Source organism: Dicentrarchus labrax, unplaced genomic scaffold (genome assembly GCF_905237075.1).
Source record: "Dicentrarchus labrax unplaced genomic scaffold, dlabrax2021, whole genome shotgun sequence".
In the NCBI taxonomy this organism is placed as follows: domain Eukaryota; kingdom Metazoa; phylum Chordata; class Actinopteri; family Moronidae; genus Dicentrarchus; species Dicentrarchus labrax.
The window spans coordinates 10,078,096-10,222,274 of NW_026136701.1; the positions used below are offsets into that span (position 1 = coordinate 10,078,096).

General features: G+C 40.0%; 5 protein-coding genes and 1 pseudogene across 8 annotated transcripts; 2 read left to right on the forward strand and 4 right to left on the reverse strand.

Moving 5' to 3' along the window:
* Positions 1-6,351: 6,351 nt before the first annotated feature.
* On the forward strand, positions 6,352-14,685 carry nr2f6a (nuclear receptor subfamily 2, group F, member 6a). 2 transcript variants are annotated; one of them, XM_051393338.1, is made up of 5 exons: positions 6,352-7,163; positions 8,694-8,788; positions 10,282-10,613; positions 10,839-11,085; positions 12,174-14,685. In XM_051393338.1, the coding sequence occupies exons 1-5, from the start codon at positions 6,895-6,897 to the stop codon at positions 12,446-12,448; spliced, it is 1,218 nt and encodes a 405-aa protein (XP_051249298.1). In that variant the 5' UTR covers positions 6,352-6,894; the 3' UTR covers positions 12,449-14,685. The 2 variants fall into 2 exon arrangements, with proteins under 2 accessions (XP_051249298.1, XP_051249391.1); XM_051393431.1 differs by having other exon boundaries at positions 10,285-10,613.
* An 87-nt stretch (positions 14,686-14,772) lies between these two features.
* Positions 14,773-35,079, reverse strand: LOC127359577 (uncharacterized; annotated as a pseudogene).
* Positions 35,080-38,459: 3,380 nt separating this feature from the next.
* On the reverse strand, positions 38,460-88,859 carry kcnn1a (potassium intermediate/small conductance calcium-activated channel, subfamily N, member 1a). 3 transcript variants are annotated; one of them, XM_051401691.1, is made up of 10 exons: positions 81,461-81,577; positions 79,872-80,078; positions 64,534-65,007; positions 60,799-60,894; positions 60,196-60,614; positions 47,423-47,564; positions 46,877-46,987; positions 46,603-46,730; positions 43,848-43,917; positions 38,460-42,770 (listed from the first exon to the last, which is right to left on the reverse strand). In XM_051401691.1, the coding sequence occupies exons 3-10, from the start codon at positions 64,921-64,923 to the stop codon at positions 42,465-42,467; spliced, it is 1,662 nt and encodes a 553-aa protein (XP_051257651.1). In that variant the 5' UTR covers positions 64,924-65,007; positions 79,872-80,078; positions 81,461-81,577; the 3' UTR covers positions 38,460-42,464. The 3 variants fall into 3 exon arrangements, with proteins under 3 accessions (XP_051257651.1, XP_051257643.1, XP_051257660.1); XM_051401683.1 differs by lacking the exons at positions 79,872-80,078; positions 81,461-81,577 and adding an exon at positions 86,635-88,859; XM_051401700.1 differs by lacking the exon at positions 79,872-80,078 and having other exon boundaries at positions 81,461-81,595.
* Positions 88,860-119,369: 30,510 nt separating this feature from the next.
* On the reverse strand, positions 119,370-120,036 carry insl3 (insulin-like 3 (Leydig cell)). The gene is made up of 2 exons (XM_051403514.1): positions 119,853-120,036; positions 119,370-119,557 (listed from the first exon to the last, which is right to left on the reverse strand). Exons 1-2 carry the CDS (start codon positions 120,034-120,036, stop codon positions 119,370-119,372), a joined length of 372 nt encoding a protein of 123 aa, XP_051259474.1.
* Positions 120,037-121,913: 1,877 nt separating this feature from the next.
* Positions 121,914-129,389, reverse strand: si:rp71-39b20.4 (potassium voltage-gated channel subfamily V member 2). The gene is made up of 4 exons (XM_051409452.1): positions 128,588-129,389; positions 127,802-128,435; positions 126,936-127,061; positions 121,914-124,510 (listed from the first exon to the last, which is right to left on the reverse strand). The coding sequence occupies exons 1-4, from the start codon at positions 129,124-129,126 to the stop codon at positions 124,193-124,195; spliced, it is 1,617 nt and encodes a 538-aa protein (XP_051265412.1). The 5' UTR covers positions 129,127-129,389; the 3' UTR covers positions 121,914-124,192.
* Positions 129,390-130,269: 880 nt separating this feature from the next.
* Positions 130,270-132,337, forward strand: rps28 (ribosomal protein S28). Its single transcript, XM_051404085.1, has 4 exons — positions 130,270-130,394; positions 130,688-130,735; positions 131,126-131,248; positions 132,214-132,337. Exons 1-3 carry the CDS (start codon positions 130,356-130,358, stop codon positions 131,246-131,248), a joined length of 210 nt encoding a protein of 69 aa, XP_051260045.1. The 5' UTR covers positions 130,270-130,355; the 3' UTR covers positions 132,214-132,337.
* The last annotated feature ends 11,842 nt before the right edge of the window (positions 132,338-144,179 follow it).

Below are 144,179 nucleotides of genomic sequence, written 5' to 3' on the forward strand. Positions count from 1 at the left end.
CTTTTTATTTAATCTGTATAAAAACACATTTGGCTTGGTTTTTCAGGGGGGTTATTTGCCATGTGTTGCGTTGCCATGTGCAACTTCCTGGAGTAGCAGCTGGTTGCCTGGCAACTGCTCAATAGCTGTATTTCCTAAAATATCTAACTATTTCTTTAATGAGAACAAATATTTGGAAAATAAACTAATAATGAATCATTTCTGCGTTTTCTTTTCACTCCAGTATATCTCACTCCACCTGCCATATTATTTAACTGCTCTTACAAAACAACAAGCTTTCTTAATAATCATACTACGTAAAATCCCACCATGAGGTTTCCCTCCAGAGATGTTTGGCCAATTGATAACTTGCTCTGAAGGATCTGGTTACCCATATGATAGCTGCATGCTATATTAAATGGCTAACCTGAATAAAGAGGTCTCCGTTAATGAGAGATGCAGAGGGGACAGAAGGGAAGTGGTAAATACCTGAGATGACCACCAGCCTGAACAGACAAATAAACAACGTGGTGCTAAATAACTGCATGCGCAGAGTTTGTGTTACGTGGAGAAAGGGAGTGCAAATGCTTTCCTTTGTTATCCACACTCCTGAGTGGGCAACATCCCACCGGCCAAATTTAAATGATACTGTACTGCTTCAGTGGGATTTAAAAATTCAGACACTCATTTATCATGACAATGCATGATGATATCAAAGCCAGAATTGTTCAAATGAATTTTCTCAACACGCACTGTGATGTGCAATCCTCTCAGATCATTTATTCAGGCTCAAATTTAATTTAAAAATGAAAGACTAGCTGTGACCAGTGGCTCCTGTGGTGATGTGATAAGAGCGACTGCAGCATTCATATCAAAGACATTCTCCCTCATATTGTATTTATCTACTTTTTTAATCATCCTTTCCCTGCCGAAGCCAAGAGGCAGCTGGAGCATTAATGGGTAAAATCAGGGGGATTTGTGTCGTAATGATGTGACGTACAGTGGCTTTCTGCATGTTCCCATCAGGCACCTCTCATCAGAGGTGGCTGAAAGGGACAAATGATGAATCCCTGAGAGTTAATCCCCCTCTTCTCTGTGTCTTCAGTCCAGCAGATGTTTTCCCTTTGACCTGCACAAAAGGCCTCTGTTTTTGTTTCCAGCCTTGTCCATTCCTCAAAGGTCACAGGTCACTCTGGTCTCAGGGTGAAGCTGTCACTGCAAGTCTAAACATTTAACAGCCATCAGAGTGTGATGAAAACACAGTCCCTGCGAGAAGGCTGCACAGACGCCTCATGATTACTTTAAGTAAAGACCTACTTTCCATATGCTGATGCGGTTGACAGCACACGCTAACACCCTCAGATTGAATTACAGTGGTTGCTATGGATGCCTCAGGGAGAGGGCTGGCCTAACTTTAGACACTTGGCCATGCAGAGGGTGGATGGTAGTATTTGTCGTGGGACAGTCCTCTGTAACATACCTTATAGGTTAACTTAAATGGTTGAAATGTTAACTGAATCAATAGCTGACAGAGTTGTGTTTGGGCCTTCCCAGAAATGCTAAAGGATGGGGTTTAATGACCCACCCTGTAAAAGAGGTCTGACAATTTAAAGCCAGAAAACCCCCTAAGGATTATTTTACATCTGACTGACTAGGCTACTGATAGGGTCTCTGAACTGGATAAAAAAAAAAGGTAGATTAATCAATTAGACAAAACAGAAACCTACTCTAATCTCAAACATCTACTAATGCAAAAATATATTCATATAAAACAAAATGCAAAATGTGAAGAAATTTGAAATGTATTGAATTTAGAGCAAACAAGGCCTCAGCACAGGCATGGCTGTGTCATTTTAGGGTCAGACCACTAAACTGAGTAAAAAACAAAAAGCCCTTTCAGATGTAAGAAATCAGTAAACAACTGCTCGAAACAGGCTCCAGGTTTGAAAGATAATACTATTAGTATATTCACATTGACAGAACCAGTAGTTCACATGCTCAACCTCAAATAATTTCAAATTACTGCCATGACTTTGGTAAATATATGCCTCCTATTTGCAACAAACTTGGGAGAATTTTCACCCCAATAAAGCAAGACACTTACAGCTGACACAAAGTTTGAGCAATACAAGCTGTGCTCTGAATACATCACTATTTTTTTAACACTCGCTGCTAGCGGTGCATGAAGACACAACAGGTGTGCGTATGCCTGGAAAACCAGAAATAGAAGTGACTTAAAATTGCTGCAGTTATGAAGCCAGGGAGGCATTATGAGGATTTATTCATTAGAATTGCAGAACTCCAAACAAGGTTAGGTTAAACTTTTAAAATAGTTATTTTAGGTGTCAAGTAGAATATGTGATGTTGGATAACACAACAAACCTGTCAATTCATGGGCAATCTGGTTGTGTCACTTTGGTTTAATGTAGATACTTACATTATTTTTTCCATTATCAATGAAAGAGTGGAAAGCAATATACAGGCAAGCAGAAACGAGTAAGAAGCAGCTTCACTGCTCTATCGGGCTCTATATTGGGCTTAATTGGAATATACACTTACTTTGTACTCAGGAGTTGGCAGGGGGAAGTTCATTTAATGTTCGGTCTAACTGATTTGGACATTTGCATTCACACATACAGCTCATTCGGGTAATCTGTGGAAAAAGGGTAGCAGTGGTTGTGTCAATACGGCTATAGTTACACTGGCTGTCTGACATCCATTAATGTGGAGGTTATTAACTATTAACATGTGTGTACGAGTTATTAAACCAACAAATGATTCACTATAGATGTTAATGATATATAAATGATGTCAGGGTCAGGGACCACATCAAATTTTACTAGTGACCAAGCGTGACACTATAACTAAGATACACCACAAATTAAACACAATGTAATTACTTTCAGTTTCGCGATTTGGGTAACCTGGGTAACCTGTGTTCCCTATGTTTGCTGAGTTTGTGAGTTTTTGAACTGTAAGTTGGTGTTAAACCTCTGTGCTTCAGTGCCAGCTGTCTCTTTGTGATTAATATACTGTATAATTATACTGTTTTTTTTTCCTCTATCCACTTTGCTGCTGTAATATTGGAATTTCCCCATTGTGGGGCAAATAAAGGAATATCTATCTATCTATCTAATACTGTATATCTGTTGGGGTGGCAGCCTGGCAGACATCTTTTGCAGTCTTGCATTTTCTGGATTCCTCACTGGGAGCAACCACATTCCTGACTGTCGGTTCAAAGGTCACGTCAGTCCTGCCCCCAGTGCTATCTTTCAAACAGATGCACACAGTGAAGTGGAAATGATAGGCATGTACAGCATCTATTTGAGTCTATAGTATATCAAACGTTTTTTAGTCTGTTCAAATGCTTTTTTAATGAAATGGCGTATAATTTACTAATTGTCAATATTCTTACCGATCAACATTTTTACAAAGGCAGGTACAATGTTTTGCCAATGTAATAATCTTTCACTGAAATGTAATATCTATTAGAAAGCTAGGAAGAGTCTTTTAAAGATGATCAGAATGACGGAATATGCCACTGCCATATTATGATGGTGACCTGCTGTAGTTTGGTGAGGAAAGGCTAAACTTACATGTGTGACGACAGAAGAAGTCAAGTACCCAGGGGTTGAAATCCACAGGAGCACTGAAACCGAGTTAACGCAAGATTAGGCGAAGACAGGGGACAGCAAATTAATTTGCCTAAATAATTAAATAAATATAAATAAATGTAATTGTAGATGTTGCGTTTTTGTGGACTAAATCAAGTTGATATAAAATTTACTCAAAAAGTTAGAATCAAATGAGCTGATATATACTATTAACAAAGACAACACATTTATCCAAATGTACCATTTCTAAAGGTACCAAAGTATTGATTAATGGTTTAACGGTTGGACCTCTCCTCTTCTCACACACACACTCATTTACAAGCATCTTTTATTTGACAAGCCTAATCTTTCTCAACACAAGAAGTGACAATAAGCAGCCACAGCGGCCTCATTAAAGGGACTTTCATTCAAATTAACACACACACACACACCCACACACACACACACACACACAATCCTCTGATGACCCATTAGCTACACAATGGCTAGGACAATGCTTCTCTGTCACACACAAACACATTCTGTCCTCCAGGGGGTAAAGCTGGTTTTAGATTTAGGAATGTCATAAAAGTGTCTGTGGGGGGAAAAGAATGCCTTTAAAATGTCTGTAAACGCTGGCTAGATAAGACAACAAGTTGCACGTACCGATTCTTTCATCTCGCCGTATCTGTGACTGGAACCCCCAACCCCAAAGAGCCACACATAGATACAAGCAGATTCATCACTTATCTCTTAAAGCTCTTATCCAGGGTCATTGTGCGTCCTCCTCCTCCCCTTAATCTGCATTTGACCCTGGGTTTTTCAGCACGACAGGGGTGTGCAAGTCAGTTTGACCTCTTGGGCTAACCTCGAACACAAATCACTGTGGGCTCCACAAAGCGCTGAGAGAGAAGGCCTTGTGCAAATGAGCAATGACCACAAAATGGTAACCTTTACTTTCAGCACAATAAGGTGCTCTCAGGCGGGCTGCTCAGCACGTACGCAAGATCAAAGTGTGTTATTCAAGTGTGAAAGATATACCCCCCCCCCCGAAATAAAGTTTACCTCGCTGTTGCTTTGCTTCGCATGTTGCAGTGGAGGAACTTTCAGATGCAACATTTGATTGCTTTCTTAAAGACAAAGGGCGGGCAAGAGATCGACTTGCGTGTATTTGCTGTGGGGCTTCAGGGTAATCTGGTATTGTCGGGGTGTTTTTTTGAGGCCTCAGGGTCATGCTCACTGCATCTCTGAGGAGAGAGATCCTCCACATCCTTCCTGAGTGAGTTTGTTTGTGTGTGTGTATGTGTGTGTGTGCATGCTGCCCCACACAGCCCACTCTCTTTGCTCTTTGACTCCAATGGCCATATAAGGCGGCCGGCACCATGGTAACGGCAGGGCTTGAATAGCGGTGTCAAATCCCTAGGCGCACACACACACACACACACACACACACACACACACAGCCCCCTCCCCCTCTGCACACACTCCTGCTCCCTCCCTCTCTCTCCCTTGCTTTGCTTGATCTCTCTCGCTCTCTCAAATACACACAAATAGGTTGGAGGAAAACAGACAGAGGAGAGAGGGGTGAAGAGAGAGAAAAAAAAAAGAAAAAGCAAAGGCTGAGAGAAATCCAGCCCGTCTCAGGCTGTGGCCATTTTCTTGAATCATAATTTGATTTGTGGACTGAGAGAGAAAGAGGGGGAAGTGGAGCACACGTCCCCTTTCCACCCCCCACCTCCTGTGAGCCATAGGGAAAGGCTTCACACACACACACAGACCGGCAGAAAGCAGCACACAGGGCTAGGCCGCAAGTCATTAGTTCTTGGTGGGCAGGCACTGACAAAAGGCTGGAGGGAGAAGCCCGCATGAGTGCCTGGAGAGCAACCACAGGAACTATGGAGGGCTGAGCAGTTGGACGCTCTCCTGCTTCTCTTCGATTGTCTTTTTTTTTTTTCTTGGAAAGAAGCAGCACAGAGGACACTGTAACAACCGAGCACTCGTGCTACAACAAGCGGGGAAGAGACCTCACTTCCTTGTGTTGAGGATCTTCTTGTGTTGTGTATTTTGGAGGCGAGGACACAGGGCAAGCCCACGTCGCCTTGTCCACTGCTGCTGCTGCCGCCGCCACTGCTGCAGCTGGCGGTGCCTTGAAGAAGCAGCTCACAGCCACATGAAAGTGGTGTTGTTGTTGTGCTGACATCGACTTGTTTTGCTTGATCTGGAATGTCTTCATTGTGGGTCACAATGCTGCTGACGCTGAGAGGATTACAGCAGAATAGGGGAGCTGTGTCTGCAGCCTCGCTGGATGGAAGGAAGATCTAGAGCGAGAAAGGGATTTATTTGCCAGTGAGGGAAGCCGGAGACATTAATGTTCGCTCTAAGGTAAGCCTGACATCATTTCTAGAAGTATTTCAGGGTAAATATTTACATTTAGACAGACGATCTAGAGAAATAACCAGTGCGAGCAAAGACACATTCTGTGTAAGGGGTGCTTTAAGAGGGGTGGTCAAAGCCTCTCTAGGCATGTGCTAAGGCGAGCTACACCGAGGTCCTTTTTCAGCCATTACTGTTGCTACAGAGACAGAGCTGGGAGTGTGTGTGAGTGAGGAAGAGAACAACAGTATGTGGAGCTGTGCGTTAAGAGGAGATTATCACCTTCCACGTAAATTTTGCCCCTAACATCTTTCTGCCTTTGCTCTCTTTCAGGAGAACTGCACGTTTGGCTCATTTGTTTCCTGTGAAAGGGTTCCTCGGCTGAAGCGTGACACACCGTTCGACTGGGGGGGGGAGCATTCAGGCAGGCTCCTCTTTCAACCACCTCAGGAACTGGTCCGAAAGACGAGGACAACAAACACACAGTGGCTACCAGCTGGATAAGGGAAGGAGAGAAAAGAGAGGGCATTGAAATCCACAGGCATGCAAAACTAAAAGTTGCCACAGTGAGACTGTTTCCAGGTCATAGTGGAGTGGGAGGAGACTGCTGCTCTTGTTTTTTCTGCCAAACAACCTCCTCCTCATAGCTATAGCCTATTTTTTTATTTTTTCACACTGACATCTGCTTGTTTAGCCTGAGGACTGTTCTCCCCCCCCCTCACCCTCTCTCTCATATCTGCCATTATATGCTCTGAAATAATCAACACACTTATCAAACTAATGAGAGCACAGGCGAGCAGAAACGACTGATTCTCTCCACGTGAGAGGGAAAACACAATCTGGACTTTTTTTTTTTTTTTTTTTTTTTTATGTTTATGTTACCTTGACAGCAACCAGAGATCTTGGCTGCCTGTCCCATTTTCCTCTGCCGTGGTTCGGTAACCAAGCGATGGCCATGGTGAGCGGGGGCTGGGGAGATCCCAATGGGGGCACAAACGGGCTGGGGGACAAGAGCTACCTGAGGGGGGAGGAGGAGGACGGCTCTCCCCAGGCGGGGGGCAGCGACATGGAGGCCGGAGACGACGACAAGTCCTGCGTGGTGGACTGCGTGGTGTGCGGGGACAAGTCCAGCGGGAAACACTACGGCGTGTTCACGTGCGAGGGCTGCAAGAGCTTCTTCAAGAGGAGCGTCAGACGCAACCTCAGCTACACTTGCAGGTGAGAGTTGCATTGTGGGTATTAGGTTTTGGTTTATGATAGTCTGATAAATAATCAGTGGACAGCTGAAAACGTGCAGTGTTACATAAGTCATATACTGACAGATGATACATATACAGACACATGAGTCATAAACATATGGCTGCTGTGTGTCTGACTTCTTACATGTAGTTGAGTTCTGCAGTTTTTTGTTGTAATGCAAAGTTTTATTGTCAGTAGTTTTATTTAAAATGCTGCAATGAAATGGAAATGTGTTGATAGAATCTAAAACAAAACATAGATCATTTAACTTTGTGCGTAGCTGTGACACAAAGCAACCTGTCTTTGCTATGAAGTATTACAATAATGAAGGTGTCTCTATAATAGAGCTGAAGCACTTATTACATTATCAAATCGTTTGAGTGAGAAAAATGTATAAGCTAAATTCAAGCATGGTCTGGTTCCAGCTTGTAAAATGTGAGAATTTTCTACTTTTAGATCTTGTATGATAGGGCACTGAAGATCTTTGTGTGTTGGACTGATAAAACAAGTTAACTGGATATGTTACCTTCAGGTCCAGGGAAGTTGTGATGGAATTGTTTCACTATTCACTATTTTTCACTTTCCCAAAGACATCTGTTGTCATTAATTATAGAGATAGATCGTCACATGTATGCCACCACATACAATTTTAGTTCTATAATTATGATCTTAAAGTTTGGGCTGTAAGTAAAATTATTTTCATTATCGATTCATCTTCACATTATTAATCTCTTAAATTTCAACAAATAGTGATAAACTGAGCTTCGGTTTCTCAGAGCCAACGATGAAGTCTTCACATTGATTTTGTCTGATGAAAGGCTAAAACCTAAACATATTCAATTCACAATCATACATGACAAAGAAAAGCAGCAACTCCTCACATTTCAGACATTGGAAGCAGACAATGTTTGATGTTTTGCTTGAAAACAACTGAAACAATTAACTGTTCAATCAATAAAAGTTTTTTACTTGAATTAATTGACTAATTGTTTCAGTTAAATAAAATAGTTGGCGTGCTGTGTAGTTTAGAAAACAGTTGAGATGCAAAATAACACTGAATAATACAACCATCAGCTGTCTAAGCACGCTAACATTTCCTGTAGCCTAATGGAAAATCTAGTTTCATGATGCAATATTAATGTCCAGAGGCACTGTAAAAGGGAAGTGTTGTATCATGCTGTAGATGCATATATAATCAGTGAAAACAACTTTTTATTTACTTTAAAATGTTTTTTGAATAGAATAGGATGAGTTTGCATCACTGAACTTAATATTTTCACATTTTCATTTGCCATTAAGTAGGATAGGTTAAACATTTGTCAATAGGGTTTGATAGTTGTGATAATCTGTGTGAAAACCTGAAATCAGATAAAACACCCTTTCAGGGGAGAGCAGATCACACAGTCTGACAGCTGTGGTAAATCAGACTGTTACTGCATTAGTGCAAACCTTCAGCAAAGTGGTTGCCATTGTAACTGTAGTCCCATAATAATTTCTTTATGTTCTCAGGTCAAACAGAGAGTGTCAGATTGACCAGCACCACAGGAACCAGTGCCAGTACTGTCGACTGAAGAAGTGCTTCCGTGTTGGCATGCGCAAAGAAGGTATCTGTCTCTTCTGATCCACAAATCCACCATCCATTTTGATCCCTTGAAAGGGATAGGAGGCACACACTGTGATTGTACATGTGTGAACATGTAAAAAAAAATGAAAATTTTTGATGTTTCCTTTAGTGAAGGGCCTTTTCATTCCTTCAATCAGCCGCTCTTAGAAAAGAAGAAAAGAAGAAAATCAATCATAGTCAAATTTGCCTTTGTCATTATCTTGCCCCTTCTGCTCCATGAGCTCCATAGTGCAGAGAAAATGCCACACATGGTTCTCTAGGCCCTATCATGGCTAAGCTAGCCATGCGTGTCAGCTCAATGCCATGTACTAAGTGGCTTAATCTAGTGCCTGTGTGAGAGTGACTGAGAGGGATGCAGTGCTAAGACACCTGCGTCCCAGAGCCTTAAGCCTCTGGTTGAAGCTACAGAAACCCCTCTGCCTTGTTGGCTCGATCAGGCAGAATCCAATATGGGGATTTCACCTTAAGTGGTAGAGCCCACGTGAGGCATCATTCAATGTCATGCCAATAGGTACACAGAAAAAATTAGTAAATGCAGTGCTTTCAGATGCTCGCAGATTTGTGAGGCTTTTCAACATTGCAACCATACATTTAACCTTTAATTTTTGAAGGTCTGTGATTTTAACCAACCTCAATCTGATGTGTCTCTGAGTTGTTTTTCCACTCACAGATCGTAAAGCATGCTAATGAGACACATTATGGCTCCCTGCAGAGAAATTCCCTCTGCTTGACCACCTCCACAAACAAGTCAGAGGTCACAGGGCAACATTCCTCAGGCTGGAGTGGATTCAGTGTCTTGCTCAAGGACACATATGCTCATCACATGAATTCATATCCACCAAATGTCTCTTTTCAGTAGTCTGCCCTGCTGTCTTGGTTTTGCACAGTAATCCTGTCTATCACAGCTATAGTTCTTTCTCTACACAAAGCAACATTCTTAATCTCATTGGGTGTTTTTGAGTTCAGAATTATTCTTCTGTGTGTGTTAAGTTCGGGATATTGTAAGGTTACTGCAATAATATGTTGGAATTCTCCTCCAGAATTAATATTGAAGAGGTTTAAATTTTTAATGGAGAGTAAATTCTCGTCTCAGAGTCTTTGTTTTATTTCCATAGATAGCCTTCATCCAGTCTGACGAGCACAAGAATATTCCTCCTCACTTTCATGCTCTTCTCGAGGAATCAGTCTGGGCTTGATTATGCCTCCTTTTAATCTTGAAGAATAGCTTCCTAATCTGGTCAAGCTTCTCTGCTGATAATCTGACACACACCGCTGGCTGAACTCAGTTTTAACTTTTCTTTCTCTCCGTTTTCTTCTCCAAATCCCCTCCTTTACCTCCTCTTGTCCTTCACAATTCTCTCTTCCCTTTATCTTCTCTTCTCCATTACCTTTGCTTTCATCTCCTCTCTGTCTCCTCTCTCTCTTTTTTTCCTCCTTCCTTCCCCTCCCCTTTGTACCCCAACCAAACTACAGCAGTTCAACGCGGTCGCATCCCACCCCAGCCGAGCCTCAGCCCCTCCATCACGCCCATAGGTGGCGCCAGCGGCCTTGGAGGCGAGTTCTATAACAACAACAACAATGGAGGAAGTGGCGGAGGTCAGCCGGTGTCAGAGCTAATTTCTCAGCTGCTGCGAGCTGAACCGTACCCCAGCAGTCGGTATGGACACCAGTACAACCAACAGGCCGGTCCAGATAACGCCATGGGGATTGATAACATCTGTGAACTGGCTGCCAGACTACTCTTCAGCACAGTGGAGTGGGCCAGAAACATCCCTTATTTCCCTGAACTGCCTGTGTCAGATCAGGTTAGTTGATTCAACTGTACTTAAAAGATAGAAAAAGTATAGTTTGATGTATTTATATACAAAGTTATTTCTACCAGAAGGTAGTATTAGAAATATAGGAGAGAAATGGACAGATAGGTTGAAGGAAAGTGTCTACATCAAAACATAAATATACAATGAATACAGTGAACATAAAAATGGATACCAGTGTAAAGCAATCTGATTAACACACTAACAAATCCACAGGTGGCCCTGCTGAGGCTGAGCTGGAGCGAGCTGTTCATCCTCAACGCAGCCCAGTCGGCCCTGCCACTCCACATGGCTCCCTTGTTGGCCGCAGCTGGCTTCCACTCCTCTCCCATGTCTGCCGAGCGTGTGGTGTCCTTCATGGACCAGGTGAGGGTGTTCCAGGACCAGGTCGACAAGTTGACCAGGCTGCAGGTAGACTCGGCAGAGTACAGCTGTCTCAAGGCCATCGCACTGTTCTCACCAGGTGATTGTTGCTCCTCTTCTTCTTTATCTTGCTGTTATTGTAACATAGTGTACTGCAGAGCCACGCCAGACAGACACTTTTTAAGGGGCACTCTAGCAAATTAAGTTTTATGCTTCCATGAAGTTGTTGGACTGGAATGGTCAAAATGAGTGAAGCAGGGGCCCAGATATATTCTCACTTTAAGTCTCTAGCATGGGTCAATCTCCAAAACCTACATTTCCAATAATGCAACTAACATCTTACAGCAGACCCTCCCTGTCTGGTAAATGCTCACATCTTTGAAACTCCACACTGTTTTTAATGCAAACTTTCTGTCAGACATTTGTAGTCTAAAAGTCTCAGCCAAGATAACCCTAATGACATAACTATGACATCATCAGGGTTACTTTTTCCTCCACCGAAGACATTAAACAACAGGCTGAGCAGGACTAAGCATGACTAGTAAACTGATCTAATCGAAATTGTTGGGGTGCCTCTCTAATAGATAACCATGAATAGGAATTGAACACACAAAAATTAAAAAGCACATTAAGGCCTGCAACAGTGAAAATATTGGAAACATTTTGAAAAATTAGAAAATACTTAACCTCCAAATTTGTAAGCTTGAAGTGTCTGGGGAACTGCAGGTCAGTTCTTAATCTGGGAATCTACCTACTATGGCACCATCTCCTGGCTTATTAATGGAAATGCAATAATGCACTATTTGCTGCATAATTTAGTGCTGTCACTGATCATTATGCAGCACATAGTGCATTTTAAGACTTGTAAGAGTTTTTAAAGTGGTGTCCATAAACAAATTGCTGAGTGGGAATGCTTCTTCCAAAAGCATTCAAAACTTACTCAAACTAAAATAAAAAGCATATTCTGCTATTTTTTAAAGTTTTGTTTGGGGTGTCTAAGTTTTAAATGATTTTTTTATAACTTTTTTATAGTGTAGACATGAGGCACTATATTTGTATGTGTTCCCCTCAAGGGGCATTTTATCACATTATCTGATGGGATTTCAACCTTCCTCTTGGCTTATCACGACTCTTTATGTAACCTGCCCACACTATTAAGTAACTGCCTCCTCCCTCCCTCCCTCTCAGATGCCTGTGGTCTAACAGACCCAGTCCACGTGGAGTCTCTGCAGGAGAAGGCTCAGGTGGCTCTGACAGAGTACGAGAGGATGCAATACCCAAGTCAGCCTCAGCGCTTTGGACGCCTGCTCCTGCGCCTCCCTGCCCTGCGCGCCGTTCCCGCCAGCCTCATCTCGCAGCTCTTTTTCATGCGCCTGGTAGGAAAGACACCCATTGAGACGCTGATCCGTGACATGCAGCTCTCCGGAAGCTCAATCAGCTGGCCGTATGTCCCAGGACAGTAGCCCCCTGATGGACGAGGTCTCCGTCTGGGATTAGTGACGACAAGGACCCACAGGAAACCTCTTGACTCATCACTATCCATCTGTGTGGTTATGAAACTGCAGTGCCAGCTGGCCGTCATATGTACTGTACTGTAACCGCTCTATTCCCCCTCATGAAACGAGCCCTCTGTCTCCATGTGGGCCTCCAGTGAAGAGACAAGCTAGTGCCAGGCTGGATCTGTCTTGTTGCCAGCCCACTCGTTCTGGTGCCAGGTCTCAGGCCAGAGACCAGCTCTTCACGCTGGGCTCCGATATGGCCACCACAGCCAGTCATGTCACCACCCACATGCCATAGTGACTAAAGACGCCACAGTTTCATGTAGAGGGCAGCAGGACCCTGCTACAAATACATCTAGAGGACAAAACTGTCCCGCCAATGAAAGTCAGCAGAAGAGTTTTTTCCCACACTGGGCTCATTTTTCCATGGCTCACCATTTGTGATACAGTGAACTTTTTATCCACACAATTGATAATATAACAATACAGTATCATGATTATAATGGATCTAGTTAAACAGTCTGAAGCGTCAGGAAGTTGCGGTTGCGTGGTGAACTGACACTACACGATACAGAACAGGCCTCCTTGTTGAAGAGAAAATTCTGAATTCACCTCTCTCAGCACTGAGCAAAAAGCCAAGGAACTGATAAAATGGAACAGAAAGAAAAATAAAACCAAGGAAAAATCACCAAAGTCTATCATACCATCCTCAGAGATGGTTTTTAAATAGAATAATTAGTACACAAAGCAAAGAAATAGGGATGAACAGACTCTTGTGACTACCTGACCATCAAGTGAACAATGCATTTACATTTATTCACAGGGCTCACTGTTGCTGTAGTTGAAGAAAAAAAATGACATGAGAACGGACTAATACCTCACTAGACATCAGAATGCTTTAGTCTGATATTTCCTAAACACAAACCTCTGTAAATGTTGTTCACCAGAAACCGCCTTCTTTTTGACAACTGCCTTGTTATTCCGTATGAATTTGGGACACCTTTGAAACATGAAATGAGTTTTCTGAGCGTCACAAACATTTGTCTTGAATCTTTTTGAAAACAGATCCCCAGATCCCCAAACTGTTTTTCACTTGTGTTTTCAGTATGAGTTTTGACTGACTGGATATGGTGAATTCAGCTATTGAACATAGTTTGGATCAAGCTTTTTTTTCATTGAGGAACGGCAGGCTGACATCAACTCGGGTTCTAGTCAAACAAACTATTCAATAAGAATTAGCTCAGCAAATATAGTTGGTGATGAGAGTTTATAACCAACACTACCAGTTAAATACCAGTTTATGTTGATCAATGCTGTTTCTGGGGGTAATGATCCTTTGAGAAATGTATTGAAATGTGTATATATATTGAAGCCAACTTTGTCTTTTTGCATGTTCAAATGTTGTTTTGGATCTAAGTTAAGATGCTAAGTTGAGACTGTTTCATTCTTTTACATTATGTAATTCAAGATTCATTTAAACATCAAAGTATTGCTTTCACTGTTAGCTCCTAAATGTTTTTTTCTTAATGTATTTACATGAAAATACCTCTGTCATCTGTTCAGATGTCAAAAAAGAAGCTTACCTTCATGCCATTACAGCTAGACAGTAGAGATAACCACGCTCTCATCTCTAAGCAACTGAGTGAGTCTCTACTGTTTTGAATGATATGTGACGATACTGTAATGGGTGAAAATCTGGTGGAAAAGCTGCACTTGGAGGATATCAATGCCAAAACATCACACTACCTGTGACGAGTTAAAAGAAGATGGGCCCTGATTCGCTGGTCCATCAGGATTTACCTCACACGGGTCACAAGAGGCGAGTTTACAAAACGACAAAATCAACTCTAAATACAACATATTTCAGCATATAGTGATGAAAAACAAGTAGAAGGATGTAACTCTGCTTCTTGATTTACCACCGGGCCTTCTGAAAGTTGAACGTTTGGATATTCTTCTTTTAGGCAACAACTCATACAATCATGTCGTCGGGGAAAAAAAAAAAAGAGATAGATATACTATTAATGTTTTCTTATCTTTGTGTTACTGAGTTTTTAAAATTTCATGTGTATGGCAACGTTATTAAAAGAATCAAAAGATGACAGTGTGTCTTTTGTTATGTTTTTGTTTTTTCAAACTACTTGAAAAAGTGTTGTAATTACATCTGTATGAAGAATGCCAAATAAACACTGCAACATGTACCATGAATGTATAAGTGTATTAATGAAAGCCAGAAACGGAGGAGTGTTAACCGCAAGGTATAACAAATTCAAATGTTAACACAGACGTGTTGTCAAGCAGTTTATGTTAGAACCACACAGAGAAAAAGTCTGAGTATCTCGACAGTAATCTGCTCCGACAGCTGCAAAAGTAATACAGACGTAAACATTAGGTTCAATGACAGTAAGAACAGTATGAGGTTGGTATGGGCTAAACAGTGACAATTACAACAGCAGAGCAGTAAATCTGAAGAGGAAATGGAGGATAAATCCTTGTTTGTTAAGCCAGGTCACACCCTGTAAATGTCCAAGACCCACTAACAAAGACCTTGGTCGTAGATTTTCACCAGACGTTTGATGTGGAAAAGTTTTTGCCGAAGTTCTTTGCACTGTTTCTTCCTTGCTTGATAGTCTGGTGTCTGGAAGAAAGAATTTTAAGTGAATATTAAACAAACAGTATTATCTGTAGTAGTTCAACATTTTGAGAAATTTTCTCTTTCACTTCTTTTTAAGAAATGTATATAAAAATATCAATACCACTCACATATATTTACATTATTGTCCTGATGCTGTAAAACACTAAATTGTCCCAGTTTTCGCCACAATTAAAAATAAAACGTCTATATGATGTTCAGTCCCACTCATAATTACCTAACCAAATATAAAAACATATACAATGCACCACACGTCTGAATTCATCACTGATTTGTCTGTACGTGTGTCAATCAATCAATCAATGTGTTGTCAAAGCAGTCCCTAGCCTGTGAGTCATAGGTTATGCAGCTCTTTCTGACAGAACCTGTCAGTATGCTAACAGTTAGCTGTCATGCCAAAGAGAAAGTTGGTATTTTCTAAAGAGTTCCCGAAGGCTTACTCCATCATAAAGTACCCAGCAACAAAAATCCTGTGCTGAAATAATGGTCCCCCACCCTGATGAAAATGCCAATGGTGCGTGCATAAGTCCATATATGTGTGCATGTATCAACATGCAGTACAATTAAGGGGCCCAGTTCGAGGGAATATTATCACTCCTGGAAACAGCGCTTGGCTCTGTCCAATATCCCCTCAAAAATCTAAATGTTTTGTTTGGTTTGTACAGAAACCCAAGAGTAAAAAGGATAAGTTGTAGTTGTATAGGTGGTGTGACAAACTACACTATTTGTTGTTTCTTGTGTAAGGTATTACTTTACATTTCTTTGGCAATTTAAATGTTGCTGTTGTTCGGTAAGAGCTATGGAAGCTATGGTAAGTTAGCTTTGGAACTCTGTTGTATTTCCCAAAACAAATGAAACAAATGAACTATTCCTTGAATATCACATTAGTATACCACTGATATAATTCCACTCACCCTTCTCAGGTCTTTGAGACGATTATATTCATCTGCGACACCCTGAAAATGTAAATACAAGTTCTTTCACTGAGTTGTGCTTATTTTTATAACATAAACAATATAAAACAATTCTGAAGCATAAGATTGAAATCTGGCTTTGTAAATCTACATCACTTTGTGTTCTATGGCAGTCCAATAGACTCATACTGAGGATGAACTAAGCTGTTATATGTAATTAAAAGGCACAGCTATGACTATATTCTCCTGGCAGTCCGTCACAAATTTTTCCACTCTGCGCTCCTCCCTTCTGTTTTTTTCTCTACCTGGTACTTCATGGAGCCCTCGTCCAATGCGTCGAGTTCCCGGCTCAGCTTGTGCAACTGGTCACTGATGTCATCCATTTCGGCACAGAGGCACTTATAGCGGGCCAGATCACAGTCAAACTCCCTCTTGTACTGCCGGCGCTGTTCATCTGAAGTTATCTCTGGGTACAGCCTGGAGTGGGATGTTAAAATGAAGACATGAAATGATTATTACATTTAAACTATTATTGAGGCTGTGGCAAAAAGACAAGAGGCGCTTTTTTTCTTATCAGTTATCTTACCAGTATTAAATTAAAATAATTTAAACAGTTGGCCAACTTGCCTCGAAGACAGTAGTGATGCTGCCCACTCTTAGTGTTATTACAGCATTTTGTTCTGAAATAATATGAGTACTGTTTCTTTTAGGGCTATGCATATTCTCTCCATTAATGCTGTGTTTAATGAGAAAAAGTTAGGCTAGAAGAAACTAGGGCTTCCTCTCAGATCTTCCTTAAATAATTTAATTTGGGTACAACTGAGGGGTTTTTAAAAACTGAAACTGATGCTGACTTTTCTTGCTTTTAGCTGCTCAGTCAATATTTATGCTGATATTCAGCATCTTTAAATTTTAGCATTTCCCTGCCTTAAACTACCGAAAATGATATTATAAAAATAATATTCGGTTTTTTACTAGGAGGAAAAGCACGATGGTCCTTTAAATTTCAAAAAAGCTTCTACCCTTTTCATTTGTGTTTTAATACTTTTTGTTGTATTTCCTGTTTTTACGTTAATGAATTACAGAAAAGCCCTTAGCACAGGCCCCATGTAGGAAATGCACTATACAAAAAACTTGCTTGCTTAAATACTTTCTAGGACAAACAACCCAAGATTGCAGTATTAGCTGGCAGCAGAGTAGTGGCCCACCTGTAAAGGTAACCTGTGTGGTCCCGGTCAAGCTCATTGCCTGTGTCTCCGGTGGTGTAACCAGTTTCATACTGGGACTCCATCATCTCCTGAGCAGCAGGCCTGGGCTCTAGGTCCTTCCTCTGCTCCCTCTCAACATGATTAAGAGGAGGTTTCCTGAAACTGTCAGTCTCGTCTGAGGAGCTGCTGGAGCAAACAGGGACCCTGCTGTTCTGGTACAGAGGCTCAGCACCCCGACGATTACTGTTGTCAGCAGAGAAACTACGGTAAAGCAAGACACAAGTATTAGATGTGTGCTTGGATGTCTACAGCCACATTCATTTATGTTGGATGTTGCTTCAGTATTCCCAGGTCTGGACCACTAATTGAATTGATTACTTTGAGTTTCAAGTATTTGGTGGCCATTTTTCAGGCCACAAGAGCCTAAAAACATGATATGCAGAGTGGAAGTAAAACGTGTTGCTTTATCCTCTCACAATATTAAGCTGTATACTACATGAAGTTGATAACAGACTGAATCAAGAAGTGTTTTACTGAGCTTCCTGAGGTAATTTTGTTGATACTACATGCATATTATATTTTACAGTTAAAAAATACAAAACTCTACCAACTCATATTTATCGTGTATCATGACAGCAGAAATAAGAGATGACCTGGAGACAATTAAAGTATTTAAATCAAAATGCAAAGCTACTGCAGCTATTTATATTTATCTTAATTATGACAATGCACAATAATGAGCACTTGGGTCCATCATGTAAACGGGACAGATTTTGCCATAGAGGCTTATTTTCATCTGCAGTCCCTGGCAGGTTGATGGCACAGCACAGACAAATAGTAAAACAATGACATTAACACTATCATGGATTATGACAGCAAGTTTGATTGTCCAGTAGCCACTGTCTTATTTGGAGGCGTTACGTAATATGGGATAATTCTTAGTTCTGTGGGTATAGTGTTCCGGGTATGTGCGGCTTGACAGAAAAAGGCTTACTATCCAATGGTATTTTTTCTTTAATGGTATTTTGATCATTCAGTTGCTGTTGAGATATTTCAGTCTGGACCAGTGTGGTAGACTAACCAAGCAAACTACTGGCCAACATTACCATAGAGCCTGCCACTAGCATGGGTAAAAAAAGTTTTTTTTTAGATTTTACTGTTATATTAACATTAGTACAATCAATTCCACTTACAAACATGTTATTCCATTAACTGGAATAATTATTTTGGAAGCAGTTTTACTGTGAGTTTAACAAATGAATACTTCAGAGGCCATTCTTTATTCTTGATTTGGATCCCAATTAGTTTCCACAAAGTGATCGCTGTCTTCTTGGGGTCCACACAAAACAATAACAACAACAATTTATAACCACACAGAATTAATAAAACAAGAAATGGCTAAAGAAGCCATATAAACAGATCAGATAACAAGTGCAATGACTAAACTAACTAAAAACAATAGACAATAGTAGCCTACAATGTGAACTAACATTTATAAAAAAAAAAAAAGAAGAATTAAAAAGTTTCCAACACAGTAATAACTACAATAACATCTATGTGACTTGGTGGTATTCCGGGCAGAATAAGCTCTACAAAGCACAGCTCCCATATTATTTATCAGTGGACTTGTTTGTGGCATCTGGAATAATGCTCTAGACTGGTTTAAATCTTATTTATCAAACAGAACTTTTTCGGTAGTGGTCCATGATGCTTCCTCCTCTGCGGCCCCTCTGACGGGGTGTGTGGTGTGCTCCAAGGCTCCAGCCTTGGACTCCTGTTGCTCTATGTTTTCATGCTGCCACTGAGACATATCATACATAAACACAAAATTCAGCACCATTGTTATGCCGATGACACACACATTTCTGTCTCATTAAAAACCAAGGTAATTCTCATCAGCTGTCTGTAAGAAATAAAGTGCTGGATGTCCCAAACCCTTCTCCAGCTAAATGAAAACAGATCTGAAATCATTATTTTTGGTCCTCCAAAGCTCATCCAATTTTATAAAATCACCTTGGTTCCCTGTCTACAAATATCTAACCTGTACTCAGAATCTTGGGTAATATATTTTACACTGCCCTTTCATTTGAAAAACAAACATGTTTTTATTTCATCTCTGTAACTTTTATTCAGGGTTAAGCAAAAAAAAAAAACCTCATACCTTCAGCCAAAACAAAACACAGCTGTTCATTTAAAAAAAAATACTAGAATACAACATTATATCACACTAGGACCCCTCAGCTCTGGAACATCTTTCAAATCACTTTTTTTTAAATTCTTTTTAATGCTAGCACACCAATTTCTTTCCAACATGTCTGTTTTATTATTATTGTTCTATCTTATATCATTGTTGGGTATTTTATTCAATTTTATCTTTCTGATTTATACATCACACATTCAGCCTCATTGCAGTCCTCTTTTAATCCTGGTTCAACCATGTAAAGCACTTTGTAACTTTGTTTTGAAAAACAAAGTTTATTATTATTATTCGTATTGGCAACACCAGATGACCAGTGCTCTCAACAGCACTTGGCCAAGTAACTGAGCAGTTCTCCAGGTGTGACAGAGTGAGCAACCAAACAGTGTTAATCATAACAGAAGATGAAACATATCCAGAACATTTCTTTGAAATTTGAAAAATTATTTAAATCAATCAGTAAATTATGTAATTAAACACCCAGTAATTTGGTTTTCATCCATGGTTCCAACACATCACATATTTACTTACTCTCACACTCCCACAACTAAAATCAGAAAACAGAAGAGAAGAGAAGAATATGTGTCTCTCTTTATTATTATTTAACCGTTTTATGGAGACCAGCCAAACTTTAGGCATTAATCGGTGACCTCACAGGAAGTAAGATGTGTGCGTTTTAAAGTTCAGGACTGAAACCTGTTTTTCTAATGGGTCCTGTTTTTTCAGCACAGACCATACTGCGTTGTTCCTCCATCACTCATCGGCTGTGACCATCACTCACCTGCTTTTATAATTTCCCTCACTGTGGATGCTGACGGTTCCGTTGCCGTAGGAGACCACACTATTCTCCGCCCTGAGGTCAGGTGCTGTCGGAACCTGCTGGGTGCTGCGTGCCTCTCCAACATGGTTCACCTAGAAGAGTACCATGAGACTGAATCAGAATCCCTTCATTTAATGTCAGTTTGTTCCAACACAGTGCAGATCATTTAGGACAGAAAATCAACAATAACAATAAATACAAATGATGTCATCTGTGTGTCTTTCAGTACTAAACATTTTGCCAGATTTAGCATCATGATATATGAGAGAAACCCCTCAAGAGGAATCAAATGCATATTTTATGCTGGAAAGAAAGAATCTTTTCTGCACTAAATCTGTCACATAAGTAACATAAGTGGAAGGTTCTCACACTGTGCTCAAAAACACTTGGATGAGAGAGGCTGTGTCACTGCCAGACATGTTTGCATGTAGCCAGACAGATACAACGACAAACACACACACACACACACACACACACACACACACACACATACACAAACTTGGCTACAGTGTGGCACACTGCAGTAAAATCAAGAAAAGCTCTAATATCCATCCAGTCCCTTCCGGGATGATCAGGGTTTCACCTCAAATCCAACAACTCTCAGAACCAATTAATTGGAAGGACACACACAAAACCAATTTTCGGAACTGTTTCTGACATGAAACGCACGTTACCAGTGGAGGAGTATGTGTGTGTATGCATGTGCGCATGTGTTTCATCATAGGAATGCTGAGAGAGGTTGAGACAGGAGTGAAATCAGTGGAACAAACATTTCTGATGTTCCATCTTTCTGAACTATCAGGTAAACATGCAGCAAAGCATCATGGTTCTTTTCTTTAGAAAAAACAGCACAATGTGCTTATCAAACACAGCAATGTTACAACCCTCTAGCAGCCACAGAAATGGGACAAAAGATTTAAAAGAACATATGATATCAAACTCTAAAACTGCATTATGTTTCATGTAATCCACTGTCATACTGTATAATGCATAATTAATGATTCCTAGTCTGTGGCCTATTTCTGGATCCCAGTGTAGTCGCACAGGATGACAATCTAGTGAGCTGATGCGAATGTCTGGAAAAAGCAGCCTGTGAAATAGATCTCATAAATGTGGAGTCGGAGGATGATCCTCTATGTGGAAAAAAACCTCCCAGAGAACTGCAGGGAATCTGATCCGCTGCAGCAGAAAGATGCTGTGACAGCCGCAGCTTTGTACAATTTGAGTGTTTTTAATTCCTATGCTGTTCAGTCCAGTCAGTATTTGTGAAACTAATAGTGAAATAGTGAAAATAAAAGTGATCTAAAGATGGAGAGAGGGAGATTTCAGCTGCAACTAATGATTATCTTCTTGATTAATCATTTATAATCATCTATAAAATCCCAATATATTGTGAAAAAATGTCCCTCAGTATTTTCCAGAGCCCAAGGGGACACATTTAACAAGCTGGTGCTAGCAAATATTTGGCAGAGTGACTCTAATCCATTATTAAATTTGTTGCAGATTCATTTTCATTTTCAACTAATTAATTAATGTAATAATTGTTTCAGTTCTAGCCCCAAAAGTGATGTTGTAAGATTGCTAAAGGAATCCAAACATTTCTAATTTACAGTGAAAAAGCAACAAATCCTCAATTCCAAGACTGCGATTAGCAAATTATTTCTGTTGTCGTATTTGATTAATCATTTTGGCATTTTATTTCTTTATAGTTCTGCAACCTAAAATAAATCAACATCTTAGGATATTTAGGAGGAGCTGCACACTCATCACATTAGTTCATAGTCTTAGTTCGGTTCTCCTCTGACTCTTTGGGAGTTGCCCGTGTTGATAAATATTAATAGGACTGTCCTATTCAACACAATCAACATACAATTTTCCAGCATTATGCAGTGTTTGCTTTTAATCTAGTTATACTACATTCTTGTCTCTCAGTTATCACCCTTTTACAGTTCTGTTAAAAAGAAACATAGCACAAAACACAAGGAAATTACTTCTTTGCCAGGGGTCTAATCTGCAGCAGTGTGTAGCAGTCCCTTCACACACTGAATCATTTAGCGCCACCACACTCTGTAGGGATTCACACAGCAACACTGAGGCAACTCAACCCTTTTTATACATTATACATGCCACATACATTATATATGCCTCCCTGCAAGGCAAGCATCTTCACTGCAATACAAGAGTGCCCCAGAATAGGGTTGGCATTTCGATGAAGCGATTCGCTACTTTGCAGTGGTAGGCAGTATGTAGGCCAAGGCCTCGCTGGATGAACTGATTGAATATGTTTCTTCCCTCTCCATAATGAGTCATGGTGGACATGATACATTCATAGTACGCTGCTACTCTAGTAGATTAATCACTGCTAAATGCCACACAAGGCTACTGCTGTGAAGTAAAAACAGCTCAGCTTTCAGGGGGCTCTACAGCTAAATGCTGGAGCACTGATGGTCTGGGGGGGTGGATCTCGGTATAATGTGAGACGCACAAAATTATGTATAATGTTTCAGAATGTTCTCTAACATGGGAAATACTGGATATGCTCAGTTCTTCAGGCCTCTAAAAATCCTTCAAATTAAATAATCTAAGAAGAAAAATCACTCTTAGCTTGGACTCACAACCTGTGATGAGGGGTAGCAGGTAGACGCTTCTTGATTTTGAGAGGTCACAAGCCAAAAAGTCTGGGAACCACTGGTCTATAAGAGACAGGAAGTGAACTGCAGTCTACAGAGGACTTGGACACTTTGTACACCCACATTCATCCACAATGTAACAGCATCACACAACTTCGACCTTGTTGACTTCTAACAAACTACCAAAGCTGCCATTTTTCTGTAGAGTCATTATTCACAAGAGGTCGCTCATTGGTTTGCCACTTCCCACAGGATGTTTTGACACTTTGACCCACAGCCTCAGTCTGTGGGTCTGCAGTAACTATGTTACTATTAAATTTTCACAAATGATTTTTGTGCCCTGAATTATGCAACACTTCTAGATGTATAGTGTACCTCTCTAATGTTTTTGATTAATAATATAGAGAATAGTAAAAAAAATAAATGGTTAATTCCAAGTGCTATGAAAAGTTTATTAATAAATATCTGTTGAAATATTTGTTTCCAACCTGCATGCTTATAAAAAAAGATTAATTATTTAGTAAGTAATACAATGTTGCCACTTTGTTCATTTCAATCCTCTACCTTATTTTCTATACTGCTTTTGTCATATAGTGGTTGTTTCCTTTAAGATAAAGTGATCATGAATCTGTGCAGCAAATGCATGTGTCATAATACCTATTTGAACAACCTGAAACTTTAAAGCTGGCTCTTACCTATGAAGTACATTACTTTAAAACTCTCTACGGCCTGTTTGATTTCACAGGAAATCCCATAAAGTTGTTTGTCACCCATTTTTACACGGTTTCTGTGCAGCTGTTATCACTTGTCTGGTTAATGATCAGTCAGAGCGAAACCTGGGTGTGCCGAAGATAAACAGCAGTCTTCTCTGAGTCAACAGCGGCAGGTAACGTGAGTTTGTGAAACATAATGTTCATTGGGCAGAAGGGAGAAACTTTACAATGTGCATATATATCTGCAGTGAGCTTTGCGGCTGCCGGTACCTTGAAAAGAGCTAATATGAGATTGTAAGCAGCTTTTGTTTCTTTATCTGGCTACACAAAAGCAGAACTAAACATAAACCACAAGTCTTTTATGGACTTACTGTAAGTAGTATATACTCACTTATTCACACAATCCCCATTCATCCTCTGATAAAATATGATGAAGAAATAAATAATAAAACACATTACTCACCCAGTCCTGTACATCCTGCCCCTCTGATGGCCTGACCCGCGGCTCGTCCCAGTAGATGTTGGCTTTGCCGTGGCGCCAAATCTTGCTGCGGGTCTTGTACGCGTAGTAAGCAGACAGGGACAGGGCCAACACCACCATCAGACCCAACACTAACGCAACTGCCTGAGGAAAGAATGTAAATTATGTATCAAAATAGAATAAAATCGAATAGAACAAAATATAACAATCCTACTAACCTCCTCAGGGTCCATGTAGCAGTAGTGGTGCAGGTATTGATTGTACATAGGGAACCCCCCTGGAAAACCGGCCCCCACGCTGCCGCTGAGGCTGGGATTGCCCTGGATGTTCTGGCACATCATCAGCATGGGATTGTACAGCATGCTCTGTGAGCTCTGAGACATCGGGTTCACCCCGATCACAAAGATGATGTCGATAATGCCCTTGAAATCAAAACAGAGGCACATTTAAACAAAGTAATAATTTAAATACTTCTCATAAGATTACTGTAATACACATAGCAGATACTAGTTCTATGCTTAGTTTAGTATCATGTCTGAATTACTTCCTTAAAGGTCCAGTGTGTAACATTTAAGAGGATCTATTGGCAGAAATGGAATATAATATTCATTAGTATGTTTTCATTAGTGTATTCACCTGAATATAGTAATCCGTATGTTTTTTGATACCTTAGAATGATCAGTTTCTATGTACAGACGCCATGGGTCGCCTTCCATAGAACCATAGAGCCGCCATGTTTCTACAGTAGCCCAGAATAGACAAATCAAACACTGGCTCTAGATAGGGGTGTTCTCCTACACTGCTAGATGACACTAAATCTTACATGCTGTACCTTTAATGTGTTGTATTTCCTGAAACAGGATGTTGGGGTAAGTGGTGACACATCAAGTTTAGTAAATTAAGTAAAGTAAAAGAAATTATACAACTGAACCAAAATGATGGTGTGCTGTCACCACTACTATTTCCACCTAGATAATCCTCCCCTATCTGCAACATGTTGTTCTGTGTGTGAAGTTTAAAGTCATCCTCACAAGTGAAGGGAATCATTCATTTACTGACACATTTGATATTTTGTGAGACTCACCTGAAGGACAGCTAAGATGATATCACAAATAAACACAGTGAGGTAGAACCTGCATCCCCGCATGATCCGTGATCGTGAGAAACTCCCCACCAGGAACCCCAGTGAAACCAGGAAGTTAATGGCCGCCATGGAAATCATTGCGGCCTTTGCAGACTGTGGCGTCATGTAAGAGCTACCATAGCCGTAGCTGCCTCCATAATATCCCAACTCCGTACCTGCGACGCCCCCTGCAGCCCCAAAACCATAGCCCCCATACCCAAATCCATTCATGTCCCACACCAAGGTGGAAGCCACGCAGGCGAAGATGAGGAAACACATGAGTACTGTAGCTCCTTGGAAGGTTTTGACGAACCCAGGAGGAGAAAACCAGCGGTAGAAGTGTTGAGGCCTCTCCTCCATGTAGTAGGAGTCTGGAGGGACATTATGGGTGTAGGGGACATACTGACTCTGGGGGGAATGAACACTCCTTGAAGGGTAGAAGCCTTGGGAGGTGGTGCTGTAAGGTGGGCTGTACACAGGGGGGCTATCGTAGTACCGTGGCTCATACATGGCTTAGCGGATGTTACTGCAATTTCACCTGGAAGAGGGAGTAAAAGATTTAGATAACATTTAATCAATTCATGGTAGAAGCAGTGTCCTTGTTACATGTTACACTATCATTATATCACTTATGTTTCAGCACCACAAAATAATGCATTTAACAGCAGCTTTGAAGGTGGCAAATCCTAACCTTGTGTCTCAACCCTCTGGAGTGATGCCTTGAGTACACTGACTCTTAAAATTGAAAATGTGAATGCAGAAAATAAAATTACTTTACTTTAAATGCCAGTCCCTTAGTCCTTCCAGCTCTTCTGTTCATTATAATGTAACTAGTTTTTCTTTTAAGCACAGCAGGCACCCTCTCTGCCCTTCATTCACCTCAGCCCATCCCTGAACCATCTCCGGTGTCGCTGACCCACACTTCATCACTCCAGAGGAACTCAACCCAACAGGCTTCAATAATTCAGACAGACAGCAGATAAGAGGCGAGCCGGGGCAGCCATGCGGGGTGTTTACTGCAGGGGGAGAACCAGACCAGACCTGTTCATTCCCTGTATCGCATCTACTGTTTGTTACCTGTGTGCACCTGCTCAGTGTGTCAGCCCACTGAGAGAAAAGGAGAAGCTACAAAACAAGCCCAGTCAGCCGTGGCAGAGCTGTTTGGGGTTTTTTGATCAATTGCAGAGTTTATATAACATTTCAAATGTGGCCTCAGAATCAGTAAGAACAACAAAACAAAAATAACTTCTCAATTTGTAAAATGTAACTTTGCTCTATCTTCTCTACTCAACTTTTGAACTATGTACATTAATTCATGCTGTTATACATAGAAAACAAACAAATATTTAGTTTCTGTCCACTTTTCATTGCAAGTGTTAGATCTGATCACTTTATGTGTCCACTATCAATATTTTAAAGTTTTCTTTAAACATTCAAGAGGTCAGATCATTGAACACAATTAACAGGACATATTCATTAAAGCCTTATAACATATTCAACAATTCAATTATTAGCTAGGACTAGTATTATACACACCTTACCCAATTTTCACCTTTGCACCAGTCCATCCATGTGAGGCTCCCTTCTCACAGCACATAGTCCACTTTATACCTCATCGACGGTTGTAAACTTCGTCATTTTCCATTATGGATTCGTTTTGCAAAGAAAAAACCCGTAAATGAAACCTGCCGAGCTGCCTGACTCACTGCGGGCCCCGCCGAGCAACCGGCGCTGTGTCTCCGCAGGAGCAGAGTTCACCTGCTGCTGACCTGACGGCTCCCACGTGTTCTCTCATAGACAGTTTATAGGCTGCAGCTCCGTTCACATGAAACATTAAAGACTGCATGTTAACTATACTGTCTGTCCGGTTCATGCAGCTACTGTGTCTGTTTAACGTTTATTAATGTTTGGATGTTTACTATAAATGATGGCTTGATTGTTATAATAATAATGATTTTAGTTATTATTATAGTTGCATAGTTATTATCTGTAGATGGTCATACAGTGAAGCAATTGCCTATGCATTAAGGGTAATTAGAACTGAAACAATTAGTCTATTAATTGATTAGTGGATGAACAGAAGAATTACTTTTTATTTTTTTCATTCATCAAGTCATTTTTTGAGCAGATAAAAGCCAAACATTACCAAGTTCCGGCTTCTGAATTGTGAGTATTTGTCTTCTTTTGTCTCATGTAAAAGTAAACATTCATATATTCTGGAGTTATGGAGGGTTGTTCAGACACAGTGTTTTCTGACATTTTATACAACAAACTATTAATAAGGAAATAACCTGAAGATTAATGAGTATGAAAGTAATCTTTAGTTGCAGTCCAGAAGGTAATTAAGTTTTGTAGTGTTAATGCTATACTGAAAGCAGGCCAGCATTGGGGCCACTGCCACCCCTAAAAAGATCCTGGCCACCCCAGATAACATTAAAAAATGGAAAATAATTTAATGATCTGTTATAAGTTCAATGAAAAAAAAATCCATATTTACATATAATATTTGGGGAAAATGTGTGGAAATCAGCATATATTTCTGCCACCCCTTAAAGTCCCCATGCCACCCTTTTGCCATCCCATGAATATTTCTCTTGATCTGCCCCTGAGGCCAGCAGATATAGTCCAACATTGGTACTGCTGTTTTTTTCCCCAGAAGATTAAACATTATAACTGAGGCTTCACTGTCCTCCTCGTGTCCAGATCACTTTACAACAGCTATCAGTCCGCAGAAAACATTATTGTCCTTAATGCTGCTGTACTAAAACACCCAAATGACTATTATCAATGTCCACACAAAAGAACGGTAAAGAAAAGAAAAACACTTTGATAATGTCATCTTGACAAACACTGATGTAAGTGAAATGACTGTCGCTGCTGTATCCACATGGAAAAACGGGTCAGTGTACAGCACTAATTATAATGCACACGCATGTGATTTTATAGCAGAAGGGACACAGCAAATGTTAACCGACAGGTAATGTAGGGGAGTTTGGCCTAATAGCAGTTGACTCAATGAGAATCACAATACAGACTATTATTATGTCACCACATTACCAAGATGTTTTCTGAGTGTCTGTAACAGATCCTGTCTGGGGACTGGCCAGACAAATCAACAACACTGTTGTTAAGGTACAATGAAACACAAACCCTGTATATTCCTCTGCAATTCAAAGTATTTAAAGGAGGATTTTAACAAGTAATAGAAGATTTTCAGATTTCAAGTTCTGTAGTTTCCTGAAAGGGTGAATTGTGTCACTTAACAACTGTTTTGGCTTCTTGGACTCCAACTTGCTCTCTACAATATACATCCAGAGGACCAACACAGTGTCCAACAGTGAAATCCAAACAGTGATTAAAATGCATCTTTAGTGTTTTTCTATCACACAATGTGCTTTCTGGTGTTTTGTTGTGAGCAACATACCTGTAGCTGAAAAGGTTCAATAACAAAGATTTGTACTGTCTGTTTACTGAGTCTGACAGAGTTTTTAACAGTTGAAAAGACTCACACTTGATTCTGAACCCACAATTTTATCCATCTGAATATATATTTTTTCTGAAGCTATAGACTAAATTACAAAGCTTAAGGATAATAAATAAAAAACCTGGATGAACAATAGTTGCCCATGTAAGTTAAACCGACTGTCAACACAGACGTTGTAAATAAGAAACAGCTTACAATGCATGTGCGTAAAAAAAAACGTTATCATACAAACTTTCACAGAATTCTTTTGTAAAAATCACTGTTGAACTTTAATTTAAAACATACACTGAATCAACATGTTGCTCCTCTGCGTTGAAATAAATGACAGGAACATAATAAGAAAATACAACATGATATGAAAGCTTTACAAAAGGAGTGTACCATTTAACCCGTATAATGTTGTAACTCAGATGTTATAGTTGTGTTTATTGTGTGTTATAAACCAGGTTTCATGTCAGCTCTGACCTCATGCTGATGCCTGTACAAAAATGTCTAACAATCAATGAAAAATATGCTTTTAATTCAAATTACAATATCTTCAATGCAATCAATACACGGACACAACAAAACACAAAAAAGGGACAAATGAGAAAAAGATGATTGCTCATCTGTTGCTGCAGGTATTTCTTTTCCTTCATGTTCGATCACTTGTCATGGTTTCCTGGTCAAAAGTGCGGATTCTGTTTTTGATGTGGCTTAATTTAGCTTTCAAGTAGTCACAGCGTTCCTTTTTCTCTAGGAAAGCAGGGTCCTGTAAAAACATACACATAAAATCTATTGATTAACCTGTATTATCCAAATCTGTCTTTCTCTTTCTCTTTTCCTCCTTCACTTTCAGCTAACTGCTGTCTGGCCGGATTCATTCTGTAATGTAGCTGCGTTAAATGAGAATTTCCAGAGTTACACACATTTCATGATTGGAGCAATTTTATTTTCATCAGTGGACAGCTTTATTGAAGAAAATATTGCCTGGATGTTTACACAACAGTAGCAATTCTAACACAAATCTGGCTTAAGTGTTAGCAATGCCAAATTATTTTCAATTGTTTTAGAGTAAACAGATGGAAGACAGGAGGAACTAGTGCCCTCACAATAATCGCTCCATCACTTACACTCTTTTTCTGCTGATACTGCTTCAAAATGCTTTGAATCCTCTGCCGATCCTAAAAGATAAATAGATCGATAACCAAATGGTTTGCACAAATTATGACACCCAAACACACAACAGTCTACATCACAACTGCATCATGTAGAAATAGATATATTTAATATGAGGAGGCCTGATTAAATCCTCAAGGTCTTGACAGAAATGGTTTATATGGTTTATGTAAATAAAGATACATCTATCTCACCTCTTGGCTTTTTCCATCTCTGAGGAGTCGCGCCATCGTGGCATCCAGCTCTCTGAACTTACTGAGGGTGGTGCTGATGTCTCTGTGAAGGTCCTTGTATTCCTGATACTGATCATTGAAAACAGCTTTGTACTTTTCCCTTTCTTCCACACAGCTGATCTCTGGATACTTTCTACAGGGAAGGATTTTAGGGGCGATTAATAAGGTGATTCTGTTGTCAAGTATACACAGTATGTAGTATATATGATAATGTGGACAGAGATATGTTTTGTGAAATACAGTTTAAATGTTCACTCACATGATGTAGTCTGCGATGACATTGACTTTGGGGGTGTAGTCAGTTCTGTTAAGACTGACTGGGTTATTATGGACCTCAGGGGTGAGTGCATTTTGATTGTTATAATCTTTTCTCAGAGACTTATCCATTTCATCCTTGAATGATATGCGCTTTGTTTTTTGAGGGGTTAGTGGGATGGACTGGTGAAACTCCTCCTGGGGCTTAAAGTAAAAGAGAAAAAGTATTATTCCTAAAACATGAACCAACAAATGAAATTATCAAATGACTACACCACTATGTGCGCTGGCCTGTGTCATCATGACAAGAAGATTTTTAAGAGGCCTAGGTGACAAAATTTAATTTAAGCTGTCAGAGAACGTTTTTTTTTAAAAGCACAGCCAGGGGAAAAACTGCCCCATTCTTTTGCTTCGACAAGCTAAGCCTCCCCTCAGCCGGGAGGTGGAATTATTATGTTCACTCCTGGCCTCTCACCCTTTCTTATGTGACATAAAATACATTAGCTGACCATGCTGTTTCTCACCCGTAGGTGGTGGCTGTGATGCTCGATAACATGGACCCTATTTGCAAACAGCTATGAGCTTGGCAGCCGTTGAAGTGAACAATCCAGAGTACTTGGAACATAACAACAATAACATATCTGTTTTTAATGTGCTCATTTCTATTTACTACTGAGCATACAGATGCACACATGTAGTGTTTGTATAGCTCAACCATTGATTTACATTATTAGAAATGAACGTGTGTTAGTGCCAATGTCACTCTTGTTACACTTGTAGACAACACCTCTTGTCAGCAGCAACAGTAAACAGACTTCTGTCATGTCAAATGCTTTAAAATATTGTATTGGATGTGTACTGGATGTTGTGCTAATGAAATCGGATTGGATGCCAATGCCATGTGCCATATAGTCTGCATGTTTCTGGCACATCTGTAAAAAGAGCACTACAGTCAATAAAGGAAAAACACAGTTTACAGCTTTGAGACGAATCCTGGTTGACTACCATCGCATCAACAAGCAGAAAAAGCTGAAAAATCATTACTGACAAATGGCATGCTCACTGCAGATTGTCTTGACTGACTTTAAATTTCATTGTATTTGATCTGCCATTATTGTTTTCTTGCTGTTGTCGGCTCATTTATATCTCAGTAATAGTATCCCTTACTGTTGCTACCAATAGATGCAGTGTTTTATATGTCATACTGAAAATAACCCCAAAAGGGGGGAGTGATGCCCAAACATCATATAGACATCTTCTTGTTTCACACCTCAGGAGAGAGTGTGTGACATAGCAGCACTGACAGTAAAATGAGTCACACAAGAAAGGGGATAAAGCATGAGCTTTATAAATACGGAAGCTGAGAACAAAACTTGTGACAGTGAACACCTTCTTTTGTACTTTAAGACTTGTATGGTGAATTTAACCTTCTATACTGAATCCATGAGGAGCATTTCGCATATCCAGCTGCAAAATGCAACTCTCTATTGTAAATTATTTCCTTCCCCCACTTTAAAGTTAGAGAGATGAGATTTTCTTTCATTTAAAATTTCCATTGGATTAATGAACTGTACCTTGTTCTCAAAGTACTCCCGCTCCCTGCGTGTGGCCTCATGCCTCCACATCTTCAGACACACCAGGAAGCTTCCCAGATACATTGTCATGTTGATGAAGATGAAAGCGGTTCCCGCCATCTGGCCCCCATCAACCCGACACAGATTGGCCATGATCGGGTTAACGCCTATTGTCATGTAGCACAGGCCCCCACGGTTCAAATCGTTCAGGTAGACGATCCCTGCTGCCATGTAGAGCAGGAACATTGCCACGTTGATGAAGGCCTCCGTCAGAGGCCACCAGGGGGAGTCGAGGAGGATGGTGCGATAGTACATAGTCATTCCCATCACCAGGAGAATGAGGGTTATAATCCAGGAGACACCAGCAATTGCCAGTATAAAGGGAGTCATAGGGCCTCTGTAGCTGTATCCAGACAGCCCAAGCCCGTTGTTATATGCGCCATTATAGAGTCCGAAGCTGTTGGACCACTCACTGTCTTTCTGGACGTAGGCGATGACACAGGCCAAGACCATGCCCCCAAATAGGAGCTGAAGCCCAGCAAGAAGTCTGAGCAGACCTGGCCAGGATTTCAAATAAGAATACTTCTGGTTATAGACTTCCAGCTTCTCAGCGTAGTACTCTGCAGGGTGGATACTAGTCAGTAGAGATTCCTCTCGTGGGAACAGATCATCACAGGGGCTCTCCAGTAACAGAGGCTTATGGGAGTTCTGGCTGGAATTGCCCAGTGATTCACCCCAGTTCCTGCGCTCAGGCAGGGGACTTACAGGGGGGCTCACCCTGGTCCCATTAGGAAGGATCTGGATGCCTCTGGTGCTGGCTTCAGAGTCATTAAAACTGCCACTTTCCCTTGTCCATTTATGGATAATGCCACCCCATGACTGAGGGATGAGGGATTTAAGCCTGTCCTTCATGCTCCCTTTTTTGTCATTGTTCTCATTCTCTGCGTAAGGTGGAGAACTGATTGTGCAGTTAGTGGAGTTAGTATCATCGTCATCTGTAAGATTGTCTGGTGTGGGTGTATGAGTAACCCACACAGGCACTGGTGGATCACTAATGGAGTTCCTCTTGCTAGAGGACGACCCAACCACACTGTCAGCCTCTTGTCTCTTGAATTTCCTGCTCCAGCTTTTCATGCTGCTGGCAGATTTTGGTGATTAATTGAGAAAGAAATATTCACACAATCCTGATGAGGCATGGAGGGAGAGAAACTGTGGGGGGAAACAAGACAAATGATCAGTTATGTATGATAGGAAGGCAAGTATACAATATATATCATAATTATATGTTCTAAAATGTATAATTAACACACATGAACCTCAGTAGCTTACGTTCTCTCTCGCTCTTATGTTTAAGAGTCAGATTTATGAACTTTCAGCTTAAAATACATTTTTATTTTTATACAACTAAAATCAGACATGATAGTGAAACAGATGTTATCAATTAGTGGCATTGCTTCCCTTGACCTGGGACCCACTGTGTCTGCTGACATATCCACCAGCCCTGCCAAACTAACTTGCCTATTGAGACACGATCACAATACGAGCACACCTGAGTTAACAAGAATGCAGTTTAATACCATATGCAAATGCAAAAACCCATTTATTGGATGTCATTATACAGATAAAGTATCCAGATGCAGATCATATTTTATGTAATATGAGGAGCCAATTGGTCCTATGAGTTATCCCTTTCATACAAATAGACATGCATTTAATCCATCATTAAAACAAAAATATTGATTATATATTAACCCTGATTGACTTGTATAATCCATCACAATAAACATTAATGCTATTTTCCTTTTTGTCAATGGTAATGTAGTTTAAGTGCAGACTCTGACAAAACATAATGTAGACTTAATGTTCATTTTGGATTACACAGCTTTGAGCAACTTCTATTAGCAGACTGCTAATAGATTTTTGAATTAAATGGAAATAAAAGTGTGCCTGTAATCGTAGGAAAAATAAAGATTGCTAAAACACACCTGCATTGTTTGCAAAATGGTTACAGTATGTGATTTTTGAAAAACAAAACCAAGCTGCCAAACTACTGGAATGGTCCTACACATTCATCAAATTGCATGGGTCAGCATCATAAATACAGCAGACTGTCTGCTCCAAGAGAACAGCTCAGAGAGGGATAAGAACAAGACTATAGTAGAGCTCAGGCTCAACTAATAACAGAGGAGTTTAAGCTGAGCTGTGACTCACAGCAAGCTGCTGCATGAGCTCTTAATACACCGCAGCAGTCATGAAACTGTCACAGTACATCACAAATTAAGTATATTTGAGTATATTTACCTTTAAGACCTTTATCTTTAAAACCTCAAAACCAACAACTTTTCTTACCTGTTTAACCCCAACTTGTTTCTCTGGTCAGAGTGTCTGCTTGTGAGGAAACAGGAACTGATACCTACTGTAAAATGGCTGCCGTGTCCACCAGGCCCACTCAGCTCACACTCTTCAGTATCTCAGGTGACTCACTCCTGGTGTTAGATGCTCAGTTCCGCACACGCAGGGCGATTAGCCAATGTGTGTGGAGAACTGAGGGGGGAGTAAAAGCTTAAACATTAAACCTGAACCGCCCCTGTGCTGGTGCTGACTGGCACCACTAGTTAATCTGTGGGAGAGAGAGAGAGAGAGAGAGAGAGAGAGAGAGAGAGAGAGAGAGAGAGAGGCTGAAACTGTTGACATTAATAAAACTGAGGAAAGGAGGTGGTGATCTAACCTGAAATAGTGCATGTAACCCACAGCAGGTGCCTGAATGGCCATTTAGGCTGCTTGAAGTGCATATTATTGGTACTTTATTAATACGTAAAGGGCGAGAAGTTGATAGTCCACTCTTTAATACTACTTCAGGGACTCCTATACAAGCCTAGCATTGTCTGTTAAAACTTAAAGTATTATGGATATCACTGTAAACTATCAAAAACAGTGGCTTGTCCACAAGATTACACTTATTTTTTGAGACAAGCATGTGTTTGATATCAGCCCTACGATATCAATTACATCTCATATCTAAGATCTGTGAAATACTGCTTTATCATCCCGTCATTTATGAATAATTCATTCTCATCTCAGCTGTGTCATATTGTGTTGTTGTCACAGAGGGAACTGGAGTGTTTGGCACTAGAGGGCAGCAAGATCCTGTTCTTCTCACTTAGACCGCCACTCTCTCTCTCTCTCTCTCTCTCTCTCTCTCTCTCTCTCTCTCTCTCTCTCTCTCTCCCTCACTGAGTTTGTTCTGTCTCTTTATCTCATTTACTGTCTCTCTCTCTCTCCCTCTCCCACTTACCTTTTCTCTGCTGCATTTAGTGTTTCCAAACCTGGCTGCCCCTGTGAACACCAACCAACAACTATTAGCAACTAATTCTTTATACCATGTTTCTTCAGTCACATGCAAAATATGGAATAAAATAGCAGCTAAATGCATTGAATACATCCTGATCTTGATAATGTTTTCAAGTGCAAGTTGTTATTTCAATACCGCCAGTATCGAGTCTGCTTTCCCCTTTAGCAATGACTCGATGCTACATTTCTTTCTTCACTCTGATTAACCCTACATATCATGAAGGATACAGCAGCAATCATTCCTGCTGTATAATGTGACGTCACTCTGTGCCAGTGATTCTTCCAGCTCTGATTTTCATGTAGAGACAGCTCAAGGCAAGGACATCTGTAGTGACCCCCCCACCCCCCTCCACCCTCACACACACACACACACACACACACACACACACACACACACACACTGCAGTACTCTTACAGTACAGTAAACACATAATGCAACCCACTTTCTCAAGTGAGTAGGCTACCAGTCCCACCAGTGGCCTTGGCCTGGGGCTACCTCATCTGTTGGTGCCATGTGTGTCCTCTACTGCCGGCACAGGGGCCTGCTCAGCTGCAAATAATATGCAGAACAATGCAAGAGTCACGTATAAGGAGTGTTTGGATAATATATAAAGCAAAAGCCTAACATGTTAAATAGTTACATAAAATAGCATACATACAGGTCTCACCGTCCTGTGTAACATAAACATGATGAATAATTGAAATATGTTGTGAATCAAATGTTTAAATGTGAAATGTCTCCACTTTTTGAAAATAAATTTAGCACAGATGAAATGATGTTATTTTACATCAAATATGTAATTACGAAAGATAAATACGGAAAAGAATGAATGAGGAAAATGTTAAAAGAAGAGATTGAAATTTCAGGAAATATGCTTATTGGCTATCTTGCTGAGAGTTGGATGAGAAGATCAATACCACTCTTATTTTTGTCTGTTGGAAAGCTACCAGGAGACCATTAGCTTAGCTTAGCACAAAGGCTCTGTCTAAAGGTAAAACAAGACTACAAGAAGAGCAAAGAACGGCACTGAAGTCAGTTATTTCTTTGCCTCATTCAAAGCACTTTGAATTGTCTTTCTTTTCGAAAGGTGTTGTACAAATAAACTTGCCTTGACTTGCCTATTAAGTAATTTTTCCTTTTACCTTCATGCATTTATGATTTGACTATGGCTAATGTATTGTCTTTGCTAACACACTGATGTGTGATGGCAAGTCTTATAGTCCTTTCACAGGGGTCAGAGTTATCATATAGTGGCCTGACTCTGAGTGCTTCATTACAGAGTGATGTACTGATGATCAAGTATTAAAAGATGGGGTGGTGATGAGTGATGCCAGCTTTTCAGTAATACTGGTGGCTGTGTAGAAAGTGAATCTACAGTATATAACTATAAACTGTAGACCTACTTGATGTGAGATGTAATCATAAATCTGAATTTCTAGCCTTGGCTGAAATTATTCTGTCAAGTGGAGAACACATGTGCAGCTACGTGTATACATTATGTGCGTATATATGCACACACGCACATACACACTGTGGATACATACATGTACATTTTCATGCTTGAAGTCTTGACACACGGCTTGAGGGCTCCAAAAAGAGCTCTTTTCCTCCTTCAAAGCTAAGAAGAAGGGAAGCTGCAGCAGCCACCAACAGACAACATCATTTGTATCCGTTCATTCTGCCTCAGAGAGAGAAATGTGCAACAGAGGAAGAGATGCAGATAAATAGAGATAGAACGATAGAAAGAGAAAGAGAGAAATGATTGATGCTAAAATAAATGACACTCAAAAAAACATTTGGTGGAATGAAAAGGCCCTTCACACCCACTCTTCACCACTCCAGCATTGTGCATTAAAAAGGCCCCAAACCAAGATCAATACTCATATTCTCTCTGATTTTCCCAACTGTATGCCAAACCACGTTAGGTGAAAGTAATAGGGAGGGCATTAAGCATAATGCAGCTGCTAGGTATTAGCTCCCAGGGCAGACAGGGAGAGAAGTGGGACTGTAATAAATTTAATAAATTACTTCCCCTGCCCACTGCAAGCAATCCGCAAAGGACCTTTTCACACTCTGGGATGATCCTCAACACCCTGCAAGCTGATTCCTCCACCTTTCCTCCCCCAGTACGAGGGTCATCTTCAGTCCTCTGCAACCTGCCTTCTTCTCGTCTTTTCTCACTGTGGACTTGATCTTCAGTACCCTCTAGGGGAGATCTCTGGTAATTTGATGCCTCTTTTTTTGCCATTCACACTTAAACACAAGAATAGGTAGCAGCTGGATGAATTAACTGTGATCATTAAAAGACTGACATTATTACACAAGGAAATAATGAAAAGCTTACCTGCTCAGGACATTAACTAAGCTGGAAATCTGTGGCTAAACTGGGCGTAATTTACCAACTTCCCACTGGCTTGCACTGTGAAACAACATCCTGATCTATTAGTGCGTGTTTGAAATCACAAATGATCCTTATCATACATGAAATGATAAAAACAACATTTAATTGTGCTGTGCTCATATGGGAGGGATGAGGAGCAGAGGAGATGTGCCCTGTGTTTCCACTGATGTGTGTTTGGGGTTGTATAGCAACAACTACAGGGTGACTGACTCTGCCACTCTTGCGGGATATCGGTCTGCTGCCAAATCCCTCCTGATTTGGCTGTAATTAACCAGGCTGAGCCTTGTTTGTGCATGTGGACATGAATAGTAGCTTGTTATTTGAACATTAATGGCTTGTGTGTGTGTGTGTGTGTGTGTGTGTGTGTGTGTGTGTGTGTGTGTGTGTGTGTGTGTGTGTGTGTGTGTGTATGTGTGTACAGCCCTTAGTTCACCTTGGAACAGCGCCTCAGCAGCTGTGTGTCCTTTGGAGCAATGTTTGTGTTTATGTCAATACATCCTCCTGTAATCATGTTTTAGGATGTCCCTGCCTCACAGTTTTACAGGAAGAGACGTGAAATGTCTATATCTGTCAATTCACATGCCAACCCACTTTTCAGTGGCACAATTGACTTAAGGCTGCTGCCATTTCCCATTTCCTTGAAGTGGACCTTATGAGAAAAAGTTGCAGATTGGAAGGGCATGCATGGCAGGAGTTTGGACCATTATTTTGTTGATTAAAGACATTACTTTAATTAATTTACCCCCCACCCCAAATAAAAATAAAAATGAAGAAGCGAGTTATGGTCATAGCTGAAGATAGTCTTTAATGATTTGACCTTGGTGTCTCTCCTTGCTAGGACATAAGTTCACCTGCAAAATGAAGGAACAGCGAACAGCATACAGAGAACATGTTAAACCCATTTGCCATCCATTAAAAGTTGATTTATTCCAGTGCTACTACGTACATTATGCATCATGTGGCAGTGTACACAGAACAATGATTGGGATACATTTCTTCACCTTTGGGGGGTTTTTCACTCTGTTATTGTTCAGTAGAAGTGTGTTCTGATTCCTGCTCTATGAGGAAAGCCTACTTTTCAGAATAATAAAAGACTCTGGGATGCGTTTATCACTTTGACTCATCTACCATCATCAGAATAACATCATGAATGTCCCTCATTTCACTACAAAATACTGTGAATTTTTCTATTTTCTGGTGGAGAAAATCGTATCACTATTAAATATTGGAATGGTGTTTTGGCAGGACTTTGTTGGTGATAGAATAAGGACTGAAGAAAACAAACCTTTACAACAGGGTAAAAAACAACAGAACCTGATCATACCACCATTCTTGGAATAGAAAGTTTCAAATTAATAAAATGCCAGAATTTCAAACCCTTCATATCCTTTCTAAATATTGTTTTTCTACTGCATACTGGCAACATGCTGTGCATTGCACCAGGCTACCTTTACCCCTGCGGTTCACCATTTGTCCCGTTTACTTGGCGACATCTACAATGAGGTCATATTTACAGGACACCCACTCTTGCTGTTCACAACCCTCCTGGGCCATAATGGACATCTGTCAGTAAATGAGCTATTGCTCTCATTTTTCTTCTTTTCAATCTACTCTCTCCCTCTTCCCTGCTGCTTGATGAAGGATGAAGTCCTTAACACCACTACTGTCTCATCTCTCTGGGGAAGACACTCCAGCATCTGTGATCCTTCCTGGTGTAACTGAATATTACACACGGAGTGCAACATGGAACATGACCTGGGGGTTCCCCTGCTTCTTCCTTTCTTTCTTTCTTTCTGTTTTTTTTTTTTTTCATTCAAACCACTCAAAGGTCTTTGCTGCGGGCCATTTGGGAAGCCTCTTTGTGTGTGGGGGACTGATGTTCTTAATGATGACAGATGACAAACGCGAGGTTAAACCTCTGATGTAATGAAGAGGTGGAAACCTTAGATATGAACAGGCAGGTGAGGTCGCAATCAAGCAGATAATCATCCATTAGCCGTCCTGACTCATTGGATGACACTGATTGAAACAGAGACTGTAATGGCATGATAGACCCCTCCATACTGGAAGGGTGGAGTGCAGCACTGTACGAGTGTCTAGAGGTGGGGGCAGTAAAGAGTCATGCTTCATCAACTCAAGTTGAAAAGAAAAAGCTAATATTCATGCTTGATTAAGTTCCACTCGTAGAAACTGAATATGTTCTTAAATGAAGTGCTCTATGGCCAGTCCAGAGCCTGTGGGAGAGTGGATTCGCTCACTGTCTCACAGGGGTTTGACTAAGACCCGATTCAGCTCGAAGCAGCTTGGAAATAATTAAGATCCAAGGAAAAAATAATGATCCTATTTGTCTGTTAGCTTGAGGGGCCATAAAGGTGATTTTTAGTACTAACATCCTTTTGGGACTCAGATTATCTACCATTCAAACTACTTTAGGACAGCATGCTAGCCCGCTAACCCGCTGACTTCCTGATCTGCCTTTTAAATGTTTTTTGGAAAAAATAACTCTTTCTCTTCAAATCTAAAATATACAAGTCATCACAACTTTAGGATGCGTCATTCACCATGCCTTTAAAATGTCTAATTTCTCCTCTATCATTGTGTTTAAATGTCATTTAGATAGACAAAAACTCCGCCTGATACTGTAATGTTAAAGGAATAGTTTGAAATATGCTTATTCGTTTTCTTGCTGAGGGTTACATAAGAAGATTGATACCACTCTCATGTCTGTAAATATAAATCTACCACTAGCAGTTGGTTAGCTTAGCTTAGCATTAAGACAGAAAACAGCTAGCCTGGCTCTGTAAGAAGGTAATAAAATCCACTTAGCAGCACCTTTAAAGCTCACTAATTAACCAATAGCTTTATATTTACTATACAGACATAAGGGTGGTATCAATCTTAAGAGGTAAAAACTCCAGCAAAAATTGTACTATAAAGAACAACCTATGGTCAATCTTCTCATCTAACTCTCGACTATGAAGCGAATAAGCGTATTTCTCAAAATGTCTAACTATTCTTTTAAACTTGCAGAGGGATCAATTCATGAAAGTTTCTTCAGCACTTTTATTTGTATCTTTTCAGGATTCTTTTGTAATGGTGATTTTTCTTCACATCATATTTTAAACAGGGAATGCATTACAGAATGACATTACTGCAACCCTCTAGGTTCTGCAACTCTAAAACCCCTAGATATCCTAGTAAAAAAATGAACTTTTAGTAAAAAATGACAAAAGAAAGGAAAGGCAACAAACAAACAAACAAAATATAATAAAATCAAAATCATGTAAATCATGTAAAATCATCAAGCCATACAAGGAAGAGTGTCCCATTGTCATTTTTGCACGGAACCATGCGAAGGGTCAAGGTTTGTTTCTCAGTTTGACTGTGATGTGTGCCTGTGTGGCCGTATATACCAGCAGACCTCAAGCCATGCCATTATCTTAAGACCACAGGAAGCTCTAATTAGTGATGAGAAAGGTAGAGAACTACATATTTCATTGTTTTGTGTATGAGTGTGCAGCATTGAGCTAAAAGTGAACTTGTTCTCTGACAAACACACGCACAAATACTCTCTCAGTCTGTCTCACTCTCGCTTACTCTCTAAACTTTTTCATTTCTCACGGTGTTAGTAGAAATAGAAAAAAAAGTTTTCAAAACATTTAGAGTTGCTGTGTAATGGAGGCAATGTTATGCATTACATTAAGACATTTTCTTTAAATTTTTGGAGAGGAATGTATCTGAAAAAGGAATGCAATGCTGTATTCAGACTGTTAACATCGTAAAAAAGCTCTGAAATTAGTAATTAAATAACCCTCTACTATTTATACATTCAGGCACTGAAAAATCACATGTCAATATGTAACTAAAAAAGATAGTCGCTCTCATTTTCCCTTGGTAAGAACAAGGAAGCTGAAACCTTGAAGTTGGCAACTGTGTAAATTTTTCCTACCCAGTAGTAATGCCATATGCATCCCCTTTGCTCTTCTTTTGTGTGACAGTTTCCCCTCCCCCTTTAGCGCATTTTCAAACACTGACTGAAGTCAGAGCTTTCGTAGCCTCCTCTAAAGCTTTCACCCTAACCTATGGGAAAGAATCCATGACACTAGTCTTTTGAAAGGGAAATCCAATGGTTTGTCTCGCTCTCCTCACCGTACAAACAGATAGACGGACGGATGGGTGGACGGATGTCCTCCATGGCCTCAGAGGGCCAGCAGGTGAGCCGAGGCCCTCAGCTCCACAGACCAACTTCCCCCCTCGTTGTTAAGGACTCTCCGGTGTGATAGCCAGCTCTCACCCCAGCGACCCTGAACTCAGTCATTTTTTAACTATACAAGGGCTTTTACAAAAAAGCTAACTTGAACAGCCATACAATGGCTAAAACATAAACCATATCTCTACTTTATCTCGGTTTTTCAGTCATTTTTAATTTTTTTTCTCTTTTTCTTTTTTTGGATGCATTTGTGTTTTTTCTTGATTTAAGTCTGTTTGCTTTTCTTTGTTCTTTTGGAGTAGCTCTGATCCAGTCCTGTGCTGAGAGGCTCAGTCACAGAGGAATTGGTTTTTGGATTTGATGTTGGGTGGGGAGGAAGGGGAGAGGGTATGGTTGGGTGGGATTGAGAGAATAAGGGACAGGATCAGGTCAGGGGTCAAGATATGGGTTCATTATTATTCCAGACAGGGACTCGCCAGCGGTTACAGGGACAACTTTGGATGGGACAGAATGAGGTGACGAGTTGGTTTGGGAAAGGTGGGTCTCGAGGGTGATTGCAGAGGGTGTGTCAAGGTTATCCGCTATCAGAAGATGTGTGTGGTGCTGTGGAGGGAGAGCGCCGCCTACGGGCGGTGGAAGTCCAGGATCGCTCAGAGCGTTCAGAGCGCTCTGAGGCTAGTGAGGCGGGCCGAAAGCGGTGAACAAAGCCGTCCAGGAAGTCCTGCTGCTGCTGGGTTATGGCTTGGGAGATGAGGCAGGGCAGCGCCTGCAGGCTGCCCGTCACCGAGTCCAGCTTGTCCTCCAATGTGCCGATGCGCTTGTCTAGCTCCTCACTGCGCTCCTGCAGCTCTGACACCAGGTCATACATCACATTCTGGGTCTAATGAAGGAGAGAAAGTAAATGTGTTTGGGGAGGTGCAAGAACATGAGGACAGAGACGGAAGAGGAGGAGGGCAGAACAAAGGAGACAAGATTAAAAACATAAACAACTCTGTTTCACAACTTAATTTCTACAAGGAGAGATGCAACAGACGATACAGTATGTTTACATAGACAGTCTAAATCTGACTTACTCAGTCTGAAGAGAAGTAAAATAATGACAGGAAGCAGTGTGAAGAGGAACTGTATAGTTTCAGCAAGTCAGCATTGATTTTATCTTCCCACCGTTTCACAACCAGCTTCTCCAATCCATTTATAGCCAGAGAAAGTCTTTAATGCTTTATGTATATATGCCTGACACAACTCATTCACATAATGAAAAGTGTCTTTATTATAAAGGAACTTTTTGTTCCACAGTGGATACATTGGAGACAGTGTTAATGTATGTGGTATCTGCATGTAATTCTTGTTCTCAGACTTCATATATTCCATATATATTTCTGTCTTATCTATAAGCCAGAAATCAAAGGGTTACTTCTCCTTGGGGCTTAGAAAAGAGACACTGAGCCGTTGAACTACTGTAGGGTGTACACAGATGGATCTGACCATCGAGCAGAGTAAGGGCAAGTAAACACACATTAAAGGAGTTGGCCTTAGAACCTTTTAAAATACACACTGGAGTGCAAATGCCATCCACATCAAATGAGGCTGCAGTCATGTACATCCCTTTGAACCCCCTCTCTGCCCTGCTTTGGTGGGTCAGCTGATACAGCTGGACAGAAGCTACCGAGGCATGACTGCATTCACCCTCCTATACAGCCAGATCCTCAAACTCTATAGGAATTCAGTCTGTGTTGATTTGATTTCAGTTATTTGACAAACATGAATGACAACAAAACAACAGAAGTATACAGTAGACTTCAGGGATCATCTCTTATTGTCTCTGGTGATTTTAAAGCTCATAAGAACAAAAGTTGAAAAGATTGAAAGATGCTAAAAAGCTCCGTAGAGTTGAAGGGAACTGATGGGAAAATACTGATTATAGCCACTTTAAGGTTACATCAGAAAGGACACTTACCTTTGCCAGGTCCACCAAGGTGTTGGCCTGATCATTGAGTTTCCTCTGCTCCATCTTCACACTGCGCAGTCTGGTGAAGGCACAGGGAGGTGGGAACAGGAGGAAGAGGGAAGGAGGAAGTGGACAAAGGAGAGAGGTGGAGGAAATAAGGGAGTACAGGGGGAGGAGGGTGGTTTGCAGGAGTGGAGCATAGAGAAACAGGTTGTTTGGGGTTATGAAGGGGCAGAGAGGGCCAGTGGGGAAGAAAGAAGGAGGAGGAGGAAGAGGAGGAGGAGGAACAACACAATTTTTATCAGGCGTGCTCTCTTACTGATGACATTGAAAACAGAGAGGACAGCCTGCATGCATCATAAATATATGTACTTTACATGTCTATATGTATACATATATATAGAAATATATATGTATATATATACAAGCATTCCTGGTCTTGGTCAATGCAATACCAACCAAAACATGCAAAATCTCGGAAGCATACTACGCTCATTTTGAAAAATATAAAGAGTGTGTTTATCATGTTTTATCTGGGTCTTTTTTTTGTTATAACAAGATCTTTTTCTCATAAAAGGCAATGCTTTAAGTGGCATTGTTTTTAACTTAAAAAGTATTTTTTGCTGCCATGAGAAACAGTCTTAATACTGAGAGATCTTGTTACAACCCAAAAATAATCTAATTTTTGAATAAGACAAAAAAAAATCTTAATATAATGCCAAAAGTGTTATTATCACTATGACAAAACATGATGTCTTTTCCAGCAAGAACACAATATGCTTCCATACAATAAAAAATCCCCAAATCTGTTTGAAATCAAAGCATTCCCATCTCTTTCCACCCAAAAGTAAGACATTAAAAAAGGAAAAAGATGACATGCCCTTTGTCAGTGCTACACACAGCTCAGTGGTAGGACTTCATATATACACACTGGTCATTCAGTAAGCGTGCAGTGACTGTGATTGACTTTGTGCACAATGAAATGTGAGTCTTGTGTGTGTGTTTGTGCGAATGTACATGGGTTGATGTGCGTGCGTGTGGATGCCACAGATAAAAGATGAAACTTGGCAGAAATAAACTGTCTAATGACAGTGCTGAACATACGGCAACATAGACATTTCAAATAACTTGCACAATGATACATCGGACATGTTTTGTGATGCCTTCAACATTGTGCCTCTTTATCTCTAATCAAATGCATTATGGCACTGTAAGAACTGCAAGCGCTGATGTGAATAATGTGTCATTGTTAGCGGTGGCATCACACAGCCATCATCTGGATGTGTGAGAGGAAGAATTTCCCTGTTCGGCAAATTATGAGACAGGATGACATTCAAGGGCATTTATTCATGTGCAAATCAGTATATCAGAGCAGAGTGAGACTGCTCGCTTACGGCTCTATCTCTGTGGGAAACCGTTTCAGCTCGTATGTGTCTGTTTGCTCGGCTTTGTCATCCCTTATGGCTGTCGAAGAATAGGGGCTAAAAGCTAAAAGCGCTACTTATTAGTGTAGCACATTATGAGTACAATTTTATTCTGCAGCCTACATGTTGTGTCATGTCTTTTTGTGCTGTGTTATCAATGTCATGTGCAAGCTTTAGTATTTGATCTTATATAAGAAAGGGAAAAAGTGAGAAAATTAATATTAATTCAACAGCAAACATTTCAACCTCATTACCACTACAGCACATTACAGTGTGTGTGTGTGTGTGTGTGTGTGTGTGTGTGTGTGTGTGTGTGTGTGTGTGTGTGTGTGTGTGTTCATGTCATCACAAAACCATCAGGAGTGTAGGATGAGTTCTGTTGATGCAGGTTAATATAGCCTCCAGAGCAGCTATATTAATCATGGGCAATGTTATACAGTACGTTGTAGATGATTATGAACCGCTGGCCAGGCCAACAAAGCTCCAAGCTCATTCTGTACAAGATGCTTTTTCTTTCACACGTTCTCTCCAGACAACCCTCCACTACTGACACCGGTGGCATAATGTTGATGCTTTTTTTTTTTTGTTTGTTTCATTCCATTCAAGGGGGGATGGGAGGGAGAGGGAAGTAAATGGAACACTGAAGTAAAAGAAAAACCAAAAACGATTCAGCATCCAGCATTTTTTCTTTTTTGTTTTGGTAACTTTTTTTTTCATGCATGTCAAACGCAGACATGGAGAGAGGAGGAGGAGGAGGAGGAGGATGTTGAGGAAACAGTAGGAGGAGGATACATAGAAGACTCAACTTACTTCTGAGCTCTGCAGTGATAGAGCAAAACAAAGACAGAACACAGTACAGAGTTTTAACCCCACGACATTCACGAAACGAGTGAAACCATTACACTTCTCACTGTAAGCACAGGGTAAAAGGGGGTCGGAGGGAGCGGGGACGGGTAAAGGGAATAGGAAGGACCATTACACTAGATTGCAGCGTGTGTGCTTGTGTACGTGTGGTGCGTGTGTGAGAGTTTACATGTGTGAGAGCATAACAATCAAAGGAAACGGTACTCTAGGAGAGGACATTGTAACAATCGCTAGAGGTGAAACTACCAAATATTCTCAGCTACGTCTACATTTCATCAGTTTATTAGCAATACAACTATTAATAATACAGCCTTAGATATTTTATACCACAGGTAATGTTAAAGATAATCACACATTGATTGATTGATTGAACAATAACATACGTTTTTTGGGCATGCTGAGTGATTCCCCCTGGTGGTTGGTCATATTTCTGTCAAACATTACATGACACCAAACAAACACTGTGCGGGACTTACTGGTGAATGGCTTGGAGAAACTTGCGCTGGTGTTTCCGCACCTTGGCGTGATCTATCTTCTTGACCAACTTAGTGTGTTTGTAGATGAGCCATGTTTCCCTGAGTACATTGGCAGCTGTGTTCTTTACCTGTGAAACAACGTTGAGAAAGACATAAGATATACAGTAACCTCTCCAAGGGGTTGTATCGGGCATCCATGACTCATATAACTGTTTTGTTTTTGCAAAATATATTATCACAGTTATTCCAAACATTGTAATAAACTGTGACTCACTCGTTTGCAGAGTTGTGTGTCCATCATGAAGTTGTGGACATGCTTCTCAGCCTTGGTCAACTCCAGCTTCCTGGCAACCACTGCAACCACCAGTGCAGTGCAACCAGCTCCCTGTTACACAAAGATGTGGTAAAGCAAACACAGCGACATTTTGTTTGTGAATTTTCCAATTCACAATTTATTAGTTTTTTATATTAATAAAAAAAAAAAATGAGAACCATTAAAGAAACAAAACAAAGCAGCTCAAAGTCTTGAAACACTGAAATATAACAACTATACACCAGGTAAGTAGAACACAATAACTAAAATGTGAAAAGCTGTGTTCAGATTTTTTAGATAGAAATTGTTTGGATTAGAAAAGTGGACCAAATCAGTGTATCAGTATGTAGAAAATGACAGGTCACTAAAAATGCATATGTATATTTGAGTTTGTTCAGTATGGTCAGAGCACAGCATGCAGTGAATGTGGTGAGAGCTGAGGTTTGAGTTCATAACTGTTGCAGTCAGAGTTGTCCTGTTATGTATTCATTCAAGAAAGGAACCCACCATAATCCCTGTAAGCAGACACACGCCTTTCCCACAGTACGTGTGTGGTACCATGTCCCCGTAGCCAATCGAAAGGAAGGTAATCGAGATGAGCCACATGGCTCCCAGGAAGTTACTGGTCACTTCCTGTTTGTCATGATACCTGAAGTGATGAAGATAAGCAGAAGTGGAATATACACAGTCAGTAAAACCGCACACAGCTTCTTGAACGAGAGCATGCTGGAGAATGACGTGGTGCTGTGTGAACCAAACAGGGATGGTGGGCGGAGGAGGTGGAGGTGGTGAAGATCGAGGAGGAGGAGGAAAAAATCATGGTGCAGGTGTTACACCTGTTTTGTAAGGCCAGTTTGGCACAGAGTCAAAAAAAAATCAAAGTCCATTCTGAGTAACAAAAATGAAGGTATATTCAATGGATTTGCAAGAGTTGCTATAATTCATTTCTAGTATTCTTTGAGTAATTTGTATCTGAGACGATGTAATGGAGAAACATGTTAAATGGGCAGGAAACTTAAACTGACATGAAGGCAGAAAAAAGCAAATAGTGTCCATTTTTTTTAAAGTAACTCATGGAATGATTTCAAACTGAGAGGGCAAACCACTGAACATGTGTTTCATGTTCAGTGTCTGTCAATATAAAAATTAACCATTTGGTGAGAGGAATTATATGAAGGAGCATTCAAAAAATGGGTCTGAGGCCAAATCACTTAGTCTTGTCGCACAAAACCATAGAAATGACAATTTTTAGACGACATGTTTCCAATGACAAAGAGACAGGCCATGTCGCTGTAAGTAACTGGATAAAGAGTACCGCAGGTCAAACTTGATTTGAATATGACAACCCAACAAATGTAATGTCAGAGCATCCAAAAATGCACATACTGCTGCATTAAATCAAACTAACAATTGGCTTATTGGTCACGGTTTGCTACAAATCTTCCTCCATAGAGTTTATGCTGCCCCAAAAAAAGGGTTTGGCAATGCAAATCATCACTTCAAACATGTTGTTTGCTGAAAATAGCTGACAGCCATGCTTGAATTGTCAGTCCAAAGGCCCACAGTGCATATGCAAAGATATTTCTATAAAAAACACACTGTACAAAGCTGGATTGATGATGACATTCCCATACCTTCTGCAACAAGACAAAAGTCCATCACAGAGGCAAATCTGCCTTATCCACCCACCCTCATTCAACTCGCCTCATTATTCCCAATGGGCTGTCTAGGAGGAGATCAGATAAGATTTAATTTTGGAGTTAAAATCAAATATTCATTAAACACTTTGAGACAACATCTCACTAACATCCTCCTGACAAGACAATGTAGATGGAGTCTAATTTCTTGGGATTTTGTCAAGCTTTTCTAAGGGTGATTCTGACTGGGCCAATCATGACTTAATAATGACTTCGAACTTTCCAGCGATAACCCAGCATGTGGACTCAAAATGTCCGGAACAATCACCTCTAATTAATGCACAAGTGCAGATTGGAACACTTGGTACCAGACTGAAATTTCCTTTCCTGTCCAATGAATGCAAAAAAAAATTACCCTGCTGGTTTTGTCAGAATGCACGCTCCTCCAAGACAGTTCATTGTTATCATATATCATAAATCAACTAATCATGCCTTCTGCAACTCCCACTCTCAAGTTTCTATTCATGCTCAAAGTCAGGTGCAAAAGTAACTATGTGAACTTTTTTCCCCTCAGAGTGACAAAAATGTGTGTGGTCTGTGGGATTCAAGCTTCTTAAATGACATGCAGAGAAGCAGTCGGTACAATACCATGCAGGAATAAAAAAGATGTCTGCATCCTGCATGCTTCAAAGCCAGTATATTGAGAGCAGGGGGAGGATGGGAAAACCTGGGGTCCATTTAGAGATGAAAACCACCTCTGACAAACACTGCAGTATTATCAGTTGGAAGGGGATTGTATGTTTTCTTGGACAGACTTTCATTTGTAAACAGTGGGGTAGGATTGGGTGAGTAACAAGGGGAGAAGCTCATTGAATTTGACATCCCTGTCTCTTTTACCTGCATCCCAACACTTCAGCAGCTGCCCTTTGATAGCTGCCAGGGGGCTAAACTTGATCAGCTGGCTAAATATTGTAATTACAATTGACTAGTATGTTAATTTCATTCATCTTGTCATCAAGGTGTGCAGAGAGTGAGTCATGTCCTCAAGGCAGGCAGAAATGTGCTGCACCTTTTAGCAAAGTGAACAATGTCTTAGAGTTCTCTCTGTTGTAAATATACCCCATAAATATGCTTGACAAAAATGCAGAAGGCATCTTTTTTTTCTCCAATAAAATGTTTTAGAGAATACTTCCTGTTTTATTATCTGTTTTTCTAATGGTGGATGTGGCAATATATTTTCAGCCCACATATTTCAATAATTCTAAAAAAGAGCAGAAAACAGCAATATGGGAATAGAGACAGAGGTTGAATGGGGAGCTAATCAATAGTATTTTAAGGCTCTCAATATACTGTGTCAAGTTTTGGAATAGCATGGAGAAGAGCTGGCACCACTTTCAACCTATTCCAGGACAAGAGGTATATAGTGTCTAGAGCAGACAGTTTTATCCCCCACTGTTAAATCCTCCCTGACAGACACTCTGCAGCGAAAGCATTATCCTGAAATCACTTACTCAAATATTTCAACGTTATTTATCCAATACTGTATATAAAATAATACTGTAATCTACATCCAGATGAGCTCAGAAACTTTGCTTCGGTGGTGGGTTAGAGGAGGGAGTACAGCATGATTCACACAACATAAGAGAAATAAAGCCAACTCTACAGCTCAATCTGCAATTTAACAGGTCAACAATAATAATAGGTAACAACAGCCTCTATGTATCATCCAGTCTTGTTAGCCCTACCCATTACCAAAATGTAAAACCAACACTATGTTTTGTGCTTTTGTGTGCTAATGAATGAGTCCCAGTCATTTACATCCTAACCGCCATTGTGTGTAGATGAGCTTATGATACATATGACGAGCAGCGGCCAAAGTTGACAACACAACCTCTGAACAAACAGAATCGTAATGATGGATTAAATGTGAAAGAGCCACACACACACACACACACACACATACATACACACACAAACAATCGGGGATATAAGAAATGTTTGATTAAAATCACTACAAAATGCAATATTTCAGATGTAAGAACACAAGGAAAGCATTAAACAGTTACTATGGATGCAGCATAACTAGCTTCGATCTCAATGCTTTCAATGAAAAATGTCACATTCTTATCCGCAATTAGGTCCAGTGTGTAACATTTAAGATGAGCTATTGGCAGAAATGGAATAAAGAATATTATTCATTGGTATGTTTTCATTGGTGTATAATCACTTGAATATTGGAATCGCTGTGTTTTTCCCATTTTCTACAGAGAATGGACAAACCCAAGCTTCACGGCCACCGTAGTTTATCCTACGCACTTCACAGCCCGTTCTCATTCCCAGGTCATCAAATACAGACCTGAGCTGTGTTCAGTTACCACTAGATGCCACTAAATCTGACACACTGGTCCATGAAGGGTTCTTATCTCGTTTTGGAGTGAATCACCTCACACACTGCTTCAATATAATAATAATAGGATAATAATGCAAAGAAGAGAGCTGTTTGTGGTATCACACATAAACATGTTACTTCCGTAGTTTGTGTCACACATAGGAGTTTTTTAATTCTACAACAAATTCTATACATCAAACTTTCTCTAGGAAAACCACAACGTTGCCTCTGTTTCTTCTTTCCTCCTCTGGCCAGCTGCTACAGCAAAGCAAATGACTTCCTCCTCGATCAAAAGCTACTGCTTAACATTCTGTAGCTATCGCCTGCCTACAACAACAGCACTTCCCCTCTTTTTTCCTGCATTTTTGTTTCACATCAAGAAAAAAACAAATTAACATATTTTTTCAACAAGTGCAAGTCTTGTTGCTATAAATGAATTTGAGTGCTGGTTGAGATTACTTGGGGACAAATATGTTGAGATGCTCCTCAGGGAGTGTGTTGGTTGCAGTAAACATGAGCAGATTAAACTCAAAGTGATGATGACCCAATTAAAAAACTGCAAACCTAACAGTGTATTTACAGCGCAGCCAATATGCAAAGCAAGCAAGCAAAGAGTAGTAGCACACCAAGTGGACTGTAACAATTTTATGACATATGCATTTTATAATAGGTTTTCAACTTTAAAAGATAATCAAATGATGTCAATAGAAGCATATTATCATATTAGCATTGTCATTTAGAGCATGCTGAAGTTAGCATTTAGGTCCAACCACCACAAGTACAGCCTCACAGAGCAGTTCAATTGTCTGTTACAATTTATATTCTCTATCTAAGGACATAAGATACTTTCCTTGTTGAAAGAAGATGTGCATTCTCACACCCTCTTCAGTCACCCTACATTTGACATATATCTATACTCTTTCCCTGTTTTCCCTGTAATGTGTAGACTGAAAAAGCTCAACTACACGGTAAAGGTTTTGATTTGTACCAGATGTGAGGTCTCATTACACTTTTGGGTTCCTTTCACTTCAATTCAAACGTAAGCAGAGGAGAGAAAGTATTATCCACAGCCATCTTCATCTCTTGGCTTCGTGCCCGAGTTTAACTCTGGTCAATGAATTCTTAAACACACTTGACCAGTCGAGGGGCTCAATGTCACAGTGACCCCTCATCTGATAATCAAACATGGAGGAGTGGCGGTCTCGCAAGGTGTGTTGTAATTGTGCTTTAGCCAATTGACATAAAATATAAACCAGAAGAGAGGCTAGCTGTGTTGCTGGACAGTAGCTTTTGATTAAGTGTGACCTAATGAGCCTTTGTACTGTATAATTGTTGCAGGGAGTGAAATTATTTTGTTGCACTGTACTATAATGTATTGCTGTCAACCAACTAGGTTGTGAATCCAAAAGTAAAGAGCTGCTTGGGTTTGCTGACTTGCAGATTTTGTAGTGAGGCAGGCTTCAGGCCTCAGTTGCCAGAAATGATCAAGTGTGTGTGTGTGTTTGTGAATCTCATCTAATTTAAAAAATAATGTATGAGAACTTCCAAAGGCTCTGCTACGCTGGTATAACTAGTGAGATTTCCTGCAAGTCACTCTATTACTAATTAAGATTACTAATTACTATTATTATTACAAAAGACGCCACCTAACGTTAACCTTTTGGCACTACCCTCGCAAACTCTCATATACTTCAGTCAATTTTCCTTCACAAAGTCGGTCTTTTTTTGTCCTTCTTAATCTGAAAGGCAACCAGACAGGAAGCTCCGTCCACAAAGCCCTTAATCTCAATGTTTCAGTGCTGCAGTGAGGTTGTGTCTCTGGGGTTATCAGATAGTGAATATCCGATTACATATGTTTCATTGAATTATTAGGCTGGAGACACCTTCAAAACATTCAATAGTGCATACGAGTCCCTGTACAACTCTGTGCTCAAGTCATGTAATTTCAGATGTAATGTGTCCGAGGGAATTCATCATGTACCCAGTAGTGTTTAAGTTTACTTTGCTGCAAATTCTAGTTATCAAACCTTCAGGAGACACGACAAGCTCTGAAACACCACCACCACTCCCCTTCACCTACCTAAGTACACCTAAGCATTTTCTTTCATGTTCCCAGGCTTCCCAATGCACTCAGCACTCAAAATACTGAATCTTCTGTACTTCTGCCCACAACACCAAGTTTGGCTTTAAGGTAGCTCTTGCTCATTAGAACCCGTGAGATTGCAGACTGTTTAATAATCTCTACCCACGTTGAGGTGCCCCACAAAATGCCTGCCCAAAAAGATTTCCAGGTTTTTCTGTTTTAATTCTTTCATATCAAGTGGTGATTTAATTTCCAGCAGTTTGTTCTCCTTCATTTGTTGCTGTGAGACACATTGATATCCTTAAGATAAACTAATCTTACAGCTGACAAAACATGTCAAAGAGTAGAGATGAGTAATATGAGGATTTTGTCAGCTCTGATTCCCTTTTCTGATTCTTTATCAGCTGTTTGTGCTTGGAGTATATAATGTGTTAGGAGCATATAAAGGTTTTATAGCATCAATTTAGTTTTATTACTCATATTTTGTTTAGAAAAGAAATACAGGAAGCCACATAATAATTTTAATAATATCAGAACAGCAATTAAATTAAGAGATAACAACTAGTCTTGAAATATTTTTGTTGTTAAATTTGACTACCATTATCCAAAATAATGAAATAAAGTAATTTGCAAAATATCACTTTTTCAAGTGTGTTGTTGTTCCTCAGATCAGAACATGTCAACACCATGAGTTATGTTAGCAGGAGGTAGCTGCCAGCACGTTCTGGGACATTTAGGAGCTTGTCAGCTTACACATATTAACAAAATAGTCACAGATACTGTGAGTGGGAATTTGGAATTTAGCATCAACAGATTTGACTTTGCACCCATGGGAGGGAAAGTCTGTAGCCAATGGAAATGTGATATGATTATATTACTCTGCAATGACAACAGTGTGTTTTGTTAAATGTTGTCATTGTGAGAAGGTATAAAAGACAACAGGATCCTCTCTGGAGAAGCATTTTAGTACAAGTTCTGGGTTGAATTGAGCTTGGGCTCAAAACGTGCTGCCATGGTTGATGCAGTCCTCCCCTACAGTGCTGTAGATCCCTAGTGAGTTCATTTTGGGCTCTATCAAAACTTTATTGTAGCTCTGTAGATAGCAGGGGGTGCACCTCCCTCATGTACTCACAAGTCAGCAAAAACACCACTCCTGCTGTTTAACAATGTGCATTGACAACAAATACTTTAAAGGTGGGGCAGTAGTAAGGAATTACAAGCAACACATTAAAAATGTTTTAGAATGTTCCTTTTTTTAAAACTGTACTTTTACTCGAGTACATTTTTGATCCAGTAATCTACTTACCTCACTTTGATACATTTGCCATTGTTACAATCTGCTCTAAATGCAGATGCCAAGTTGCAGCTACCTGGAAGAAAAATAAGCACCACCTGTCTTTTGACCACGATGTGATTATGATGTGGTTACTTTTTACACCAAAACAACAAACAGTTACATGACTTGCTGTGCCTTTTCTTACCTCTGCTAGCAGGGTGAAGTAACTTGCACATACTGTAGGTGAAGATTTAGCTGGCTAACTAACATTAGCTTTGCTGTTTCATGTCTAAATTTTATTTTATGACATGACAATGGCATTAACTTGTAGCTAGTGTTCTGTTGGGCTTTCATTTGCTTCAGAAAGCAGTTAAGCCAATGTAATGCAATGTAATGCCAACTTCAACGTTAACGTTATTTTCATAATCGCAGTAGTAATTGAACCCTAAAAAATATTAAATTGGAAAGTAACTTGGACTGGGAGTAATTTATTAACCAGGTATTTTATTAGGTTTCTCAAATGGTAATTTCTACTTTTACTTGAGTCCTTTTTTATTAGTAGAGTAACTTAACTTTGACTTGAGTATAGATTTTCAGCACCCACCACTGCCAGTGTCTAACATTTAGGAGGACCTATTGGCAGTAATGGAATAAAATATTCATACATATGTTTTCATTAGTGTCTAATCACTGCAAAATAAAAATCTTTGTTTTTTCGTTGCCTTAGAATAAGCTGTTATTATCTACAGAGGGAGCAGGTCCTCTTTAATGAAATCTGCCATGTTGAATCAACACGTTTCAACAGTAGCCCAGAACGGACAAACCAAACACTGGCTCTACATAAGGTCTACACAGAGTTTCACGGCCACCATAGTGTTTCCTACATGCTTGGTTGAGATGAGGGATTTGAGTTGGTTGCAATCTTCACCGCCAGATGCCACTAAATCCTACACACTGGTCCTTCAATTGGTTAATGGGCCACTTTGGTCAATTAAGTGTCCGGAACCATAACACATGCCTATTACAAGTTGCTGCCTAATTAAACAATAAAAAGTTGAGTTTTGATCATCTCATGGTATTGCTATTTTTGCTTAGTCATGGCTGAGAACAAATCCAGCGCAAAACTCAGCTTTAAGTCAGTTTCTGCTGTGAGGTATATCAAAAGAGACAGATAGATAGAGTCGGTAGAGTTAAATGATTCCCCAACACAGTCTAGTTCACAGGAAACTGATCCCAGCAGCTATCTAAGAGTTTTGATTCTCTTATACTGGTAGGAAATAAGTTACCACTTCTATTTCGCCTTGCACAATATTAACTTCTTCTAACTCTACACGTGCAATTGACTAAACAAGCCCACAGAAAGAAAAACTAATTTTGTCTGAAACTTGATGTGGTTCAAGTAAAAATAATTAAGAATTACATCTGAAGGAAACTTCTACTTTATGGAACTACTACTTGTCTTAGCACAGGTTTGACTCATGATCTTCAGTGCAGATCTTATCTTGGGTGATTATAACTTCCACCTTCTTTGTTATGCAAACATGCTTTGCAGGCTTTGTATATGACTTTGCCATAGGCTGCAATCAATACTATGCCTACAGACCGTGCATAGTACAAAAACAAATTATCAGATCAAGTCATCAAACCATAGAGAATCCACCTGTCCTTGAGGTTGCAACAATTTGCATAAAATCCATTTGTCTTTGTGGAAGAGATTCTCATTTTAAAGGTAATCTTGTGAATGATTCAGATTAAGATAAAAGGTATATCAGACACTTTGATTGAAAATGCATAGCAAGCTATATAGACAGTTTACTTTGTGAGGTTTGGCGTTCATTGTTAGGCGCATTGATCTAACATTGGATCAGTGACCAGTTATTCAATGGGGAAGGTCAGTTTGTTCTTTGATGTCTGGAAGATTTATGCCAGCATCTGTTGACAGAAATGATGCTTTGACTTCAAAGTTGTCAGCATCCGTTTAACCATGAGAATAAGGAGGCTTTTTTGCTGCAATCTGAATCTAATAACAAACTAAAAGGAGTTGCCTTCACTGTTAAATTTGTGTCAGTGATGGATCCGTGTGGTTGCACTCGCAGCCTGGAGACTGTAAATTTGTGAAATCTACCTAAATATTTTATGTTAAGCTGTGGTTGGCGTGAGAAAGTTCAAGTTGCACTGGTGTGTGTTTCTCTAGTTAGACATTTGGACAGTCTGTTCTTGGCTGGTGCTGTTTGTATCTTGTGGCTAAGCGATGACACAATCTGGTCAGACCTTGGGTGTAGGTGTAGCTGACTAGTAACTCAAGCCTGATAATCCGGTGCTGCGCTCTGAGGGAAAGTCAGCTAAACTTTCTGAGAGCTTGTCTTTTACGTAGCCTACGGGTCCCCACCGGAGAAAGCGAGGTGAGAAACAGCAGTCTCACATCACCTCAACATAGAGCGTTTGTTTCAGATAACAGAGTTAGAACAGGAGAGGAAGAGAATTAGATAACAGTTAAAGAGAAAAAGGAGCGAGAAACCAGGGAGGCAGGCAAGGCATGCATGCAAGTGTGTAACTGAGAGATTAGGCCTGCTTGTTATGGATAAGGGAAGGCATTGGGACAGGGAATCAGTAGTGGGGAGAGATGAGGAAAGACTGCAAAGCATGCCACGTTAGATGGGTACAGTAGGAGATCTGCAAAGGATCAGTCAGGAGTAAGAGAAAGAGGGAGGGAGCCTTATGGTAGTGAGGGAGAAGCCAAAAGAGCTTAGTTAAGGAGCTTAGTTGAGGTAGGTTAGCTCTGAAGATGGACTGTATCAAGAAAGAAGGGAAAGGGGGCCAGTGACCAGCGTTAAATCCATCTACTGTAACATTAGCATTCCTCCCAGCTCCACCCTCCCTCCACCCCTCAATCCCTCTCTGTCCCTCTGGTTGTGTGTCTTTCATTCCCCCCATCTAGGCATTTTCCAGGTATACTCCGTGCTCGTCCAATCTCACACCGTACTACCCTTTGATTGGCTCAGGAGTGTGGTCAATGTGACAGTGTAACGGCGCATTTACAGGATACAGAAGTCAAACACAGCACTTTTGGAAACAAGCGCCTCTTTTTTTCCACTTTTTTTTTTTTTTTACTTGAAATGATGGGATTGATAAGTAAACATGAAAACGTGCATGCTGTTTCAATGTTTACCAGAGGAGGGGACAAAGGGGGATGAGGACATTCAGTTCATGGGTGTTTAAATGAAAACTGGAGACACAGCATTCAGCACAGATCATACTTCTTATTCCAGAGTGTCTCAATTAAGAACAAAGTGCTCTGCAACAATGGAAAGCAATGCCCTCATTTACCTGCCTATCTTTTAACTGCGTAACACTATATAACATATAGTTGGCAAGCAAAATTATGCTGTGCTAGGTAGTAACACACACATCCAGACCAAAATGACAATACCTAGTACACACAATGACTTGACATTTGTCCTCTCTTTGCATACTCAGACCTTATTTTGGCTACAGGGGACAAACTGTCTTCACCTCTAGATCAAAATCTTTGGGGTAGGAGCAACAAAAGTCTGTGGAAAACCATTACCACACTTTTCAATTAATTTTGTGAAGGGAGACACATAATGGGATGGTAATGTGTGAACAGAAAGGCTTTTGCTCTTCAACAAATCTTTGGAGTTGCGACTAAAAAGACTTTTTGTGCAATATGGATCTATAACAATTGCATAAGCAGAGGGAGAGAAAAATTATAAAAGGCAAATTGCCCTCTGGCAGATTCGTGAAGGTGACTTGAAGGAGCTGTTCCATTTTAGCACAAATTTCCTCCTCCTCCTCCTCCTCCTCCTCCTCCTCCTCCTCCTCCTCCTCCTCCTCCACCTCCTCCTTCTCCTCCAGCCCCTACCGGCCTAACACACAATAGTTAGCAAAGAGACGCTTGCTTCAAAGTGCTGCTCACACAGTTGGTTTCTGCTGTGCTCCTATAGCCACTAAAAGCCTGTTTTCTTAGCAGAAGGATGGTGCCACTTTCATGCCAACTAGAGGGCCTACCTAATCCTCCTTTGCAATAATGAGTTTGGAAAGGATGATTGGTCAATTGTTTTAGAGGGGCTGCCCCTTCTCCCCACCACCACCCCACCCTCCAACCCCGCTCAGGGCAGCAGTGGCGCCAGCTCGGTGCAAAATGATAAGTTGTTTTTTTCCACGGCTAGAGAACGAGGACTCACATGGTATCCCTATGGAGCAGCATAGTGGGGAAATAGAAAGTACAACAAAACATTATACAAACACACACACATGCACGCACACACACCTACATGTGCATGCTTGCACCATCCGTAGAAACACACATATACATACGTACACAAATCCATCCATCTCACATGTTATTCTCAAACTGAAACCAAAGGACTATCAGCATGCATCGCTCATGGAACGTGTGTACGATAAAATCATGACTCTGTTAGAGATATTGTGCAGATTTCCAAATTGACCCCAGGATACTGAAAGATAGACTGGTTATCTTGTCAGCTGGTTTGCTTTTAAATACACGTTTGTGTACGCATGATTGCTGCGTTGCGTATCCTGCGTCTGTTTGGACCATTGGTTGAGTTATCTCCGGCTAAGTTAGCTGGCTGCTGGTTCTAGCAACATATTTATCACACAGAAAAGTGTGATATCAATCTTCTTCGTAACTCTTGGTAAGAAAGCCAATTAGTGTTTTTTTTCTTAAATATTGTACTACTACTTACTTCTACTTAAATTCCCAAATAGAGTAAGATAGTGTATAGGGGCCTTAATAATAGTATCGAAACTGGACTGTTTGTTGTCTTGAACATTAAACATTGAATTGAGGTGACACCAGTTACACCTCACTGTCCTGCCTGTGTGTTCCAGAGGAGCTGGTTTCAAAGGACAGATGCTCTTTTCATTGCTGGTTCAACCTGTGAGGTTTAAACCCCACAATCAACAGTTGGAGGTGCTGAAGGTCCAGATGATCCAGGGTTGGGTGTGCGAGGAGGGATGGTTAGTGACAGGTGTTAACACAGGGGTGTAGTTAAGAGGAGAGGCACAGGAAGGGAGGGGAGGTACTTAGTAAGAGCAGGCAAGGTGAGCTGCAGAAGGACACTGAGCATCTGTAATAAGGGCCTGGTTGAAAGCTTTCGTCTGAGCTGATGCTTAACTTTTACAGTGCACAGTACAAATGTACAGTATCGTATTGGGTCTGACAAGAACGGCTATAGATCTCCCGCCCACCCTACTCAAGTCCCCCTACAACTCCAACTATGCAAAAATGACTTTGAAACATCAAAGCTGGCATTAACGTCTCATTTCCCTATGCAAATGCAAAACAAGAGAAAAAAAAAAAAAAAAAGCTTTTAATTTCTCCCTGCCTCTTTCATTTTCAGTGAGAATCGTTGCTGCCCCCTTGAGACGAAGCCCAATGCGCAGTTTTGGGAGAAAACGGGTTAGGGGATCCTAGGGGCTGCTCTGCATTACCAAAACAAACCATTCAGCAAACAAACAATTAGACACTCATGAATTATGGACAAGCCATCTAAAATAGCAATAATAACAAGGGGTGGGGAGTCGTGAAGCGATTGCTGAGCTAATGAAACGTATGTCAGGGTGTTTTTAAACACTCAGGCAGTGGAGTAGTATGTGGGCGTATCAGTGTATGCCTTACTGTACACATGTGTACAGTATTTATATGTAAGCTATCCTGATTATTCCACACATTTCTGTGGACCAGTGCAGATGAGCGACTGAAAACAAGGTAACACTGAGAAGCTTGGGACGAAACAGAGAGTGAAGAGAGAAGGGTGCCTAGTAATCCGCAACACCTGATTGTGCATCAGCCATTTTGTTTTTCAATTTGTCCCCAGCAACATCCATTATTCACAACCCTGTGTTTACCTCTCACAGACGCGCACAGTCCATGCAGCAATGATCCAGGAGGATATACTGAACACCAGCAGAACAGTTCCTGGACAGATGGTCATGAGGGTCTTCATGACAAAGCGTGTGTTGAAGTTGATCTTGTTGAGGGCGCCGATGCTGCGAGAGGAAGCGTCCGTGAACAGCTTGCTGTGGAGCAACATGACCCTGCCTATCAGGTAGAGTCTCAGGAACATGGGGATGGAGAGGATGATGTCCACATCAGCCTCAGCCACTGACGGCGTGTAGGCAAAGGCAAGCCGCGCCGTCCAGGTGAAGACGTAATGGCCCGGGATGGGATGGATGGCACACACCAGCAGCTCCAGCACGATGAAGAAGATCCGCTCATATGTCATGGCTATCCTCCAATCGTCCGCACCATTGTCGACCATAAACAGCTGAAGAACAACAAGATCTTGTTTTAGAATTTTATAAAACTAAATCAATATCAATCAATATTTGGTCTCATGCCAACTCAAAATCCTCGTTATCATGGTAATCATCATCATCATTTTCACAACACTGATACCAAAATCTGATGATATAATGAATGAAATGATAATTTTTCTGTGGTAGACTCACCTGGATTTCCCGGGCATGGTACATTATTATAAGACCAAGCAATATAACAGTGGAAAGGCTGATAAGGCATTTCAGTGCAAATGAGTATGAAGATTCCTATGGTGAGAGAAAAAGACAGGAAAAAAGATATTAGAAAAAACAATGTTAAATCAACACAATCAACAGATTACAATATACAATCTCATCTTATATAGTAATACAACAAGATAAACTGCTCCTTGTATTTAGTACATATTACATATTTTCAGTGTCTATATTTAGCCTTAATAGATGGAAATAGTGACTTATCTCTACACAACCAAAGATTTATGAGTTGTATGTTACTGCTTAGCAACAAGGTGGAAAGAGGTCGTTGACAGAAATAGGTAGAATTCAGTACATTGTGCGTATAGATTGTACCTGTACATGTCCACATATAAACATGCATACACACAAGTGTATGCCCACAGAAGTGTGTACAGCTACACACACACACACACACACACACACACACACACACACACACACACACACACACACACACAGACAGTACTTATTAGCTTAAGAGTCTAACTGAGACCAGATAATGGGGGTTTACACACAAACGGCGCAGTCAGGATGTTGCTAAACAATGCAGCTGCAGGTGTAGGTGCAGCCTGATATTATCTATGGACGTTGTTCCCCACCATCTAAACTACCAATTAATCAAAGCCCAGCACTAACAGGGGGACTTTCCATTTAATGGTAGGTGCAGAAAAGGCAAGGCTAGCATTAACAGGGGGGCCACCACAGTGAGCGTCGCTGGTGATAAATAGGCCAGCTGGATGCTAGTGCTGCAGTGTGTGTGTGTGTGTGTGTCTGTGTGTGTGTGTGTGTGTGTGTGTGTATGTGTGTGTGTGTACATGGGGACCATAGATCTCGGAAATGAGAACCTGTACTACTCAAGTCCCCCCCTCTATGTTGGTAAAATGCCATTTGATAAATCAATTTAACAGCCATGGTGTAAAAATGCCGCTCTGCAGCAGGCTAATGATCCTAGGGTTGTTATTATAATGACAACACCAACAACGAATGACAAAAACAACCAGTGGAAATATCGTTCATAATCGTCAGTGTGATGACAGACAGAGCTGTTCAATATGACTCTGTCCTTCGGTGGTCCATATTACAGAATGTATTTTTAGCTATCAACTAGATTGCCTTGCCCCTCAGGTCGGCGACATGTTCTCAAGACATTCTAATGTCTGAAATTGTTTTGAGAAGTCCCTGGTGAAATAACATTGAGTAAACCAATTAATCCACCTGCCAGAGGTTCAAGGATTTTTCAGTCCCAGTGCTCACTGCCTGTTAACGTGTTTCCCTCCTTCAGGGCTCAGAAAACCTTGGCTGAGCCTCAAGTGTCTGCTGTGTGATGTGACGTGAGATGGAAAATGGACCATCCGCGGCACATGCTACCTGTCTGATGTGGGAGGAGGTGCTGTGCCACTCAGAGATGGGAGGTCATTTCCATTTCAGCTGAGGTCAGCTTGATGAATGGACTGAACCCCATTCAGTAACAGTCACAGACAAACCTATTGACTTTCTTAAAACCCCATAAATCATCCTATAGATCACCACACTGACTTACTATATCGTACAGACACACACTCACAGATACGTATGTGTAATCAAAAACAGATTCTAATAAATCTGACTGGAACACAACTAGGAAGAAAATCTATCCTCCATTAAAAAGGAACATACCGATGGTTTTAGCCCTTAACTTGCAATGTAATTGACGTCAATGATGATCTTTTTAATGCCATTTTAGATTTGTACCAGTGGACTTACATACAATATTTTGACAGTAGACTTTGGCAGGTGACACTAAAACTTTAGATGCCAAAGCATCTTGGAAAATTTTCAGAATAGCCCGTTCTCACAGCTACAGGGCCATGTGACAATAATGTAACTGACAACAAAATAAAGGTGTAATATTCACCTTAAAGGATTATTATATCCTTATATATAAAGATTTTTATACAATCAAAAAAGGAAGCACTGGAAGCCCCATTCCCTACAGTACTATGACGTGTGAAAAGACACTGATACTCTCTTGTTCTTTGGTGGTTTGCAAACGAAGAATTAGCATTACAACCACCCACTGATATAGTACAGAATACCTCTGCATTATCTTTTTTAGCAGTCTTAAAAGATTACTTATCACAGACAAGTTTCAAACCAATTCATTTTATGGATTTATCCATTTTTATTTTCATGTGTTCTGCTTCATACAACAGTCTGCAACAATGTTGAAGCTGCACAATAAAGGTGAAAAGTGAAAGGGGTCACTTGCAGTAATGAACCAAATCTTTCAGAAACTTTTTTGCTTGGTTCAGGCTTTCACTTCCACCAACATGGTTACTAGCCACAAACAGTAGCAGTTTAGAGTGAAAGCTCTGATAAACCTAGTGTACACTGCCTATCTAGCACAGCAGAAGCACAAAGTAACTAGTCAGTAAAAAGGCAAAGTTAGCATCTAGTCTGAAAGTCTCTTAAGAGTAAATATTGGACCTACATTCGCCACGTTGCCAGTGTCATTCCCAATGTTGGATGTGTAAATAGGCAACTAACAAGTTAACCATATCAAGTTTGTAACTCTACAATAATTTAAATGTCTGTGATGTTCCTATTGTGTGGTTTGGTCTCAAATTGATTAATATGCCTTTGATATAAATATACAAAATTTGTAGTTAACAGTCTTAAACATACAAAACCGTCTTCAGTCCTGTTCAGTTTTTACTCGCATATTGTTGTGTTGTATTGTTAAAGAGATGGTCTTATTTCCAGAGATGAAAGACACTGTGACCTACTATATACTGCAGTGCACTGCAATGTCAGCTCCCAAGTAAACAGCCCAGTAAATAGTGTGGTGGAAGCTGCTCTGAGTGAACCGAGTGAACGATATTCTCGCCAAAATACCCTAACATAGCAGGACTGATTGGCTGATACCGAAGGACAATACCAGGTCAATGGGTGGCGACCTGGTCACCATGACCCTGAAACCAAACAGCCTTGCTGTGTCCTTGCTGAAGAGTCCCACGTGTTCCTAAAGCGTGCTGTGTCGTCTCCACTCTGATCTGCTAAAAGTACAAGAAGCTGTCAGGTGGTTTAAACGTCATTCTCATCTTTTATTCCCATTGACCTTTCTCTTCATCTGTACTTGTCTTTATCTCTCTCTCTCTCTCTCTCTCTCTCTCTCTGTCTCTCTCTCTCTCTGTCTAAATCACTATATAACTGTCTCTCTCTCTTCACCCCCTCTCCTCCACTATCCCTTTCTCCATTCCTCCCTCCTGCTGTGAGGTAGTTATTTTAGATACTGGCTTCACAGGGAAGGACAGACAGCCACAATGGCAGCAGTAGTGGAACCAAATTCTTTGGCTAAACTCCCTTCTGATGCCAAAAATAAAAAAATATATATTTTAGAAAAAGTAACTAGTAACCAAAGCAGGTTTACAGTTAAGAAATTACTTAATAAAAATATCTTTTATCCAATATTTTATCCCATCCTTGGACTGTTAGTCATTGCACAGCTCACATGACACTCTTTTTATTTGTATTTGTGCAATATTCCCATCACCTTGTATGTCAGTGTCTGTGCTAATAATCACTCTTCATAAATCTGACAGCTGCCAACCCCACACAAATCAAAAATTAACAATAGCAATGACAACACACAAAGATCCCACTCATGCATCACACACATGCACACCCTACCTTAGTGTAAACCCCCCATGAAAGTTCCGTCTCTGTCACCATGACAACAATCCCAAACATCCCGAAGATGAGTGCGTAATCGCTGAGCCGCTTCCGCTTCTCAAACAACGCCCTCCGGTGGCCGAGCTTGTAGCCAATGTCCCTGTTCTTCTTCGCCGGCGCCCTGCCTCCGCTACGCCCACTGCCCTCCCTGACCAAGCTTTCATTGGACGCCTTGCTGGGGTCTTCGCCACCGTTGCCCTTGGACACCACCACCTCCAGGCCAGAGCTGTGCAGCGTCTGCAAGGGCTGCGTCTCCGAGTCGAGCTCCGCGAGGTTGCGGCGCGACGAGGACGCCAGGCTGCCCACTAGTGGTCTCACCACTCCGCCATTGTACTTGCAGGTGTTCATGGCTATCTGAGGGAGTCGGCCGCTGCTCTCGGAGAGGGAGGGCTTGGATCCAGCATGGCTCAGCTTCTTCTGCTCAGTAGTGGCCTGTGAACAGGAAGAAGTGTGATAAATACAATACTATCACAACAAAGAGGGTGTAAAAACTGACGGTAGCTTGAAGAGACACATACAGGTTTAGACTTTAAATAGAGCATTGATGTGGGAGTTACATCTCTGTGGCTCTGGAGAGGGCAAAGAGGGAAGGATCTTGCAAAACAATTTTGGTTATAAAAGCAGACAGATTTAGTGCTCAGCAGGACATGTGGCCAAACATACAGCAGGAACCAGAATATCAACAGTTCTTGTTTCTAAGTCCCAAATACCCAAGTTCTTCTTTCTTGAGCAACATGTACTGAGCGCTGCTAACAGAGACGTGGTTGTTCATTAAGAGTAGTTCAAGCCTGTGTTAGGAAGTGTTGAAAAAAGATGATAATCACAAGTTTACAGTTAAACTACAACAGCCGAAAACTCCCTTTATTTGCCAGTATGTTCTTTGTGCACCAGCTTTTCCTTCAAGAAAATTACATCAAATTTTGATGGGTCAAAAAAACAAATAAATAATGAATGGACTTTGATGTATAAATAAAACCATATAACCAATATTGGACCCTACAAAGTGCAGAAAATTGAATCTTTGCGCTGCACAAATTTAGATATGAATGATTGATGCTCAGCATGACCCTGTTTCCTATCAGAGGAACACTCTTCCCCTGCAGAGATTAGACGCGGGCTGCCTAAAAGAGAACGGAGAAGAAGAAATGCGGACCTTCTCAAATCAGGCGTACCACAGAGACCCACGATTTTAAGAGGAAAACAAGTAAAACCATTACTTTTAAAAGTCAAAGGATAACGTGTACTGTACATCGTGTCTGTTGAGTTTGAGGCCAACCTAGGGGCAAGTTCAGAAAAGAGCAATGCATGCATATCTTTGACTACAACCAGTACATTGTATATTGTGTATATAACTTCTAATTTGAACAAGACAGGAGAGAATCACCTACACAAAATGTTCCTATTTTTCTTCTCCGACCCGATACCATGCAGACTCTTCTCACATAGTCGTGTATCATTTCTGCTCTTCTTGGCAGATAGGAGTGAGTTTCTGTCCCGGTTACGCAGACAGAAAATGTTCTATCCATGCAGAGGCTGTAGAGCAGTCACCCCAGAAGCATCTATCTGCCTGTCTATCCCCTGCCCTTCAGAGACCCGGGCAGATTATCATAATGGGTTATGAAAACTTCACATGGAACAGTGCTTTTTTCGAAACAAGTCGGGGGTGTGTGATAGCACTGCTGGCCCTTTTTATTAGCCTTGACAAAGCATGCCTAATGCCTTTAAATGTGCTGGTGGGAATAAAGAAGGGCGGCCCTAATGGAAATTTACTAACTCCAGTCCTGTGATGCTATCGTCTTGCGCATATTGTGGCTCCATGAGAACAGGACTAAAGGTTAAGGATTAGTGCAGCCCATAGTGTTTCTAATCCCCTTTTCTGTATTAAATTGCTTTTTAATCTGTGCCATTAGGACCCTTCTAGACTTTTGAAGACTGTGGAGTAAGTGAACTTTGGGTTTGAATGACAGGAAATACTGTAGAGATGCTGATATGGCAATAGTGGTCAAGATGCTGTTCTTTATTTGGGGATATAAATAGAACAGGGGTTTCTGAATTTTGCAAACAAATCAAAATAACAGCAAGTTACTTAAAGATGCTGAGTGGATTAAAAGTCTCATTACTGATTTTGTCTATTCTGCAAAAAAGGTGAATTCTTGCAATTTACAACTTACTTGCAAAAAGGAGATGCAGCAAGCAAGATGAGTATACCTACATATTTAATTATTTCAGTGTTTTAATGGTTTAAAGTTTGGGTAAGTATTTTTATTCTTTACCAGTGCGTAAATAGCTTGTTTTTCCTGCATCAAGTTCTACAGTATATCAGCCTGTCAGTCCTTTGGATGCACCTACTGTACAAAATGTCATTATTCTTTTGGTTGTGAGTGTCACAACATGATGTCATTCGTTGTGGAAAGAGAGTTTCCTGCTTTTGTGTGCAAAGTAAATAACTCTGAAGTCTTGCGCTGAGCTTCGGAGTATTTTTAGTCCCCGGCAAACTTTCAGAGTGTTTCTGAGATGCTTGATATGTAAATATGGGTCCTGGACTATAATATATGAGACAGAATCCAAGACAACTACCTCAAACAAAGGTTGTGCTTGTTGTAGAAAACGCTGCTTTGTGCATTTATAGGAGTGTATTTTTACTGTTTATCTTACTATTATCTTACCACAGTATTCAAGGATTATACTGTTGACTGAGGACATTTATTACATAACATTAATTTGATAGATGCCTTGTGTCCAAAGTGACTTCCATTATTCTCTCACACACATACACACACCAGGCACAATTCAGTATCTTGCTCAAGGATCGAACAACTAATCCTATTAAAGCCAAACTGCTCAAACCAGTTTAGTTAAAGCGATTAGTTATGATTAACTCTTCACTACTGAGTGACACGGACCACACATTTTGGTACAGTTATGACTGATCTCTTCGATATGTAATAAATACAGAACTTGAGGAAAATCATTGTCAAATTCTTTTCAAAGTGTTACAGAGTATTTTATTATTCTGTTTTTATCATCAATGAATACATGTAAGAGCATATTAATGTTGTAGTTTGTCAATATGGAGCCAATTTTAGATATGTTGTACACAACTGGATATATTAGTAAAAAGTAACTATTAACAAATAAATGCAGTGGTGAAAAGTACAATATTTGCGTGTATGTATGATATTTATTTATTCATTTGTAACCCACCTGGTGGTGTCAGCATTTTAATATAAATTTACAAAGGTTATGACACATCGTAACTAACCCACACTGGTGGACCACAGCCCAATAAGTTAAGGTGGTCACAGAAAGGATGCTGCTAGTGCTTTGGGGCGCTTTGCAGTGTGTCCCTGGTGTATTAGCTGCAAAAATGCTGATGAAAGGTCTGGATATAGATTGCAGACCTACTCACTAATGAATTAGGACTTTAAAAGCAGCAAAGTAGATGACTTAGTGAAATGCATACTTAGTTAAGAGTAAAATTACAGGCTTGAGTACCAAAATAAAATGACTTAATTGCAGTAACGTGAGTCATTGTAATTTACTTCCACCCCTGCAAACCCAAAAATCATTGTTCGTTTAGGTTCGAGGTGTGAATTCATAGAGAAGAATGAACTCTGAACAAGTGTGGCTGCACAAAAAATGATTAACAGTCTTCTCCGACTCTAAGAGATGAATCCTTTCTGCTCCAGACTGGACAAACACACCACTCCCTGCGTGGGCTCTCATTGATTTTTGCTTTGGAATGTCAAACTGAACACACATCATAAATTCTCCAACCTATTTTTAAAAAAAATGTATGGGTCCCTCCCGTCATAAAGTTAGAGTGGGGCAATGGCAATAAGTATATAAACAGCAGAAAACATCATAAATCTCCTCTTAAAGGTCCAGTGTGTAACATTTAAGAGGATCTATTGACATAAATTGAATATAATACACATAACTATGTTTTCATTAGTGTATAATGATCTAAAAGTAAAAAATCTTACCTACAGACAGCATACTGAAATGCAGTGTTTCTACAGTACCCTGGAAGGCACAAACCAAACACTCACTCCAGATAGGGCAGTTTGCATTTTTTTTTGTGTTTTGTGGCCACCATAGTTTCTCCTTTGCAATGGAAAGGGGAGGGTGAAGCGAGGGAGTTGCAATCTGCAACTACACTCTAGATGCCACTAGATCTCACACACTGGGCCTTTAAAACATAAACATTTCCATATATTTACAGAAATGCTGAAAAAATAGAGCCAAAATGTACCCCTAATTTGGTCTCTGATGACCAATTACATGACGATTAATTGATTGTTGTGACAGATGTGGGACCACAGAAGAGCCTAAGATGTAAAAGGAAACCGTCTCAGGAAGTGTAAATGACGTAACAGGATTGATGATGGACACCAAGAGAGCAGGGTTGCTGTTACATCCTCAGCTTTAGTTACCTGTTTCTGGTGATCATCAGTCACTGAACCAGGTCAGGACTGACCCAAATATGGGCAATCGTCCCATCAGTCAGTGTGTATGAACATTGGCATTTCTGTATTTCTACACATCAGAGGAAGATTTGAGAGAGAAAATCTGTACAGGAATATTGAGGAAGTAAGATACAACAAAATACCAACACGTATGCCTGACTTTTGTAAAACTAAAGAGTCCTTCACAGACATTGCAGCAGGACTCCTCACATCACATTCCAAAACCTCAAAGCACTCAATCAATCCATACTCTCGCCCACTTAGCGAGCTACCCAAGATCTGTCGCTTTTTGCATTTCCCTTGCAACCCGACTAAACAGTGCACCGAAAGGGCACGGCAGGCAAGCGTTGCCCTTGTCGTCCCCTGATGCCCCTGCAGAGGAGACACGGGGAGGCTGTCTGTCCAGCAGACCAACGGCTCAATTTCATTCTGAATGGCACGCAGCATCCAGGCTCTATGAAATGGAGCCTCATAATCAAATTGAAAAGCCTCAGTGCAGAACAGTTTAAATGAAGGCAACTCTCTGCCTTGCTCTTCTCTCTGTCTCTCTCTCTCTCTCTCTCTCTCTCTCTCTCTCTCTCTCTCTCTCTCTCTCTCTCTTTCCAGCCAGCTCAAATCTAATAGAAAATTCTCATTCTTTAGTGGTGTACGGGGGCTACTGTGCTGCAGTGTTGAAGGTTTATACACCTAAAAATGGAATTGTGCATTATAAAATCTAGTGTGTTCAACTCTGTTTGTGTGTGCGTGTTTATTAGTTAGCATGTGGGTGCCAGTCTGTTTAATTATGTGTGTGTGTGTGTGTGTGTATGTGGTTGGGTGGGTGGATGTGTGCATATGTGTGCTAGTTGAACAAGCTGAGCCTCAGCCAGGCACCGGATTAGGTCGGATATTGACGCAGACAGTGTGCAACGACGAAACAAGCACGAGGAGGAATTGTTTGAGAAGATCCACGTGTATGTGAATGTGTAAAATCTGTGAACAGCGGACGGATGCTGACAAGCCCGACATGAGGGGAGGAACACGAAAGGGAAGGAAGAAGAGAGAAGAGCGACAAAATTAAGGCAGAGATCTAGAAATTGGGGAAACATGAAAGATAGAGAGGGTGAAAGAGAAAGAGATAAATGAAAGAGAGGGAAGACAGCTCCCTGTGGGTGTCTCTGCCAGCCCCTGGAGTGATTGAGAGCTGCAGGCTACACTCTCCAGTTTGTCCCTGCACACTAGACGTTGTCACATTTCTCTGACAGGCCAGCAGGCATCTGGGCTCCTCCATCCATCCCTGACCAGCATGTGGATCATTACTCAGCGTTGGTAAAGACAGAGGAAAACCAGAGGCCGCAGAAAGTATATTCCTCCATCAAAGCACTTAGTGTGCTGCGGTGATCGAAATAATACATTTAATGCGATCTTGTTAAAGCATCTAATGCTCAAAAATTAATAGCATAGACGTACATATCATATCTGAGTGATAAGACCATACATTAAAAAATGTCATCTTTATCTAAATAGAAATGCTATTTCTTTGCAGTAGTAGAAAGGGTGAGCCAAGTCTTATCACCCCATACTTCATGTCCTTATATCTCTGTAGGGATGTCTGCTGTTAAATAATGGCTGTTCCTGCCCTTCTGTGGGATAGGTTGAGGCTATTGTAAGTGTTTCATGAAGACATGACAGTCCTAGGGATTGAAGAGGCAGCGGATGTTCAGAGTTTTCACAGAATATTCTCAAGCCGACTTCACATGTCTGGTACGATCAGCAAGTGTGTGAACAACTTGCTTGATGTGCACCGAACTAAGCAGCTCATATGTGTGCATGACAAGACTAGTATGTGTGTGTTGAAGCACATAAAAAGCACATTGCAAAGTGTGTTTGTCACCTCATACATTTATTAAAACATTTACAGTCTCACATCTACTTATGTGTGATTGCATATTATACATGTTCAGTGTGTAACATTAATACTGCAACAGATCACCAACACCTCACTCAACAATACAGCCACTGTATATTGATTTAATATTGATAATATGACATGAGATTTGTCTGTGATTTTGACTGAGATATAGTAGGGCTTAATATTAATTTCAAACTACCAGCTACGAAAAAATTTATGTATTTCAATTCACAGTGTGTAAGCCCAACAGGCTATGCCTCGCACTCCAGCAGCTAGGCTAAACTACCCTATTCCAAATCATCTAAGAAGTAATGTGTGGTTGCAGTATAGATAGATGGAAAACTGTTGCAAGATTACTGAGATTTTAAAAGGCAACTGCCTTACAGTAATGTTAGCTTGTCACATTAGCTTGTCACTCATGTGAGATATCAGAGGCAGCATGAATGAGCGAACCATTAAAATATAGTTTAGGATCAGGCTACACGTGTAATTTAAACACAGTACTTTTTTTTATTTTTTATTCTGACTTGATTCTTTTTTTAAGCGACAGCCCTGTGATATAGCAGCTAAACTGTTGCCTTTATCTGGTTGTAAAGACTGCATTGCAGTTAAATAATAGAACTTCCTGGACTCATCTGGCTGCCCTGATTGGGTTAAACAAAGAGCCGTCATATCTACAAAAGTACTGTGGTAATTGATTCTGAACTGTTCTTTGTATTGCTACACTGTCCACTGCCTAATAATAATGTTCATATATAAATAAAAAAAATATATTTTTACAAAACATAATGGTGCCCGGATTACATCTTTTATCAACACAGTAGAGACATGTTGAATGACATTGAAAATGTCAACACTGACTTGAAACACGAAAACAAGCCACAACTACTTTTTTCAATAGTAAAAGGTCCAGTCTGTAACATTTAGGAAGATCTATTGGTAGAAATGGAATATAATATTCATAGATGTGTTTTCATTAGTGTATAATCACCTGAAAATAAGTCGTTAAATCGTTATGTTTTTGTTACCTTAGAATGAGCCTTTTGTATCTTCTTTTTTATTATTTAACCAGATTGTGCATTGTGAGTCTCGCCAGATTGTGTGTCACCACTCCAGAATAAAGACAAGGTGTAAATATGGAAAAACAAACACAAAAATGAATACCCAGATGGGATAAAAACATCTGTCACAAGTTTCACGGTCACCATAGTTTTTCCTACATATTTGGAAGGTGAGTGGTATTCAGTTGATTACAATCTGCAACTTCTCCATTAGATGTCACTACATCCTTCACATTGGTCCTTTAACTAAAACTACAATCTATCCGCAGGCTTGACCAAGTGTTTTGGTAGCCTAAAAACACATTTGATGCTAGACACAAACCCTGATTTCAGTCCTGTGCTTTAAACTAATAATTATTGGTATTGACATGGTCAAGGATGGTTGTTGAGAACTGAGTCCTTGTGGGGGTAACCAAATGAAACATCTGTAATGGAAGCTGCCTGTGAGATAATCCCAACTGCCATGACCACCACCTCGAACACTAAAGCCAACCTAAATGCTAACTGTCATTTAGTAGCGAGGACGATTAACTGTAATTGGTAGAGGTCTGCAATGTACTGTCTATTACTATATCAGTGGCCTTACTGGAATGCTCAAGGGTGAAGACCCAACACAGCAACTGAGAAAGATAATAAAAGGCAACAATAAAATCTACACACAATAAATTGTGTACTTAAAAAAATCAAGTTCAGCACTGCAGTCGCCTCAGGGATGCTATAACCTTTACTGAGGCAAAGAACTACTCTTAAAATATGGGGCAATAGCATTAACTCACAGCACAAACAAGATGAGAGGCATCATTTAAAAATCTCATTCCCTACAACTATGAATCATCTAAAACATGATGTGGCTATGATTAGTTTGTTTTTTTAGTATTTTATAGTGGAAAATATAGAGTATAAAATAAAATGACAAGTCAAACAGAAGAAAGAGAATATTACTACTTTGTGCACAAAAACTAAAGAGGACTCTAAAAATATCTCCTTTCAAAACAAGTAAATAATGCATGATATATTCAGGGTTATGGCTACATACAACAGCTACTATAAATGTGTAGTATCAGAGAAAAAGGTTTCAGATTTAAGGATATTTTGAGATCACTGTTTGTATAATTCACTGTCCACACAACACACAGTAAAAAATTATGGGAGCTTGATATCGGAGATATTTATTGGCCTCTAGCAAAGCTCAGCCTCCCTCACTCTCCCCCTCTCGTGCAGAGATTAACAACAAAAAAATAGCCAAACACAAGACAAAACCTCCATGGAGAAAAGGGACACAGGTACATGCTTGTGGGAATGTGTTATGGTTAGGACTAATAACGTGCTTTGTTCAACAGAGACACAATGCTGTTATAATTAGGACCCAACAAGGTTATTCCAAGAGTACTGGTGTAGTCTTACAAACTAGGTCCTGGGGAGATTGGGGTTAGAACTGATGGGGGGTTACTCTCCCTGTGGGACACACACTGCCTCATTAGGAGCAATTTTAATTTCCAGCAAATTAAAGGAGGGCGTTGCTAGAAACTTGATTTGTAGATCGGGGGCACGATGGATGGACTGATTCTGGTAAAATGGTTAACAAATTGAACCTTAAAACTGGTGATGTGAGGAATAAATAATCAGCCTACAGAATGCCAACTGAAATCACACATATGAACCATTTATATATATACAAAATACACATGGCACAAAATAAAAATACAAATAAAATGTAATTGTTTGATGCATGATAAATTAAATGGTGGGAAGGTGTCCTGTTTATGACTTATAGCAAAGGCTTGCACCTCCGGGAGAGTTCAGGGGAGGGCTTGGAGGGAGACATGAAGGGAGAGCCCCAATTTCCTTCCTCAAAATCCCTACTCCTTCTTGGAGTCATAACTCTGGGAGATCTAAACACACAGACATCATACACACATTTTAAGATTCAACATGACCTACACTTCCTTTCCTTGAAGATATCATTATCGCTAATGTTCATCGTAAATACACATCCATAAATCCACTTTGAAATCATTTTAAAAAGATGGCATTTTTCACTCCAGAACTTGACTAAGAATCACAACGTCTTTAAGTTTTCTTCAGTAAAAAAGTAATCCAGTGATAGTTGCCTAGACATCCAGGGCTGCACTGCAAACAGGAACTGCTAACAGCTAATTCGGCTTACTTTGAATGTTGATGAAATGGTGAACTAGACCTGTTTACAACTCCTATGGAGGATGGAGGTGTCCAGGGGGGCATAGTTGTCTCAATTTTGTTGGAAATGTCAGACTTTGAACCTTTTGACCAAAATGGAGCTGCATCAATCTCTTAAAATCATTGTTGGATTGTTGCTCTGCTTTCTAATGAAGCAACAGTATTATTAACTGTGGTCATTAAGCATCCACAGAACTCACTATTGCATAATATTCCGGAAACTAATAAATGTCACTTAACTAAAGATGGTTAGCCATAGGTAAAGACATATAACTTGGAAAATGGCCAGTAGGGCCACTCACAGCTCAGTAAGTTTGTTTGCACTCACTAGTGGTAAAAACCGCTCATAAATAACACAACACCAGAAGAGGCCAAACAGTGTATCTGCCTGAGAGAGCTTTTTAGAAATAACTCAATTAAAATGGATTTAAATTTATTTTAGAATGGAACAGTTCCTTGAACAGAAGTAGATTTTTATTCTGACCAGGCTGCTATTCTAATAATTATTGGTTTAATTATAAAGTATGGAATCACATTGCTGCTACACCAGAAAAAGAAAAATGTATCAGTACCACATAATAACATGAAAAGCTTATTGTTATAACAAGATACAAACTTATCACATATGTACGTTTCAAGTTATAACATAATAACTAATTGTTATAACATAAAACATTTCATATTATAAAGTGATAACCTACATTGTTATAATGTGTCATTTTAACAATATAACTATATAAACTTTTCATGTTATAACATCACAGTGATCCATTTTCTATTTCTTTGGCATAGCAGCAATGTGTTGCCATAAGAAAGCACTTGTAGTAGTAGTTTTAGTTTAAATTCCACAACTGAGAAAAGTTATTTAAAATTTCTGAATATTTTGCTTCCATGTGCTCTTCTTATTGAACTCATACATATTTAGAATTTTAGAAATTTCTATTCAGTAAGAAAATGTGAGAAATTTCCAATTCTTAAAATCTAAAGAATAAAAGGCTGTTTTTTTCCTTGAAAATATTTAACTGCACTTAACTTGTCATTTGACTCAGCCTGCTCCTTGAGTTTTGACACTGTACGTAAATGGAACTACAAGAGCATTTCAACATTGTACTAATCAGCTCTCTAATGCATCCTCTTTATTTTAGCCAATCAACAGCAATGCCCCATTCGCCCCCATAGATCACATTTGGGCTGATTGGTTGATTGATGTCTGATTTGTTCTGATAACCCCCTCATAAAGAGGCAGACCCAGTCCTTGACACATTCCCAGGAGTTTAGGACAGAAATCTCTCTCATTGTAATACCACACTCTTTCTTAGTGTCACACATCATCTTAAACAACCATAACCCATGAACTCTTATTAAACACTTATTTGAACACAACCTACTTGTTCTAACCCTAAACTACATTGTAGAATTGACATTGCTTAGTTAATTTGTGGCACCTCAACAGCCTCACTTGAGTGAAAAGCTAACAGTTTAGCCTGGTTCTTCTAAATCATAGCTGATTTGTTCAAGTATCTGAATGAAATTAAATGGTAGTTCAGTGTGAGTTGAGTTTCATCTTTATAAGGTAGCAAACAGCCTTACCTTTATTCACAATTTTTCCATCAAAAGTGTCAATCAATCGAAGATGCAACCATATCCGTAGGATGTACGGCTTCTAACTTTCATACACTTTGCATTAACAAAGATCTAGTTTACTGATGGGCCAACAGGGCATGCAATAGATCAGAGTGAGGGTCCTTTTACAAACACTACCACGCTATTGCACTTACAGTATACACTGTTTTCCCAATAATGAACATCTGAATTTTGAAGAAGTGACTATCTTCCACCAAAGGTCATATTTTTCGTATGAGCATTCATACTGAGAATATATGAAAAATATTTTTATTTTCTGGCACATGAAGTATGATTGTAGTTTTCAGGGTTGTGTTTAAGAAACTCAAACTACTGATATCATGTTTATGGTAATTACAGTATAGTTAAAGTGTGGTTAAGGTTAGGAAACTCAGTTTAAGACTAAAATCAGGTCAACACTGACCTAAAGCAGAACTGCGGATGCAAAGTTGGGCCTCTGATATTGAAGATACATGCTTTGTACGGCACATCCTCTTCCTTATTACTTCCTGTGCAAAATAAACACTTCTCACTGTTTCCTGAATTGCAACATTGCGGGGAATACAAATCACAAAAAAGTATATTATTATAGTGCATCAGGGGGGATTCTGTGAGACAAAAACCTTGTTTGTGTGAGAATTATGTAAAAGACAGCATTATATGAGGAAGAGTGTAATTATACGTGTATCTGAAAAAAAACCTGTGAAAAGTGTGTGACAAATAGTAGCATGGGAGACGTAGCCACTTGTGAGTACATCAATGTCACGTTGATACTTGTCATTCACAATTATCCTCTCATACTATGGTAGAGCCTATACTCTGTATGAGTATAGGTGTGTGTCAGAGAAAATAGTGTACATGTTGTAGTTTGTGACTGCACACAGGAGGGCATAGTAGTGTGAAGGAGGCTATAGTGTAACATTATGTAACAATATAATGTGTGAGAACAAGTACAATTTATGACCTAAATGGCCTCTCATAACATACAGTACTTCTTCCCACTTATCAAAACGACCACTAATGCATGTGGTCAGGGACAGAAGATACCCACAAACACAGCAAACCACAAAAGCTTGAAATATTGCTTAGTCTATGTGGGCCCAGAGGACTAAACCATCTTCATTAGCTGACAGTTCCCCTGGCAGCTATTTGACATCCCAACAGGACCACAGTGGCCATATATTCCTCACAGAGATAATCACCCTTAAGTGCCCCATAACCCACACTACAATCCCACAATTCTTACCTTTTATCAAACTGCATTCACTATTGTGAGACCCAACAACAGTATCAATATATAAATGCCACTCCCTGACAACTTCTACTTTCATTGTGAGGTGATTGTAAGTCATTTGAAAGCGAGTCCTCGGTAAATTCAGGCCGAGGCAGTTTCTTTCTTTCCCCGAGGCTAAAACATCAATAGTGGAGGGAGAAGCCAGGACAACCTATAGCACAGGACAGATCGATAACGCAACAAACTCAGTAAAGATTGACTGGAGAGTTGCCTGGAAACGTCCTGCTTGAGATTTATGATGGGAGGAGGACACGAGCCAACAGGAGAAGCTAGAGGACAAGAGAGAGTGACTGGGAATCAGAGGAATTCTCATTTTTTAGCATTTCAGGCTCAAAGTAAACCCTCACCATGTCTTAGAGAATATATATCTATTGTAAACAGGCTACCAATGAATAGCATAAATATATATTTTCCTTGCAACTCTGTGCAATTTTCCATGAAGAATAAAAAAAATGTTAATCCCAAACTGTGGTAATCTAAAAACCATTCAATTTCATGACCCTGTATTCTAGTTAACTTCCATTTTCATTTCTAAAATAAGACTTTCCCATTGACAAAATAGGAAAAAGAAACATACTGAGGCAGACAGTATAAATATTTGGCATTCCAATGGGAAAATGACTGAATTAGTGACGAGTTTAAATGAGAAGATATCAGATTTCATTGTTCCTCCTTTACCATATGTCACCCTGCTCGAGCACGCTCTGACTGGGTGCCGTGGTCTTCCTGCACTCGATTGAATATCCTTATCTGGCCCTAGGGCCCACTTTTCTCTGGTGAAGTGAAACAAAGGCTAGTTGGAAAAGCAGCACATTTATATTCCCCCACAGACCAAATGTTGCACACACACATATATACCTACTGTACTCTACTGCACCGTACATAATCTTGTTTTTGGGTGGGTAAACCATCTCCAGACCCCAAACTGTAGTGTACTACAGCCAAGAGTAGCTGTCTTTCATGCTGGTTTATTACGTCTCACATTATAAAAGTTAGGGGAATTGTGCTAACAGCCTCCAGCTGTGATTTTTTTTCTTTGGTTACGAAATTAAGTGCTGCAGTTTTCTAATGCCCCCTGGGCCCTTTAGTGTAAATTGATTCTATTTTAAAAAGCCTTTTTTTCAGTCTGACAGAAAAGAAGAGGTGGCTGGGGAGTGGAAACGAGTGATCGAAAATGGACTCTCAAAGAAAGATAAGGGAGAGATGGAAGGCAGCTTTGTTCGTGAAAGGGTTAAAGAGAGAATAGCAGTAACGAAAGAGGAAGTGCGCAGGCTGTGGTGATTTTCCATTAAGGGGTTAACAGTCGGAGGGAAGCCAATAATGGAGGCTGGAGCAGCTGTATGGGAACTACAGCGCACAGAGTGCCACACACACCAACCACTAACATAAACCAGAGAAAAACAGAGGCAGAGTGAGTGAGGGAGGAGGCGAGGTGCTACATTTTTCTTATGTCAGCATGTCAGCATCGTGTCAACACCAAATAAGTTCAATAAAAATAGTATTCATATGTTGTTATAAAAATCTATGCTTTTTTATGGACTGCAAACACATGCACATGTTCACACCCATTAACGCGTTTGGTAGGCTGTGTTCACTCTCTTTGTAAACACGGCTGCAGATGCATAATTAAGCGCGGAGCCCCGATGCTGTGACTCAAACAGGAAATTGCTCTTGGAGAAAACGACAGTACAGTGATACAGTAGAGGATTCCTGAAGAACAGGGTCTTCCACACAAGGGCGCCGTATTCATTTCAGAAGTGGGGGGGGGCAGTTACTAGCTGTTCTACAGCAGCAAATCTGCATTTTTCACAGAAGTCTCACTTACTGATTTTGCAAAGAATAATAAAAAAAAACATTCCTTTTTTGAACAGTAATTAAGTTAGGTTAGGTTAACGGTTCAAACACAACAATGTAACACACAGCATTGAAACTATTTTATTGGTTGCAACGTAAACTGTATGCATTCGATTTGTCCTCTTTGATTGGATTAAAACGTAAATATTCTTCCCATTTTATGTTTGCCTGCTTTATTTTACCAATGTAAAGTGGACGTGAATGACTGAAACGTCTTTTTACCGTAAGTGTTGCAATATAGGATCATTTGCTCTAAGGTCAAGGACATGAAGTGGTGGGCCACTGCCCCCTTGGACCCACTTCTTCCAGCGCCCCTTTCTTCCACATGACTAGAAGCTGCAACAGAGTTAATGTGACCTTTACCATCTGAAGACAAGACTGTGGCATCCACATGATAATGATATACTAAAGCTATCCTCCCACTCACTCACTCGCTTGCTCGGTCTCTCTCCCTTACACATAAACACAGGTACAAAACAACATGCAAATGGACACAAATACACTAAACACATTTGGCAGAACAAACACACACACACACACACACACACACACACACACACATACCAGGAAAATGCCCCCGTGGAACAGATGTTTTTCCGCAGCTTACATTGCCGGTAAGCAACCGCAGCGGACCTTCAACACATCACACTGTTGCTGTGTATACATGATAGCTGTTTTATATTCTATTAACTCATCTTCTGTTTCAATTTCTAAAGCCTGTGTGTTGGAGAACAGCCATTATGGCTGGCGATGGCAGAGCACACACATATGCACAGTAATTTGTATATATTAGACACGCAAACAGTACACACACACATACACAGAGGCCTCCTGATTAAAGGCTGGGCTAAATTGTAATTCCCATAGAAACATCTTTTGTTTGTATAAATGTAACAAATTGTACTCACGTTTTCTATAAACAGCTAAAGGCAGAGTGGAACTGACTAGATGTGGATCAGCTGAGGCTTTTTGTTCTTCACTGAATATTTATCAGTGGCCAGAGGAGGCTCTGATTGAGTTTTACAGGGGAGCAGTTGTGTATCATGTGCTGTAAATGAAGTAGTACGGCAGCTCAGGGGATCAGCAGTCAAACTCTGACCTGAGGGCATAAAGACCTGATGAGAAAAAAAAAAGCGTATTCAATGAGAACGCACAGGCAGAGCAGCTCATGAATATACACACACACATTCATATAAACACGGCGAGCGCACACGCTGCCACACAAAGCAAACACTCTCTGTATGGAATTTCACAATGGCAGGAGAAGCTTTCCAAACTTGCATTTTCAAGGGCAGGCTGCAAGCGAAGCGTTAGTCGATTGTGTGAGCAAAGTATGATGAAATCACACATCTCTAACATCCGTTACTGCACTCTGCACTCCTACCAAACACTGTGTTTAACAAACATTTGAAAACAGCCAGCAGGCAATATTGAAATGACTCAATGAGCTCACACGTCGGCAATATCATAAGATATGTGGAAAGACGCACACACACCTGCACCCTCAAACGCACACACATAAAGCCATCATTGTACGTCTGAATCTCTCCAGCATTGTAATGAATGACAAATATCTGCTTACAGCTGCATTACTCACAGTCTCATACTATTTTGTGTCGTGATCATGCCCTAACGCAGGAACAGCCTCAGATCAATAACCTAATTAGCCATAAAGCATATGCATTGTGGTGATACATTATATGCCTGGCATCCCTTGGCTAGCATCTCACAGGAATTACCATATAAATGAACTGCGGTCATTTATTAAGCAAAGAGCCATGGTGGGGACTTGGCATTAGAGAGGGAAAAAATTGTAAGTTACAACACACATTAGAAAACAGAAACATCATGAGAGGTCGAACAGTCAAGTTACAAATTGCACTGACTGCTGGCAGAGCGAAAACATCTGCCATGCTGTGACTCTACCCGTGGAGTAAGTAAGCAGCGAGGCTCACCGCGACCGAGGAAACCCCCAACACGCTTTCTTTCCACTCTTTGTATTCAACTGGACTGCAAGTAATTCAATACACTTCTCCTTGTGCTGGCTCACTCAAATGAAACACAAAGCGAATGAACTATATCAAGTGGAGCAGCATTTGAACCACTTACAGTAATATCAGTGTTTGTGTGGGCTACCCTACAGTGTGTGTGTGCGTGTGTGTGTGTGTGTGTGTGTGTGTGTGTGACATGGACATGTGTGCAAGTCCGTACTGTATGTGTGTGTTTCGCGTGTGTTAAAAAGGCAAGTGTGAAATGATTCGTAAAGCCAAAAGATAGTCTTGTTCTGCACATGATTCCTTGACCAAACTCAATACCCTCGAGAGAGACTGCTACACAATACCAGGCTGATCTCTCCATAGCAACACACATGGAAACACAAATCTATTTCAGAGCAGGAGCGCAGCACAGCACTTAAACACAGCGGACAAAAAAAAAAAAAAAAAGAAATAGGGAAAACAGCAATCAATTATTAAAAGAGCTTCATGTTCATACTTACTGCCTGTGTGTTGCCAGCTGCAGCCGAAACTAAGAGGCTCCCACAGCTCACACCTACCTCTCTTCATGCAATTGTTAGCGTTATCAGAGATCTACAGCAGCGCCACTCCTTCGTCATATACAGAGGATGTTGAACTAGGATCTGCCCCTTGTGTGACATTTATTTTTTTTTGCAGGGTGTGTTTACTTTAAAGGTGTTGGCTGCCCTCACAGACTCGAACGCAGAAGGCAGTGGAAACATAGACGCCTAATGAGAGAGAAACAAACGCAGGCCCCTGTAACAACAGCGGAGAGATGACCGATAGAGAAAGTTTAAATCAACATAATGTTTCTCCTGGCATAAGCCTGCTAGTAAATCATAACACTGTAAGCAGATCTGTCGACATCAATTGTTCCAGGCTGAGGCATTCAACGTTACCTCAGCGTTATTACAAAGCCAACACAAACACACAACTGATAAGATAAAGTACTTTTTTAAAGAGAGCCGGCAGGCCAATTACATCAACATTTTCCTTAATTTAGACAGGAGGGAAGCTAAGAAAACACACGTGTTCTGGTAGCATTCGCTTAGAGTAAATTATCTTAGTTATGAGGGAAAAATTAAATAGAAAACAGGACACTTTAAATAGGTGACAGAAGTGAAACAGTCAAAACAATTTTCGTTTAAAAGTTATAAGAAAGGTTGTTGGGTCCTTCTTAAATTGAAAATACCTCCATATTATTATCATGTTGCTGTTCTGTTTCTGTGGAACAAAATCATCTACTTTCTACGAGCACACAAACCACCACTAAACACGACCCCACTAAATCCTCCAGACAGCGTCAAAGAGACACTAAGTTGGTTGCAAGTGGCACTTTGATATATACTGTGTTGACCTTTCCCAGATCATATAGGGTGATTATACGCGTGTTGGACTGCAGTTTGGCAGGATCTGCTCAAAAGGCTTTACTGTAATAGCTTTCCTCCTCTTTCAAGCCATCCATTCTGCAATGACACATATAACCTTATGTTCTCCAGAAAGGTGGGCTGGCACTCGCCTGACACACACACACACACACACACACACACACACACACACAGTCACACAGCTACAGCAGAGCCGCTTTACAGGCCCGGTGCACCCAACAGACATGGGTATATGTGACAGGAAAAGAGAGAAACGGCACCAGGATGAATATTTCTATTTCAGAATGTTTTTACTTTTAACCCTCAATCTGATTTCTTTATCAGTAAACAGGCAGCTTGCAGCACAAAGATTTGTTGTACTATATATCATTATACAGCTGAGTAGAGCTGAAACCATTTGTCGATTAGTCAACTGTGAGAAAATTAATGAGCAACAATTTTGATAATTGATTATTTGAGTTATTTTCAAGCCGAAGATCAAAGATCAATCATACAGCTTCACAGTTTGAGGATTTGTTGTTTTTTATGTGACAGTAAATTGATTATTTTTGGATTGTTGATTGGACAAAGTTATTTGAAGATAGCTGTATCAACTCAGGTTCAGAGAAACTGTAATGTACATTATTCACTATTTTCTCATATTTTACAAACCAAACTATTAATCCATTTAAATAAAATAATATTTTCAATAACATGGAAAATCAATCAGTTATGTTTTAGAGGGACATTGCCTCAATAACATTTGTGGTTCCAGCCTCTCAAGTATGAGGATTTGTTACTTACTTTGCTACTATTGAGTACTTTGGGGGTTTGGAACTGTTGATTTTACTAAATAAACAATCTAAAGATGTTGCCTTGGGCTGTGGGAAATGTAATGAGGATTTTACACAGTTTTCTATTTCCTTGACAATTTGTCAAAATTAATCGATTACTGGAATAGATTGATATTTCAATTCCATCTCACTCTCTGCAAGGAAGCAAGTAAGTGTATTTCCCAAAATGTCAAACCATTCCTTGATTTGTGCAAATAATCAACAGATTAACCAAGAGTTGTTAGCTTAAGTGCTAAAATATTGGTCTACTTTGTCACAGAGAATGAACCAGTAAGAGATTCTCCAAGCTTAGCCTCCCACAAATCACCCACATCCCAGCAAGGGGGATAGAAGTCATATATAATAGAATATAATAAAAAATATGAACATATGTTGGTAGATTTCTTGTCTTTTCAATTTAAACGTTTTATTCTTTTTCAGAAATCAGAAAGACCCTGTTAACTTCTGCTCATGGAGGACACCAAATCTGAGACTGTACCGTGATTAAACACAGGCTTCTGCTAAACACGATGTCTGTGCATCCTCAAAAATTAGCCTTGTTAAGCAAGTGCAAGTCCACCGGTGTTTATGCACTAACATGTCCCTGCAGGAGATATCACCATAGCAGTAAGTGGCAGGCATTAGAGTACTTACACAGCCTATCACAATAGAAGCAGCAATGCACCTTTCAAAGCACAATGTTATTGAGGCAGGACACAATATCGTACTACCTACCATCAGTTCAGTGAGCTAGCTATTGGGTTTCAGGGTGTGCTGTGGGATACTGTAATCGTATACACTTTATCAGGCTTGTTCTGTCACAAGTGTTTTGTTTAAGGGATTTCAAATGGGAGCCGGGGTAGGGGCAACCTCATTGAGGGCAAGTCAATAAGATGTAACCACGATCCCACAAATATCTGTGAATAGATAAGCGTGTCTAGCCGTATCAAAATACTTGGCACGGTCAGATCTGAGCAAGTTGAAAAGGTTTGATACTTAGGCAGAGTTCATCAGATTTCCAGCTTTACAATTGAAACAGGATTATGTAATAATTGTGTAATAAATAAACGTCTCTGACAGTGGAAATTACATGCTGGAAAGCTGCCAAACAAAGCAGATAATTAAGATGCTAAAGTCCTATTCCCATTTTAAGAGTGAAAAAGTTTTCTTGGAAATCTTGACTTCTTCATATTGTGACTGTTTATAAAAATATATGTAAAACAAAAACCTTCCAGTATGATAATCAGGGTGGATTTGAAGAGATATACGGTAACAGCTAGTTAAAATCCCAGCTGCTTAAACAGTAATGAACATCCACTATTTTTCGACTAACCAGAGACTCTTTGAAATGACGTTTTACACTATAATTAGTACAATATGGGCTTTCATTCTCTACTATACAGCAACAATGGTTCCACAACATCCTTATAGTCTTAACAGACAGAATATTATAATGGAAGTATATCTTGTATTCTGTTAATTCTTGGTTACTTTATTGGTGGTTCATTGGTGGTTAATAACTGGTGCGTAGTATCTGATACCTCTGTAGTGCCTGCAGTGCTACAATGTACTGTCATCCTTCTCACATGATCATATAACATCACCTTTAAGTATTTGAAGACCAAGTGGAGGACCCTATATTCTGTAAATATATATCTGATCATCATTTAAAGTCCCACTGTTCTTAATTTACTTCATGTCTTGGGTTTAGTTTCCCTCTCAGCAAAACAACCCTGTGATTTTAACGTCAAACAGGATGGTGGAAACTTTCAAGAAAAAAGCTGTCAAAGAAAAGTTTACTTTCCCTTCAGTCATTTGGTCATTTTGGTGTTTTGCTGATGCTCCAAAATTGAGCCAAGTTCAGAACAGTCATGTCAAGGTGGTTCAATGTACCACCTTTTGCTGGTGGTGCCAGCTCAGCCCCTGAAAACAGCTGCAGCATTTTAAAAAGGAAAAGCTCTTATTTAAATGCCGCACCCTCATCATTGCCTCCTTTTCTTTTCTCTTTAAAAACTTCACAACGACTGCACCTGGAGTAAACGCTGGGGAGCAGAAAACTAAAAGAAAAAGTGGTGACTAAATTGGTGCTCATTTGATAACAAAAAGAATAACTTTCACAACAAAATGTTTCAAATGTTCACATGTCTGATAAGTGTATTATATGACCAATAATTTGCAATGTTTCATCAGATTTCTCAGTTATTTTCCTTTTAAGAGGTGTTAACACATAGCTTCAACAAGAATCTACTTTTCCTTGTTTACCATCCTCTGAAAGATCCAAACTGTACGGAAAGGATTTGTTCTTTGACTGAGCAGCCAGACAGAACATTCAACTTGTACATTTATCCACAAAATATTGAATCAACATACACAACAACGATCTTTCATGCTCAAACCCACTTTCCTAGAACACTTATTGTAATGGAGATCTATAATCTACATCTTTTAATGATTAGAAATAGGTTTTAAATCCTTTGACTCAAACTGCTTTAAATTTTCCCCGAGCACAACTTTTTCTTCTTCCTCCTGTCTTTCTCTTTTTTAACACACAGGCCTGCATGCTGGCACGCAGACACATACCAGCACCATATTTTAACTTAACCTGACATTCTCTCCTCGGTATGTTTTCATCCACGTTGTCACTTAGAATCTGTCACCCAATCAACATGCTGGCCCTCTTTATTTTCTTGCTATCATTAGTTTGGCCAGATGTAATACGTCCTACGAGGTTGATGTCTTTACTTCTATTTTTATTACACATATTACATAGACTACACAAATTACACTGTAAGATGCCATAGTATTTTACTGCTGAGTGCAAGACAGCTCTACTCACATACAGCACATACTACTATATAAAGTGAGTTTGGGAGTATGTATAACACCCTGGCAAGAGCTGCTCACACTGACAGGTACAGGCCTAATGATAATAACCATTAACCATTGTGAGAGAACGGTGTCTGGAAGCCACAATATTAAAATTCCCCCGCTCAGATACCCCTCTGTTCTGTGGAAACAACAGCCGCTTTGTTTCTAATTCAGCTGCCAGGGAGCGTCATTTGAATATTTTCAGTACCCAAAACAACACTGCAACATGGAACAGGTGTGTGTGCGCGTGTGTGATCGCGTTTGTGCGTGCGTATGCGTGCTCGTGCAACCAAACGAAACAAACATCAGGTTAGATAAGAACATATCACGCACCGGGTTACATGTACGGTACTTACATCGGTAAAGCTGCCTAACATTGAATGACGATTAAAGACCCCCCCACCACCTTACATATACACACACACACATATAACGCGCGTGCACACCGCACACATAGGCGAATGTGCTCTATCAAAATCATATGACAGGCGTGGTCATTGAGTGAGAACGTTAAGGCCAGTTTGTTTTTGTCAACAGAGACTAATCACATCCGATATCGCAGAAGAAAATATTGGAAAAAAAATCTACCTTATGGAGGTCGATGCGTATCCTCTCCTCTCCTTTATGCGGGCTCTCTGGCCACAGGTGATAGCTCGAGCCGTAGTTGGGGCTGTCTTTGCTGCTGTTGCTGACAGTCGCAGACGAGTTCCCCGCGTATGCCTGTTGTGTTACCGGGGGGGTTACGCGGGAGTCGCGGCTGTGTGGCTGCGCCTGGTCGCCTTGCGCGGAGATCCTCCCAGACTTATTGCGGTCTTGTTCACAGTGCTGCGGACGCTGGGGACAGAGCCCCAGTGCGTCTTGCTGCTGCTGCTGCTGCTGCTGCTGTTGCTGCTGCTGCCGCTGTTGCTGCTGCTCTTGCTGTTGCAGCAGTGGAGCCTGGTGAGTCCTACATAGCTCTCCTGAGCCGCTGGCGCAGTAGTTGATAGGCAAGCTGCTTCCCACCAGTAGCTGTTGCTGCGCTCGTAATTGTGGGATCTGTTGCTGCTGTTGCTGCTGTTGCAGGTCCTGAGTCTGAGACTCAAATGCTCTCCTGTTAGCCTCGGTTGACTCACATACATTTAAAGAGCGCCCTTTCTGTGAGTTTGCACGGATTCCTTCAGGGGAGGGGTCCCTCTGTTGGAGTCTTAAATGACTGTGCTGTTGCTGTTGCTGCTGCTGCTGCTGCTGCTGCTGTTGCTGCAACAACTGCCTGTGGTCTCGGTGCCCTCCTGCTCCTCCTCCTCCCCTGCAGCGTTCCACGATGCTTGCCTGTTGGTAATTATTGGCACTCCTTCGGAGACGATCCCCCCTTTTAGATTCCCGGGAAAACAGCAGAGAGGAGGAGGAGGTTGGTGGCGGTGGTATAGGCGGCGGAAAAGGTGGGGAGGGCTGCGGTGGGAGAGGGTCGACAGGATGGTGCTGATTTTGAGAAAGGCTCGCCTCCTGCTCGGAAAAACTGCAGTGGCAGCTTGGAAAAACAGGCTGCTTCTCCGACTGCGGCGGCGGCGGCTGCTGCTGGGAACCGGCCGGGGCCCAGGGATCCTGCTGCAGGTGCGCCGGCTGCCCGGTGCTGGGTTCACTGCCTCGGTGTGAAGGTCGCTGGGCGGTGTCGTAGGACGCCAAAGGTAGAGGGTCGCCGCTGTGAACAGGTCTCCGAGAGGGCTGGCTCAGACAGGGGAGCTCCTGGAGGCTCTGGCGGTGAGCGGCGGTGGTCGAAGTGCGGTCTCGGTGGTGAGAAGAGGGCGGGGGCGGCAGGCTAAAAACAGGAGCGACTGGGTCTCGGCTCTGCTGGCTGCTTCCTTGCTTTTCGTCGGGGATTTGGTGCTGATGGACAGCTCCCGCGTACCGATGCCGCATCCCCTTGATCGCCTCGACTCGCTGTGGTTGCTCCTATGCCGTTCAGAGCTCCGACACCCGTTCATTGCGATCAGTCCCAGCAGAATAGGACCGACTTGTATCATTGGTAGGTTTGACCAGGACCTGCCTTAAAACGTCACCGTACAGCCAAAACACCGCCTTCGACTGAATATCGGTCCATTGCCTGCTATGCGCACAGGTTGCAGCGGATCGATCACTCCTTAAGGCTGTTAGGATATTACAAGAATGGGATTATTGAGATGTAGAAAGGTGTTTAAATCCCGCTCACATGGTCGATCATCTTAATCCACTGTGGACCAAATAGATCGACTTTGTCAATGTTGCCATAACCACCCTGCATAATCAGAAATCACTTTTACTGCGACGTCACCCAAACAGATCCACAGGCCTGTCAAATATAAGTCTTCGCTCAGATATACCCTGAACGTCACTATAGTTTATGATCAACTCTAAATGATTACCTCCTCGCGTAGTTTGATGTCCCTAAAGTGGACTCGTGATTTTAAAAACCATGAGGGGAACAATAAATACACTCTTGATAGCCCATCTATTTCCAAAACACATTTCCACTTGTTGGCTCACATAAAAGCATCAAACAAACAAACCGTGCTGTAACAATTACCTCATGCCATACTACAGTCTGAGCCTTTGCAGGCTGGTATTTAATAATTTAGCAGAATATGCCTGGTTTTGTATTACCAGGCAGAAATATTTAGAATGGGAGCTGCATGCAGAGCCTGCTGTCGGCTCGCAGCCTGCTGCTGCTGCTGCTGCTGTGTGTGAGCCGCTGCTCGCTGCTGTTGCATGCTTTCAGTATAACATGGTAAAGGCTTTACTGCCACAGCAGTCAGGAAACCGGCTAGATGGAGACAGAGAGAGGCTGGGCGCAGACGGCGCTGTCCGCGGTGCTGGAGGAGTCAGGACGCACATCACCAAAATAGCCTCTGTTGTGGTGTCAAGTAGCCAGAGGATGGACAACTGTCCATCAGATGTCGGTCAGACATTTCTCGTAGCTGTGAGGATTATTAATTTGGTGAGACAGAATTTGCATTAAAGGATGGATTCAGATTTATTTTTCAAGTCTCTCTCACAGTAAAACCTGCTCATGTTTACAGTGAAAAGGTTGCAGGATGACAACCGCTCCATCCAGCTGAATCTTTGCTAAGCCCCAAGGTGTCTAAACTGATGAAGGTCAGATAGACTTAAAGCTTGCTAAATAAAGTGACTTGGATCAAAGTGTGCAGAAATCTTTACTATACAGTGAAAAAGTTATCCTTTCTATTGTCAGCACTGTCAGCCTGTAGTCATCTCCTCTTAGCATGACTTCACTGTAACAGATGGGGAACAAAATCCACTTCACTGTCCTCCCTCTGTATTTCCCTGGGACAGCATTTCCTTGCTGAGCTGTAGTGGAGACACAGTAACAGAAAGAGTGAATTGTTGTACTAAGAAGACTTTAGAAGGTAGCTCCTTGATTTAGTTAACTTAGACAGCTGAAGCCTCAAATTTTGCTGCTTCAGTGGAATTTTCTGTCAGACCTCTCAGGTGGTTTTTTAACTGAATAAGAGGACTTTATGTCTATAGCAGCTTTAAAAAGCAGAGTTATAAGGTTCAGACACAAGAATCTCAGAGAACTAAAACAAAAAGAACAACATAAAACCACTGGAGCAAAAAGTTAAGACCTGTACAGGTTTGGATTGTGCAACTTTTTTAACAACATTTGATTGAGTTTAGGCAACAAGGAGTCAAATCAGAAACATATAACCACTGTGTTACTCTACCTAGAATAAGATCCAGGTGAGGTGAGGGTGCTTACAGCTACTCTGTGAAACAAACTCCGTTATATTTTTTCATCGTTTTCTTCTCTCTTTTTTTATTCTTACATGTTACTTGTGGTACGTATTTGAATATAAAGCGCATTCCTTTAAAACTCATTTTTGAATGGAACAAGGACTGTGGATTTCATCCTCACAACAAACAACACTTATAATGTACACATAGACATGTGAGGATTGTGTTAAGATATATTTGATATATAAACTCCTATCCTTGTTCGTTTCATGCTCTACAAGAATATATTATTATCTGAAAATATGAGCATAAACAACACAAACACACCATTTCAGTGCAAGAGAGAGAAGTTGAGGCTGAGCCAAAGAGACAGGAGGGGGTGGAAATGGAGCAGCAGCCAACTTTTACATCATACATTAGCCATTCTTAATAAGTAATAATCCTTCCCTTAAAGCTGGTTCAGCCATTTGGAATTTTGATGGGTCTAAAGACTGCAGCGGTGGCACACTTTGCCTAACCACTGGAAGAAAGCTGAGGTACACTCTGTTTTATAGCTACGTAAAGTACTGCAGGAATTTGGAGAGGAGCTCTGGCCAGGGCCGCATTAGAAACCTGATCATTTTCATTAAGTAATTGGTCGCTGTGACCTGTGTGAGTTCCTTGGCAAGATGGAGTTTCATTTGCTAGTTTGGGAAGCAATGTTACTGCTTCCACATGAATAATTAAATCAAACTTTACAACTCCTGGACACACACAAACACTCATTCACCAAGAGTCTATGAACGCCAAAGCCTACATTTTCTCCCTGTCTTGCCCCCCCCCTTCACTCCCTCTCTCTTCCCAACACACACCCACAACTGTAACAACACTACAATTCTTCACTCAAATAGCCTCTTTCTAGCAAAAACTGCCACCAGAATTTACTGCCTCTTGGATTTATTCCTTGCAGCCGTCAAACTTGGCTGGTCCTGCCATGTTAAGAAGCATATTGTGTGTCTCTGTCTTGTTGGCTCCTGGAGAGAGAAGCAGCGGAAGATGTGTGTGACACTAAAATGGTAGAGGAGGAAACATGGAGGAGGCCAATGGCTGCAGTACGTAACATAGGAAGTAGATAAGAAGCCTGTAATTACAGAGAAAGAGAAATCCAACCAGGGTGAAGCAGAGAGATGTGTAAGTATTCGTGTGGTCGGAGAGAAGGAGAGAGAGAGAAACTGATAGTGTGCACTGAGTGTGTGTGTGTATGTGTTTGTGTGTGTGTGTGTGTGAGAGAGAGAGAGAGAGAGAGAGAGAAACCGGACCGAGAGGAAGAGATATCTAAAAAGAGCAGGTGCGCCAACACAGAATAGATCAAAAGAGTTCAATTGAAAAGAAGAGGAAGACAGAATATGTGTTGTACTGTGAAGTGAACCAAAAATAATTATACACAGGTAGAGATTAGCCTATTATCTTAACAAAGAATCATCTACGCTGAAAGATAAGTCATATGTGTTTTTCTAATTGCTATTTTTACAGATATTTGTATGCCTCTGTGTAACATTTCTTTACATCTTACTGTATACTGTATATTGTGTCCACCAGCCCTTGCAGTCTTGTTAATCCAAATGAAGGATTGAAGGATGTCATATGTTGTATAGATTTTAAAGTCCTCCGAGATAAATCTGTGATCTTGGGCTCTATAAACATAATTGTCAGGGGTATCCTCACTGTGCTTTGAAAACCATGTGTCTCCAAAATATCAGCTTTTAATAAGATATGAAAAACTAGTTTTGTGACAGTTCTGTTCATATAATCAGTATTTAAATGGTTTAAAAGAAGTAAAACTACTTATTTAGTAAATCTGAAAAAATTGAAATCATTGATCAGCAACCTTATGATACTGCTTATTTACATCTTAAAATGGTGTTGTACTATAATATCATGGCGTTTGATAAGAAAAGGGACTTTCTCTTGCTTCTACATTAGAATAAGTTAATATTTACTGCTAAATCCTGATCTGAAGACAGAGACATACAATAAAAAGTGAGACAAGAAAGAAACACAGAAAAAGCAGAGAGAGAACTTTTCTAAAAATATGCAGCAAATGTTTTTAGAAAACCCTTCGTCTTGGCCCTGAGTGCCTCTCGTGTTAATAGCTTTGTGTAAGGCAGCCATCTTGGATTAGTCTGTCAATTCACTGCATGTCATCTCTCTATGGCTGTCATCTCGCTCAACTATGACTAACTGGAGTGATGCCTCAAGGATAGAGAGTTTGGTGCTACAGGAGCGACAGCGGGCCTTGATACAGTGTTATGACCAGTGAATAATGTGACACATATTCAGCTGGACTGATGCGTCTGGCCTGCGTACAACGCTGATATGCTCCACACATGATAAACAACCTGTGATCCTAGAGATAAGAGATGGGTCGTGACTCAACCCGTCGCTGTGGCATCATCGCACACTTGGTGCAGCCAGTGTGAGATGATACCAAAGGCATGCTTGAGACAGAGTGTCTGGGAGATACAGGCTGCCAGCCACAGCAGCGGCAACAGTGGCAGGGCTCTGCGCCCAATGGTGGAATTTATCTCTGACAGCTAAGATCATTAGTTAGATTTGCTCCAGCTACTCAAATGACTAAGCAGCTTCGCTATCAGTCATTGAGAGGCAGGTACGGGGAGTCATTGTTAAATATCAGCTGACATGTTAGCATCCCAAAGTCCCATAAATGAATGGAAAATCCTGCGTAAGGCGGACACTGTGATGAAGTGTTTTCTATTACCGCCACCAGCAAAGCCAAGGTGCAGGGGATGATAAAGTGGCCCATGCAGGCAGCAGCTGTAATGCAGGGGCATGCCAGGTATAAGATCAGAGATGAGATGAGATCCAATTGAAGGTATAAGGGGATACTCAAGGAGCATCCTGGGTAATCCTGACACACAGCCGTAAGCTTAGAAGAGTAGAGAGGTGAGCGTCCTTGTTCGTCTCAGAGGATGAACAAGAGGGCAATTAGTCACCTTAGTCCACACAAAGAAACACCCCCCACCACACACAAATGCACACAGAGATACCCTCACCTTATGGGTGTTTCCTCATCAGCACACTAAGGAAAAGGCTGTCACCACACAACGCTATTAATTTACTCAAATATTAGATTTGCTCTGTTTTTTAAATATGAGATTATGAATGAGAATATGAGGGAAATCTTAATGTCAGTGGCAATTATTTCCACAAGAATGACAGAAAAAATATTTTGCAAGAAGACAACTGTAGTGTAGAGAAAAAAAACATACTCTAAAATCTTCATTTCAAGACAATGAAAATAGATGTAAAGCTTCTTCAAAGATTTGTTTTTCATTTGATAGCTCCTGTCTCCATTTAACTTGTCTATCTCACTAGCTTTAAAGCGTCATACTCTTTCCTCCCTCTAACCAAGGTGCAGCAGTGTTAATGCAGCGAAGACAGAAGTGTTTCTGGGTTCTGTCTGCTGCCGGCTGTACGTGGCGTCTCCTTGCTACACAACTACAAACACCTGCTTTGTTTTCTCCGGCATGGCGTTGGCACAAGTGTTGGACCATTAACCTCTGTTCACAGAGCACAATGATGTCACTGCATTACATGGAGCAGTTGACGCCAAAGGGAAGTGAAGAGGACAAACACAAAGAGAGAAAGTGCAGTCTAGCATGTGTGTGTGTATAAGATGTGTGCATGTGCCCCTGCGTATAGGTATAAAGATGTTTATTCTTATGTGTGTCTGTTCAAAATATGTGCCTTGGGGTGTGTACTAGTGCATCATTGTGCACATGTGAACACATGTGCATACCTGTGTGGGCGGATGGGCCCAGCGTTTGACAAGAGAGGCTCAGTTTGCCCAGTTGTAAAATATGGTGATGAGAGATAAAGAGAGGAGAAAGCTCATCACTAATGCAAAGGTTCAAAGACTCGGCCCCCGTCTCATCATCAGAGCAGCAACAAACACAAAGGAGATGACCAACTGACCCCCCATATTCACCACCAGCAGGCAGAGAAGGACTGTACCCTCCTCTGCCTTAAGAAACATCCTTTAGAAACCATCTCAAGAGGACCACACATTTGAATATCTTTCCTGCTTATACTGATCACCTCACGCCATCTGCACAAGGACAAAAAAATGTATTACTGTACAGAGGAAACCTTCCATTATAAGACTAATCTAATGTAGGGGATATCCCACACAGAAATGCTCCATTTCTGCTTCCTCGAGGTGTCAGATAAGAAAATCCGTCCATGCAAAAAAAAGAAAGAAAAAGTCATGCACTAGTGCTGTTAGGTGTGAAAATGCAAATGAAGTGGGTTATAAAGGTTATTAGCTACAGATATTAGGCCCTGCAATTGCAATTTCATCATGCTATATCTTTCACACCCCTCTTTTTAACTAATACTGGTTCAAAAGAGCATTAACAGAAAGGAAAGGCTGTGAGGAAAGGAAAGGAGAGGAAAGGAAAGGGAATGACATACCTTCAATCTGATGGAGGTTGCATAGGCTCTCTCCTGGCAGAAGACACATCAACAATGATTATAAATGACAGCAAGAAAATCAATAGTCTCCTACTAAGAATAGGGGCTCTCCCAGTCATTGCCGTCTGTCTGCAATGACTGCTTGTAGCATGGAATAACGGGGAATACACGCTCTCAATTCCTGCAAGCACATGCTCAGTTTACTGGCTGCTCCCTCTTCTTTCCTCCTGTATTTTTTACCCTCTCCACCACCTGTTTGTGCTCCGATAAAACCCTCTCTCAGCTATGTTTTATTTGATTTTATTGCATTTATTTTTTTGTCTCAAGTGAAATCTCATTCCCCCTCTCTGTGCCATGAAATTAATTATAGGAGGAGGGCATTTAATGTGATTTACAGGAGATCGATACAATTTGGACTTTTATCAATTTAAGATAAATATAAGATCGGACACGGTGTGGGTCTCCCGGACAAAAAGAAACGCTGATGGGAGCTGTGACAAATCAAAAAAAAGCACTGGAGAGAGTCAGAGGAGGAGAGGGGGGTGGGTTTATGACCTTGTGTGCGCTGACGTCTCCCCTCCCTCTGAATTGATGCGGGGATTCCTGGTGCTATTTTTAGCCTCTCGGTCGTGGAGAGCCGTGCGTGGGTGGAGGAGAGAAAGAGAAGAGAAGCAGGTGGAGGCGGAGGAAGAGGAGCAGCAGGGGGATGAAGAGGAGGGAGGAGGAGGAGGAGGAGAGGAGAAAGAGGAGTGTTGAGGGGGGGGGGTTCCCATGCGGACTTCAACTGCAGCAGCATCAACACAAAGCGCCCCGCTGTGAGAGCTTTGAATCGTGACCAGACAGCCAGGAAAAACAGAAAAGGGGAGCGCCGTGTCATTTTCTCCACACAGGACGGTACTGCTTTCTTTGATTTAGCATTTAGCATAGAAGATTTGTTTTTCTTCTTAAATTATTTTATTTGGAGATCTTTGAAAAATATGTTAGAGGGAAAATCATGTAGAGTGCATCATTATATTATGGAAAATGAGAGGTATAAGAGGATGCTGATCAGGGAGAGTGTTCAGTAATAAACCTGTGATGGCATTTAGTTTTACAGTATACGGTATTTCCACTGATATTATCACTAATGTAGGCCTATATGTCAGAGCTCTTTGTCATTTAAATGTAGGATTTTAGACCTTATAAGTCCAAAAGCATTTATTGAGGTAATTATTGTATTGTCTCTTATTTATTAGTTAGAGGTCTGTGCTCCTTTTTACTGAAATTGTAACAGGCTATCAATTATGCACACCTTATGGTGCCCCCCCCGTATGTAATAGGCAACCTAATGCTTGTGCTTAAGATATATTCAAGTTTTCAGGTCTATTTTTCTAATCATATAATAGCTGAACAGTGTCTCCTTGGTGTTTAATTTCTGCCCATTTTAGGTCCACAAAGGCCAACCAATGTCCACCTTAAATAGCCCGAACACACTAACATTTCTTTACATCATAGGCCTATACCCTTTCCAAATTAAGTAATACAATTAGAAGAACAGACTGAAATCAGGAGGAAAGCAGAGGGACGCCTGGCATATGGGGAGAGGTTTTATTATTTATCACCAGCGGGCTATTTTTAGCTCATGCTGCTGTGTTGGCGTCGAGGGTTTCCGGGCGCATGGATGGCAGGTTTCCCCGTCACCCGCAGGTCACACGGCGGGGGGAGACCCAGGCATAGCATACAAAAAATAAAAAAAAAGTAAAAAAATAAAAACATAAAAACGCAGGCATCAGAGAGGACTCCTCCAGCTGGTTGCATTATTCACTCACGCACTTAATCAGAGGCGGATAATTACTGAGAGAAACACGAGCAGCCAAACTGCCGCAGAGGGGGCGTTTATATAGGCATACAGTGGCCCATGTGATGAAGACATCTCAAATTATAAAGCAGACAGTGGCGAACGTTAAAGGTCACGTTTGAAGCCGCAGGCCACCTGACATAAAGCGCACCTGTGACCTCTTAACAGTTATTGAGAGCAGGATATCACTGGCGACCATAAATATAGACTAACTACTTTCATGTGGGTTAAAGCAACCTCATTTTTTAATTTATGGTTTAATAAATGTGTTCAATAAACATTTGAAATAATACTCGATAGTGCTTAATTATTATCACTAAATGTGAACATCTGCGGGCAGGTGTTCTCCTCATTGTCTGACATTTTAGGTAGTCTAAAGTATAAATCTATGAATGGCTTTATTTTTTTCCAGGGGTATAGGACAGGAAAAAACAGGCCTATATATTGCATAATATCTGCATAATATCATCATTATTGCATCATTTACACAATTGCTTGTTGCTCTTTAAGTTGATTTCTTCTGGTGCTTTAGCACGCTGTGAAGTGGCAACATTTATTGGATATAAGCAGATACGTTGCAGTTAGTTTTTCTACAGAATAATTAGCCCTAACTTCTTGGAATAAGCAACATCCAGGAGCAAGGAATTATCACGTTCTCACCACAGTGAATTTTGGCCAACGATGGTGTGAGAAATATAGCTGAAGGGATCTTAAAGAATGCACTGTTCCCTACTAAATAAGGGAAACAAAGAGAAAGGATGTGAGCAAGAAGGGAATAAAGACAAAAACTGAGAACAGTGCAGGAGTCTGAGGTAGTAAGGGATAAAAACAGGATTGTCTGATTGAGTGGGAGATGTTGGAGGGAGAGGGGAAAGAGGGAGACAGAGTGCATTAGAAATGATTGGAGGGGAGCAATAGAAAGAGTGTACACTGGATGGGGGTAAATTCAGATGTTCTGGACGATAATGCTGCCTCTAATGAAAAAACCCAGATGCTATCTGGCTTCTGGAAAATGTTGGACCTCTTCTCTCTCTCTCTCTCTCTCTCTCTCTCTCTCTCTCTCTCTCTCTCTCTCTCTCTCTCTCCATCCCTCCCTCTCTCTCTCCTTGGTGGGGAGTAAAGCCACATTCTCTGCTGTTGAAGGGCCCTAACTGGCTAAACACAGTGGGGGATTAGCTTTAGCTTCTCTTCACTGCCAAAGTGTCCTCGAGGTATGGAGAGGCAGCAGGTCTGTCCCTGCTGCCTGTTGGTCTGTCTGCCTTCCATCTACTCTGCATGGATGTCTGGATTCCCTGCACCCTGCCCGCCTGCCTGCTTGTCTTCTTATCTGTCAGTCTCCATGTGCGTGTCAACTTGCCTGTCTGTCTTTGTCTGGCCAGTCTGTTTGTCCAGTCTGTGTATTATTTGTATTCAATGTGTATCTTTGTGCTGGTCCAGCTTCTCTCTGACAGCCTCCCTCTCTCTCATGTCTGTCTGCGTGTTGACGCTGGGTGCCTCTCTCTCTGTTTGACTACCTCCATTTTGCTGGACGTCTCCGCTGCTTGCTGCCTGCTGCAAGCCGGGCCGCCTGTCTGCTTCACTGCCTCTTCGCCTCCTCAGAAAAAAGAAAGTGTAGAGAAAGAAGGCTCAGCCCCGTCCAAAAAGCAACTTTACTTTATTCACATTGCAAGCTTTATACTACAAGTTTACAGTTTGACTGCACTGCACGTGTAAATTTGGGTAACTATGGCTAATTTAAAATGGAGCCAAGGGAAACATAGAACAATGACACAGACACAGTTCTAATTAGGGAATTAAAGCAGCTTAGGTTTAATTTGTAACAAGGTCCGTTCATCAGAGAATTTAACTCCTTACCTTGAATTGGCTGTTGCAGGATGCAGCTCTAATTCACAGCTGATGTCATCTTCATAATCTTTATAAGTATGGTGGGACCACTATCAGCTATTAGCAGCATTGTTTTAACCTTCAAGGGACACAGTGACATTTTAAATTTTACTCTGTTATATATATTTTTTTTTTTACCAACCCCCAAAGGCAGCAGAGTATTTTTGGCAGACAACCACCCTAGAGATTCACTGTCACTACTAGGGTTTCATCCATTTATTCCACTTCTCTAAATATCTATCTATGTGCATACAGGCTAAATCAAGAAAGGTTTTGAACATAATGCAATGATTTTATACCTGCACACTGTATGGGCTCATATGTGTTGAACATTTTTGTTGTTATTTCTTCAAAATAATATTTAGTCAGGTGGTTGATTTCTGGGCATTAGAGACCAAACTGTTCAACTAACACAAAAAAAGGTAACTGCATAGATGATCAACGTTTAATTAGGACATCTGTTTTACTGTTTGAAAAAAATGATGCCATAGAAATGTATAATAGCTACAAAACAGAGCTACAAACCAAACCACGGGAAGTGGTGCTGGGTAATCTGTGAAATCTAGAAACTAGTGTTAGACTTATTGTGACACAGATTGAAACAATAAGCTAGGCCGCTGAAGCAAGTAAGAGAGAATTACACATGATGATGTTTGTCAATTTAAACAACACTTTTGTAAGTCAGTGAAGTTTGTCGTAGGACCATTTAGTTTTGTGTAATAACAGTCAGTGAACTACATCTCTTGTCTCGCACAATACACCACCAACACCAACACCAACATGGCCGTCCTTTGTAATGTCATCTTACCTGATGTGTTTTATCCAGTGACTTGTCCTTTTAACAACCGGGAAGCGAAAGAATGAGCCAGACTTGTTGCTTGTGTGACTACATCTCGGTATGAAACCCAGGCATCGTGGCTTCAGTGGCTCTGGGTAGCTCATGGAGAGAGAAAGCTATGACATCACTTTTGAGACCTTTGGGTGTGTAGTCTTTCTAATTATAGTTTTTAAAAAATGTTACAACAAACTGCAGCTCTCCTGACTTGCAAAATTATCTTTTAAACTGATAAACATCATATGTGTAATTAGTGGCACAATTCAAACAGGAACTACTGTAGCCTGCACATATAAATAAGGTCCCATGGTCGTTCACCAGAAGGAGAAGGACAGTAATAAACTATACTTCAAACTATACTTTTTTTTTAAACTATCCAAATGCAGAGTGTTGTATCTACTGAGGTGCCATTCTGGTTCTATGGCAATAATCTTTAGGGATAAAATGATCAGCCAAAAAAGGTTTATTAGGAATGGATTACAACTTTTTTATTTGTTACACAGTTTGTCAGCCAGCCTGAAAACTTCTCAATCTTTTTTTTCTTAACGTTGCTTCTGTGTGGCAGAATATGCATGTATGTGATTTAGTTGTTTTATCATAGCAACATTCAAATAGAAATGCATGTGCAAATGTCATTTTTTGTTAATTAGGATGTCCCTCAACAAAGAAAATGCTTATTCTAGGCATTATAAGTATATCAGCAATATAACTAGACATAAATTCATAAAACAATACAGCCAACCTGTTTTTTGTTGACTGAAGTGCAGAAGATTCTTCCAGACCGCTGTGTTTTGGGCCTGATGCTGTTTGTTGGTAATGGGCCAGACAGATGTGCTTGCTATCCATCAGCCCACAACATCTTCCATGTGTCACTAACAGTCTATTTCCCCGTGGTGCTGCCTCTCTTTAAAATGTGTCATTTTATTGTTCTGATTCCTCTCTTCTCTGGGGAGTGGAATATGATTTCACAGAACATTAAGTGGATGGGATCTAAGGGAATAGTGTGGAGAGTGGAGATGGTGGTGGTGGAGAGCGGCAGTGATCTGGCCTAATTAAGCCTTCTCCCCTTCCCCTCCTCTACCTTCACTCCCACCCACCCCCAGCAACCCCCTACCCCCCATGCTCTCTGATAGGTTGGTGACTTTCACCGTGAAGTGTGAAGGACGAAGGAGTACTCCTCAAATCATAATCCGTCTGACTTTGAGAGAAAAAGGATTAGTCTAGCAGTAGCCTGAGCAGCCATGCAAAGGCACACTCTTCAGCATCCTGTGTCTGTTTAACCCTATGTGTCATCTATAAAGACATAGAGAGAGTAAACTGACATATTAAGGCAACAGAGCGGTGAAGGCTTATTCCTTCATGGTCTTGGTGGACTGAAATTTTATCAGATGATGATGCCACGAATCAAAGCACTGCACTCCAACTACTTCCACCTTAAATACTGTATGATGCAATCTGCTGTCGGTTTATAATGAGGCTCCCCTTGCTGGCGATACAGTTGGGGTTTACATATATTTCATATGAAGGCAGGACCTCATGTTTTCTTAATGGCTCTGACCGAAGTATCATTGCACGGATGAGTGGTGCCAGGTAGGATCTAAACTAACCTTGTTTTCCCTCTGGCCTGCACCATTATTACCTAATTGTCTCCTGTCATTAAAAGCTTGGGGTCCTCCGAAGGATTGAGGCCGAAGGAAGACCCACAGAGGTCACGCAGGGATGAAGGCGTCAGATACAAAACACATGCTCTTAACACACCATTCAAATGACGAATGAGTGTGACTGTTGGTGGCACCGTCATAGAGGCACGGGAGAGTGGGGAGCGCTCCTGCAGCTACAGCACATGCCCCCTCCTGCACATCGGGCACGGGGCTCGGGCAAGCGTAGGGTGATTGATAGCGATGCCAAGACAACATCTCGTCAGGGGCCCAGTGCACAAGGGTGCCTAGCAGAGCAATGATGGACGAGCCTGTAGACGCTACATAAAAATCGAAGCCGGCATATATAACACATTCCCAGCTCCCTTTCTTAACCTGTAATGTATAGTGATAGAAATTTGTTTCGCAGTCCATTGCCGCGGACAGTGATGGATGCCAAAAAGAAAGAGAAAGAAAGGGGAAGAGGAGAGAGGGGAAGGGAAGGGGCGTGATTCAGTTGTGTGTGTGTGTCTGTGTGTGTGTGTGTGTGTGTGTGTGTGTGTGTGTGTGTGTGTGTGTGTGTGTGAATCAGTGAGAAAGTACTCTGTTGAATGTTTCGCAGAAGTACTTTTTGTTTTTGGTACTTATGCACATATATATAGCCAAACACGTATATATAGAAACAAGGCAGGTTGTGTTATGCTGTGCCAGTGTGCAGTCACCTGTTTTATCATTCAATATAATTTCTTTATAGAACATTTACTGTTTATTGAGTCTAATATAAAGGTATAATCCCATACAGTAGTGTCATTTACTACATGGAGTATGCCTGTATTTGCATTTTTTCCAACGGCTCAGTGAGTTTAAGTGCCCACCGTGTTTCAGCATAATATATTCTAGTTCATATCATGATCTTTGTCACATGTTGTCCTTATCTTACTTTCTACTATGTCTGTTAATATGATCAAAAAGAAAAAAAACAAATGCAATATGTCACTTTTGCAGGTGCCCTTGTGCAAAGATTAGGTTGGTGATGTTATCTGTGTTAACAGCTAATTGTATGAAACACACAGAGTACACGTGTGCTGTTACGTGACCCATTATCACATGTCATGCTCTCCCAAACACATGCACATACATTGCCTGACAGTCCTGAGGGTGCCATTGCAATTTAAACAGTTTTTCAAATTTTGACAAATTATTGTTTTATAAATAAAATAAGTTCTAAAGCAGTTAACTACATTTCAATTTAAATGACCCAATTAAAAGAAATCGAATAAAATGATTTTAATTCACAAAATTATGCTATTATTATATATATATATTATATATTGTGTCTTTTAACTGATTGATACTTATTCACAAAATTCAATTCACAAAAAGTTTCACTAATTAATTAATTGATTATAACCAACTAATTAAAAAGTCTATATTTATTCTGGTGGCACACCCAAGCCTCCATGCACATGCCCTCCCATGTGTGTACTGTTTATACCTGGTTGTTAATGACTCACACGCCTGCATGTGCAATGCACCGACCACCTCGGTGCATTGTTAGCCTATCAAATTGACTTGTCGTCACAAATCTCCCAGTAGCTGATAAATATTAGATGGGAGCAGATAATACCTCGACAGAGGAGGCCTCCCCCCACCAAGGCAAGAGAGGCTGCACACTCAGCAGTGAGGCGCTGCCCACTGAGACCAAACCAAGGCTGCTGAAAGATTCCCTTGCAGTTGTGAGCAGGCTGCGGTATAACTGTGGGTGGATGTCATGTAACTCCAAGAGTGAGAGGAAGTGTGTCCATGTGTGAGTGAGTGTGATTCCATATTTGTGCATTTGTATGGCAGAGAGTAAGAGAGAGGGATGATGGAGAGAGGTATTCATATCCATCTATCTCCATAAACCTCCAATTGGATTTTACAGCAGTTGCCTCTTCATCATGAACTGCGATGGATTGTATTTCAAAGCCCCTGCTGTGACAGGAGGATTTTGGGTCTTAAATTTTTTTAGTTATGTGTGAGAATGACAAGGAGAGGAAAAACGTTGTGCATCAGAGATTTTGTATATACATATGTATGTGTGCCTTTGGAATACAATCCATGCATGTGATGGGCTGTCTGTATAGGTACACATGCAGTTACGCATATGAGGATGAATAATTGAATATAAATTACTCAGCATATATTTGTCGTAGGACAGCTTGAAGAACTCTTCCTCGGGTTTGACCTAAAGCTACAATCTGGGATACAAATGTAAACAAGTGGGTAACCCCTGCCACCAAAAACCTACTTCAGTACTTCAATAATGTACATGAACATTATTCAACCCACAAAGTCAAAAGGACTGATTGGGCCTTTAAGAGAAGAGTTAAAGATTGAGGTTGTTTTGACAACATTCCCATTACGTCAAGTCACTTCTTTTTTTAATAACTGACTTAAGCTCTTGCTGAAGATTTGAATAAGCAGAGTGGTAAAACTGAGAGAAAACATGGATTGAAACAGAATCCACATACACCATATCATTTATTTAACACGTAGTTAAATTTTGATTTGTTTGCACCACTGCTTTAATTTACATCAAGATCAGAAAGAACTGGACTTGAGTAATTTATGCTGACACATTACAAGACTGTTTCATTGTATATGACTGACATGTTGTGCATAGTAAAGTATGAAACAACCCCTGTGTTATCCAGCTACATCCAGGCATAATGCAAGACCTACTGTATATATGAACACACTATATAGGGTTCCCCCCTTCCTCAGAGAATACCAATCCAGTCCACATGAACATGACTTGTGTCGTCTCATTTGACATCCTCTCAGAGCTATAATTAAGTCCTGTTAAGATATAATAAAGGAATAGTTTGACATTTCTTGCAATAAGAAGATCCATATTTCTTTAACACTAAAACCTAAAATGTCTGTCACATCCCGATTCCTTCTTCTGCTTCAAATAAAAGGCCTTTTATCAATAAACTACTGGAATGTTTTTAATAGGAAGCAAGCAGCTACAGGAAATGCAGCGTCATTCACCAAGGTTAGCAACCATGCAAACGAAATGTTAATAAATAAAGATATTAAAGTATGGACACATATGAATCAGTTAAATATTGCAACAAACCACCACCTACCAACTGTAGGCGAGAGGTGTGTGCTGCATGCAGGGGTGCGTGTTATCAAAATTAATTCAGTTTTAATAATTTAACTTTTAATGGAAACCAGTGTGTTGTAAACTTCTACTCCTACTAAAACTTATCCTGCTCACTAATATCACTAATTGTAAGGGAAACACTCCCGCACATGGACTTGTATTAGAGTACCAACACTGGCATAGTCACAAGTACAAGTGATGTGTCGGTTATTAACGTGTCGGCTCTGACCGGAGCTGGTTCACCGCCTGAGAGCCAAAATCTTTTTTCTTTCTTTTTTCAAATAAATGAATAAAAGACAGAACAGGATGATGCTCTTACATAAAGTATGTATTAAATATAATTCAAAAACGTCTCAGTTTGGTAATTACATTAAGACCCAGGCATCCAGACTTTTGTATGTTGTGTCGGTTGATTGATGTTTTTACATTATTTAAGGTTTTAATACCAAGCATAATGTAAAATTATGGTATTCTGGGAATTCTAAGGTTGAGTATAATTACACTGAATAATTTAAGTTATATATGTGTACACATACCAATCATGGGTCATAACATTGCTAAATATGTCTGAATGAAGTACTACTAAACGAACAGCTTGGGAGCCTACAGAGCAGCTCTTATTGCTGAGCTGAGCCAAATGATCTGGCTCACTAAAAAGAGCTGGAATTCCCATCTCTAGGTTTCTACCTGCTGTAAGAGACAAGACTGTAGCATGACATCATCGATTGATGTTTATTCAAGCTGCTCCACACATGGCCGGAGGAAGACCCTTGTGATTACATTGTGTGTTCTGTATCTGCTTAGTCCTCTTGCTTTCTGCCTACTGGGAGCTGTAGCTCACTTGGTGAAACGGCTAGACTTTGTTCCTATATTCAAAGTAAAACATATTTTGCATCAGATTTAATAATGTTCCCGTTTTATTGGCTTAGATGATTCTCTGGTTTGCCGAGGCTCCTTTTGTGTTCAATATTTTTAGTATATTTTTAATTTCCTCTCATAAAATTTGTTGTACACAGGCAAATTGTCTCACATACACACAAGAAAGCAGGTTATGTTCTCACATAATTCCCTGACAAAAAAAATAATATCAGCATTGGTAATTTTTTACACTTAACAGTTAGCAACCAAAACTAACAACATCATTCTAGTTGTGTGAAGTTATCGCACCTCAATAAATCCACAGATTAGCACCCAACTCAGTAGTTTCATGCATAAATCTCTACTGTACATTATCTGCAGCACCAAATGGCAGAACATATTGGAGCATTCAGCAGGTAAAGAGCCAGATATTTCCTGCAGGAATAAATGGAGACCAAAAACAAAGCGAAAAGAGAGGGAAAATTGGACTTACCGTCATAAAGTCACCAGGAACACGACTCTAAATGAATTATAATACCTGCTGGATATGTAAAGAAGCAACTGTTTGCTAACTTAAAAGTTGGTAATATATTAGTGTCGCTTTCACAGCTTGTTCCCGCTGCCCCCAAGTGGCCAAAAAAAAAAAGCTATTGTAAGGTATATATTTTGTATTCATGTCATTTTCATACCTTGTGTCAGTGCAGAGTTATAAGCAATCAAATAGAGAGTGTGAACATGTGACATGTTGCCCCACCATCGGGTAAGTTGTCTCTCTATATGGGGTAAGATGTCACACTGGAATTTGCAACTAATAAAACAAGGAGTAAATTATTGTTGTTGTTCCTTTTTAGTTGAAAGTGAACATCAGGCACAAAAAATGTTTATCATTGAGCTTGAAAAAGCCATAGAACAAATGTTAACATAAAATACTATGTAACATGCACTGGATAAGTCCTTAGGAACTGCTGGCACATAGGCTATGGCTCTCAGACTCAAATGCCTTTTACCTTTCTTAAACTCAAAATTCCAGATTGAATTGAACTACAAAAAAGAAAGTATTGGTTCATTATCAAACTTAAACCAGTTCTGAAATGTGGACATAGTTCCAACAACAACTGGAAGATCCATTCATAAAAACTCAAACAAAACCTGACAAACAAATTTCCCCACTAGTCAGACTCATCATCCTCATCACGGTTCTGGCATACGTAGACTGATTTGCCAGGGCCGCATTGTTCCTTTGCATAATATTGTATTATATATTATATTATTGTTATATTGCATGATATTATTATAATAGTGCATAATATAATAATGCACTATAATAATAGTGTTAAAAAATTGCAAGTCAATATATGCAGTGCATTTTCATCAAAATATGCGTGTGACAACTAACCCCAAAATGACTGAGACATGTTGCCCCAAACTACCATGTTTGCTAACACTAGCTCTAGCTGAAAGTTAGCTCAAAACAGAACAATGACTGAGGTATGACAGGATGCCTTAATCTCTCCTCTAACAAGTCCACATGTATCACTGTTAGGATTTTTATCTGAACAAAGCTTATTTTGAAATATATAAAGTTGATATTTTTTACTTTGGGTTGTGCAAAATGGTTACTTGGTGCTCATCTCAGCTCACAATGTGCTATCCTCTTCTCAGACAGGACATGACACCTGACCATGTAAAGGAAGAAAACTAGTATTCCACTTTTTAGTTGCGCCCCTTGGTGGAGAAGATAATTGCAATGTGACAAGTTACCTGTGTGACCACAAGCCCGGGTCTCCCCTACCCCATACTGTAAATAGCCTCCAGTATTTTCAACAGAAGGGCTTCACAGATTTGACCGTTGCCATGGTAATCAATCTCCAAATGACATGTCAAAACCTGATCCCAGTCCTGTTGAGTGGCGGATATGAAATGCAGAACTGTAGCGAAGTGCTTGCTTTGCATCCCTGCCTCATCAATCGCTTCAGAGCACATCCTTTTCTCATATGAGAGAGGGAAAACTCCAGAAAAGATAATGTCTGGAGTTTACCTCTCTCACCAGAAATACTCTGTTTAGGCAAGAGGCAGCGTTTGGGAAGAGCGCGGCAGACGAGGGGAAGGACTCTACTGTAATAATGACTGCGTTAATATCAGTACTACATGTATTTGGACATATTGGTGATATCAGCAGGAGACAGGCTTTATTTACTGTAACATATAGGCTTCAGAACTACAGTTTCGTCTTGGCAATACTCATTTCAAGTAGAAACACAAATGTGCCCCACAGTGAATTAGTAAATACACTGTGACATTGGTGATCTATATAGTCAGTTCCCAGCTTTAAGATTCTGTGTTAAAAAAAAGTGTTTATTCATGTACTGAACACCTCTACTTTACAGGTAGACATCCTAGGCCCAAATGGTTTATGTATCTTAAGAATAAAACAATCAATAATTTGATCATTAATGGTACGTTCACACATCTGTAATATTGCCTGTCAAGGAAGCAGTTTACCACAGGTTCATATTAAAATACATTTATATTCAAATCCAGCTGTTACATAGTAGATCTCCCGTATTCAAGGACACTGTCAGACTTCAATTGTAAATACAAAAGATTGGCACAAGCTAATTAGCATATCGAAGGATCTACCCAACAGATGGCCTTGGATTATATTCAAGGCTTGGCTCAAGTTAGTGCGATGGAAATGTCTGACACAGGAACTGCCTCTCTCTGTGCTCATGGCTACTAGATACATGTTATAATCATGAATAAGCACTTACTTGATCTCCAGGAAAGGTTTTCTTTGGACACACTCCAGTAGAGGCAAGCTAATGGTTAACTTTTAGTAGATTTGTATTCTGTTACAAAGAATAATTTAGCAGTGAATTATCTTGTCTGCAGTGCGTCACAGTGGGTTGTGACTCAGGCTTTGCCAAAAATCCTATATATTTTGATACAATCCAGACATTTTGAATTACTTAATGCCTATGTAATGAATCACCGATATCCTACCCTAATGTCGGCTATGGCTGAGCAACCAGCCAGGTACATTACCAGTCCAAATCCTGTAAAGCCTTAAAGCCGGTGACCAGGCCACCAGTGGGTCAGTGGTACAGTAGCTACTGGAAAATGCATTAGCTGATAAGATGGACTGCCTTGTGTAATAGTACTAAAACAGTATAGGCTAATAAGCTAGTCACCCATCGTTTCAAAGGGTTACACATGGGGACCGAACCTGAGAGCAAATGTGATGAAGTCACAGTTTAAACAGGTTCACTGCTGAGGAATGATGAAGAAGCTGAAACAGCTGTCTTATGTCTGCATTTTTCTACAGTGATGTTAAAGTAAATTTGAATACAACAAACAGCTAAGTAGATATTCTGTATGAAACCCTTTGATTTTTGTGTTCGTAAAGCTGTTTCTGTGATTGGTTATCGAATTAGTTAGATTGCTCGTTACTTTACTTTTGTTACTTAGCACAGCTCCGTAACAATCGTAACAACTTCTGTAATTTGATATGTAGAAACAGAAAACAGGCATTGTGGTTTAGAAGTCCGCCTATGATTTGGAGATATTTACTCAACTTCAAAAACTAGTTTAACATTAGGCTCTCTTTAGACTGCACACACCCTCCAAGTCTGAACAAAACCAGAAGATTCCTGAATGCTTGGTCAACAGTAAGTTTACTAACGTTAGCAAGCCAGCTATGAACACACAACATGTTAGTAAGTAGATAAATGTCTCATCTTTTGGCCTCCCCACAAACATCCAACTTAGTTTGGGTGAATAATAAATGTAATGTAATAATTAAATTTCAAAGCATAAAATCTTACACTACTCATCAGTGAAAAAAAGAATCACATTAGTGTAATGCCTTACTGCTCAACACATCATCTGTGTTGGGTCAGATTACTCTGAAATGTAGTCAGTTACTGAAACCATATTACAGGGCAATTTTTGTAATTAGTAATGATTGGATTACAAAAAAGGTGATATAATCTGAATATTGTGATTATTTCAAATCAAACATTGAAAATATTGCACCTCATACTAAATAAATGGACGCAGCCACAAACATTTGAGTTGCATTTTCAATGCAAATAAAATTCATTTAGCATATTCCGCATTTATAGTTGGTCAGATCAAATAACACTGAATGTCTTCTGTGATTATTCATCCTTTTTAATGTGTTAAAAACCATTGTTGTTGCTATCATGGTTGTCACATGATGTCTTGGGTTAACTCTGATCTCAAATTTATCCCATTCCCCTCAAGATAGACCCCCAAGGGTTAAAAGAGCCTTGATTATCATTAAGAGAAATAATAATTTTTTTTTTCCTAATTGCCATATTTTGAAGATGTAATCAAACATGTTGTCAAGTAATTCTTGACATTGTAACTAAATCTATTAGGCATATTTTCAAATGTAATCTGTTGTGATTATAGTTTTTTGTAATCTGATTACGTAATCCTGATAACATGTAATTAGTTACTTTCTAACCCAACACCATGATAAATATATATATATATATATATATATATATATATATATATATAACATTAGGCTGGGCCTCTACTTTAGTATAAAATGAATGCAGTCAATTAAAATGCAGGATATTTGCTTCAAAACATGAGGTGGAAGTTCAAGTTTCAACTACTCAAGATTTAAAATTTTGAGAAAAATCCTTGAATCAGTGACTTTTTTTTCTTTCATATTCACAACTTTTACTACATGGATAGATAATCTTTGAGATTCTTAAAAGTCTTACTTATTCTGCTAATGGAGACAGAATGTGGGAGTGAAACTGAAAGACCCTGAATTTGACCCAATGTTTTTACTTACTGAATAAATGAAAAAGACATGAAACTGAAAGAAAGAAGGAAGTCTGATACTTCAAACTCATTAACATGCACGTTAACATGGCGTTGGTCAGGCCCCAAACATCACCTTGTCTAATGTTGGAAGAGAAATACATAGGCTGATGGAGCTCCTGCATTGCGTATTGATGAGTGTGACTGGATAGGATGACAGCGTAAAGTGAAACCAGAGACCCTTCACAGAATGAGGCGGGGAGGAAGGCGGTGACAGTGGTGGCTGTGGTGGTGTGATTTAGCATTTTACCATTATCACTTAACAAGACAGACCTGGCACTCGGCCCCAGTGTAGGCCTGAGGAGAACAGGAGGCAAGGGAGGGAAAGAGAGGATGAAAAAGAGAGATGTCCAGTGCTTCCAGGCCAACCATACCTGCCTTAGTCACAAGAGAGCAAGAAAGGAAGACAGAATGATGTGGAGAGAAATGGAGATGAGAAAACAGAGAAAGAGGGAGGGAGGGTGCACTTCCACTATAGACTTAATTATGCATGGCAGGACAGCTGGAGCAAAAGAGAGGAAGAGAGATGGATGGAGATGGAAAGAGGAGAGGAGAAGACCAACCTACGCAGAGAGATGGGGGCAGGTGGAGAGGAGGGGGGAGTAGGAAGGGCAGAAGGGATAAAAATGAGTAAGCGGTGGGTGGGGGGCAGGGGGCAGGGGGTGGGGGGGTGTTTCTGTCATGCTTAAGGGTGGTTGTAGGTGGTGAAAGTTGCAAATACTCCAGAGAGCCCAACTGAGCTGCAGGTGATTCTGCATTAACTGTTAATCTGGTCGGATAAAGGAAGACATTATGAGAAAACAAAAATGTAAACAACGCTCATTATTCAGTTGTTGGTTTTTGTGCAATGACACTGACAGCCATCTTCACATTAACATGTTGCTATCAAGACATGCAGACATATGCTCAGCAATAAATAATACAGCGTAACAGATACACTGTTTATTTCACACAAAAATGTAAATAATCATTGCAAAAAAACACAGTCAAAACATGTAAAAAAAAACCTAAAACATGTCTTTATGTAGGATTGTTTTGCTACAAAAGAGACGGATCAATTTTTATTAATAATCATGTGGTATCGAGTACAGTTTTGTAGCAGTGTAGAAATCTGCCTTAACAGAGTTCACAAAAGCAAACAGAAACAAATAAATCTGATTGATAATCACAATCAGATTTATTGACCCATATTAAGTATTCAAGGAATTTTATTCTGGTTTATAATGGCTCTAAATGTATTCTCATACACAAATACAGCAAGGACAACAAAGCTTAACAAAGATAAGCCAACGTATAGCTACTCCATAATGGAGTAATCATGCATCATTTAACATATAAACTGGATATGAGATAATTGAATATATGAACTATTAAGGATAAGAAAAGAAAAATAAGAACTAACTGTGCCCCCACCCTCTCTTTCTTTTACACCTGCCAGGTTCAGGTGAACCCTCTTTAATGAGGCATTTACCACAGAGGGGGCCAAACCCTGAACCATTAAGTCTCTGTATTTGTTAATGGGTCCACTTACTGGAAGTGACAGAGAGGCAGTGTTTCAATTCCTTAAAAAGCTGCTGCACTGTACTAAGATACTGTACCTGCTGTTGTTCTACTCCTCTGGGCTTAGGTATCCCGCTGACTCACACACACACACACACACACACACACACACACACACACACACACACACACAAAAAAAAAGAGAGAGAGAGAGAGAGAGAGAGAGAGAGAGAGAGAGAGGCAAACAAAGCCTAAAGTGTGCCACACAAAAACACACAGAACAAACTCAAACTCAAACACACATGCACATACACACACACCACAGCTTGCCAGGAAACCCAGGCACTCTCATTCTGTCTTCATCACACACCCTGATGGGGTGGAGAACTGGAAGTTACACAGGCAGCTTAGCTTTGATTAGCTGAAGCGTACTGAATGGACTGCTCATGTTTTAACAGCAGCCTCCCCCCTGAGATGGACCCGGCTGATAACAGTGACAGGAATATTGAAGAAGGCAAGCCAACAAGGATGCAGTGTGTGTGTATATGTGTGTGTGTTTGTGTGCAGCAGTGTTTAAATATATAACACGTCTCTGAGGCATGAATATGTTTTATTTTACTTTATAGAGTGAGGAGTCTAAGTATTTATTTGTCAAATATAATGAATACATATTTTATTAGTGCAGTACATAGTATAAAAAAAAGACATAAAAGCAATGATTCCTCACAACATTATTTAACCCGCTAACAATGTTTTACCATCCAAAGTATTAGCCTTTCCTACATCTTCACATCAAACATCTGTAAGTTGTACATCATTGAAACAATGTGCCACATTGGCTAAGTACTCCCACTCAGGAGTATTTTGTCAGCATTACATGAGCTACAAATAGGCCAGTCACACGTGAGTGTGTAGAGGGATGAGATGGAGGGAGTGATGGACGGAAAGAAAGAAGGTGCAATGGAGCAATTGGGAGCAGCTGTGAAAGAGCAGCTGGAGTAATCTTTTTTCTGGGCCTGTCCACTGCTGTCTCTGTCTCTGTCTCTGTCTCGTTTTTCTCCTCTTACCCTTTTCTTACTCAGTCACTCACACACTTTGACACACGTGCATTCTCCTTCTTTATCAATTCTCTTTTTCTTCATTAAGCTGAAGTCTAATTTTCTGCCTTGTTTGTGTACGACTGGCCTGTGACACTGTCTGCTGCAATTAAATGAGGTTGTTCATCTTTCTGCAGCTCACACACACACGTTCAAACATAGTACAGAAATTTACACATTACACAAAATGAGCTGAGTCTTGGTGCATACTCTAGTCAGCCTCAACTTCACAAGAAGAGCCAAGCTGCATGGGCCAACATGCAGTAACTGCATTACGTTGGCTGGCAGGTGAAGTGGCATCACATCAGAGTTATGGCCAGGACAGCTCTACAGTTACTCAATGGAAGTTACCATAAGATAAAGTAAGGGAAAGGGTTTATCTTGCACACCGTCAGAGAATATGAAAGGTTTGTTTTTTCAGCATACAAAGAATCAGGAAGTGCATAATTTGTAGTACATAAACTGCACAATTTAATGTTTTCATAACTACTATCACTCTAATACACTTACCTATGCTGTGCATACTGTATTTACTGTCATATCCACCTACCTCATATACATAACGAAACCCGCCCGTAAAATATTTAGTACAGCATCCATTGTACTCTGCATCACTTCACTATTGTTTACTGTCTACAAATGTAAGTTTTTGTTGTTTGTTTATATATGTATAACTGTACCTATTAGTCTATATCTATTTTGTTGAACTTGTTATTCTGTTTATTTATGCTGTTAATCTGTGTTTGTACATTGAGTGCAAGGTAAAAACCGGAGTCAAATTCCTTGTACACATACCTGGCCAATAAAGTGATTCTTATTCTGATAAATACAACACTGGGAGCAGAAGAAACAGCAGCAGTAGAAGTGTCTCTGTCTCTAGAAGTGTTACACTGGTTGATTTAACAACACTTAACAGCATTGGTCTTGAAATCAAGCCAAAAAGTACCAGCTCACAAACAAAACATATTCTGTGGGTAAAGGTGAGACTCTTAAATGGTACTTAATGGATGCTTGATAAAGGATGCCGTGTAAGGACACAAACACAAATTGTGGAATATGTTATCAAAATGTATATTCAGTTATAACCTTACTTTGTTTAACTCTGCATTGTTTGGCATTGGAAAAATTTTCAAATGGCGCATTAAAGATTTTGATTTTGATTCATTTATTCATCAACACGTCTATTCAAAGGCAGCACACAGTTAAATATTACCACACTGCGGTCGGATCAATGCTGAGAACTCATCAGTGGGCGCAGTACACACACATTTTGGTTATATTTCAATCTAATTGCAAAAGTAAGAAACTAAAAATTAAATATTATAGATTATTATTCCAGTTGTCTTTCCAATTTATCAGCAAAGAGAATAAAAATCTGACTAAACAAGATGACAAACACTACATATAATACCACTGTAGAAAGAGGTTTGAATGGTTTTGGGTTAACAAACTATAGATTCATGCATGCAATTCCAGAGCATCACATTATCTGTACTGTGCTGTGGCATTCAGCTCTGCAGTTGCAGAAAACTCGGCTGCAGTCGGTGTACTGCTGCTGCCACACTGCCCTCTACCAGCTCGGCTCTATTAGTTCAGCTTCACCACCTCCCAGTGGCCCCAAGGTTGTGACAAAGTGGTAGTTAATGTCGCTGTATGTGTGTGTATGGGTGTGATGCTCGCTGCATGTGCTTCTATCCTTTCACTGGACAGATTAGGCGGATATAATGACATGCATATGGAAGACCGTATAGGGCGAGGAAGTAATTAAGGAAGTTGAGGAAATAATTGGCTTTGGTTCAGAGGCCACTGGCTATGGAAATCTGTGTACATTTTAGTTGTGGAAGAATTACACCAAAAACTGACAGTATACACTCATGGCCTATACAAAAAATTTATGTAGACCACCCGAAAACCATTTTATTTGTCGCGTCTCCTTCTTATAGTTGACCTCTATTTCAGTTGCCTTCCAGCCATCATCTCTGTTCTGAACCACAGCATTACTCCTAAGAGAGTTAAAAATTGCAAGTAATTTTTATTAACTCGAAAAAACACACAGATTGAGTACAGAGTTTTTGACACAGCTCTAATAGAGCTTTATCCTAATTTTAATTTATGAGTCTAGGTTTTCCTGGCAGCCTGTAATTTATTAGCTACTGTGTGTTTTTGATAATGAATATGTCTTAGAGGGTTTTCAGCTACAGCATGGCTATTAAAAAGTGCCAACATCTGCATCATCTGTAAAAAAAACAGCGTTGAATACGGAAAGACACAAAGCTGCATTTCATCAAGTAATGAAACCATACAGATGCACTACTTTACTACTTTCTTTTTTCCCTGCGAAAGAAACTTTGCAGTATCTAATAGTAGCAATGCTAAAGATAGTGAAACACTATCCCCAGTCATGCAGCTAGGTAGATGAGAGGAGATCAGAGACAACAAGAAAGCCCTTCCTCTCCCCCGTCCCCTGGGAGCAGCGTCTAATCACACGATGCTCCTGAAGCTGTCACTGCTGGTCAGGCCGTCTAACTGTCGTCAAGCAGAGAGGAAGACAGACCCGTCACATCACAGTAGGAGATGGTGGATGGTGCAGGTTGAGAGATAACCAAGCTGCGTGATATATATGGGATGATGATAGGAGCCGGTTTACTAGACATGAATTAAGGACTTAGGCCTTGACTGGAAAGTGTGCAGCAGCGGAGATGTTCTTTGTCTTTTTTAGAGCTTTCAGGTTCAGGAGCAGGAACACATACATTCAGTTGATGGTGTGTGCATTGGTTTATGGAGTCCAAATGACCTCATCATGACTTCAAATGTGATTAATGTTATGCCCTGGAGGCACTGACTGAAACAAACACCAAGCAGTAAATGGCTGCGACAAAAACAAGATTTTGTATTAAGGCTTCCTGTATGGCAGACAAACAGCACAAACAGCACAGGTAACATTAATTCATTAGTTATGTCTTCTTTTAATTGTGTTAGTTTCAGGGCTGTGGTTTTGCGCATGCTAGCTCACTGGTTTTGGAGACTTAAATGGAATGGAGCCATTATTAGTTATTAGTCACACTTGTGGTTTTCCTGTTATCACAAATCACAAATGTCTGCTATAAAAGAAGGCGTTTCGATTTTCCAGAGGGTAAGCAATCAAACAGTCTACTGGAGGGGTCGTCCTGATGAAGAGCTAGTTAAAAAGACAAAGCAAGCGGCATGTTGTTGGAAGGTAAAGTGAACCTTGTAACCCAAACCTTGTTCTTATTGACAGATTATTACTGATCTGTAAAGCATTTATAACTCTGTTCTGAGGTGATATCTGTACTTTGTCATACCTGTCCTGGTGGACATTGTCGGTAAGGTCTGCTTAATGCAGAGCCAGCATGTTTGTAGATTAACATACACAATGGTTTTATGTAAGCAAGCATAGACTCAGCAGTATTGCATCATATTATCTAATTACTGGTTTTCAACCTAAGGCCTGATAATATGAAAGTGCCTCATGTCATTTAAAATCAGGTTAATTAAATCCAAATTTAATGGGTATAATATTATATTGCCAATTCACATTATTTTAACCCTCACCTAACTTACTTACATTGCAGTCAAACACACGTTTTGAGTTGTCCGATGGTGTGAACGCTATGTTGTAAATAGCAAAATTAGCTAAAAGCAAGCTTCCACAAAAATGTTTCCCATATTCTAATTACTGAAGATGGGAGATGTGTACACGTTAGTGTACAGCAGCTGCAAATGTAGATACTTAATATACAAACCTGTCAAAGGTTTTGAAGGACTGGAATTTATATAAATGCAGTAAATGTATGCCCAAACTGACCCTACAAAATATAGAATTTATTTTATTATATTGATTAATGTATTTCTCACGTGAGCAGTGTAGATCAGATCTACTCATTTGTCATATAGGTTGAATTTAACGAGCTTGCAGTGTAAATCTCATTTTTTGAGTTTGAAGCCTCAGTCAAGATTGAAAGACTGCATGCAAGACAAGACAAAGACTGTTACTGAGGGTTTGTTTGACACAACATCTGACAGTTTGTGTTACGTAGAAGCATGCCTGGAGCACTAATAATAATGAAGACATAAAAACAAAAACGGAAACGTCAGTCATCGTTCTCTCCCGCACCCACATGTTACAAAATAAAACAAACAAACCACCAAAGATGGACGCATGCGGAGTATGCACATGAACTATATATAAACACACACACACCAAATATAGCATCTTTAGCTGTGACACGTTTACTGTCGGAAACAAGAGCACTGAGAGCCATTTCATTTACATGCAAATTGACACCCACCAGTCCACCACACGCACACACACTCTCCTTCCTGGCATGCGCGTGTGTGTGCCTGTGTGTTTGTGCATGTGTATTCATGCACGTGCGTGAGCAGAGTAGCTGCTCTGCTGGCATCCAGTGAAGGTGCTATCCAGTCCTGCTGCTTTTTCTGCTCACTAAAACTAGACACAAAGAGAGAGAAAAGACAGAGAGAGAGAGAGAGAGAGAGAGAGAGAGAGAGAGAGACTCTGATTTCATTTTCCATATCCGGTTCAGCCGCTCTTCAGTTGACAAAACAGGCATGAAGAGAAGCCCATTAAAGAGGCCCCATGCAGCCATGTGTTTGTCATCTCATGTTGGCACTGGGTAATGATGGGCTGGGGCCTAGAAGTGTCCTCTGATCAGATTTCTCCTCTTGTCACAAGGAGATAAAGGATCACTTGAGGTGATTGAGCATTTTACAATAATGAGCTTTGAGAGAGTGATCATCAGGGCTGAGATGTGTAACTGTATTGACTGAACGTGATACAGTAACATTGAAATTCAACGGTAACCACCCCTTGTTGGCAGAATGAACCAGTTCTCCACCAGTGTCCACTGTGATAGGTAAGTGCAACTGTCAGATGCAATGCAGAGTACATCTTTTGAAACCAGATATCTGTCACTCTCTGCTGGTTAATACAAGGAACTGCATTAAATCTCACTATTAAATCACATCCTGCTCTCTCCTGCATACACCCTGTTTAAAAGGGCATGCATGTGTTATATATTTGCAATCTCATATATTTGAGATTTAGATTTTTGGTTTCACTTTATTTTACAAGGAAGTAATTTCCTTATAATTTTAATTACTTCATTTGGTTTAAATATATGGAGCATGTTTTATACACAGTTGTTATTTTCCAGAATAACTTTCTTACTTCTTTCTACATTTTAAACGCAACACAATATTAATTAATTGTTATTGAAAATGTCATCCTTTATATATGTTGTATTATATTTATATATTATATAGTTTGTCTGTTGTTATATGTTCAGCAGACTCAAAGACTATCTCAGAAATGTAGAATAATAAAAGTATATCGCTATCTCTACCCTATAATTAATACCAAATCACAAAGTTCTTTCCAGGAATTTATAATGCAAAATTTAATTTCTGCCATTTTAAATGTCTTTAAATGTCATAATATCAATTTTTTAATTGCTTACTTATTGTCTTACTCATTGCTATTATACGAATGCATCATTACAACAAGCTCAAGGACACTTAAGGGCCAGAATCAGTTTGCTAGATCAGCCAGTTCTAAACATTATCAGAGTCTTGTGCTCTCTATCTGTAGTTAAAAACCTTCCAAACAAAAATTATCTGCTAACAACTTGACATAAATTTAAAATTCATCTCCGGGTGTTTCGTCTGATAACGCAGCAAATTAAACCAATTACACAAAGAACAATTATACTTACAACCCAATCCATCCCTCCCCAAATAAAACCAATTAACCAATCAGTCACTGTAGGCTGATTTCATTTGCTATTAAGAGTCATTTAGTGAAGCCTGTAGTATAGAGTGGCAGATAATCAGCACCACATTTGATTATCCGTTGAGAGAATTATACACTCCTCAGTGCGGGAAACTGGCCGGGTTGCAGAGATTATTTCTGTTATTATGGAGCTGAATGGCTCGCCCAATGGCCTCAATCCGATTTAGCACTATCAGAGAGAGCACCAGTGTTGTAAAGTGCACTCACACGGTCGCATTACTCAGGAATGGGTCTTGTAGAGTATGTGTGTGTATGTCTGTACTTGAAATGCAGTCTAGTTTAATTGATACATTTGCAATTTCAAGGTTAATTTCTCTGCAGGTTTAATTATTCTGATTAACAACGGAAAATAAAATACACATTTGATTTTAAGATAGTTGCGATTTGAAGGTTGATTGGTGTGTTGCTGTTTATTCAAACAAGATGTGTTGATTGATCTAATCTACAATTAAACTGTGAAATTAAAGGTCCAGTGTGTAACATTTAGGAGGAGCAAAAATTGTATTTAATATCCACAACTATGTTTTAATTAGTGTATAATCACGGAAAATAAAAATCGTTGGTGGTTTTTACCTTAAAATGAGTCACTTTTATCTACAGATGACACAGGATGCCTTCCATGGAGGCCACTATGTTAAACCACCATGTTTCTACAGTAGCCCAGAACGGACAAATAAAACACTGGTTTGCAGCAACTGTAGTTTTTCCTCCATGCTTGGAAGGGGAGGGTGAAGCGAGAGAGATCTGCAACTATACTGCTAGATGCACACTAGTCCTCTCACTGATGACATATGAATTACAGTACTTAGTAGTACTTAGTATAGTTCTTACTGCCGTACTTACGCCAAGACCCTTAATTTATCCAATATGGGATAGAAATGTCCCATTTTAAATGTTTGCAGTATAGTACAGAGAAATTGTTTAAGAAAATTCTTCTTCTGTAATTCTTCTGATCAGTGATGTGAGCACAGATTTTTTCAACAAATCTTCAGCTCAAATCTGTCCACGTTACATTGTTCTGCACTGGTTTGTTTTACTTAATTATGCAGCCATTTAGGCCAGTCATCTCTTGAAAAACAGTCTCATCTCTAACCATGCAGCCAAAGAAAAGGCTGACTTTAAAATGTTTAACACAAGTAGTTACTGAAATCATTAAAGGAGCATTCCACCAACTTTACACATGCTGTTCAGTTTACTTGTCATGGGTAGCATTACTCAACCTGTGGAAACAGTTTCGTAATTTCTTCTGTGGCTCTGGAGGGAGCTTTCTAAAGTCTGAGATAACAAATAACACAACAAATAATCCTTCATAAATAATCATCAAAAGCTTTATTACAGTGCACTCTGAGGGTTTCAAATAAACTTTTTCTACAATGATGCAGAGAAAATAAATTATATTAATATAAAATAAAACCTGTGTACATTGTGATCTTATTTTTTGATCTGCAGTAGGGCAAAGTAAATAATTTATTAAATATGATCAAGTATCTAAATTACCTACGTGTGGTGTTTGCCAGAATGCTACATCATTGGAAATATAGCAAAATCATTGTTCTCAAGGATTAGGCAACTTGGTAAACAACCTTGCAGCACAGATCAAAACATTTTAAGACAATATTTTATCATATGACAAGTAGGGAGCTACATCTAGCAAAACTGGATCAACTCTTTCATGCTGCATCCTTTCTCACAGCAAATATCAGATATTTTTCCAGCAGCTCGTCTAATCCGAGAGGACACACGGTACCAGTGAGGAGCCAAGAAGAACACATCCTTTTCCCCGTGAGACTCTGCCTCCATAGACTGGTGCTCCTCTGTGGAGGCGTCCTGGTCCCCTATGTAGAGGAGGTGGATAGACATTGGGGATTTAGAGAGAACCCTGAAATTTTGTAGTTTTTGAGAACAAAAAGTTCGAAACTTCAAAAAGGAAGAAATAGATTGTACCATTACGGAGATAACTCAATGAAATATATAAATTCTAAAATAAATATATATCATCCTGTATCAGGGGTCACAAAGTTCATCAAGACCTCTCAAACGTTTAAATGTAAACTATCTCTAATATCTATCCACAATACTGAAGTTCAAGTAAGCAATGCCTCTATCAATGCACTAACATAAAGTACTTACAGTGAGAAGTGTACTGATGTTCTACGTCCAGGATGCTTCTCCTTAGCCGAGAGTTACCACATGATGAGACGGCCAGACGTATCAACTCTCTCCCACACATCTTAATCCTCTCCTGGGCATGAGTAACACACACTGCAACCAGCAGCACCACCATCAGAGACACCAAACACTTAGCAGCAGCCATTGTATGATGTCTTACTGCTCCTCGTGGGTCAGTGGAGAAAGGAACCGAACGGATGAATAGTTGGGAGGTGAGGTTCGGGGCGTGTGGAAACTAATGAGGATGTGCGGTGACTTGAGGTGAACGTGAGGGGGTTTATATAGTCGCTCTGTGTTACCCGTAGAGGTGTTTTCAAAAATGCTGAGGCCACAGATTCTTCCAAATATGTATTTAGCCTTGGTGAAAGAAAAGCATGTCCTGATCTAGAGCTCAGCATGAGAGTGATGCGAAGTCTCCTCAAGGCTGAAACTCTCATTTAGATAAAAACCTGGTCCGACAGTAATCCACAGCTCAATCATAAAAACATTAGTGGTGTTAAGCAAGAAATGTTATGAATTGCTTTAGCCATTGAGACTCACAAAACATCATAAAGCTCTTCTGAACTCAACAGAGGCCTGAGTTGTGTCCTTTTTTAAGAAAAATGTAAGTTAACAGGGAAACTGAGATGGATTTTGAGCAGTGCAGATGCCAATAAACCCTGTGTTTTTACACCTCTATTGTTAGGGTTCTTAAATTGTTTTACTCCTCTAAACCCAGTATTAATTAATTAATAAACCAGTATTTGTTTGTTTGGAAATTGGCAAAACACCATAAATCATGTGAACTATTTCCCTTGAATGTGAATTGCTTCTACACCTTGACACATGTTGAGGGATGGCAGCTAATAGGAACAGAGTGCGACTAGCAAAAAAATGTCAAGGATATTGACGCACCTATTCACACACATGGTCACCCGAGGACATACTGTAGTTGCAGGTCACACCAGTGATGACTTTCATATTTCCAGCCCTGATGAAAAATATGAAAGGTGGCACTTGAATATACTTCTGGCTATGCTTGGTATTTTAACCTCTATTGGAAATATCTTAATATTGGTTTACTACTCTCAACTGCTGTGCAGCAATTTTCATTTCCTAGTAGGATATCAAATTAAAAACACCAGTAATAATTGTTTATTATTTTTTACTCACTTATTCTTATACTTGTAGAAGATGTTAAAGGTCCAGTTTGTAGGAAGTACACTGTGATCATTATCTCACATAAAGGAAAGGGAGAGCTACAATCTGCAGCTACACCGCTAGATGCCACTAATCTACACACTTTTAAAGCTGGTGCTGTTCATTATTATTTTCAATCCACTTAGTACAACAGGGGGAAACTGTAATGGCAGCGAAAAATGCGTAAAATGTGAAACGGCCTAGTGTTTGATTTGTCCGTCCATTTCTACTGTAGAAACATGGCTGTTCAACATGGCGGCCTCCACGGAAGGTGACCCGCACTGTCTGAATATTGTATTCCATTTCTGCTAACAGATCCTCCTGAATGTTACGCTCTTCAAGCACCTTTAAAATTAGTGATTTATGGTCATTCAAAGTTATGTGTCAGTGTATCCTGTACATGTGGTATTTACACTATTTCTGGTGAAAGTATATGTTTCACTACACCTGTATGAAGTCACTTCAACAACCTGTATATAGGTCTGAGTGAAAGATTATCTATCAAATATAGTTTTATATGCAGTCATTTTAGTCAAGTTGATGGGTTTTATCTGCTCTCCAACATTGTATGCGTGTACTGATCTGTCCCTGATGACCCTCTAGACTGCATCTATTCCTGTCCATTAGGTCCTGGCTGAGTCATGGCTGCCAGAATCTTTCAGTACTGATGCTGACAGCACTGTTAAAGCACTGGCATCCCTCCCATTACCTTATCCTGTAATACTACTAAACAGGCAGCATAGTCCCTCAGATAAATGATACAAGTGTCTGTTAATACACATAGACATCAAGATTCTTGTATTGAAAGGAAATGTGAACCATATAAGAGTAATATTAGGGATATTAAGATCAAGTATATATTTTAATGTTTAATTAAAATCAGTGTTTTACATGATTTCCAACCTGTGTTGCATTTGTTTATTTTACAGGTTTGTTTTGTTTTTATGCACAAGAAAGAAAAATAAATACACATTTTACAGTATTTGTACATGGCAAATCTCTTTTACAGTCATTGAGTAATAGATATACTTTCATCTCTGGAAAGAGGAATACAATAATATTCAACAACTAGAAATGCCTGTCAAATTAAATATATATCATAAAGTGTCCATCTTTGTAACTTTTTGTGTGCACTTTCTTTTACCAATGCAATCACATTCATACAGTTACACACATCCATGCAAAAGAGCTGTAAAATTGCTAAAAATATTTTACCCAGTGACTCAATCAATTAAATGTAAACAGATAAAACAATAAAATGTATCAATTAATGTCACTATTGAGCAAATTCTTATTCTTCAACAAGTATTAAGAAGGAAGCGTTAATAATGTTATACCAGCGATTCTCCCCTGATCACATACAATATAACATACAATACTGTCACTGATTATGTTTCATAGGTGAAGTCAGTAAGGGGCACCCTGGTAGCTCACCTGGTAGAGCTGGCCCCCAATGTACCAGTCCTTGCTGCAACGACCATGGGTTCGAGTTCGACCCGTGGCCCTTTGCTGTGTGTCATCCACTCTCTCTTTCCTGTCAATCTTCCGCTCTCCTAGCCAATAAAGGCAAAAAGACCCCCAATATATACATATATATATATATAGAGAGAGAGAGAGAGAGACAGATAACATCAAGTCTAATACATTGTAGAGATATGTGTTTTTTTAACAGAGGTTTGTCATGACCAGAAGCACAACACATTATCATTACAATTGGACAGAGGGTGTGAGGGCTGGCATTGATTACAACCAATTCAATATCTAATTTTCCTTTCCTTTAAAATCCCTCCTTTTTGTTTAAAACCTGTGCACTGAACAGTCCTGGGCAGATCTGAGAAAAGAGTTGCCTTATTCATTGCCTATAGTGAGTAGCCAATACTCCTACCTTAGATTTGTTTGGGAGGAGATAATACGTTTGCTTACAATAACTCTCTGGTCTTTAGAGAGCTGTTGCCCAGAACAGGAATTGGTTTAATGATCTTATCCGAAGAGCTTAACACAGCCAACAACACAGTGCAAGGGCAGTTTGACTACAGGCCTGGGCCATGCTTTATCCTGACATCTACAGGCCAAGAACATGGAGGTCAATTCTCACTCCCTGCGGGGACCAAATACTGAAATGTTGGATGTGTAACTAGTGAGAATGAAAAATGGTGTGTCTCAGTGTAACTATTTGAGGTACAGGTCTACAGTATATGAGAATAAAATTGTTCATATATCACCCATGAAAATAGTTTGTAAGAAAGTAAGTAGGACCTGATTGTGTGCACCTGATTAGATCCTCTGTGCCACCAAAATAGCACAGATCATGATTGACTTTGCCCTTGTCTGACCAAGCAGGAGGCGCAAGCACAAATCCCGATAATCCTTGACAACAAAATTACACTCATGCTCTTGATCGCTACTAACACACCATGCGCTGTGTCTCTCCTCCCACTTAGGTACAGTCAAGAGCATGTCGAGTGACTAGAGTGTGCTTTCGGACAAGAATACCACTTTCCTGACACTTGAAGCATGGCACACGGAGGGGCTCTGAATTGATGATGTTGCACATAAATCCAAGAAGTTTTCATTGCTTATTGTACAGTTGTATTACCTTACCCTAAAAAAGTGGAAGACAATGACCACAGCCAAAAACACGACTGAAATGGAAGTTATACTCTCTTTTGTGCGGATTATCAAGAATGTAAAGTTAAACAGTTTATTAATAGCACTAGCAGGAAACAGTTCCTCACATGCATCAAGCTCCCTTTAAAGTGATTAGAGTGTAACATTGTTTAATTTATAATGTTACTACTTGACCTCCTTGTGTCAAACTTCTATTTCAGTTTAATCAGAATTACCTGCAGCCGGGTGCTATTAATAGAAACAGATAACGAGCTGTGGGAGCATCTTGTCCATTTGACTGAAGAGTCATCAGCCGTAGCATGCAAACATCACCTACTGTAAAGCTGAGGCTTAAAGCTTATCTCAACTTGCTGCTGCCTCCATTTTCCCTCCATAGATTGTTTATCTTAAATCACATAGGCTCAGAATTGGAGGCAGATGGGGTCCTACAGTTTCTCGACCCATGGGTGATAAGGCCATTTAGGGTTAGCGAGGTCACAAGTTGGCAGCTTTGCTCAATCCTCGCTCTCACGGATAGTTTGCCTCACGCTGGGCCGATAGTGTATCTCATCTTCAAAGTCATCTGGCTGGGGTGAGAAGCAGCTGTCAAATTTGCGCCTCAGACGTTTCTTGAGCTGGAAGGTGCGCTCTGTGTTTGAAACTCTGTATTCCTGTTCCTTCAGTTTGGCGTAGTAGTCGGAAAACTTGTTGAACAGAATGGAGATGGGCATGCCATTGAGGATGATGCCAAAAGAGATGCAGCCAAATGCCACACAACGGCCAAGATAGGAGATAGGGACGACATCGCCATAGCCAACAGTAGATATGCTCACCTGTAGGATGAAAAGAGTTACATGAGTCATCTTACAGGAAGGATCTGTAGGAAAGGGCACCCCACACTTGTTTTTGGATGTTTTGCACTTTTAAGAAATTTAGAGCATGGTGAGGAAGGAAAATTTGGGGATTTCCCTTATTTTTTTCCAAAGAGGGCGGCCTCATTCTCATGGTGCTTTTCACCCTGCCCCAAAATACCCCTTGTCTATGGCTTCTTGAGAGTCCAATAATTAAAATGTTTTTTCATCAGTTTATTTGATCCTGTTAAAAAGGAACAGGATCAAATAAACCTCCAGGAATGCATTGCAACACTTCCCATCTCTCGAATGCAATCACTGTCTGGCCACAAATGAGACGCATTACACGGCATTAGGGGGGATTAGACACATATAAGTTAACAGCTGCCACCAGATAAATAAAAAACAAATGTCTCTAAATAAGAGTGCAAGGGAATACAGAGAACCAGGCAGATGACGTACAGGAACTCTAGTACAGTAAAACAAAGAAAGTAAAATTTGAGGCTGTTACTCTTGTGCTGAAAAACACCTGAACAACCTTCATCTTATTTCTTACCATAGTCTGCTATGTAAAATTAAACTACGAGTAGAAACAGAATCCGTAGTGTTGAAACCTTTTAACATTTATTCCTACAGACTGCCTACTAGATCAAATATCTAGGTAGCTAAATATACTGCACCACATTGCTCCATAATTACATATTCAATTGCAAAAAGTGTATGACACAATTCTGTCAACTAGAATTCAAAAGGTAACTATCTCACACAATTTCTTTGTGAGAATGCGTTTTTTGCTCTAAATTCCATATTACTATGAAACTATTACAGGACTCCCATATGTTGTCTACTCGTCATTACCACTTTAGGAATAGTCTGACATTTTGGGAAATTTGCTTATTCACTTTCTTTCCAAGAGTTGACGATGATCAATACCTCTCTCTTGTCTGTCTGTTAAGTGTCAAAGCTAGAGCCAGCATGCTGTTAGCTTAGCTTAGTATAAAGGCTGGAAACAAGGGGAAAAAGCTAACCTGGCTATGTCCAAAATGTTAAAAAATCCACATACCAGCACCTCTAAAGAACACTTATTAACATGTTATATTGTTATTGGTGCATTAATGATTAAGAGTGAGCACACAGTGTGTTACCCTTAACATAATTAGTTTGGGAGGAGATAACACCTTATATTCATATAGTTAAGAGAAAAATTCAGTTTGTCAGAAAGCAAAGCACCGGTTGGTGCTTAAACACAGGTGGTCCTCACCAGAAAGTTCTCCACAGCTGTTGAGACCAACATAATTATTATGGTCCATACTGACACATCTATGTTGGATAACAGTTGCTCGCACAACAATCAAATGTCCATTATTAAAGTTAAAGATGCGTCTCAATTTTCCTGCTTAAGCGATTTATATCAAACTTGTCATTTATTCACTTAAAGTACCAGTGCGCAGGATTTAGTGGTGGTGAAGGTTTAGATTGCATCTAACTGAACACCACTCACGTTTGTATTTGACAACCTGGGAATGAGAACGAGCTGGAAAGTGTGTAGGAGAATCCATGGTAGCCTTGAAACTAATGTTGGTTCAACATGGCAGACTGCATGTAAGGTGACCCATGGCCTCTTCAATTACATAACAATTCTTATATTCAGGTGATCATCATTAATGAAAACAATCTATAAATATTATATTCCATTTCTGCCAATAGATCCTCCTAAATGTTACACACTGGACCTTTAAATATGAATTCATTGCTTGGTAGAGCCACAAATATAGCACAGAACATGACGCCTTGCACTGTGCACTTTTGTCTTGGTCTGACTATATCCAGGAAGCACAAATCCCAGCAGGCCTAATCCTTGACAACTGAAATGCACCACTCTACTTAGTCATACTGACACCCCTTGAGCTCCACCTGAATCTCTTCAGCACAGCCAAGAGGAACAGCTTAGGATGCTACATAACCGAGTTACCTGATCTGGAAGTATCTAAAAGACAGCCATAAGAGCCGATCGAATCCTCTAAATGCTGTGCACCAATCCTCCTTCCATTATTAATACTGACAATTCAGGTGTTACCTGGTGACATATGAATATGTAGCCTAGTACAAGTTGCACTTTGGTTTGACCTTCTAAATTAATGTAATTGATTATCCATCACATCTTGATCCCATTTTTGCTTGATAAATGATGTTTCCATCAAGGTCAAGAAAAATGGGGGACAATGGGAAAAACTTAACTAACTTTACACAATTTGTATCCAGCTAAAGTCATGGAAAAGTCTCCAAAAAAGGCGCAGCCTACAGAAGACTAAAGAGCACTGATGATTTGTAATAAAAATAGAGCCCAAACTGCAAAAATCCAGAACCAGAAATTTTACTGAATTGGATTTTAAAGTATCCCACTCACCGCAGCCCACCACCAGGCATCTGGTATACTGCTGAATGGTGTCCCTGGCTGATCCACCTCCACAGAGTGCATCAGAGCAGAGAAGGTGAAGATGCCCATGGCAATGAACAGAAACAGACAGCACACCTAAATAATGACAGAGGAGTACATGTCAACAGCAGTGGCTATTCATATTTGGAAATAAGTATACTGATAAATCCACCACCAATCATTAGCTTTATAATGACTCACCTTGTTTACCTTCATATTATATCACAAAATGTACAAACAGCTTTAGAACATGAATGGCCCCAGTATGGAAGGGATGCCAAGACACACTGAGCGTTTTATCAGTACAGAACCTTGTGTCATTGTCAGATCTGTCTCTCAACAGGTTGCAGCACAGTAGTATGTTGAATGAAATTGAATGTGTTGTTAAATGACTGTTTATGCCCTCAGCTTAACTACGACAAGAATGTGATGTCTGGGTGGCCACATGAAACTTGTCATAATCTCTTCCATGCTGCTTTTCTTTCTATGTCTAGGTCTTGAGCTACCCCCTCAGAGTGAAGGGAAAACAAGCATAAAACAGAATATTCTAATTTTATCACTTCATAACGTTAGCAAACTGTGGATTGGACAACATTGGAGTCATGTTTTTGACTTCCTGACAAATGTCGCCTGATATTCACTCCCTGAGGGAAATATCTGCCTTCTTAGCTGCTTAAAGCTCCACTATGTTCACCAACAATATTGTGATCCATTGTTAACATACTGGCTATAGCCGCTTTAACTTATGTGAGCTGTATTGTTTCATTTGCGCATGCCATGTCCCCTCAGTTAAAGATGTTTCTGTTAGATTTGCCTTGTTTGATAGTCCTCCATACCTGCTCAGAGCACTGTCGGATGGTGAAACCAAACGCCCTCATGCCTGTGGAGTGACGGGCAAGCTTCAAGATACGGAAGATGCGCATCAGCTTGACGACCTTGAGCACCTTGCTGACTTTACTGACCCTCGCCATGGTCTTCAAATCTTCCTTTGCACCGACGTCTTCTGAATCCATAACAAATGCCTCAAAAAGGATCTGGACGAAGTAGGGCATAACAGCCACCACATCAACAAAATTGAGGGCACTCTTCACAAAATGTTTGATGTTGGATGTTGTTAATAACCGTAAAAAGTACTCCATGGTGAAGAAAAGGATGGAAGCAATCTCTACCCACTCCATATAGGTTCTGCCAGCAAGTTTGTACTGCCTGAGTTCCTTTACTGTATTCATTGTCATGGCAACAATAGAGATAAGCACAAAGAGACTGGAAAACACAGCAAAAGCTTTGGCGGACAGTGAGGAGTAAGGATTCTCCATCAAGTCCCAGAGGATCTTCCGTAAACCTCCAAGAAACATGGACTTGTATCCTTCATCATCTTCGTGAGGCCTAATCTCATCGATCAGCTCCTGGTTGACCTTCAGTTGGTCTCTGATGTCATCGACTTTCTCCTCAAACAGAATGCGGCAGCACCTGAGAAGAAGAAGAAGAAGAAGAAGAAGAAGAAGAAGAAGAAGAAGAAATTTATTGTCTATCTCTACAAGAGCTATTTTTCACAATCAAGCTTGAAATACACAAACACCAACAAACCAAGCTAGACTTTGATACTAATATCTACAGCACACCTTGGAGTGTCCTTCAGTTTCAAGCCCCAGAATGACATTTCCTCCTCAAAGTTGACAGAGCAGAGACTATCCATCACCCACAGGACCTTACTGCAGTAAAAGTGGAAGATGTAGTGGAAAAACATGGGATCCCTGTCAAAAAAGAACTCGTTGTTCTGAACATTGTAATCATCACAGAGCGTCAGACGCTTGACCGGATCATTACAGAGGGCAAGGACTCCAATCCTGGTTTTTGGGTGTTGGAGGACTAAATGCTTTGGGATGTGAAACACCTTTCCACCCACGTTGAGATTGACAATGTTTGATTGCCTTGGTTTTCGTGCCTCGTTGGTCTGATTATTATTTTCAGTCAAAACGTCATCAGAAGTATCAAGGTTGTCCATGGATGTCCACGGTTTCACAGAGCTGTCCTGTGAAAAGGGGAATTCACATTCCTGTTCTTCAGTGCTTTGCGAAAAACTCACTTCCCGTTTTATGGTTGCAAAAAGACTGGAGCGACGCTTTTTCAGCACTTTCAATCTGGGCTTCATAGTCTCCATTGTGACAGCTCCTTAGAAGACAAACGAACAAAAAAGTTTTGTGCCAAGTTCAGATCAAGTCAATAAAAAGCAGTAACAACAGTATTCCACAAGATCTCCATTCAGACTGAATGTTGTCCTCTAAAACTCATTATCAGGTTGAAATAAACATGAAAAAAGAGCTACCGCGCTTGTCTCTCAGCATGCAAGAAGATCAACTGCATGAGTTAGGGATTCAGCCTCTTTACTGATTCTCTAATCCTATTGCTGTCCTTTCTGTCCAAAGGCAAGTTAAAAATACTGTTCACAAGGATTAGTCTTGTGATTTAAGGCTTTGAGTTCTGAGAGAGGCGGAAAGGCGGACTGAGTAGTGTGATGACAGTATTGCATTGCTATCAAGGCTATGGAGAACTTTCGCACAGGAAGTTCATAATAATGCTACAGGTAGATTACACTGGCTAGTCCCAGCTATAGCATAATTTGTTTGTCCATTTCAAAATATAGTAATAATAGGTATTATGTAATACTGAATACAAAAACTGAGTGTATGGACCAAATTATGGCTCCGTTAAAAAGTGTCTAAGTGTGTTAAAAAATCTAAATTAGAGTAAAATATGAACTGTAAATATGATTTTTTTTTTAAAATACATGTTTTTTATATTTAAAATATGTCTCATCAATCACTGTGATTCACAAGCCAATATGCTCAGATTTAACACAGTATAGCCTAATGTCATGTCATTTAATTTACGTTGTGTGGTCTTAAGTAGGTTATCTTGGATAGATGTCTGTATGTTACAGAGATCCCAATCAATAAGTGGAAAATACTTATATTGAATAATCTATTATAAAACAGAAAGTAACAAACACCCGCCTGAAAATATACACTTTTTTTTTATATTTATTATTTATTATGATCATCTATTATTCACACGTTGTAAAGTTAAAATAAGTGATATGGTAAAAAGGATTACACGAGTTTAACTAATGGTACGGCCCTGGTTTCCACCCATGAAGCTTTGTTGGAATGGTATTGGCCATTTGGCGGAAAAGGAAGTGGGAATCTAAAATTAAAATTTCAATTTAAAAAATGAAATTGGTTTTATCTTATGAGTTTATTTCGGTGTATGTGTTTATAATCTAACCACAGTTAAAATAAAATTGTTAAATTTGAAAAAGATTAAGAATTACAGTTGCCATATATCCCCGCCGTGCCCCACGTGACTTCCTTTCCGGTCTAACCTGACAACATGGACGCCAGCCGCGTGCAGCCGATTAAGCTCGCAAGAGTAAGAAAACATCTAATATAGTCAAAAATAATCATACCCGGGGGGATATACAGCTACAGTAACAACTAATGTATCACACGGTCTCAAAACATTTTAGCTAAATTTACTTTTATGTACTGTTTAGTGTCCGGCACGTCTTCTCTCGTGCGTCCATCATGGAGGCCCGTCCATGCTACTGTCTACTAGCTAGCTCACTATTAGCCTCTTGTTCTGGGCATGTAGTTCGTAGGGTAAACACGATGTTAACTTTAAAAAGTGTGTGGCGTCAGTCTAATTTATATCTTATTTTCCAGGTCACCAAGGTGCTCGGAAGAACTGGTTCCCAGGGACAGTGTACACAGGTATGATAAGAAGGCTAATGTCTGAGTTAGCATTTACACTGAACTATAAAAGAGATTCTCTTTGAGCCCAGCGTTGGTTAAAGTTTACCGGATACCTCTCATACAAATATATGCAGTACATCCAGAAATGTACTGAAATATGAATGTTTTGACAAATATCATTTTTGTATTTGCGATATAAGTTTTACTAAAAGTCTAGCTTCAGTCATTCAGTAAAACTCTTGTGTGTGTGTGTGTGTGTGTGTGTGTGAGAAACGTTTATTGGTGGTTAAATTTCAAATCATGGTGGTCTCCGTATTGGCCACTAACTTGGTGTCAGATATGTCAACATGTTTAAGACTTGACTTGTATTTTATTGTAATTGTGTCATTTCGTCTGCTGTTCTTTCAGGTCCGTGTTGAGTTCATGGACGACAGCAACCGCTCCATCATCAGGAACGTGAAGGGCCCAGTGAGAGAAGGAGATGTGCTGACACTTCTGGAGTCTGAAAGAGAAGCCAGGAGGCTGCGATAGGTGAGCCGGCATAGTTAGTTAGTAGATAGTTGGCATCACCCAAACTGTCGCATTAGAGGTGCCTAACAGTAATCTGAAGACATTGGTTTGGGCACTCATTCATTTATTAGATTAAACACTATACAAATAAGAAATAGATGAATTGGTAATTAGTTGAATCTCAGTTGGCAATAGTGCTTTGCAAAAGAATGAATCAGTGTATTATAAAAGTCTAGTTTGAGACTGAAATCAGTGTTTTGTTACATCGTATTGAAAGGTGTCCTGTTCTCTGTAAATGTCATCTTAATAATAAGGATAATATAAAACCTTTCAGTGTAACTGACTACTAAAACATCACAATCTGTGGGCTCAAAAATTACCATAGTCATAAATATAAAAATTGTTGGCAGTGGCTAAAAACCATGAGCTCTACTTCTGAAAGGTAGGCTTATTGCACAGCATTTTGTAATGTGTTTAATAACGGGGTTGATATTTCTCGGTGAGTCAGGTTCTTTTGGGTTTTTTTTTCTCTGCCCTGATGACATCTTAGTGCAGTGGGACATAATGCAGCTCAAACACATTAGACTGTATGTTGACATGTAAAGTTTAATTACAGTGATGCATCTAATCTATCATGGCCCACTTTGAAACAAAACAGTTTCTGAAAGTAAACTTCAGTGACAGTTGAACTCTTGTGAATTTCAGCCAGCTCTGTGGTTCCCTGCTGGTCATCAGGACTGCATTCAATTCTTACACCATGGACTTATTTTCTCTTGGGGCACCAGACAAATGCAGGACAAGTGGCAATATTTGGTCACAATAACCAGGACATAGAATCACTGTCGTTGCTTCGCAATATTATTATACTACTTCATGGTAGTTTTCTCTTCTCTGCTAGTATCCTGTTACTAAGCCATTAAACATTTTATTTTATGTTGAGTTGAATCTGGTTTTGAGATGGCGTGTGACTGATTTCTTCTCCGTAGTGCCCGCTGAAGCTGTGAGGTGTAAATCCAACGCTGTGGAGCACAAGGCATCATCGGTTTCACTTGGAATGGCCAACATCTCACTTGTTCAGATGTTTTGAAATAAATTTGGGTATTAAGATGAGTGGATGTCCTGTGCTTTTTGTATAGTAAATGCAAACTGTCCCCCCCCCTTATCATAATTAATTGACATTTGAGGCTGCCACATTGAACGGCCTTCGAGTGTGACACAAGCTTGCTTCCAACGTTTGTTTTTCTGGTTAGTAATTTGTCAGTTGTAGTCAAAGTATAGAAGCAATGTGACAGCACACAGATGTGTAAATGCATGGTGTACCTATTCGTTAGTGATAAAGTATTCTCAAGTCACTGGTCTATATTTTGTGAGTAATCGAAACGCTATTGTGGTGAAAAGTTCAAGATACTTGCCAATTGAAGTAATCTGAGTTAATGATCCCTTTTTTTTTTTTTTTTTTTAAAGCATCAAATCAAGATTTTAACAAACTAGTTTGTATTTTTCCACAAGTGTCTCAGTACAATAATTCCTGTGCACTTAAAGCTAGAGTAGCTTTATTTTTAAGTGACAGAAGGTCATGTGATTGTGGCCTGTAATTGAGCCCTTTCTGCTGCAGTGTTAATATATTGACATAATTGTTGCAGATTTATTTCAATAAATGAAATTAATGTCCAAATTTGGTTAATTATATCTACATCTGGAGAAAAATATGCAGTTTATATTCTGTCCAACAGAGGGCAGTATCCCTCTTAGTTGCTTTCTGAGTTTACAGTCACTGTAGTGATCTCAAGCAGTTGCAGGTTCTCTTCACTCAGTCTGGTCCTGTTATGAAGCCCTAACCATGAGTTATTTAAAGACATGCTGCTTGGCCAGGAAAACCACTTCACAGGCACTTTTTCCTCAACTTCAACTTGTTAATTAAGAGAAACTTAATCAACTTATTTCATTGTCAAACTTAAAACTCAAAATTTTGGCTAAACATATATGTATGATTGTATATGGCAAAGTATAGTTCTTGCTTAATAACAATATAATACGGACCGCCATGTGGTTTTGTCTTTATATGAAAACATTTACAAACATCAGTTTTTCACTTTAATGGTGTTACACATATGCCTGGATATGTTCCACATATTAAATATATTTCAACCAAGTAAAAAAAATTACAAAGAGGCCACATTTCTTAACTTCAGACATTTTCCACCCTTGTTCACAATGTGAGAAAACAAGTCTGAAACCATTTTCCTGTTGGCTGAATGAATTCAATACTGTACAAAGGTTTAATGAGAATTAAATGAACAGCATCAAAGCACATATTGTTGTCAGTAGCAGTAATGTTTCAGTTTTTAAAAAAATCCTGAAAATTATGTACAGATGAGGTTTTTATCCTGTTTTAGTGCCAGTTTGTTTAAAGGCAATGGATCAAAGAAGTTATTCTACTTTTAAATTTTTTCATGTTATGTTAACACAAATAATAACCTAATTAAATGGAATATTCTGGAAATCTTTCTTTACATCTTTATTTTTAAAACTCAAGTTGACAGTGTCGTTTTTCAGTATAAAGGTATGTGGCTGAATTCCAGCTTGAGGTTCGTGAAGGAAGGTTTGAGGTTGTTTGAACAGGAAAGCAGGTCAGTTTGAGTTATGTGTTGTGACGACGAGGCTCTTTGGTTGCTTTACTTTACCTGTAGGTTTAATGGCCTTAAATTTTCCATACTTACATTGACCTACTTTACACAGAGCTATGTGTTGACCTGCTAGTGGAGGAAAGTCAATTTATTTTAGTTGTGAAATCAATACTGTGTATGATGTGTACTGTGGCATACTGTACTGATACATGTAAGAGCAGTGCTGGGATTAGGTAGTTCATATTTGTTTAGCAGCATTTGGAAGTCTTTAATAAATTGTTGGATTAAAACTTTTTTAAATATTATCAAAGGTGGGGTTTTTTTGCAAGTATTAGTTGGTTCACCATACTGAAGATGCACATTTCAAAAATATACTTACTGTTAAATTGCTTTGTGTACACAGTGCAGAAATGCTTCCTTGCAAAAAGCGTCACCTTGTGCAAGTTCAAAGACCCTGTAAATCACAACCAAGTAGCAGGTGCAACTGTTACTGCCTTCTCTTCTTTACCACTACACCAACATAAGCCCAAAACCCAACTAGACACTATCATTTGAAAGTGTTTCACTGTGGTGAAAAACAACAGCACTAAGGAATGACTGAATGGAAGTGTGCAACAGGCAAGCTTTTTACTTGTGGTTGCCCTAGTTAATAATTTTGCATGTCAGTGCCAAAAGCAACACAGGTTCTCATTGTGCAGATTATTTACCATAACAAATGTGTGTACCAATGCCTACAGTACTGCAGATGCCGTTCCTCAGGCTTAGAATTACTGTGGCTTTTACCAGGAGAGCATCAACAAGTAATGTGAAACCAAAGTGGGAAGCTGAAACCAAGCTGCAAATTAATTTTGGCAACTATTCATTGAGTTAATCTAAGACATGCAAGACCAAGAGGAGCATGCTGGCACTTGACAGGCGGAATCAGAAGGCCAGAAAGTAAGACAGTAAGGCAGTTATGGAGGCAAGAGTGAGACAGAAAAACAACACTATCTAAAATCTATTTTACAAATCTAGTTGGAAAAGAAGCTGTCGATCTAGATAAACAGCTTTTACAGAAATGCTGTCTCTAGTGCCTCATTGCCTGCGAATAAACAATTCTGATTCTAATTCTGATTCTGATTCTCATGTAAGCATAAACAAGTAGTCTGTAGTTGACATGCTGCACTCAGAGGCAAATCAGTAAACAGACAACCGCATAAATCTGAATGTCATTCACAAAGACAGAGTTTTCTAAAAACCTGCACCTGCTCTGTTCTCTAACTGCATTTTGACCTAAAAGACAGACACTAAAATGGAAAGAGAAAGGGGACAACAGAAAAGGAGATTCCAAGTATGTTATTCTGCAGGTTTCACAGTCAACAGCAGCTCTTTACTTGAAAACAACTCGGTGTCACCTTACTCACCCTGTCATCATCATTTCACACCTCTCTTTGCCTCACCCACACATATAGACTTACAGGTGGCATGTGTTTACCATCTTCTCTCTCTCGCTCTCTCTCTCTCTCAACCATTGCAAGGACACTCCCTGTTTGTCTGTATGCCACCAAGGTCTAACTCAGCCAGGAGTAAACACCAGCAGTGGACTTGTCTGTCTGTCTGTCTGTCTGTCTGTCTGCCTGCAGGCAGTATCTGGGATGTGCAGCATTATGCCAGACATACAGACATCAATAAGAACAAGGACATTTGTGCCTAGAGGTGCAGAGTTGTAGTAGCTGCTATAACAACACTGTTGGTATGAAAGAATTTTTTCTGCTTTCTAGAATTAGATACTAGAGCATAATTATTTTCATTTAATCATACAATACAGGAATAATAATGCAACCATGCAACTCCAGGACAACAGCTCAGACAGCCACTAATCAGGGCTCATGTTGAAATCCATTAAACAATGTTTCTTGACTCCTCCTACCTATATAGAGACAGAAAAATAAATCAGATTTGGAATGTTTTGTGCAGGATCACACCTTTAATGAAATAAATGTGTCTTTACTGAATGATCAGTAGTGAAAACTGGGAAAACGTCAGAATAGAAGAGCTATTAGTTGTTCATGAGCGTATTGCTTGTGTTCATAGGCTTTACAGTAATGGTGGGGGAAGGTTTGAGAGCCTTTACTTAAAGCAGCTATAATCAACATTTCATATCATAATGAATGCTGAAATGAAATTGGCATCTCCTCTCAGTTCTACACAAGTTTTTAGTGTCTTTTAGTTTATTATTTTGGTTTTCCAGCCACCAACTCTGGAGTAAAAATACATTTAAGTATTATCAGCAAAATGTTATCAATAACAAAGTAAAATGTATTCATTGTGCAAAACTTTAGTGTTTTATTATTATCATATATTATATATGTATCATTATTGTATATTGTGCTGGCAGCATTTTAACTAGCTGTGTAGTAGAATAAAAAGTACAATAATTACCTCTGAAATGCCGCAGAGCAGAAGTATAAAGTAGCATGAAATAGCACTCAAATATTCAAGTAAAGGGCAAAATACAGTCATGAAGTATATTTACTTTGCACCACTATGTGACAGTGATCTGAAATATTAGAACTGATCTTCCGTCATGGCTAGTTTTTTAAAATTCTGCACAGATTGTGATCTCTTTAACAAATGTACTATACAGTGACACAAGTGGAAACTGGATATCATCTTGTCGTGTTGGTGCGAGGGGGCTCGTTGGAATTGGAGGAACTTGGCAGGACGCTGTGGGCTTTGTTTCTCCCATGCTGGGTAACAGGATGTGCAGCAGGGAGGTCATGGACCATTCCAGGGGGAAGAGAGGCCTCTGATTTACACACTCTGAACCCAGCTACGACCTGGGTCACAGCCCTCAAATTTACAACTGGGGCCCATAGGAGGCAGAGGGGATGCCAAAAAGACAATCACCCCAGAGGTAACTATAAGACATTCTCTGCCTCTCTCTTTCTGTCCTTCTCTTTCTCACAGACTCTTTGTCCCCTGTCCCCCTCCAAACCCTCTGAACTTTAGTACACCCTGGTTCTCTACAGATTATCCTCGTTTCCTCCCATTAATTGCAAAAAGTGAGGTCTAATTAGGCTCCAGGAGGGCAAGCCAAGTGTTTACAGCAAAGGGATCTTTAGAAAATGAAAGATTAAAAACTTGGCATGCATAGCACATCTCTCACTCAAAATATGTTAATTCTGTTTACCTGTTTGTAAACGCACAGGGCTTTAATTCACTGCTGTGCAGGATAGCATATCACGTTCAGGATGGTAAAATAACATAGAAGACCTTGAAGGAGGTACATTTTGAAACAAATAGCTTAGGGTGTAGGCATAAACAGAAACCCTTGTATAGTCGTGTGAGCAAGATGACATAGATGTACTGCAGAAAAAACAAATAAATACACAACTAGAAAGAGTAAAATGAAGAGAAGACAGCTTGAAGGATGACAACAAAAAAGCCTAGAGCAGCTTGGGCATTCTTGATTTACTTTTATGTAAGCGAAAGTGCAAGAGGGGAGACTTTGTTGTGCAAAGGTCAGAAAAACAAGCCATCCATTTATTTTTTGAAGGATCCATCCCCTGCAATGGATTCGACTTATAAAATGTGTTTTCCCACAATTCCCTGCACAGCAATGTCAAAGCACAAACAGCAGGTGCACAGACATACAGAAAAAGTGATGGAGACAGGGTCAGATGTTTGGCTGTTTATAATAATGAGGCCTGTTGTGGAGAGATGGAGGCAGGGTGAGAGAAAAAGCAGTTTTGAAGCTCTGTAGCACACGTCCTTCAGTAAACACTGTAAAAACAAAGCTTTGTGGACTCTGTCCCCTGGACTGATGGGAATACTGGCACAGCGTACAGCCTGCAGTAACACAGTCAGGTACTGTTCCAGATGTAGAGGTGTGTGGCACTGAGGGAAAACACGATGTGATCAGACTTGACTATGATAAATGAGACCTGTGATTTTATCATAGCTTCAGGTTCAACTTCACCTGAGAGAAAGAATAAATAAAAACAAGAGGAGTTAAACATAAAAACCTAGTAAAAATTCAAACCATCTCCTCAGTAGCACAAAATGAAAGAATGAAATGTGCACTGTTAAATATCAGGTCTCTGTCCTCTAAAGCTGTTTTAGTGAATTAATTAATATCAGATTATGATATTGATTTACTTTGTCTTACTGAGACCTGGTTGTCCCACGAGGAGTATGTTAGCCACTCTTGACCTTGTTCTATCATATGGCATTGATATTGAACATTTAATAGTCTTCCCACATAATCCTTCCCTATCTGACCATTATTTAATAACTTTTGAATTTATATTATTAGATTATAAACCATTAGGCAAAACCTCCTACAGCAGATGTCTATCTGACAGTGCTGTAGCTAAATTTAAGGAGGAGATTCCATCAGTGTTTAATTCAATGACATGTCTGAATTTAACAGAGTCCTATAACAACTTTAGTCCCTCTGAAATTGATAATCTTGTTGATAGTGCTGCAGGCTCACTACGAAGAACATTAGACTCTATCGCTCCTATAAAAAGGAAATTATTAAAACATAGGAGAATAGCACCGTGGTACAACCACCAAACCTTAAGTAGCAATGACTTTATGAGCTTCTTTTATAATAAAATTATTACTATTAGAGAGAAAATGAATCACCAACTGCCATCAACAGTTATCAGTGGCTCTCCAAGTTCAGGAACTTTTACTAATGTAAACTCAGATATATTTTTAGACTGTTTTTCTGCTATCGATCTTTATCAGTTAACTTCAATAATTTCTTCATCGAAGCCATCAACCTGTCTGTTGGACCCGATCCCAACTAGGCTGCTTAAAGAAGTCGTACCCTTAATTGGCACTTCTTTACTGGATATGAGTAATCTTTCTTTATTATCAGGATATGTACCACAGTCCTTTAAAGTAGCTGTAATTAAACCCCTTCTTAAAAAGCCCACTCTTGACCCAGGGGTTTTAGCCAACTATAGACCGATTTCTAACCTCCCCTTCCTCTCTAAGATTCTGGAGAAAGTAGTCGCTGAACAGTTGTGTGACTTTCTACAAAACAATAGTTTATTTGAGGATCTTCAGTCAGGATTTAGAGTTCATCATAGCACAGAGACAGCTCTGGTTAAAGTTAATAATGACCTTCTGATTGCTTCTGACAATGGACTTGTCTCTATACTTGTATTATTAGCTCTTAGTGCTGCATTTGACTCCATTGACCATGATATTCTTTTACAGAGACTTGAGCATCAAATTGGCATTAAAGGAACCGCACTAAGCTGGTTTAAGTCATATTTATCAGATCGTTCACAGTTTGTACACGTTAACGATGAATCTTCAATAAATACTACAGTTAGTCATGGAGTTCCACAAGGTTCTGTACTTGGACCAATACTATTTACTTTATATATGCTCCCTTTAGGCAACATTATTAGGAATCACTCCATTAACTTTCACTGTTATGCAGATGATACGCAGTTATATCTATCGATCAAGCCCGATGAAATTAATCAATTAAATTACAAACATGTCTTAAGGACATAAAATCCTGGATGAGCTGCAATTTTCTGATGTTAAACTCTGAAAAAAACGAAATTCTTGTTCTTGGCCCCAAAAAACCTTAGAGACTCACTTTCTAAAGATATAGTTACTCTAGATGGCATTACCTTGGCCTCTAGCACCACTGTCAGGAATCTTGGAGTTATCTTTGATCAGGATTTGTCATTTAATTCCCACATAAAGCAGACCTCCAGGACTGCCTTCTTTCATTTACGTAATATTACAAAAATTAGACACATCCTATCACAGACTGATGCAGAAAAACTAATCCATGCATTTGTTACTTCTAGGCTGGATTACTGCAACTCTTTATTATCAGGTTGCCCCAGTAAATCCATTAAAACGCTCAAATTAATTCAGAACGCTGCAGCACGAGTACTGACAGGAACTAGGAAAAGAGATCACATCTCTCCTGTACTAGCTTCTCTGCACTGGCTCCCTGTAAAATGTAGAATATGATTTAAAATCCTCCTCCTCACCTATAAAGCTCTTCATGGTCAGGCCCCTTCATATCTCAAAGAGCTCCTAGTACCCTATTACCCCTCTAGAACACTACGTTCTCTGAATGCTGGGCTACTTGTGGTTCATATAGTCTCTAAAAGTAGAACAGGAGCCAGAGCCTTCAGTTACCAAGCTCCTCTCCTGTGGAATCAGCTTCCAGTTGTGGTTCAGGAGGCAGACACACTCTCCACATTCAAGAGTAGGCTTAAGATGTTCCTCTTTGATAAAGCTTATAGTTAGGGCTGGATCAGGTGAGTCCTGAACCATCCCTTAGTTATGCTGCTATAGGTCTAGACTATCGGGGGATTTCCCATGGTACACTGAGCTCCTCTCTTCCTTTCTCTTTCTGCGCTCATTCATGTCCCATTAATGCATGTTACTAACACTTCTTCCCCGGAGTTCTTGTGCTTTCTCGTCTCGCAGGTTCTTATCGATCCTAGTGGAGCCTACTGCCATGGTCCTGCTTGACTGCCACTGCCAATACTGTTGTTGCTGTGCACCTGTCTGTCTCTCTGTCTCTGTCTCTCTCTCTCTCTCTCTCTCTCTCTCTCTCTCTCTCTCTCTCTCTCTCTCTCTCACCCCAACTGGTCGAGACGACCACCCACCTAGAGCCGAAGGATCTGTCCTAGGTTTCTGCCTTTAAACAGGCAGTTTTTCCTTGCCCTTGTCGCCAAGTGCTTGCTCATGGTGGTACTGTTGGGTCTCTGTAAATAATGTTATAAAGAGTTCGGTCTAGACCTGCTCTATTTGAAAAGTGTCCTGAGATAACTTCTGTTATGAATTGCGGCTATACAAATAAAATTGATTGAAATTCCCAGTTCATGGCAACTGTAGGGCAGGCGGATTTTAATATAAATCACCTGTTTAAATTATATCCACACTTAAAGTTATCCATAATTTTTGAGACATGCGCAAATTCACTTTTTTGCCCTGATTGCGTTGCGAAGATCAACACCACTCTCATAACTGTCTGTTAAATATGAAACTACAGCCAGCAGCTGGTTAGCATAGCACAAAGACTCTTTTCACACTTTGGGTTTTGTACGGAAACAGAACAACAATATAAAAATATAACAAACACGATATAACTTGATAGTTAGTGAGCTTTAGAAGTGTTTGTAAGTTGATTTGTTACCTTTTGGAAGAGCCAGGGAAGCTATTTCCCCATTTCCAGTCCTTAGGCAGATAAGTGTATTCCCCATGATATTCCTTTAACATGGTGTAACATGTCTATCATGTGTTATCTTTTGACAATGACGATGCATCATTAATTTGTCATAGTCTGTATTAAAGACAGTGAGTCAGTAGTTCCCTGTAAATGTGAGAATAGTGGTTGAGAAACACTAATTATATATCCAGCATGCCCTTCAAGACTGCTCGGGAAATATTGCATAATTGTTATTCTGCTTATAGTGCAGTCAAAACATATTCGTCATCTTACTTTAACAACTCAGAAATGTTTTGTGGGTTAAAGGTTGTGTTGATGTTCTGCCTGGTCTGTTTATCTACTGAGTGTTCAGGTTTGTTCTCTCAGCTAAAGAAAGGAACAGATTGTGTCAATTTGAACACAAGCACAATATAAGATATGGAAGTTGGTAATACATGATAAAATTATCAGGAACTCACTGCAGTGTTAGGTTTCAGCGGTGTTGCACTCAGGTTATATATTATAATCCTGGAAGAATTTGAGACATTTTTATTGAAATTTTACAGCCACACAAAATTTAATACAGTAGTAAAACCTTGAGCTGTTGACATACCTAGTGAGAGCTCATGTCGGATACACTGAGGACTCACAGCTGCATCAATATTTAATAGGAACAAACATAAATGGCATTTGACACATTCAAGTTTTTAGAAAAAACTATTTACCAAATCTTTCCATGGCAGGTAGCTTTAACTTTCATGCTTCAAAGGTTTTCTTTAAAACAGTCGTTTATGTTAATGTTAATAAGATATTTACTCAGTGATTCAGTGGGACAAATAGGGGAATTTTGCACAAAGAATGTAAATGTCATAAATGAAGGCTCTGGAGTGAAAAAAAAATAACCGGACTAAATTGCTTCACATTTTAAAGTAGCCTACTAATTGCAATCACAAGACCGCCACTCAATTTCAATTAGGATTCAGGATTTGAGATTTAACTGGATCAGGACAGTCATTAGAGGCTCAACAGATGGTCAGAGGTCATTTGCTCAATGTGACATCTGATAATTCTCGAAGGGCATAGGAGGCTTTTCCATTAAATGCCTTGGTTCTGTCTAGTTCTAGTCTTATGTAAGACTATGGTAAACAGACATACAACACCTTAAAGGGAACATTAAAATAATAGTTAAATATTTTGGAAAATACACAAATTCACTGTTACCTGCTAAAAGTTAAACAAGAAGATTGATACCATTCTTAAATTTGTATGGTAAATATGAAGGCATCGCCAGCAGCCAATTACCTTAGCTCAGCACAAAGACTGGAAACCACGAAACAAGGCTGGCTTTGTCTGAAGGTGACAAAATCAGAACAATCAATCAAACGCACCTTTAAAGCTCACTTATTAACATGTTTTATCCTTGTTGTTACCACAAGGTTGGCAGACAACAGTAAAACCACAACATGTTATTTTTACACCTTGGTTTCTGTACAGTTTAAACCAGTGAGATGTAAAGTGTTAATAAGTGAGCTTCAGAGTTGCTGGTAGGCAGATTTTGTTACCTTTGGACAGAGTAAGGCTAGTTGTTTCCCCCTTTTTCCAGGATGTCTGCTAAGCTAAGCTAAAACTGGCTGCTGGTGGTAGGTTCATATTCAATGTACAGATTTCAGGGGGGTATCATTCTTGTAATCTAACTCACAGCAAGAAAGCAAATGAGGACAGTCCTCAAAATATCTAAGTATTACTTTAAATTACAGGACTTAGAACTGCCTCTGCAATACAAAAGCTTTTTGACACTGTGTGTTGCACTACAGGACTTCCAGAGAGTGGGTGGTTCCAAACAAATGTTTATAAAAGTTTATTTTCCTTTTAGAACAGAAACAAGAGACATAAGTCTATAATTTCCACAGAAATGTCAGTGCTAAAGAGTGCACAGCTGCTGCGGTACAGTTCAGAACCCCTACTGTCCTGGAAGGACACTTTGTAATTCCAGCCTTCTTTCTTTTCGCTTCTCCAAACCACCAGCTGCTTAGCACTTGACAGTAAGAGGCTGACTGCCAGTTATCCAAATTTTTTCCAGAAAGGCCCCATTCACAGTTAGATCCCTCTTCAGTTCGAGTGTCTCCTCCATCTGACCTGCTCCCACCTCCACTCCTGTTGATTCAAATGAATGGGGCAATGAATTAGTATCATTGTGATCAGTAACCTACACTTAGTGGCCTTGAGTGCTCCGTACTCTGTGGTAAACATAGAATGCGTGATTGAACGTTTCACAGGAGGCCAATTAGTTCATGGGAATCAGGCTTGATAACCGGGGTACACACCACCAAGGGGCGGCTTTTTGGGGACAAATAGGGAAAAAATGTGTCCTCTGAAACTCTTGGGAAACTTAACAGCTACTGCTTTTCACATCTGAGACTTTGGCTCCATGAAATGTAAAAGATTGGTTCTGGAGAGCTCGTTTAGCATCCGCAGCTGCTCCATTTAAGCAGAATCCCCAGACAATGTAAATATGCATTTGAGCTATTTACAGCTACTGTATTTAGCATGGAATTCATCCTTGACCTTGGTAACTTGTTTTGGTCTCCAGAGGGATTTTCTTTTTTGTGCAAACAGTATTTTACAGCAGAGTGTATATTATGTTTTATGTACATAAACACATGCTTGATGTTATACCACAAATAATTATATATAATATTTTAGTGTATTTATGATTATTAATACATTAAAGGAAAGGAATAGAGAAATGTTTCGAAATTTGCAGAAATGCACTTATTCACTTTATTGCTGTAAATGAGACAATACCTGTGAGTTAACTATGAAACTACAGCCAGGAAATGGTTAGCTTAGCTTAGCATATGACTGAAAAAATGGGAAACAGCTAGCTTGGCTTTGTCCAAAGGTAACACAATCTGCCTACCAGAACATATGAAGCCGACTTATTAAAACATTATATGTAGTTCAGTGACATGCTGTACATCCTGGCAGTTTTAAAGGGTGTTGTTGTCATGAGCACGAGATTGACAGGTAACAGTATAACCACAACGTTTTTTGCATGCCCATTTTTGTACGGATTAAACAAATAAGATATAACATGTCAATTATAGAGGTGCAGGCAGGTGGATGTTTTTACATTTGGACA

What these genes read in the sequence shown, in the direction of transcription:
- nr2f6a (XM_051393338.1), top strand. Translation starts at nt 6,895, where the DNA reads ATGGCCATGGTGAGCGGGGGCTGGGGAGATCCCAATGGGGGCACAAAC. An exon ending in AACCTCAGCTACACTTGCAG is followed by an intron (nt 7,164 to 8,693) that starts GTGAGAGTTGCA and finishes TTATGTTCTCAG; the next exon opens with GTCAAACAGAGAGTGTCAGA. An exon ending in TGTTGGCATGCGCAAAGAAG is followed by an intron (nt 8,789 to 10,281) that starts GTATCTGTCTCT and finishes ACCAAACTACAG; the next exon opens with CAGTTCAACGCGGTCGCATC.
- kcnn1a (XM_051401683.1), bottom strand. Translation starts at nt 87,942, where the DNA reads ATGCGGCATCGGTACGCGGGAGCTGTCCATCAGCACCAAATCCCCGAC. An exon ending in TACGCATCGACCTCCATAAG is followed by an intron (nt 65,008 to 86,634) that starts GTAGATTTTTTT and finishes TCCTGTTCACAG; the next exon opens with GCCACTACTGAGCAGAAGAA. An exon ending in ACCATGCCCGGGAAATCCAG is followed by an intron (nt 60,615 to 60,798) that starts GTGAGTCTACCA and finishes GTTGTTCTTCAG; the next exon opens with CTGTTTATGGTCGACAATGG.
- insl3 (XM_051403514.1), bottom strand. Translation starts at nt 120,036, where the DNA reads ATGGCTGCTGCTAAGTGTTTGGTGTCTCTGATGGTGGTGCTGCTGGTT. An exon ending in ACATCAGTACACTTCTCACT is followed by an intron (nt 119,558 to 119,852) that starts GTAAGTACTTTA and finishes TCCTCTACATAG; the next exon opens with GGGACCAGGACGCCTCCACA.
- si:rp71-39b20.4 (XM_051409452.1), bottom strand. Translation starts at nt 129,126, where the DNA reads ATGGAGACTATGAAGCCCAGATTGAAAGTGCTGAAAAAGCGTCGCTCC. An exon ending in AAACTGAAGGACACTCCAAG is followed by an intron (nt 128,436 to 128,587) that starts GTGTGCTGTAGA and finishes TCTTCTTCTCAG; the next exon opens with GTGCTGCCGCATTCTGTTTG. An exon ending in TCCGACAGTGCTCTGAGCAG is followed by an intron (nt 127,062 to 127,801) that starts GTATGGAGGACT and finishes GTCATTATTTAG; the next exon opens with GTGTGCTGTCTGTTTCTGTT.
- rps28 (XM_051404085.1), top strand. Translation starts at nt 130,356, where the DNA reads ATGGACGCCAGCCGCGTGCAGCCGATTAAGCTCGCAAGA. An exon ending in AGCCGATTAAGCTCGCAAGA is followed by an intron (nt 130,395 to 130,687) that starts GTAAGAAAACAT and finishes CTTATTTTCCAG; the next exon opens with GTCACCAAGGTGCTCGGAAG. An exon ending in CCCAGGGACAGTGTACACAG is followed by an intron (nt 130,736 to 131,125) that starts GTATGATAAGAA and finishes CTGTTCTTTCAG; the next exon opens with GTCCGTGTTGAGTTCATGGA.